Raw genomic sequence first — 139706 nt, forward strand, 5'->3', positions numbered from 1 at the left:
TTTAAAATATATTTTTTTAATTAGACCAATTTGACCAAACAACCCAACATGAACCAAGTTGGGCCAAAAAATTGCAATAAAAAAAATATAGGTCAAATTAACTTAACCTAAAATAACATATGATCCATGTAAATCAAGTTAGGTCATGCCAATCCAACTTATTTGATACCTCTACTAATGATTAATTTCTCTCATTTATTATTCTAGCATTTTATATTAAAATTCTAGCACCATGCTTATTGAACACAACTATCAATCAACTGTATTAGATTTCATTGGCATTTCTCGTTCATTTAAGATATGTATTAGATCTATCTGTCAATAGACCAATAGAGTAATTTATCTTTTTAGCTTTTTTACTTGGGTTTCCTTTTAAACGTATCTCTGCTCACTTTAATCAATTTTCGAATTTCACCACTTTAGTAGAGGTAAAAATTAAAATAACTGTATAGCCCTTTTTCATAATCCGTCGTTAAAGTCGGTATTACTATTCTAAACGTGTACATCACAAGAAAGACACCCGAGAATCATGCTTGTGGTTGTAGACAAATACAAAATCTTAAACATTTAAAAGGTGAGCAACCACACAGTGAATAAACCTGTACCAAGAATTCCCTTCGGAGACATCTGATAAACCAGTGCCACAGCAAAATCAATCTTGTCTCTAGTATAGAATCTCAGTACATACATTTAATTTTTCCGATAAGGGGACACATCTTAGAAAAATATTATTTGGGGTAAATACAAAGCTCGCCAAAACACTTCAATTGGTATAATACAAAGCCAGATATGGCTGTGGAAGAACACGGTGAAAACACATGACCCGAAAACGCAAACGAGTTAGGCCAAGCAGACGCACGAACCATGGAGACTTCAGCTGCTTCAACTATGCAACTAAATATTACAGGATTACTAATCCTAAAAGATGAGGATGTTTCCTCTTATTCTAACGGAGAAAATAAATCAGTTTGATCAATGAAATTGGTGATGGATTTCATTTTTGGTTTTGTTCCACCTTTGCTCGAATCTTCTGCTCCAAAACAGATATTTCAGTCTCAAGGTTGAACATCCTATTCAAAGCATGCATATTCTCCAGGGTCTCACTAAGAGTCCGGCTGTCATTCCCGTCACACCTTAAATGTTGCATTGGACCATGGAGCAACTTATTCACTATACCCCGACTAAGATCATCCACTGCTCTCCGTGTTTTCTTTGGCAGATCATCACCCATCTTACCTAAGCATTTCTCAAGCTCAGCAAGCCTGATTCTTTCGGCATAAGCCCTCAATTTCTTAATAGTCGGGACAGTTTCCAGTGAGTCCCTCCAAGCTTCAAATTGCTTAGATTCTTCAGCTATTATTGCCTGCGCTTCCATTGCTTTTCTTAGGCGATCCTCTTTATTGGCAGCCACAACCTCCTTAAGATCATCAACATTGTAAACTCGCACAGACTCCAGGTCTGAGACACATGAACCCACATTGCGGGGAACAGAGATATCAATGAAAAAGCGACGGCCTCCAACATCTTGACTTGCAGGAGAAAGGTCCTTGACATGATCTTTCAAGAATAATGGGTTTTCCGATGCAGTACTGGTGAAAACTACATCTGCTTCACTGGCACAGGTTAGCATTTCTGAAAGGGGTTTGTAGATGATCTCAACATCTTTCAGTTCTTCACGTATTGCAGCCACTCTCTCCTCAGTTCTATTGACAACAACCATCTTTTTGCAACCTTTTGCCACCAAATGTTTGATCACAAGCTTTCCCATCTTGCCAGCACCAATAACCAACATCCTCGCATTATCATGTGAGGCTTCAGGTAGCTTCATATAGGCTAATTCAACAGCAGCTGAGCTCACAGAAACTGCCCCAGAAGCAATATTAGTTTCAGTTCTAACCCTTTTCCCAACAGTAATCGCATGCTTGAATAGCCCACTGATATTTCTCCCAAAGCCATTAACTCCTTGTCCAACTTTGACAACTTGCTTAACCTGAGCAAGGATTTGACCTTCCCCCAAAACAAGAGAATCAAGACCTGCTGATACTTCAAAAAGATGCTGTGTGACATCATTGTTGTAAAGTACAAACTGGTGCTGGCAAAGCTCAGAAATAGGGACGGAACTTGTCTGAAAAAAATAACAAGGATGTTAAATATTTAGTATTCACTAAAAAAACCATTTGTATAGTAAACTTGACACTTACTTTTGACATCCATTCCATGACTTCTTTGACACCACGATGTTGGGAAAGAGCAAGAACATATATCTCCATTCGGTTGCAGGTGCTCAGAACAGCTGCTTCTTCAATATGATTAAGACTACAGAGCTCTGCAATAGCTCTAGGCCATTCTGCCTCTGGAATGGCAAGCTTTTCACGCATTTCCACAGGTGCAGTGTGCACACTAAGCCCAATGACAACAATGCTGCTCCTTTCCTTTGTATACCCTGTCAAAGTTAATTGCACGAATTATTTAGAAGTTGCAACTAGCAAGTTTCAGACAATTAACCGGTGCAATTACAAATCAACCAAGGAAAGCCACGTAATCCCGCCTTCTATTATATAGTTTAGATGTACAATTCCAGTCAAGGAGCACAAAAGCTCAATCACTTGGAATCGGAACATTCCAACTGCCTTAATTTTTATTTATTTTTTATCAACACAAACAGAAAGGATAAGTAAATGACAACACTGCAAAACAAATTTGAAACAGACAAGAGAAACATAACGAACAGAAATATATCTCCTTGAGCGAAGCAAACAACTTCAAAATCACCCGTGACAAAAAAAATAAGAATAAAAAGGGGAAATTTACTGCGCAAAAGACGTTCTCGAATACCAATCAAACAGTGATGATACAATTCAAGGTAAAGCAGCGAATACTATTCTGCATTTAGATGAAAGAGTAATGAAATGAAAATAAGAAAATTGGGCGCAATTACGGAGAGAAAATAGGCATTGAAGAGGACTTACTATCAGCTGCAGAAGTCTTAAGCTGCTGGAGAGCGGAGAGGGTGGAAGCATTATTGGGAGCATAAGAGGGCTGAGCGTCGCAGCGAATAAGCCCTCTCTGAAAGAGGGTTTTTGTTCTTGTATTTTGGGCGATAGAAACGGTGTGTAAGAATGGGGTTGAAGAGGAAGAGCAATTGAGCAATAGAGAGTCCAATTTGGCAGCGGAGAAGGAGGTGGAAAGGGCCATTGCGGTGTGAGAACCCTAACCCTAGAATAGAGAGGGAAAGGGAAATGAGAATTGAATTGAATTGAAGAGAGAGAGGAAAGGGAAAATAGAGGAATTGTTGACCCTCCTCTTCTGCCTCTTCTCACTACAAAAATGGTATGTATCAGTTTATGAGTCTCTCTGCCTCCTCATTGGCCACGCTTTATCCACACTCCTCACTTCCATTCTTTTTTCTTTTTTCTTTTTTTCTCGACTTCAACTATCTTTTTATAACAAAAAACAAAAATGCAACTGTTAGTTACATAATTTACATTCACCATCCATACATTGTGTGTGTGTTTTTTTTTTTTTTTTTTTTTTAAAAAAACCTCGCAAGTAGTTCGATAAAAATAAGTTTGTTTAGTATAGAGATTTTTAAATTTTTTCCATAGGTGAATTTTATTAATTTACTCTATAAAGTTAAAGTTCGTGTACACAGAATTAGAAAATTAACCAATATTCTACTGTTCAACTTCATTTTATTGTATGATGTATTATTATTATTTAATATATAACCAGGTTAAAGTTAAGTTTTTCTCCTTACACACAAGGTAGTATTTGTTTTGTTCTTCGTAAGTTTTTTTTTAATTATTTTATTTTAATCTCTAATGATATTGTCGCTATATGTATTGATATTTTTTAAATAAGTTTTTCTTTTATCGAATCATTTTGATTTTATTTTTTATTATTTAAGAAATTTTCGGTCTTATTTTCTAATACTTGTTAATCACATCATTATTTTACAGTGATGTAGAACGTATTTGACCAATTATGTGAAAAACTTAAAAATTTAGTTGCTCAACTTATAAGTTAATTTAATCAAAATAAATTTATTTAGTATAAAAACTTATTATAAGAGTTTATAAGATATTTATATAAGTTAATTGAAACAATTTATAATTTATAAGTTCTTAATTTCTTTTTTTTATCTTTATTTTTTATTTTCATTAATTTACTTGAAATATTGTTTTACTCTTTTAATTTAAAAACTATTTTCTAATATTATTCTCTTACTTTCGTTATTAGATAAATAAACATATCATTTTATATTAACTAATTAGTTTATTTTACCAAACACTTTAATATAATCAATTAATTTATAAATTTTCAATTTTTCAACTCCTAACCTGTAACTTATTAATAAGACTAAAAAGAGAGAACAAAATAAGAAAAAATATTTAAGATGACTAAAACAAAAATAAATTTATATATATTAAAACTAATATATATATATATATATATATATATATATATATATGAGAAATGCTAATATACTCTCACCTATATTTTAGTGGGAGTATGTTAGCAACCTACACCAAAATTTTAGGACAAAAAAATCATTCATTTCTTTTGATTTGGTTAATTTGTATAAAGGATATTATAGTAATTTAATTTAATTTTAAAAGAAAATTAAATATTTTCTTTCTCTTATTAATTTATTTCACCAATTCATTTATTTTTTCTATTAAATTCCTTCTCCAACCTATTTATCTTTTCTATTAAATTATTTTTCTAATTTATTTATCTCTCTCCTATTAAATTCCTTTTTTAACTCTCACCAATTTATTTATTTTTTCTATTAATTAATTTTTATTTGTTCAGAGAGAGGGGGGAGGCATCATGAGAGATGAGAGAGAAATGAGTTAAAAAAGGAATTTAATAGGAGAGAGATAAATAAATTAGAAAAATAATTTAATAAGAAAGAGAAATAGGTTGGAGAAGGAATTTAATAGGAGAGAGAAATGACTTGGTGAAAGAAATTAATAAGAGAAATAAAAATATTTAATTTTCATTTAAAATTAAATTAAATTACTATAATATATTTTATATAAATTAACCAAATCAAAATAAATGAGTGATTTTTTTTATCCTAAAATTTTGGTGTAGATTACTAACATACTCTCACTAAAAAATAGGTGGGAGTATATTAACATTCCCATGTATATATATATTATAAATAGCTACTAATAAATATTATATATCTATATTTTGTGGGAATTTTTATGTATATGAGCATCATAATAATATCATGTGGACCAACAATTAGATTCATAAAATTGAATTTTAATAAATAAAAATTGAAAAATTATTTTACTAACTTTGGCTTCAGGTGTCATTTGATTTTGTCGTAAATATATACACAGGCACCACCTTTAATTTTGATTTTAAGCCACCTAAAACGTTTGGTAAGAAATAATTAACAATATATTGCTTGGAGTGATTATCTTCAATTGTCAAGACCAAGAATAAATTTTCCTATTTTAGGAAAAAGAAGATACAATAAAGTTAAAAAGAATGAGAAAATGGGCAACCATGAGTTTCATAAGGCAAGTTGATTCAGAAATATAGTCCAAGTTGTGGCATATATATGCTATGAAAGCCCAACATCTGTAAATAGAACCGACAGTCTTGCCTTGGTATGAGTCCAACGTTTGCTATAGTCTATCAAACCCTAACATCTGTATATAGTACCATCACTCTTTTCTTCTTCAGCCTTATGACTTAAGCATTTATGTCTGCTTTACAAAAGCCAATGAGACATGCCTGAACAAATGTCTTTCTCAGGACCTTTCTAATAGACATGTTTTTGTTTCAAATTATGATTATGATTTTTGTTGGGAAGTCTTTTGCTTGAAATTACCTTCTTTCCATTTATGTATGTGCCATTGGGTGCATCCCAAGATTCAGCCTACTTCTTGGCCTATCATTGTTCTTCTCCATTTGTTTACTCATGCTATCTAAAAGAATTGTTCATCTTGGCGTATGCACTATCTAGCCAGCTACTTCAACTATGCACAACCTGTAATTTGGTATAAGAATTCGTAATTTGAAATATCATAAAATCAAAAAGAATAAACCATTAATTTAGTCACTCAAATATCCTTCTCAAACAGTTTCATCAATTTATTCTTTTAAGTTGTACCATTTAGAATAAACGATTCATTTGGTCATTCAAGTGTTACTTTTTCTCACATAAGTAGTCCTTAAAATAAAAGTATATTTGATAAAACATTTACATTATAAATTAGTTTAATCTAAATAAAATTAATTCGTATGAAATTTTTTTATAAACTTATAACTTATTTTTATAAGCTAATTAAAGTAGTTTATAGTTGGTTTTTTATCCTAATTAACTTATTTAAAATATATTTATATAAATTTTAATTTATAAAAAAATTATCTTGTCATTCTCTCACTTTTATTATTAAAAAATCATTTCATATCATTTTATATTTAATAACTAGCTAATTTTATTAAACATTTTCTGTTCAGTTAATTATGTGATAAGTTTTCAACTTTTCAGCTTAATTAACTTATAAGTTAATTTTATTAAAATCATTCCATTGGAACGAGCTAAATCTAAAATTTGGTTTAGTTTTAGTTACAGAATCAGGTTTTTCTTTTTTTCCCTTTTCTGTTCAAAGATAACCGACTCTGATTGGGCCGACAATAACCCATGTCCGAAAAATAAAAGGGTTAATTGGTGAGGATACATTTTATGCGAAATAGAGAAAAACTATAGCCATTCAATCGAACAAAGATTTGGGGTTGAACAGGCCTCTTTTGTCTTTAAGGGATAAAGTTTTAACTTTATGTGTGTTTATTAGGCATAAATTTTCTTATGCTATGATCTAAGTCAAAACAACCGAAAGTTTACTTTGTAAGAAAAAGATAAGAGTTTTAACACTGGACAAACCTGTTTTTAAAACTTATTTTTAGAATTGTCGAAATGGGATAAAACATTTGAATTAATTTGATTTATCACAGGTTTATGTAGGGTTAAATCAGAAAAATTTGACCCATTTTAATTATAACAAAAATTTAATCTAATTCATTTATAATTCGACTTCAAAAATCAACTTATAATGATTTGAGTTTACCTATTTGATATACTTTTTTTTTTTTTTTTTAGATTTTAAAATATTAATTTGTGATTATATATTTATAATATTGATTAAATTTACTACATACTAATTATGAATTATGATAATTAATGTCAATTTGATATTATTTGTTAATATTTTATGCAACAACTTGACATCATGTCATATTATAAATTGATTAAGTTGATTATGGTTGATATCTATTTTTACTTTTTTTTTACATATTTTTGTCCTACTATCAATATAGTTGTAATTTTAAAATATAAAATTATAATTATATTTTTTATAGTTCAATAATATTCTTTTTTAATTTAATTTAGTTAATTTGTGGCTAGTCAAGTCGGATTAATTTTTTTAAATTTATCAAAAGGCAAATTGGATTGATTTAATCTACTTATTGTCTAATTCATAGTGAACTTGATTGGATTAGAAGAGGTTACTCACAAAGACAATACTAGTTTAAAGTTGACTCTCAATTTAAAAAAAATAATTTTATTTGTGTATAAACATATTTAGAAAAATAATCATTTTTAATATACATACTGGAGAAATAAATATAGGTGATACAATTAAATATAGATAGTATATAAATTAAATATTTAATGTCACATGAGTTAGAAATTATTAGGTGGTATATTAATTATTTCTTATACATTAAAAAAATTAAATATATATTATATGGAGATTAACCAGGATCATAACCATAACTACTTGGTAGTTTGAAATATCAAATAAATTTTCCATGAGTATTGGAAAAAAAAAAAAAAAGTCATCTAACTTTTCTGAAAAAATCACGTAACTTCTGCATTTTCTTAAAGTCTCTCCTATCTTGACTTTTCGCTCTAGCAATGAAGTATATTTAAAACTTTGACACTCAAGTGAGAAGTTATGTTAATCATGAATTAGGTTTGGAAATTATGCATCTACCCCTTATATTTTGTAAACAATTGTTTTAATTATTTAACAGATAAAATGACATGAATCAAAATATAATATCAGTTGCTCGTGTAATTGCAAAAACAGATAAAGTCATTGTGACCAAAGTATCATGAAATTAAAGTGATGCAAATTATATTCTTTATCCCCGTATCTCCTAGATCACACTTAGCCATCGTAGCAAGGCAATTACTTGTGCATGGGCGAGTTGATAGTAGTCAGTCTAAATACGATAATTAACCTCTAAAGTTGATTAAGACTTATAATTAGTATGAAGATTTATTTCTTGAACTAAATTGATTTGCATTTTATAAAATCAGTAAAAGATAACGATGTAATTTTATTTTATTTTCGTAAGAAGATGAAGTTTATATGTATTTTTTTTTCAAACAAAAGTAAAATATACAGATCAAATAAAAAATTATATTATATGGTGATCTATTTAAATAATTTTTTTTACTATGTTAGTACATATATATAAACTATTTATTCATAATATAATAATAATAATAATTAAATGTTTTTAAACATTAAAATATCATTCGTCTTATTTACAATTTTTTATAAACATGTATTTTTTATTATTAAGTATTCATTAATTTCACAGATAATTAGTTTTTGTTGAAAAAAATAGTTTGTTACTATTAGTAGGATTTCTCTTATCAACCATGTTTCTTCTAATTCCATCCACTTTTAATAAAGCAACTAAGTCACAACTTGTTAGTAATTCTCATTTATAAGATTTTTTTATCCATAGACATATGATTCATACAATGTTTCAAAGCTGACAACTAATGATTAATTTGTTCTTGTAGGACATGATTATTGATGATCAGATATTATTTTAACATTGACAAAAATCTAACATGAGAACACCAAGTAAATTTCATTATTTATAAGGTTTAATTTCCCTTTTGGTTACTGTACTTACACGAACTAGGTCGTCTTCCTAACTCGGATAAGTCATCTCTTCTGCTAGGCTTGGTTGAGAGCGTACGAGGTTGATTGACAAGATGGGATTCCTTCTCTTCGGTCTCTCTGTTTGAGCGTCTCGGATGTACCTGCAAAAAGGACTCCGACGATCAAGTTAGCCTGAGTTCTCCAGTTTTGCATATCATTATATTATTACCTGTGGGGAGTTGTCCGAATAACTGTGCAACTACCATATGGTTATCTTCTAAGGGTGGTTACTTGTCCTCGTTTTCATTAACTTACCGAGGTATCTTAATGATGCCTTCTATGATATGTCAGCATTCTCTGACATCATCTTGGCTTGCTTAAGAGGTCACCTCGGGGTGGATTAATTTGTGGGTATAGCCGAGGTTGGCTCTAGTTAGGTTGGTACAATGAACTCGACTCAGGTCGGCTCGAGTCAGGTTGGTACATAAGCCCCCCAAGCTCTGAGTGATGAAAGAGTGAAAGAGCTGAACACTATTAATTCCTGGGGGAATTTAATGCTAGGTGGCGTCGAAAGGTTATGTCTTTTCAGGACACGTGTAGTAAAAATGGTGGGTGGCATTAAATGGGTGTGACACACGAAACGACAGGCACGCGGGGAGGCGCGAAGTTTGGGGGAGACGCTTGGGTTTTGGAGGGGTGTAAGGATCTCAATAAAGAGTTGCATAGACAAAGGCACATACATTTGTATGCTTCCAGAGAAGTGCTAGGACGCAAAACGTGAAAGCATCATCGTCGTGTGTAAAGCCTTTTGCATTTCAGGTACTTCCTTAGCCCTACTGCGTTGCGTTTAAGTTTTGGATACAGTCTATACACATTCCCGAGGTTCAAGTTTTGTAGTGAGATTGAGATGAAAGGTAGCAAAGGCAAAGGTAAAATGGTTGAAGTGGAGGAGGAGAAAGGTCGAAAGAGAGGAGGGAACAATCGGAAGGACTCTCATCCCATAATAGAGGCATCTGGGTATGAATGGGTGAGAGGTGATGTGGGTCAGTATAGCAGTAGGTTTGGGGATTTAATGGGTGTGAGTGTTTTGCAGCACCACTTAAAATTTTGCGTGCCCCCTGTGTTGGAGAAAATTGTGATAGAACCTTGTGCGGCGGAGGAGCGTGTGTATTTTGAAGGGTAGAGTGCATCTCCTAGTGTGTACATGTATAAGTGTGTGTTTAAGGATTTGGGCGTGTTGATGCCGTTTACGCCATTTGAGTGTGAGTTTCTGGAAAAGGTGAATATAGCACCGAGTCAGTTACACCCAAATAGATGGGGTTTCTTACGTGCGTTTCAAATATTATGTTCAGTATTAGGGATTGAAGTAAGTTTGCCAAGATTCATGCACTTTTATCAAATAAAATTAGGGGAGCGACCCTATGGTTGGGTTTCACTGAGTGCAAGTTCAAAGGGGGGAGGATTGTTCCGGATATTCACGTAATCATACAAAAATTTCAAAAAAGAATTTTTCAAAATTCGGTTTGTATGTGATGATCCAAGTTTAGATTGTTTGTTTTTCGTGGATGGGAAACCGAGATTCCCGTTTTACTGGCAGTCTCAGCCTATTAAATTCGTTGGTACGGAAGGTTTGGAATTAACCTCGGCCGAAGTTGAAGATATAGAAAATTTGCAAAAGCTACCTCGACCTTTAGAAAGCAAGTTAATTATAATGCTTGCTGGATCAGAGAATCCTCAAGAGGGTTTAGAAAGTAAGTTATAATTATAATGTCGGTAACGTTTACAAATATCTTGGATTGACCCTGATGCAATGTTATGCTGGCTGATGCAGGTATCATGGGGAGAAGTAAGTGGCGTGAATTGAAGGGAAAATTCAACATAGAAGAGATTCCAGATGTCGCTTCTTCTAAGCCCAAAGTGAAAAAACAGAGGGTAGGAAGTGAAGAGCCAAAAACTAAGGAGCGTGGAATCGTTGATGATGTGGTTGGTGAGAAACACGAGGTTATTGTTCACAATTCAAGCTCGAGTTCTCCCAAAAAGGATGTTGAGAAAAATGTGACTACTCCTGTTATTGATTTAGAAAAAGAAAAGGTATGTTTCCCAGTGTTGTCACCTGTTATGTGAAAGGGGGAATATGATTTATTCTTGTTATTTTAATTTCGAGTTGATTTTTGCAGCCTTCCAATATGCAAGTCTCTGGATCATCAGAGCAATTGGTGTCTAATTTGGAGGCCTCACTCGCTCAACTCGGCGTAGGCTCGCCAACCACACCTGGGGGGTCGACCAAGAATCGACCAAGATCGATACATCAGAGGTACGATACCGAGCACCCGTTGGCGAGGTTAGATCATGTGAGTCTGTCACCCGACGTGAAGTCCTTTTGGAGTGCTGAGTTGACTGCGGAGTCATTTTATAAGGAAGATCCAGCTTTTATTGCTGATAAGGCTTTAATTGAAAAGGTTGGCCCTGTCCAAGGCTTAGATTCCGTGCAGGTGTTTTTGCAGAGATCTATCGTTGTGGTGGATCATTGGAAGAAGAAATGGGATAAAAATGCTATTCTGATCATTGAAGACTGAGGTTGGTAATTTAAAAAGAAAATTGGAGGAAAACTCGAAAGCTTTTGAGATATCTGTGAGGTCAAATAAGACCTATGCGGCTAAGGTGGAGGACCTTTTAAAGAAGGTGAATTTATTAGAAAAAGAAAAAGAGGTTCAAGCAAAAATTGTGAAGGTATTAGAGGCAAAAGCAAAGGATCATGAGGGGAGTATGCAAAACTTGAAGGACGAGATGGTGGAACTGTACAAGAAAAACAAAGCTTGCCAAGAAGTGATTGCTGCTAATGTACAAAAGATCGCAGGAATAGAGAACGAGAATAAAAAATTGAAGAAGGATATGGAGGCGACTGAGTACGAAGTTGTTGTAGAACATAAGAAGGGGTTTGCTAAATGTTTGCGGCAAGTGAAATGCATTGCTCCAGATGTTGATCTGACAGAAATTCACATCACCAAAGATGTGTTTAAGGGGAAACTGGTTAATGAAGACGACATCTCGGATGATATGAGCGGCGAGGAGAATAATGAATGATAGTATTTGTTTTCAGTGCCATAGTACAATTTGCGATAAGGTTGATATTTGTGGTTGCCTGTGTAGGCCAAACTCTTTGTGATATTTTTGATGTTTTATAGTGTTATGCTGAAAATTAATACATGTGTATTTTGAACTTTAACTGAAAAAGTATGTGCATGCAATTGGTACGTGAATCAATCAAACTTGTTTGTATCGTTGTTTAAAATTGGTGAGTGAATCTTATTTTTCGAACTTGACCAATGGATTTCATTGCTCGAACTCGGCTAATGAAATGCTCAAACTTTGTTTGATCAATTTTATTGCTCGAACTCGGCTAATGAAATGCTCAGACTTGGCCAATGGATTTCATTGCTCGAACTCGGCTAATGAAATGCTCAAATTTGGTTTGATCAATTTTATTGCTCGAACTCAGCTAATGAAATGCTCAAACTTGGCTTAATCAATTTTATTGCTCGAACTCGGCTAATGGAATGCTCAAACTTGGCTTAATCAATTTGATTGCTCGAACTCGGCTAATGAAATGCGCAAACTTGGCTTAATCAATTTTATTGCTCGAACTCGGCTAAGTTAGATATTAAATTGAATAAGTATGATTGTATATAATACTCAAGTTTTCCGACGTCTCGGTCCAGAATAAACATCGGCTTCAAATGTGGTTGGACGATATTATAAGCATTAGCTCATACTTGGGTAAGGAATTAAATCAATATTCAGGAGAGAAAAAATGAAATTGCAAAGAAGAAAGAACTAGAGAGAACTTGTAACATTGAATATAGAGTGAAATGTGGGTTACATCTCTCTTGCTGACCTCAGGTATGCCTCGTTAAAACCTCTTCAGCCAAAACCCTTCTTTTTTAATGGGAAAAAAGACTGAAGTAGGAAAAAGAGTACAGTACATGGGTTTACATGCGTATTTAACTGAAGTAAAATTTTAAATGAGTGGCGTTCCAAGTTCTAGGCAGAACTTTGCCACTGAGCTCGGCTAGTCTATACGCTCCATTTTGTAGGCACTCTAAGATACGAAATGGTCCTTCCCAATTGGCTGCAAACTTTCCTGCTGAGATGTCTTTCCTGGCGTCGCCTGTGGCCCTCAAGACGAGGTCGCCTTCATGAAAGGATCTCGGTTTAAGCTTCGAGTTGTATCTTCGTGTTGCTCGAAGTTTGCATGCTTCTTCTTGAATTCGGGCACATTCCCTTGTCTCATCAAGAAAATCTCTGTCCAAGCTTAATTGTTCCCCATTTTGGGATTCGCTGAACATTATCCTTCTGTGGCTTGGCTCGCCAACTTCAACGGGTATCATCGCATCAGAACCATAGGTCAACCTATAAGGAGTTTCTTGAGTAGTAGTTTGCGGCATGCAATGATACGCCCACAAGACACTCGGTAACTCTTCAGCCCACTCTCCTTTAGTGGATCCAAATCTCTTTTTGAGTTCACGGAGAATTATTTTGTTCGCTGCTTCAGCCTGACCATTTATTTGTGGATGTTCCACTAAGGTGACCTTATGCTTGATTCCGAGTTGCTTCAAGAATTGCTCAAGATTCTTATCTACAAATTGCTTGCCATTGTCCGTAGTGATTGCTTGAGGTAGGCCATACCTGCAAATAATTTTCTTCCACGTGAAACGTTGGACATTGGTTGCAGTGATGCGTGCTAGTGGTTCTGCCTCGATCCACTTTGTAAAGTAATCAATCCCTACAATTAAAAATTTCAATTGGCCTTTAGCAATCGGGAAGGGACCGAGTATGTCCATACCCCACCATGCAAAGGGCCATGCTGATTGCATTGAATGTAGTGCCGTTGCAGGTAACTGATGTAGGTTGCTAAATTTCTGACAGGCTTGACATTTTTGTACATATGCTTTACAATCCGATCTTATGGTTGGCCAGTAATAGCCAGCTCAGATCACTCTTGCAGCCATGGACCGAGATCCGGAGTGTAGGCCGCAAATACCCCTATGGATCTCGTCCATTACGTATCTAGCTTGATCCGAGTTAAGGCATTTTAAAAGGGGTACTGAGAATCCTCTTTTGAACAATTCACCGGCCTCGAGTGTGAAATGGAAAGCTTTGATTTTGATTTTTGAAGCTTCAACTTTGTCGCTTGGTAAAGTGCCATCAGTGAGATATTGCCAGATGCTTGACATCCAGCTGGATTGACCCGGATCATTAGACAACACTGCCACAGAGTCATAGCTTGGTGCACTGATTGTTTCTTGAATGATTGTTTTGTGTTGTCCTGGGCGCTTGGTGCTGGCTAACTTGGATAATAAGTCGGCTCTGGCATTGTGCGCCCTTGGAACATCTTCAATCTGAAAATGGTCAAAAGAAGAGGTCAGATGAGATACCATAAGGTTGTACCTTTGCAGCTGAGGTTCTTTCGTTTGGTAGGCTCCTCCGACTTGCTCGGTAATTAACTTAGAATCGCTGCAACATTTGAGTTTCTTAACACCCATGTCTTTTGCAAGTCGCAAACCTGCAAGTAGAGCTTCGTACTCTGCTTGGTTGTTAGTAGCTCGAAAATCGAATTTAATTGCAAGTTCAAGCATCATACCATCAGGACCTTCAAGGATAATCCCTGCACCACTACCTTTTGTATTAGACGAGCCATCGACATGCAAGATCCAACATGGATTTTCCAATTGAATGCTAGGTGTGAGTTCGGCTATGAAATCAGCAAGGCATTGTGCTTTCAACGCTCCTCGGCTTTCATACCTTATACCATATTCAGATAACTCGATTGACCAAGCTGTCATCTGACCTGCAAGATCGGGCTTTCTAAGTATCTGTTTAATGGGGTAGTCAGTCTTGACCACAATTTGATGACTCTGAAAATATGGGCGAAGTCGACGAGACGAGGTCACCAAGGCTAAGATCAACTTCTCAATGGTTTGATATCGCTGCTCGGTTTCCTGCAAAACACGACTGATAAAATAAATGGGAATTTGCCTCGTACCGTCAGCTTGCATGAGTGTTGCACTAATTGCATTGTCGGCAACAACGAGGTATAACCAGAGATCAACTCGGTCCTGAGGTTTGGAAAGTATGGGAGGTGAACTCAAAAAACTTTTGAAGTTGGAAAAAGCTTCCTCACATTGGGCATCCCAGCAAAAGTTCTTAGGCTTCTTGAGCAAGTTAAAAATTGGTTTGGCTTTTTCTGCCATCTTGGGGATGAACCGAGATAGGCTGGCTAACCTGCCTGCCAACCTTTGTACTTCTTTGTGATTCTGGGGGCTTCTCATGTTGATCAGCGCCTGACACTTGTCTGGATTTGCTTCGATTCCTCGGCAGGTTATCATAAATCCGAGGAATTTCCCACCTTGAACTCCAAAAACACACTTTTTAGGATTTAGTCTCATATTATGCCTTCTGACTTGTTGAAGAATTTCTTCGAGATCTTGGGCGTGATCTGCAGCTGACTTCGTTTTTATGACCATGTCGTCAACATAAACTTCAAGATTACGGCCGATCTGGTTAATGAAGACCTTGTCCATGAGTCTTTGGTATGTTGCTCCGACATTTTTGAGTCCAAATGGCATGACATGATAACAGTAATTTGCTTGTTCTGTGATAAAGGCGGTGTATTCTTCATCTGGGGGATACATGAGGATTTGGTTATAACCTGAATAGGCGTCTAAAAAACTCAGCATGGCATAACCTGAAGCTCCATCCACCAATCTATCGATGCTGGGCAGGGGGTATGCATCTTTTGGACACGCTTTATTAAGATCTGTATAATCAACACACATACGCCACTTGCCATTAGATTTTTTGACCATCACAACATTGGCTAGCCAAGTGGTGTAAGTAATCTCTCTGATGAACCCCGCATTCAGCAATTTTTGAGTTTCTGTTTTTACAGCTTCTCTTCTTTCACCACCGATCTTTCTTTGCTTCTGGGATATTGGCTTTGCTTCTTTGTAAATAGCTAATTTGTGGCAAATAAAACTGGGGTCTATCCCTGGCATGTCTGCACTGCTCCAAGCAAAAAGATCAGCATTTTTAATTAAAATTGCCATGATTTTACCTCGGAGCTCGGGTTCTGTGTGCTTCCCGAGTTTGGTACATTGTCCCGGCTTCTTGCCAATTTGGAATTCGATCAAATCGTCAATAGGACTAGGTCGGTGATCGTACATGTCAACTCGGGGATCTAACTCAGTGAATTCGCTTTTTCTGACGTGGGCCACGACTGTAGAACTCGGCGTTTCAAATTGAGGCTTTGGGGGAGTAATCTTCAAACTCTCAGCGTAACACTTCCTTGCCAGTTGTTGATTGGCTTTGATAGTGATAACATGTCCATCCATCCCCGAGAATTTCATTGTTAAATGGGGTGTAGAGACTACAGCTCTCAATTGGTTCAGAGTTTGTCTTCCGATGAGAATATTGTAAGAAGTGATAGCATCGACCAAAAGATATTTTACCAAAACTCTCCTGGAATTTGCAGCTGTACCAAAAGAGGTTAGTAATTCAATAAAACCACGGGTATGGACGCGTTCACCTGCAAAACCTACGAGAGGTTCAGAATGTGGTTGGATCATGTTGTGAGGGATGTCAAGTTTCAGAAAAGTTGGCCAGTACAACACATCGGCAGAGCTGCCTTGATCGATTAGTGTTTTTTGAACTTCCCAGTTGGTGACTTCAACCGAGATGACCATGGGGTCATCTTGGTTTAGGTTGATGCCTTCGTAATCGTCATCAGTGAAGACGATATGAGGAGAGGGCGCGTCTGATTTGAATTCCGAACTGGAAAAGTTTTTAACATTACAGACACTGCGGAGATGTCGTTTCCGAGCCGAATTAGAGGATCCCCCTCCGGCGAAGCCGCCAGCAATAGTATTGATGACACCACGTATGTTGTTTCCTTCAGAGGGTTTATTTGTAGGTGGTGGATCAGTGCTGTTCGTACTCGGCTTGCTTTCTTCGTGAGCATTGGTTTGCTGTTGAGTATGTTGTTCAGATCGGCCCTAGTAGTTTGAATAACGTCCCTGATATCTGCCTGCGTGTCGGCCACGTCCTCTACCACGTCCTTGGAAACCTCCACGAGAATTCTGTCCTCGTTGAATATACTGTCCGAGTTGACCAGCCTGGATAAGTTCTTCAATGCGGTCTTTGAGACTCCAACATTCCTCCGTTGCATGTCTATAGTTTCGGTGGTAACGGCAGTGTTTGCTTTTGTCGGCGGTGGCCGAGTTGTGCGCGGGTGGAGGTAGTGAAATTAAATCTGCATGATTAGCTTCTTCCAAAATATTGACTCGTGGAGCATTAAGAGGTGTATAAAATTCATACCTGGGACCCCGTGATTGGCGGGGTCGTTTGAATTTCTGATCAAAAAGAGTTTTGGATTTTTCCCTGGAACTTGATTCTCCCTTAGCAGTAAAACTGTCGCGAACAGAATTTCAGAACTCGGCGTGTTCCTCCATTTGAATGTATCCTGCTGCGCGGGCTCGAAGTTCATCCATACTGGTTGGTTGATGTCGACACAGACTATCAACAAAAGGTCCAGGTTTCAATGCCATAAGCATAGAATGGAGAGCGACCACAGGATTGAGATTGCGGATTTTGATAGAAACATTAGCAAAACGCTCCATAAAATGACGTAGAGACTCGTCATCCTGTTGTCGGAGATTTGAAAGTGCGGTCGATGTGATGTGAGGAGGTCTACTAGTGGCATACTGGGCAGAGAAAAGACGCACCAGAGTATTGAAATTATCTACCGATCTGGGTGGTAGTTGGGTATACCAACTAAGGGCGGCACCCTTAAGGGAGGTAGGGAAAACACGGCACATGATGGCATCTTCGTTTGTGTAAAGGTTGATTTGAGTGATATATGCATCAATGTGCTCATCCGGGTCTGAGGTGTCGTCGTATCGCTCGATGTTCAGTGGTTTCCAGGCAGGCGGGAGAGGAACTTCCATGATTCCGTCGACAAAAGGATGTCGGCGGACGGAGTGACGATCACCAATTGGATGACTAATATGAGTTCGCTCAGAATGATGAGATTGAGTTGGATAGGTAGGATCTGGAGAGGAGTGATGTTCCTTGGCGGCGGGAGAGACATGACTGGTGTGTGGTGGTTGATGATTTTGCCATTGATTTCGAAAAGCAGTATGCTCGGCACGCATTTGTTGGAGGTCGGCCTCATGTTGCTTACGAAGATTTTCCATTGCTTCTGCATGTTGCTGTCGCATTAACTCGACTTGTTCGAGTAACCGTCGCAAAGTCGGGTTATCTTCCATGTTTGATGTGCTAGAACGTAATGGACTCGTCGCTCTGTTGGTCTGACTTCGGGTTGACACCATAAGGGAGGAGGAGGAGAAGTTTTACCAGGCCCTCCTTCTAGCGCCAAATGTACTTACACGAACTAGGTCGTCTTCCTAACTCGGATAAGTCATCTCTTCTGCTCGGCTTGGTTGAGAGCGTACGAGGTTGATTGACAAGATGGGATTCCTTCTCTTCGGTCTCTCTGTTTGAGCGTCTCGGATGTACCTGCAAAAAGGACTCCGACGATCAAGTTAGCCTGAGTTCTCCAGTTTTGCATATCATTATATTATTACCTGTGGGGAGTTGTCCGAATAACTGTGCAACTGCCATATGGTTATCTTCTGAGGGTGGTTACTTGTCCTCGTTTTCGTTAACTTACGGAGGTATCTTAATGATGCCTTCTATGATATGTCAGCATTCTCTGACGTCATCTTGGCTTGCTTAAGAGGTCACCTCGGGGTAGATTAATTTGTGAGTATAGCCGAGGTTGACTCTAGTTAGGTTGGTACAATGAACTCGGCTCAGGTCGGCTCGAGTCAGGTTGGTACAGTTACCAAAATTTTATTAATTTTACCTTTTAATCTTTATAATTAAAATTATCTTTTTTTGGTCATATACATGTTAATTTTGTTTTCTTTTAATTCCTATAATTTTATAAACTTAATTTTTTAATTTTTATAACAATTGTAGATCAAGATAAAAAGGAAATAAAAATAAATATATAAAGACCTCTACTAGTCAGTTCATGTAGATCGAGCTGACCTTGTCAAATCCTCATCATAAAGCAAAATCATAGATGATTTATCTATGGACAATTACAAGAACACCCCCGTACCATATACTTTTTTAGAATCGTAGAGTCACATAATCAAACACAATATATATCTACCTAACTATCATGATATATCTTTGAAAATCATGCTAAGGTTTGTATTGGTGGCTCAAAGATACGATCAAACACTGAGGTACCAAAACTCATTTTAATGTTAATTCTACTCTTTACTTAAACTTCTCTCTAACCTAAATGTTGAAGTGTTTTTGAAAGTGTCCTGTGATGAATAATTAGAGTGTGAAGAATAACATCTACTTGAATGAAGATAACAAGAAGACCTAAATAAATATTTTTAACTATAAAGATTAAAATATTTCATAATTAAAAAGGTAATCAAACATATTTATAACTTAATATTATTTATTAATTATAATAATTAAAGCATAATACAACCATGAGAGGTGAGAGGTGGTAAGGAAAAGGGTACATGTAAGGCAGGCAGGAGACGAAGATGAATTGCAATTGCATCACTCATTCAGAAGTAGAACTCCACTGTCCCATTTGATTTGAAATGGAGACAATTGAGACTGGAACAAATTTGATTAAGAAATACCTTTAATAAGAAGAATTAAAAAAAAAAAAAACCAACAACAACAACAACGAAAATAGGTAGCGAAACAGTTTTGTCGACTTTTATAATATTGATGGTAGTCATGGGATCATGATGATGCACGGTGCCCATAGGCCATAACTCCATGACTTAATATTTTCCACTAAGTAGACTTTCCCGAACAACATGTGAATGAGTAATAAGTTTATCTAGAGATGAGAGGGAAGCCACAAAATCTATCTATTTATCTATGTCCATCTGTGCATGTGCCTTCGACTGACCTGTCTTTGCGTATAGTTCCCCCATAGGCAACAGTTTCAACCACACATCAGGCGCCAATTCTTAGTTTGCCATTATTTATATCTTCCATAGATACTTCATTTTCTTTAATATTAAAATTGTGTTATGGTTTCAATACTAACATGTTTATAAGTTTATTAACTGTTGAATAAAATGTATAAAAATAACATGTTACCTAAATAAATTTCAGGTCATCCGAGTCGATAAAAAGAGAAAAAGGCAAAAAACATATTGAATGGAAGCTGCTTTGATTTACATACAATTCAGCAGAATTAACATAATCACCAAATTGTCTTATTCTTACGAAGTTATGTAACTAGCGTATCCTAGTTTAGTTTCCAATGACATCAAGATGCGATGGTTCCTTAATCCTAAATTGATTAAAAGAAAAAGAAAACGATAAGTGTCACTTAGAAGAATGTTACTTAAAAAATATAAAATCAACAAGAAGCTGTCAATTTGCCCATTGAGATTCATTCAAAGATATATGCACTACAATTTCATGAGACGAAATATATTTGGTTAGCTAAATTTTACTTTGTCAACTCACGTTAGAAATAATAAAACTAAGGTCGCTTGAGGAATAAGGAGTTGAAAATCAGAATACTCATGTATAATGTCTCATTCCCATTATGCTTGAGTTGCCGTGTTGTTTCCACGAGGAAACTCGGGTCACAAATCTGAACGGGATTTAATTCTCTATTGCAAAACTTCATTCTTGATTGATTCACAACTATTCTTCAAAAATTACCATTTTCAAGATGCTATTAATATTTAATGAATCATCGAATGCGCTTACCTAGTCAATTTTTGAATGATTGACACAACTAATGACTGTATTCTGACATTGTAATTGATCTGAGTTCAGGTTTTGTGAATGATCAATTCCTGAATTGGGACCCAGAACACAGAATCAAAGTCCGAATAGTATCCGCAAGAGCTTATTATTCCCTATTTATGCACAGCATGTGAGTAATGAGGCGAATTACCTCTCTTCTACACCCATAGAATTCTATGAGCATTACAAGATAATTCTTTACCCTCTTTATAACAAAGTTTAATGGACACGGAAAATGTTATAAGAGTGAGATACTCAAGTGTGAATAATATAAAGAAAATTTTGACAAGTGCATCCAACCCAGTCCTTTAGAGCTAGAGAAATTTGGAACTCCAAACTTCACTATGTACAATGCAGGACAGTTCCTTTGTAACCATTACACACATTACATGACTTCATCAACAAGCATAGACATCATCCTTGCAAGGAAAAAAATGGTCATCCTTGGCACACAATATACTGGGGAAATCAAGAAAGGTCTCAATGTAGCACAATATTCTCTCCCTACATTCTGGCTGCAATGTGGGCAAAGATGGCGATGTTGCACTCATTTTTGGATTATCAGGTGCACATGAATGAATACCCTTTAATAGTGGAGCATTACTTGAATACCCCTGATGTTGAGTTTTCGTTAATACCTTTAATGTTGTTATCCTCATAGGTCCTGGAAAGACAACTCTTTCTACCGATCATAACCGGTATTTGATTGGAGATGATGAGCATTGCTGGAGTGAAAATGGGGTGTCAAATATTGAAGGAGGTTGTTATGCAAAGTTTGTTGACCTTTCAAAGGATAAAGAACCAAACATCTGGAATGGCATCAAATTTGGGACAGGTAAAGGTTTCATATTTCAACAAAAGAGTTACCTTCATTACGTATAGACTCTATGGTGTCACACCCAACCTAATAGACAATTATTTTACCTGCCTCTTCTGCAGTACTCGAAAGTATTGTTTTTGATGAGCATACCCGGGAGGTAGATTTCTCAGACAAATTTGTGATCGGTAGGTATAAAAAAATCAATATGATCAAGTAGGGGATATTAAAGGATGTCAAGAAAGCAAACTGAATCCTATGGGAAGTGAGATTATAGATGGACTCTTGTACTAATGCTTTATAAACCACACGTGTATTAACCAATAATGAAATCGAGTTGTTAGTGTGAATCATATCTTGAGTCTGTTGTTGTTGGCATAAAACTCTGCATTAAAATAGTGCAAAATATCAATTAACAATGATAGGATTATTACAACAAAGGAAGTCTTTGGTTATATATCTCAATATATAACTTCAATATCTGGGATTCATGCTGAATAATAATTTGGAACTTTTGATTTTGCAGAGAACACTCGTGCAACATATTCTATTGAGTACATACCCAATGCTAGGATACCGTGTGTTGCTCCCCATGCAAAGAATGTCATCCTTCTTTACTGTGATGCATTTGGGGTGCTTACCCCAGTAAGCATGTTGAGCTTGGCCCAAACAATGTACCATTTCATCAGTGGCTACACAACCCTGGTACTTGTGATACCTTTCATTCTCTAGTTATTTAGATGCTATCTTGCAGGTACAAATTGTCATAGTTAATAATGTATGAAACAGGTTGGTGGGATAGAGGATGATATAAAAGAACCACAGTCCACACTCTCTACTTGTTTTGGAGCAACATTTATAATGATGCACCCTACCAAATATGAAACAATGCTAGCTGAAAAGATGCAGAAGCATGGGGCTACGAGATGGCTTGTCAATACTGGCTGGTCATAAGGAAGGTGTGGACTTTTAAAACAAAGAATCTGCATGGCAGTTTTCACCTTGCTAAACTAATTTTTCTTCCCAATAAATTTACAATTATGGATATAAGGCAATCGGATCAAGTTAACATATACTAGGAAAACCATCGATGCTATTCACTTCGGAATCCTTTTGAATGCAAAGTACACTAAGACTGAAGTGTTTGGGCTTGAGATCCCAACAACACTAGAGGGAGTCTCTTTTGAAATCTTGGACCCCATTAATACTATAAATTGATATTCAATACATTTTTCTCATATGAAGTGTCAAATTTGAGTATGACTGCACTCTTGTTAACGTTGACTTAAATTGCAGTGGTTTGACTAGAAGGCCTACCATGATACACTCTTGAAACTAGCAACTCTATGTCTCTATTCAAGAATTTTGATGGATTCATGAACTATGAGATAGGGTGGATCAAAAGTTGACTGAAGAGATCGTCTCTGCTGCATTTCTAATTTAGCAAACGAATGGAAACAAATATCAGAAACTCGAATGCATGATATAATGAGATAAGCTTTTAGGAACAAAAAAGAAGTTCAAAGGAAATTGGTTGATCATTTCTATTGTTAAAGTTTTCACTGCGTGTACATTGTTTGATTATAAGAAGATCGCTTTATTATTGACACCTCCATCCAACAATTTGTAAATCTGTTACTTTGTGAGCGTTTAATTAATGATTGAGAATTTTTGCCTTGCCAGCATACAACCCTTCTTGTTTTCCTTGAAACATTTGTCCCCCCTTTGATTCGAGAGCGATACTTGCCAGTTTCCAATTTCACTAACTCTGACTAAGATGAAATCGCTTTCGTTTAAGAATCGCTATGCTATTCAAGGCAAACTTAAAATGACCTATGATAAAGCAAAAGCAAGAGAACACAAATCTATGAAAACACAGCACCATCCTAAAAGTCAATCGACAAAAAGAAAAGACAGACAAAAGACAGACTTAACTGAAAGAGAGGAAATTTACTTTCTAGTTCACTAGACGAGTCAAGAACTATCAGCTTCTTTTTTAGGGTACGAAATTATGGGCCATATATGAATTATGGACCGTAGGGAAGAGAGTGATTTGCGATAATTAGGCCGGGTGGGAAAATTTTGTGATTTAATAATTTTTTATGGAGCAAAATTGAAAGATGGATTAAAAAATATAGAGGAAATTAAGAAATTATGATCATGAAAATTAATTATTGTATAAATATAATTAATATCTATATTTAAGTATAAAAATATGTTTCTATAATAGGTAGTATTTTTTGTATTAATTAAAATTTTCCTTTTAATTATTATTAACTTTCAATAAATTTACGTATCACATATTAATTTCTAAGATGCACTCTTCAATTAATACTAATAGTAAGTTTTCCGATTAAAAAAAAAACCTATTATTGTATAATTGTTCCAATAACATAAAAAGTCTATTACCAAAAAAGTTAAGTATTTCATTCTCTCATGTTTGTATATATAAAAAGGAGGGAAACCTATATATTATTGTCGTCATTCTCCTTCTTATTATGGTTCCTTATCTTGATAATTCAGTCTATTCTCATCGGAATTCGCGGAAGCTTCGATGGAGGGTTAATCTTCTGTACTAGCGGTTGACAGTGGGAAGGGACACTTGTAAAGACATTCCAACACTTAAGTTAGAGGAGAATTTAGGTGAAAAGCAAAGATTAAGGTTAGAATGATATTTGATATTCCATATATAAGTGATTGATCTTATAAATTAGCTTAGAGATAATATTACATGATTTTAGGAGATATTTTTCAAGATAAGCAGAGATATTATTGATAACGTGATCCTGAATTTCGGGAGATGTGATGCAAAGATAATCTTATAGCTTTTAGGGATAAACAACTTAGGGTTTTGCTTTATGACATTGATGGATTGGGAGGCCTAGTATATGTGATCTTGTGTCCAACTTGGCTCATCAAAGTTGGACATGAGGTCAACTCGACTTGACCAAGTTAGAGGTACATAAGCCCTCCAAACTCCAACCTTTTTAGAGTAAAAGAGTTATGATTGGAGTCTCCCTTCTACATTGGAGATGTTGAGTTTTGTTGGCAAGGGTGATGTGCAGAGATTAGATCATGTTTCGACTGAGTTTGAGGTGAATTCGTTGTGGAAGGTTAATTCTGTTGCATTTGAAGTGCTCAAAGAATTGATTAGCTCATAATCGTTTAAGATCTTGAAAGCTTGTAATTGTTAAAATGTGGGAGCTCAGAAATGCTAATAAATGTTTATTTTACTTATAAATTTCTTACACTTATCTAACTAGATTTTAAAGAAATGTATTTTAACCTCTAAAATATTATAAAAATCAAAATGATGTTTAAATAAGTTAGCTTATAAAGAGTTGATAGATTTTTAACTTATGAACTTATTTCTTCTTGCGATTTTAATGAAGTTCCAAGACCTAAAAAATTCCTCAAATTTGCTCAATCAATTTGTAAGGTCTCGACGAATCAGGGGTAGAGAGCAAGATTGGTTGTAGAGCCAAAGCCTCTCAGACATTTGGAAAGGGAAAAGTGGATTTGGTTTACAGAGGGTGAAAATTTGGATCCTCAAGGATTATGCAGATTGGATTTGGCTCAGCTGATGAAATTTTCTTCACCTTGAAGAATTCAAAAGTTCGCTCAAACTTTTCCAAATAGTTAAGCAGATTGATCTCTTTCATGTTTAGTCTTTTTGATTTCCTAGACATATTTAAGGGAGTGGGAGATAGAAACTTACCATCAGACAGAAGAGAACAAAGCGAGAAACAAAGTTGAAGAGAATGAAATTAAACTTGAAAAGTCATCTAGGGATAAGGATTCTAGGTTCACCGTTTTCTTCTTTTATGTTTTCTTTGTATATGGAGATTTCTCTCATTACCATGAGTAGTTAATCCTCTCTTTTTATTGGGATTGTGTGTAATCCCTCAAATTCTTATGTAACCCTCTCTTTTATCAGGATTGCATGTATGTACGTACGTATAAGATACTCTATTATTCAGTGTTGATGATTTGATTTTATTCTTAATACTTAATCATATTTTGATCTTTGATTTAGATTTTAGTTGAAAAACATTTTCAAAATCCACTTTGAATCAATTCACTTATTGATTCTAAAGACTATGAATAAATTTAAAATTGTTAGTTAAACAAATTATCGTACTTAATGTAAGAACTCTAATTTAGTAAACTAAGGAATCGTTTATTAAATTAGAATTCTTAGAATTTATAGAAACAAGGAATTGATTTAGAATGATCTTAGGGAATTCAATAACATTAAGTGATAGAAATCATATATAAATAATCTTAGGAGAGCAAATGAGTTAGATGGGTAAAATTCAATCGCAATAATTTCTCTTACTAGTATCTTTCAATTTTACACTTGCTCTCTATTATTAGTTTACTTATTAATTCAATATTAAAATGCAAAACAATATTTTTATATTTAACTATAAATCTTTCTTTAACAAGTTTTAAATCGGATATTACAAATTACAACATATCTTCCAAGTCCTTTAGGAATTGACAATCTGTACTCCAAAAACATACTACAGTAGACTCAGTGCGCTTGTCATAAAAACTCAACCATTACGCAAGAGTTTGGAAGGTCATAATTGTTAAGACGTGGGAGATCAGAAGCTTAGAATCGCACAAGAGCTTGAAAGCTTGCAATTGATAAGACACGAGAGCTTGGAAGCTTAGAACTATACAAGAGCTTAGAAACTCATAATCATCAAATTGCAAGAGCTCAAAATCTCGCAAGAGCTTAGAAACTTGTAATCTTCAAGACAGGAGAGCTCAAAAGCTCAAGATTATGCAAGAGCTCAAAAGCTTGTAATCTTTAAGATGTGAGAGCTTGGAAGCTCGTCATCATTGATACGCAAGAGCTCGAAAGTTCAAAATTGCTTAAGAGTTCGAGAGTTCAAAATCACGTAAGAGTTCACAAGCTCATAGACTTCAAGGCGCGAAAACTTAGAAGTTTAGAACCACTTAAGAGCTCAAAAGCTCATAATATTTGAGACACGAGAGCTTTAAACTTAGAGTTGCGCGAAAACTTAAAAACTCATCATCTTCAAGACATGAAAGCTTGGAAGCTCATTGGAGAAGGGTCCTACCTTTAGTTTGTTTATCATGGCATTGTGGGCGACCTGGGGATAAAGTTCCTTTATCTTATTGGTTATGGCTAAGAGTCTCTCCATGGAGGCTCGAAGTGGCTCGTTGTCATATTGTTTAAGGTTAAGTAGGGTCAAAGTTGATGTTTCGTGAGGTCGACTAGTGGTGAAGTGCTCCTTGAATTGTTGCCTCAAAGTGACAAATTTTGGTATACTCATTGGGTGCAAGCATGTGTACTATAACAAGGCAGGACCTTAAGCGTTATTGGGAAGACCTTACACAAGATGACCTCATCATGTGTGTATAGGTGCATCCTAATCATGTAAGTAGTGAGGTGCCCGTCTGGGCATGTCAATCGTCATAGGTCTTCATGGCGATGTGTTTCCATCCTTAAGGAGCGACACTTTGATCACATCATTGATGAAGGGGTGACCATAACCTTCTTCGACATATTTCACTAGCTTGATCTGAGGGTCAACCAAGTTGGAAGCCTTGCGTGGTATGAATGTCTCTTGTGGATTGGGAGGTTATGTATTTGATGGAAGTACTTGGAGAGGATTGATATTCTTCCAAGCTTTCCATGAAAGGACCGAAATGCTCCATGAGGTTGAACTCCTTGAAGGTGGCGGAATCACCTTGGAGGATTCTCCAATGGTGGAGAAGCACCTAAGAGAGGTTCGGTTACCTCTTGAAGAAGTGAAGAAGCTTGAGAAACCAAGCTTCTAGGAGAAGGAACCTTGAGAGAGAACCTAGGAGGAGGTTTCTCACGAAATTGACTCTTGAAAATGAGAGAGAAATCTGATTTCTAATTCTCATAAATGTCCAAAAGTGAGTACAAGTGTAGAGAAAACAAATATATAGGGAGAGGTAGCTTCTAGGAGAAGCTAACCTTAACCATGGTTCACTAGGAACCATGTTAAGGTGAAGCTAACCATCCATGGTTTCTAAAACTTGTAGGAGAAGCTAACCTTGACCATGGTTCACTTAAGAACCATGGTAAGGTCAACCTAACCTACCAAGGTTTAGAAACTTGGAGGAGAAGCTTCAAAACTAGAAGGAAGACTAAGTGAATTTCGGCCATGAACAAGGAAGAAAGGCTAGGCGGCCTTGGCTCAAAATTGCTCCATGAATTAATTCAAAAATATTTGATTTGGTTTAGTTAGGTTCATCATATGATGATGAAACCTAGCTAAATCAAATCTATGAAAAATTAGGAGCAAAACGAGTCCAATATGCAAAATTTTGCCTAGGCCCAGTTCTGGCCCAATTACTAGTCACACTCTCTAGCTTTGCTAATTGTCACCCCCTTTTCTCTACTAAAAAAATACAAAATGAATGTATCAACTAGGGAGGTTAAATGGAGTTAAACTCTCCAAGTAACCCACCCTAAAATCAATATACAATCACTAGTTAAAAGCAAGTAAAGTGCCTCACAAATACAAAGGCAAAAATAAGCCTATACAAAGAGACTACTATATGTACAAACATATGAAAGGTCTTTAATATCATCCCATTCCTCTTGGTTCTTTTAAGATATCACCTCTTGGATTCCTTGGCCTTGGCCATAGTCTATCAGTATTTCTTCATTGCAAAAACGCTTGCTCTTGTGCAAGTGTTACTATTCTTCTAGCCCAAGGCTCAAAGCTCCTGCTCTTATCATGCACAATTGGCCTTGTGTTGTTGGTAGATAGCTTCCAAGGCTTCCTTATTGACCTTATGCATGGCCTCCACGTATCGTAGAGGTTTAACGGCAAATGGCACGATAAACAACATCGTGGGTGTGGCATACAGTGTCGTGATCGCATTAAACATTGTTGTGGGCACAATGAATAGTGTTGCAAACAACAATATTGGGAGATCCACTTTCATTCACCTAGGGGCCTTTCCAACCAGCCTCTCAATGACCCCAACATCCTTAGAGGCCATGAACATATCTTCCCATGTGTTAGATGAATAATCTATATCATCCTCATCAAGGAGGTCAACTTCATTCATTATCTTCTCATCATCAAAACTGACTTTCAACTTGTTATAAGGGAAACCCATAGCAAAAAAGGCTACTTAATGAATAGCTGTCTAGAAACCACGTGTATGTTCGTATAACATGGCCTTATCCAAGGTCACTAAGCTAGCCTCATACTCCCTCCTGTATGCCAAAAGCAAAACACGCTAAAAGGACAAATTACCCATCTCGCTAGCGAACTTATCACACTTGCATAACATTGCATCCTTCTTGGTGGTAAGTTTTGCCACTTGGGAAGCAGAGCATCTACCTTCCTTCTCAGAGATTGTCTCTCGCTAATCAACCTCTCTCTTTAACCATCAAGACGCACGCACATAATGGCCAATGCAGCCTCTCCGATCAGCTAGTATCTAACTTGAAACCAAGTATCCTAATTTCTACTGTCAACACATCTTTATCCCCTTGAGCAAAACTATCATCTCTCAACCCACACTCAACATGGTCAAACTTAACTCTAGAACCCACCTACTTTGACATAATATCTGGATACCTTAAACAAAAAACCACATCACAAGAATCCAAAGGCGCAAATACCTGACCTCGCATAAACACTTACACTATAGTTGAAAAAGTTTCTGACGTCACCCCTAACAAAGGCATTTTGCTTATACAGAGCCATAAAATGACGAAAGAGAAGCTACCTCACTTTATTCCTGACAAATGTGGCAAAGAAGAAGAAAAATACCTTATATATTCCAAGTCTTAAAGATAGCAATGCAAGAAGAAGTTCACTACCAAAGAAACAACAAAAAAATAACACAAAAATAACATACATCAAGACATGTCCTACATTAATAACACACAGATAACCATCACTTCCTCATTATAAATCAATGACCAACATCCCAAATAATTACTAGTCAACAACCCAAATTTCCTGGCATAACAAAGCATTTATTGTCCATTAAAGCGCATAGAATATTGTTAACAGAAAGGCATTAATTGCACATGTGTCACTAATATAGTCAACAGAAAACACAAAACACCCAACCCAATTCTAGCTAACCTCACAAGCGCACCAGCTTAATACAACCCCACTCATAACTGACAACTCCTTCACCCTAAAGAGCTCAGAACTCGTGGGGCTTATGTACTACTTAGCTTGAACAAATTAAGATGACCCTGTACCTAACTTGGAATACTGGCTAGCTTAGCATGACCTCACACATAACTTCCTCGCTCTAACGAGTTTGGAGCTTGGGGGACTTATGTATCATCCAGTTTGACTAAGCTAGGCTAACCACATGCCTAAATGAGCCGAGTAGGGTACAAGTCCACTTATAACACGACAAAGAAAAACTCATTCCCAACAACTATGGGAGTATCTCTACTTATCATGTATAATATTTCTACACAATCATTGAAATATATCCCCCAAAATATCATGCAACATTATCTCTGTGTATCATATCTTCCAGAATCAGGAATTACAATATCAAGAACAATATCTATGCTTATAGACAATAGTACCTCCTAAAATCATGTAACATTATTTCTAAACTTAGAGATAAGATCAATCACCTATATATGAAACATTAAGTATCACTTTAATCTTAATCTTACTCTTAACCTAGATTCCCTTTAACTTAAACATCAAAGTATTTTTGCAAGTGTCTCTATACCATTGTTGACATTTGAGCAACAAGGGCATCACCTTGGTTGCCAACGTACTTACAAAACTTGGTAAGAACATACCACATTAAGAGAAGGGGAGAAGGAATAATTTTTACCCATAAATTGCAATACTTGGTCTATTTCCATTTAAATAAATGAACATTTCTTATTTTGGTCAAATTAATCATTCATTTTGAAATTTGTTCCATCAAATACTATTATTTTATTTATTTTCATAAATTAATTGAAATAACTTGTAAACTTAAAAAATATTTATTAATTTACTTGAAACTAGTATTCACCCGTTTTAACTTTGAAACTTTTTTACATATTCTATTTCTTTCATTATCATTATCAAATAAATAAATATATTATTTTATATTTATCAATTAACTTATTAACTAATCTTACTTAAATACTTTTAATTCAATTATTCAATCGATTACTTATAAGAATACGATTTTTTATCTCTTAATTTATATCTTATGAAAAGACTTCGCCTAGCATGTAAATTAATTTTATCAGACAAGCCTAACCCGACACTAGAGATACTAGTGGTTGAGCAAATTTGCTTTAAAGCCTAGTGTATAATATTATTGAATTCTTTTAAATTTGTCCTTTACATTTATCACTATAGCCTAGTGTTGATTTATGAACTTCAAAGTCTTCAATACATGGTATATAAGACATGAGTTAATCACTTATCAATGTAAAAAAAAATTTATACTAACAATTAATTAGATCTTTTAATTATATTATTTTATTATAAATATATTTAATTTTAACAGTAACATGATATAATTAAAAAATTTAATTGATTGTTAATATAAAAAAATTTTAAACTAGAAGTGTATAAATGATTAACTCATAAGACATGAATTCCAAAACTCAGACAAATATTACAGTACATGATTAAAATAGTTTCTTTAAATATACAATTAACAATTATAATTGTAGCTGTGAAGGAAAAAAGAAAACTATTAAAGTAGTTATATAATTTCCTTTAAATTATAGGACGTGGCAACATCAGATATTTTAAATTTATAAATTTGAACAGTAAAATCATTTGATGTATGTTTATAAAGAGAAAAGAAATAGGTAAAAAAAATAGAATCAAGATAAATAAATAATAAATAATAAATATACACATATAAAAATAAAAATAAATAAAAGAGTGAAACGTATCCATTTTAATATGTCATCCTTGTATTTTATTTTTATGTATTTTTCCACGTTCCACCTTATTGCTTACATTTCCCCTTAATCAAATAATGCATTGAAGTTGTTAATAACAACAACGCCCACGTTTGGAAGCTATAAAAGCCAGAGACGCGCCTTTCCAGCCTGGCTTCCTACCATGTTGTTCTATATGGGGCCCACAACCCAACCATACAACCGGGAAATTTCGAAAATACCCCCACCCCTTCACAAAAATACTCGTCATCATTCTTCTTGGTCTGGTTTCGACTATTCCCCTTCACCATGCCACCGACACTCACTCACACACTCCCACACTTGCTGTTCTTCGTCTTTTTCTTAGCCGTCCAGGCGCATATTCCGCCCACCGGACTCTCCGCCGAGCTTCCAGCGTTCCGCGAAGCGCCGGCATTCCGCAACGGAAGAGAATGCCGCAACCGACCTCACACGGATTCCCTCATCCACATCGCCATGACTCTCGACGCCACGTACCTTCGCGGCTCCGTCGCCGGCGTCTTCTCCGTGCTCCAGCACGCGTCGTGTCCGGAGAACGTCGTGTTCCACTTCATCGCCACCACGCGCCGCCGCCCGGAGCTCCGCCGCATCATCACTACCACGTTCCCGTACCTCACCTTCCACCTCTACTACTTCGATGCGAACCTCGTGCGCGGCAAGATCTCGTACTCGATCCGCCGCGCGCTCGATCAGCCGCTAAACTACGCGCGGATGTACCTCGCCGACCTGCTTCCGGCGACCGTCCGGCGAATCATTTACTTCGACTCCGACCTGATCGTCGTCGATGACGTGGCGAAGCTGTGGAGCATCGACCTCCACGCGCGCGTGCTCGGAGCGCCGGAGTACTGTCACGCCAACTTCACGAACTACTTCACGCACCGCTTCTGGTCGAACCCTGCCTACGCGGCGTCGTTTAAGGGACGCGCCGCCTGCTACTTCAACACCGGCGTGATGGTGATCGATCTGTGGAAGTGGCGCGAGGGACGCTACACGGAGAAGCTCGAGACGTGGATGCGGATCCAGAAGCGGAACAGGATCTACGAGCTCGGATCGTTGCCGCCGTTCCTCCTCGTCTTCGCCGGCGACGTAGAGCGCGTGGCGCACCGGTGGAACCAGCACGGCCTCGGCGGCGACAATCTCGAAGGGCTTTGCCGCGACCTGCATCCCGGTCCGGTGAGTCTCCTCCACTGGAGCGGCAAGGGGAAGCCGTGGCTCCGAATCGATTCCAAGAAGCCTTGTCCGTTGGATAGCCTTTGGGCGCCCTACGATCTGTTTCGCCAGTCTCCGTCGATTTTCTCCGATTCGTAGTTAGGGTTTTTGGTTTTTCGCCGCGAGGGTGCATGGTTTTACCGTGGGGAGTGCGTCACCCGATTGCTGCTCGCCCAGCTGGAAGGATGTGTCATGTGTGTGATAGGAAATGAGACGAGTGCGACGAAAATGTGTATACGTGGATTGTGGGTGACGTGGTTATGTCTTTCAGTGATGTGATACGGTGACGTAGACATAGAGACCGTGTTTGGATGAAGATGAGGATGATGATTAGCTTTATGCATATCCAAAATAAGGGAAGAGAAATAGGAAAAAGGCTTGCTTATATTGGATTAGATTTCAATTTTTTAAATTAATTATAAAATCACGTTGAAGGTTAAAATTACAAATAATTACTTCAATTTTGTTAACTATTCACCGTGATTTTGGTAAGAAGCAACACAACACTCATATTAACGGCCAATGGATGTTCTCATTGCACGCAATTCATCACAACAATATGGGGCTTACTGGTAGGCTGTGTGACATTGTTTTCTGGCCACTGGTGTTAAAATTTGGTATGATTGCACTCTTATTAACTTTTACTTAAATTAAATTGCATTGCGGTGGTCTGCCGAGATACACTCTTGAAACTTGAAACTAGCAAGTCTATTCAAGAAGAAATTTGAAGAATTCATGACCTACGAGATAGAGGGGGATCAAAAATGAACTGTAGATTGTCTCTGCAAGTTGTTTATTCTAATGAGAGCATTTCCAGTGTAGCAAAAGATTGGAAATAAATATCAGAAACTCAAATTGCATGATATGATGAGATAAGCTTTCAGGTACAAAAAAGAAGTTCAAAAGCACTTGGTTGATCATTTCCTCTTTAAATAAATTTCACTGTGTTTAACAGGCATGACTATAGGATGATCCCTTAATATTTTGACTCCATCCAACAATTTGTAAATTTGTTGCTTGCTAGTTCCCAATTATCACAAACTTTGACCAAGAAGAAATTGTTTTCATTTAAGAATGGTTATCCCTCGGAAGGGCACCTACCTGATATGAATTAATATGCAATTCAAGGCAAACTTAGAAATAAAGATAAAGATTGACTTAGCTAAATGAGAGGAAATTAATTTTCTCCTTCACAAGACCAATCAAGAGCTTACAATAATGCAGCTGAGAACAAAAAGTGCTATAAAAATATGGCACCATCCTAAAAGTCAATTGAGAAAAATAAAAAAATAAAGACAAAGATTGACTTAGTTGAAAGAAACAGGAAATTAACTTTCTTTTTCACTAGACCAATCAAGAGTTTATCAACTTTTTTTGGGTACAAAGCCACAAGTATTCTCCATGACAACTCTAATCTATTAAAATTGCATCTTTTTAAGGGTTGAACTAATTAAATTGCTACCTGTCCATAGCAAAGGAAACAATAACTAGTTTGTTTTACAAAAGACTCGAAGAAAGGGAAAAAATCATTTCTATTTAACATGTCTGAGTTTTATGCCAAAAATAACTTCAGCTTTTTATTCCACATCAGATTGTATGTCACAATGATTAAAATGTCTAATAAGTATATCTAAAAACAAAATTATGACTACTAAACCAACCACAACCAAGAAGTAGCTACTACTAGTTCCTTATAAAACCCAATGATAGATTTGGTGAGTGTAAAGGCAACAATGGGTTTATGCATCTCCAAAATAATTTACCAAGGGGGGAGGAGAAAAACAAAAAAGGGGTTTGTTTATATATTACCAGCCAATGGATGTTCACGATGCACACAATTCATCGGAACAACCACCAATATATTAAACTCTACCGTTTAATAGTTTAAAATTGTCTACTTGTTTACTTGGAATCCATTGTTGCAGCTGCAATATATTTAATGTAATATGTGTATTTTACGCAGGAAGGTTTCAAGTGTATTTCTTAAGATTGTAGTCTATCTTTTGCATTATGATTTCAGTTTACATTATTACATGATACTCTCTTACCTTAATCATTGTCATGCCATTTAATGTCTTAAATCAATGAAAGGCTTTAAAAAAAAAATAGCATATGACTGCATTTTCCCCTGGTTTTACTATGTTCCAGATGGTGGAGTGATCACTGAAGCAGGGACTCGTAGATCGAACAAGTTCAACTGCTTGTTTTTTGGTAACCTTGCAGCATGCCGATCGGTTCTTTATGGGGAGTTAATAGCCTTGGATACTACTGCATTGGTGGTTCATATATTTGAAATTATAAGACTGTAAGATGGTTCATTATTTATATCATGGAGTGCCAGATAGCCGGGTGGTAGAAATCGAAAGTCATCCATTAAATTGGTCATCTCGTGAACCGAGGAAACATGGTTGTCAAGTGATGTAGTTTATTATCATAAACTGTTATGAGACCATTTACTTTTTAAAATTTATACTGTAAGCGAATACACAGTTAATGTATTTATTATTTTATAACAGCTAATGCACAGTTAGTGCCTCAATAATTCAATTTATATATTGGTGTTCTTGTGTTATGTATTCGTTTTGACTCATTTTTATGGATTTTTTATTCCAATTTTTTTGCATATTAATAATGCTAGAACCATTACATAGTCAACCCATGAAACTTCTGTTCTGCGGATCCTTTGATTGTTCTGCAACCAACTTCTAAATTGCAAATGTTTTATTTATCCCTTTTCATTTGTGCAGCTGGTTTGCAGCTTAAACCTGCCTTTTGAAATTAATTTCATGACATTCAATTTAGAGTTTCTTCCGAGCTGTTTAACAATTCTTCTCCCCTTCAAAATTATCAGCTAGCAAGGAATACGATGAATGGTGGAATGAATATCAATTATTTGTCAAGGTTTCATAATAAAAAATCCCACTACTTTAAAACATTGTTGTTTTTAAAATTTAGATTCTTAAGAAGCTCTGCAATAAGATTTAAAGAATAGAACTTTTCTCACCTATCTCTGACCAGTTTATTAGTTGGGAGAGGGGATTCGTTTTTCCATATCCTACCCTCTGTATGACAATACATAGTGTTTGTAAGTATCATAGATAAAAATCAAAGGATGATTTATCTTTGTTCTGTAGCTGCATGCATATTTTTATTTAAAAACTGCTTGACAACGTAAGGAAAATCTGTTGTGAATCATAAGACTTTACTTCTGAAGTTTAAAAACATCTTTTTAACATTTCTACAAGAGACGGTCAAGGTTATTTGATATTGTCTAGAAGCTGGTTTTTTGAGATTCTACTGGTAGCTGAGTTTGTATGTGCTGTTCACGCCCTAGGGATTGATTTCATCATTGTAATTATTTTACCATTTTTCACTTATCCTGAAACTATGGATGATTTTTAATGGAAATCTGGACTCGTTATGCCGGATGTTGATCTGGTTGCCTGAGATGTGACTGTTAGCCTGTTATGTGTGAAAATAATAAAGATCTTGCAGAAGCATAAATAATTGAAATCTAGATATGTTTAAATTAGTTATAGAAAGTTGATTTCCGTATCCAGCTTATTTATCTACTAAACTATTTACAATATCACTCACTTTTTCCCCCTTTCTTCTTGTTATTTGTTTCGGGTTCTTGAGATCTTTTTGTTCTGTCTTTTGAAACCTTGGTAATGTGTTTAGTGTTCCATAACCAATGCCCTTAGGACATTGGTTGGTAAGACCCTTTATTAAACTCAATGATAGATTTCAGAATATAGAGAATCTGTGAGAAAATGAGAGAAAGTGATAAAAATTAAGGGAGGGAGATTTGATCTGAAAACAGAAGCTAGAACTATTGTTGAATTGAATGACTGATCAGAGATCAGAAACAGCGTATATAGTAAGAGCCATCTTTCTATCGGTAAAGAATCTATCAACACAATAGCCAACTGAAACTGATAGCTAGCCTGAGTCAGTTGAAACAAAATCCAAACAGATAACTGGACTCAGTTGCATGGTGCATAATGGAAAGATACTAACTACTCTAAAATTTTATTGTTTGTTAACCAATTTTTTTCCATCGCCTTGAAAAATAGTATAAAAAATTATCTGGTACATATATGGTCTGTTTAAAAACTGGGTCTGTTTAGATGTGTGTATTCTGGAGCTTGGATATTCACAATGCTCACAATTCATCAGAACAATATGGGGTTTACTGTTAAGTTGTGTGACCGAATGGGACCATCAGCATTATAGATATAATTATAAACAAGGGAGAACTTCAAACCATCAGCATTACAGGAACAAGAATGAAGTCAAACACAGTAGGTCTATACATTAATCAGATAAACAAGGCCAATCTCATACGGTGTTGAACTTTTGGCCTGCAAATCATAACAAGAAGAAACCTCACTATAATTTAATTGCAAAAATTATAGAAAAAGGCTTATGCAAGAAGATAAAACCAGGTGAATGAAATTTAGGAAGAATAATATTAGTCATAAAAGTGGTAAGCGCAACACTTGGACCAAGTTGATCCAAACTTCATTTTCATTGGAATTGCATTCATGTCTAGAGTCTAAGCCAATATTTTCCTTTCAGGCAAGTTTCAAACCATCATTAGCCTATAAATTCATCAGCAATACAGAAGAGGAACCCTTTTAACCGATAATTTGATTGGGAAGCAAGTTAAGATAAAAAAAGATATTCATAGCCATGCTGCATGTGCAATATATTAATTTGCCAGGATATGTCAATATCTGCAGATACATAAGGAAGATCCTGTAAATTTATGGTCATACGGCTCATCATTTTATTTCTTATGACCAATTAGGCAACAAAAAAACCTGAGTTCTACTTTTACAGTTTCACTGAGACATAGGATAACTAAGATTCAGTTGATGTGGTTGCGGTGTCATCTTTGTGCTTGATCATACCAGAATCCACAAGAATGGGAACCTCGGCTGCAAGCCACGGTGCAAGGCCTAAGCAAAGTGCGTGTGCAATACCAAATCTGGGACTGTAAAAGAAAGCCAAGTATAGAAACATATCGATATTAAAATTCAGTAAAACCTTATGAGGATGCTCAATAAAATCTTCTATCACAAAATTAATGACATTTAACCCCTAAAAGTATGTCCCAGATTGCAGTATGAAATCATTGTCAAGAGGATGCTCCATAAAAGATTCCGAAGTTTGAAATCATTGTTAGGTTGCAGTCAAAACGAAAGAGATTGTGGAGGTAAATGCAACAGTCTCAAATCACCACTGGAACACCACTCATGAAATTGAAATAGTACGCTCCACTTCAATATTCTGGTATAGTAAATTAACTGAGGTATTATTAAGCTACCTAAATGTGCCCTTGCAACAAGTACTCAAAATGTTCAGGCTAGTGATGCACAACGGATACCTCTTAGATAGTTAGATGCACTATAAATATTCTCTGGTTTAGATATTGATTGATGAAGAAAATCACTTACCAGAGGATCCTAATTGATTATTGTTGGAATCATAATAACCCTAATTAATGTGTTAGTGGTGCTATTCTCTAATCAAAATTGAAATTTCACATGGGTAATATTTGTAATAAAGAATTCTGTTAAATGTCTACGCGTATTACTTAAGTAAATATCTAATTCTGATTGAAAAGCAGTACTAACAATGCATAGAGTACCGCATCTAAGTTTTGTCCTTATTGAAATCCCATTAGTTCTCAGTTCTTGTTGGTCCATTCCACACCAATTTTATCTTCAGAGCCAGGTACTAATTTCACATAGTCAAAACCTAACAAGCCCTAATAATCTAAATTATGACATAACGATGCTTCTAGTTTAGTGTAAAAGCCATTCTTCAATTTTCATAGGCAAAACTAAATATGATAGAAGAAAAAGCGCACCAATTTTTGGCCCAGAGAGGCTTGAAGTGCACGGTCAAGCAGATCTTTCCACCCCTATACATCTGTAAGAGAAGAGAAGAGAGTAATTAAAAAAAGAAAAAAGGTTTTGGAAGGGAAAAAGGGGGATTAAAAAAAAGAGAGGGAAAAAGAGAACCTTTTGGGTCTTTCCATCCAATTGAGGGAGTTCGAGTTCGGGAGCGGTGGAAGGGTAAGTGACGGGGATATCGAATTGAAGGTCGAATTCGTACTTGAGGAGGTTGTAGACGTACCAGCATTTACCGGTCCAACGAGTGCCTTGGGGGTTGGCGGCGGAGATGCGGAACCAATCGTTGTCGTTGGATTTGTTCATCTGTGTGTAGGCAATGAGAGACTTGTACTCCTCCTTCAGCCTCTGCGTCCATGCCGCGCCGTCACGTGGACCCGCCTTCCTCGTCAGCAATGGGATCTGTGTCAAAGTCGACTTCGTGTTCGGGTCCCAACCTTCCATCTCTCACTCTGCTTTCACCCCACGCTGTTATCTTATTACCATGCTGCTTCCCTCTTTTATACCGAAAATGTAGGGTATATTTACTCATTATTCTATAAATAATATCTATCTATACATATAATTCAGATATATTTTCATAATTTTTTTTTTATTTTTTTTATAATAAATTATTATATTTTTTATTAAAAAATATATTATATCATTTTTAAATAATTATCTGTAATTTTTAATATTTATTTATATAATTATTAGAAATACAAAGTGTTTCAGTGTATATAATAATGTTTTTAAATATTATGTGATAATATCTTAATTATCTTTTTAAATTATAAACTATAATAATATAATTAACTTTTATAACTTTAATAATTATATATTATTATATTATTAGTATAAAAATCAAATTATGAGCCTACATGCATCTAAATGTCATTTAATAAGCATTTAAGATGAATTTAGGTGTGACCCAAATTTAACTCAAATGACTTTTAAATGAAACTTATATTTAGCCACACTTGCCTACTTTAGTATTCCTTCTAATTTCCTACTCTAAGGGCCTAAATACAGTGGCCAATCAAATACAAACAATAGAAAATATAAAGAAACGTAATGAGCCCAATATTAGGTACCAAAATACCTAAGGCCTATAAAACCCAAAAACAGACCCACTAAGCCTATGGCCTAAAATCCTAATCTAAATGGTCAAAAAATACAAGACCAAACACATGTAACTCCTACACTACAACAAGAGATACATTAAATGTGGTTCACTGTACTATGTGAAGAGTGCCATGGGTCCACTAAGCCCATTGGACCCACCAAACTCTGAAGCAGTAAAGTCTTCTTATAATCTCTTGGCCACAACTCTAGTGGTTGGACCTTTGGTCCATGCTCGTCCATCATTATATATGCACAAAAAATTGGATCAAAAGAAAATGAATATTATACAAGGTTGAATGAAGGAGTTGATATTGCTTAATAATTTGTAACAAGAAGTAGGTAAATATGAGACTTATCACTAGTTCAACCCATCATTTAACTTGTTGGGTTAGTGAGTTAGAGGTTGAAAAGTGAAATAAAATCCAACTCATTTAGGTGAATTTTGATCAATTCATTGGGTTAAATCTATTTTGACATTCCTTTGTTTAGTTATCGCAAATCATCGTTAGATATGACAAAAAATCCTATGATAATCTATATTTAAAAAAAAATAAAATATTAATTCATGTAAAAAAAAAATTAGATATTTTTAGATAAACTATAGATTACATATTCAATTATGTATATATCATTATAAATTATAAATTATTACAGATTCCCCGTCTTTATATCAAAATAATCACAAATTTTTCGATATGATCGATTAAATTATGCAATTTAATCAATTAACTAGGTCCTAAATATTATTATTTTATCCACATTATACTTTAAAATATTAATTTTAAAATTATAACAATATATTCGGTCAAGATGTTTAAAATTTAAAAACAAAATTTTCATAAAATACACCTTTCTAAGAAAATAATTCTTTAAGGAGATGTAAGTTATGTTTTCTAAAATCTACTACCTTCGATCCTAATTATAAGTAATATAGAATAAATTATTAAGATTAATAAAAATAGTTAATATTTTATTTTATTATAAACTCAAATTTTTTTTCAAATACACCCTCAACTTTAAGTGATTGTTGTATACAATGTTAGTTATAAGTGAATATATAGGACATAAAATTAATAATAAATAAATTGTATAAAAAATTAATTTCGAATAACTTCAAAAATCAATAATTATTACTTATAAGAATAATTTTTTTTTATTGGAAAGAAAAATTTAATTCACTACTTAAAATTAAGATCAAAAGTAATAATTTTTATAACAGTCTAGAAAAAATTAATTCAGACAAATATATAAGTAAAAAGTAAAAAAAAAAAATCTGCTTATTTTATTAAAAGGTGTTTTTATTTTATTTAAACAAAGGGCACATTCTGTTTTTAGACAACAACTAAACTAAAAAAATAATATTAATTTTAATTTGCACCCACATACTCCATTTTTAAACATTAACTAAACTTAACAGTTAAAACAATCTCATATATTATATTTTTAGACATCAAATTATACTTAAAACAATATGGATGTTAACATTGTACCCACATATTCTTTCTTTAGACACCAACTAAACTCAACATAATGTTGATTTCAACATTTAACCCACATTATATTTTTAGACATTATATTTTTAGACAATAAATTATAGATATGATAGAAATTATAGTTTTTATTATTATTTTATATAGTTAATGATAAAATTATATATTTGATGAGTATTGAAATTTAGAACACCAAATAAAATATTTATCAATTACCATAAATCACTTATTTATTGTATAAAATTTTTATAGTTAATTTATTATAATAATTTTAGTCACGTACTTAGTTGTATATACCAAGAACAATTCTTTTACTATACCTCCTTTTATGTCACCATTGCTTATTAGACGAAATAAATAGGAAATTCACAAAACTTATAAAAGTCTAGTGAAATCCCATACCTTCACTTTTTTAAACCCTAACTAACATTCATTTATTACAAATATTAAATCAATTAATTAAACGGTATCTAAACCTAACTTAAATAGCTTCTTTTAGTATTGGTTAGCAAACTTTAAAAAATAAAAGTTGAGCTATATTTTTGTCTTTCTATTTATTTTTAAGATTTAATTTAATTTTTTTTATTTTTTTTAAATATTTAATGTTATTATTTTATTCAAATTGACAATAACAATGTTAATGAAATTCAATGAAAGAATGATATTGAATATTATTTTGAAAATTAAATGACAAAATTAAATTATTTAAAATATTCTATTTGATCTTACTATTTTTAAAATATTGAATTTGGTCTTTTTATTTTAAAAAAAATTCAATCTTACTCAATATAATTAGTGTCAACTTAGACGAAAAATAACATTAAATATATTTTTTAAATTAAAAAACTAAATTAAATATTTAAAACAATTAAATTAAATTAAATCTTAAAAATATACAAGATTAAAAATATAATTTTTTTTTGGTACATGAACGGGGTTATAAACCCAAACTAAAAACCTCTAAAAAATGCAACAGCCGACAAATCAGCAAGCAAAGCAAAATGGATCCAAGAAGGAGGATCGGAGAATATAACAATTCTATTCTGCAAACTACGTCCATGTTTGGCTAAGAGATCCGCAACTTGATTTGCTTCTCGAAATATATGGGAACAAGACACCTCGTGGTCATCACCCACAATGTGGACTATTTTGTTTACCAAAGAGTAACTATCGTGAGTACGAATACATCCTTCCTTTAGCAACTTTACTGCCACGGCAGAATCGGTCTCAACGCAGATGGCTCCACTCCAACTTCTTTCTCGCAGCAGTTTGATCCCATAAAAGATAGCCCAAAGTTCTGCTTGAACCACCGAACAGTTCCCCAATTTGCATGAAAAAGCCATGATAAAGTTTCCATTGTGATCCCTTGCAACTCCACCACATGAAGCAATACCGTAGCTAACAGCTCCATCACAGTTGAGTTTGCACGAATCCCTTGGTGGAGGGTACCACCGAATTGTACGTTGCTGAATTGCAGCGTGAGATATTCCACGTGGCCTTCCACCAAAACCTACACGTATAATCTCATTGGTTCTTCCCTTGATCTGAAAGACTAGCTGGGATATATCTCCCTCTATTTCGCCAAACACGACCTTATTTCTCCAATACCAAAACGCATCAACAGCTACAGCAAATAATATCCCCCAGTTTGGTTCCGAATGGCATCCATATGATAAGTTTGCTAATATCCAATCACACGCTGAAGCATACCGAAAGAACTCAGGGATCAAGTGGCCTTGTAGAAGCACATTCCATACTCTAGTAACCAAGTGGCAGTCACGAAGAATATGCATGGCAGTTTCCAGACCTGCATGACAAAGTGGACATATCGCACACTCTGTTAGCCCTCTATATAGTCTAAACGAGTTTGTAACTAGACTATCTTGTGCAACACGCCATAGGAACATGCGTAATCTCTCTGGAGCCTGCCAGCGAGCTATGTCACGATAAACCTGGTGCGTATGATTGTCTCCATTGCCTCGAAGCATGCTGTAAGCACTTCTCATATTAAATTCTCCTGTTGGAGAGTCAATCCAAGCAATTGCATCATCATCCTCTCCTATAGATGGCGGCACTAAGCCTTCAATAATAGCACAAACCTCCATTGGAAGAAAATGATTAATATCATGCATCCTCCAATCACCCTGGTCAGTAATATAGTCAGCTACAACCTTATACTTCTCTACTAGAGGAATAGGTTGTGTTGCACGGTCAGCTAGACATGGTATATTAGGTACCCAGTGATCCAGCCAAAACCTCACATGGTTGCCATCTCCAATTCGCCATATTATGTTTTGACTCACCATGGACCAAACCGAGCACATTCCTCTCCACACATTGGACGCACTCTTCTTGGCTGTCACCCTTGGAATCCTCGCAGTTCCACACTTGTATTTTGCATTCAAAACTTTGACCCAGAGCTTATCTGGCTGAGTGATAAACTCCCAACAATTCTTCATCATAAACAGTGAATTCATATGCCGTGTACTCCTTATATTCAGACCTCCTTCTAGTCTAGGTTTGCTAATAACTTCCCAAGATACTGCATGCAAGCGATGCTTATTTTCTTTATCATCCCAGAGGAACCGTCTGTAGTGCTTATCCAACTCATCACACACTTGTCGAGGTAAATAAACAGATTGCATGAGGTACGAGGGAAGGGCTGACAGTACTGACTGAGTTAAGGTGACTCTTCCTGCGAAAGATAAGGTTTTAGCTTTCCAGCTACTGAGCCTTTGATTAACCTTTTCCACAACACCCTTAAACAAGACCCTGTTAACTCTTCTATGATGGATTGGCACGCCTAAGTATTTTCCCAAGTTATCGGTTCTAAGAAACCCAAACTTATTGCTGATTTCTTCTCGAACTCGCCATGAAACATTTTTTGAGAAGTGAATTCGAGTTTTGTCTTGGCTAACCTTTTGACCAGAACTAGAGCAGAATAGGTCCAGGCACGTTTGGATAATCTCCACTTGATCCACAGAGGCTTCAGCAAACAATAACAAATCATCAGCAAAGGCCAAGTGAGCAATCTTAGGTCCTCCCCTAGAGATACGAATAGGCTTCCAAAGTTGATGATTCACTGCTATCTCAATCAAATGGAATAGTCTTTCCATGCAAAGAACAAATATATAAGGTGAAATTGGATCGCCTTGTCTCACTCCTCTGGATGGCAAAAACTCCTCCAATGCTTCCCCATTCCATAACACACGCATCTTGGAGGACGAAATGCATGACCAGATAAGAGATATGAAGTTTTCTGGAAACCCAATGTCCAGAAGAGTATCCTTGACAAAGTTCCAATTTAACCGGTCATAGGCCTTCTCAAGATCAATCTTGATGATCATCCATCCTTTACTCCCAGATTTCTTCCGCATAGAGTGAATCACCTCTTGGAGCACAATAATATTATCCTTACTCTGTCTATTAGGAACAAAGCTACATTGATTAGGGCCAACCAGCTTTCCCATTACATTACGCAATCTTGTTGCCAAAATCTTAGAAAGAATCTTATATGAAACATTACACAAGCTTATGGGCCGCATGTGCTTTAGCATTTCAACATTTTCCACTTTGGGGATCAAAGTGATAAGAGTATCATTCACGCAAGAAATAGTGGTTGGATTTGATTCAAACCCATGGATTAGGCTGCAGATCGACGCTCCCACAACATCCCATTGTGTCTGATAAAATATAGCCTGCAACCCATCGCTCCCTGGTGCTTTATAGCCATCCATTCTACGCACAGCCCGTAGAATTTCACCGTCGTCAATTGGATCACCCAGACTTTGACAAGATTGCTCATCCACCAGGGGGAAGTTACCAGATAAGCTAAAGGGAGCACACTCGCAAGATTCAGTGAAAAGCTCTTTATAATACCTTGTAACCATGTGTTCCAACTCACCTTTGTCAGTCACCCAAACTCCATCCTCATTTTGAAGCATAGTCACATGGTTCCTCCTGCGTCGAGCGATAGTCGTTCCATGAAATAATTTAGTGTTCTTATCACCATATTTAATCCACTTACACCGTGATTTCTGAAACCAAAGCAATTCTTCACGTGTCAAGATGGTCTCATAATCCTTCCATAACCTGCATTGAAGATCTTCCAGAAATGGATTCACTTCATGTGTTAACTTACGAGCAATACCATTCAATCTTCTTAACAGTCTCCTCTTTTCATAGAAAATATTGCCAAACACATTGCGATTCCAATCCTGGAGGGACTGCGTAAGGTGAGCAATCCTAGAGTTCCAATCCATACCTTGCGCCCATTGAGCCCGTACCACATCCTTAAGTCCCGCATGTGTAAGCCACGCTGCTTGAAACCGAAAAGGGCGTCTATCCCTCCTAACATGTCTACGGCAGTCAAATTCTAAAAGAATTGGACAGTGATCTGACTTGAGAGGACTAAGATGAATGAGATTCGTTTCGGGGAAAGCCAGTCGCCAATCGTAGGAAGCCAAACATCTGTCCAACCTTTCACACACCGCACCTCGCTTCCAGGTGAAAGGAGTTCCTTGAAACCCAATATCAAGCAATCTACACTCGGAGAAACATTCACGAAATGCATTGTCACCACGCCTATTTGTCGAAGTTGAGCCTCCCTGTCTTTCATGATCACGCAAAGTGGCATTGAAATCACCCATCAGGGCCCAAGGTCCATCCACTGTTGCTTCAAGTCGAGAGATATCACGCCAGAGCCCAACACGAAATTGAGAGTGAGGGCTGGCATATACGAAGGTAAGAAACCAATGTTGATTATTATTTTTAACTACCACGTGAACAAATTATCATGTATATATTTAAAAATAACGGATTGAAATAATTATATATCATAATTTAAGTTTATTTTTACTAACAAAATTATTAGTAGATAAATTTTATATAATAATATATGATAGATTTTTTATTAAATTTTGAGTATAAAAATTAAAATATTTTTTTTAAAATTAAAAAATTAATTTTAAAATTGAGAGATTAAAAATAAATTTATCTAAAAATTTGAAAAAAATAAAAATAAATTTAAAAATAAAAAATATATTTAATTTTATTTAGAATTTATATTTATATTCATAAATAAAAGAAAGAAAAAAAGGACGCGCAGACAAAAATCAGTTGATAAAGTAATAATATGTGTTGAAGGTAATGGGTGGATAAATTTGTTACTGGCAAACACAATGCAGAATTTCACATCGTCTCAATCCGGGAGTGACTGTGATTAAGATTCAGCCCGCCGAGTTGTTTGCTTCAATTCCAATTCGTGTTCCAACCCTTCTTCTTCTTCGTTGCTCCCAACATTATATAAACCTTCATCCATTCCTCTCGCTCTTTCAAAACCCTAACACACACACACACATACATCCATGGCCGCTGCTACCAGGGACCAAGCCCTCTCTCTCCTCGCCGCCGCGAATAACCACGGCGACCTCGCCATTAAAACCTCGTCCTTGAAACAAGCCAAAGACCTTCTTCTTTCCATCGACCCCTCTCTCGCCGCCGACCTCTTCCCTTACTTGCTTGAGCTTCAGTCTTCTCCCGAAAGCCTCGTTCGCAAATTGCTCATTCAGTTAGTTCCTTACTCTCTTTACTGGTTTTCAATCTTTGTTTCCTTCTTGGATCTTTTTAGTTGCGTCTTTTTAGTTCGTTATGCTTTTTCTTGTATTGACAATTTGTTCTTTCGTGTTTTCTTCATGAATTTGGCGGTTTAGGGCAATGCTGTAGGGCTACATTTCTTCTTGTTTTTTTTTTCTTCTCTTTTTTCAATTTGCATTTTGTTACTTTTTAGTTGTCTCTTGAAGCCGTAGCCTCTTTCTTGAATTATGCTGCAAAAGTTGTCTCCATCCGTAACTTGTGCTACCTTTGTGTCCCATTCAACACATGTTTGCAGCTTCTGGTGTGTTTGTGTAAGTCATAAATATGTATTTGTTTTTGTTAATTTGATTCTTTCATTGTCTTTCAGGATAATTGAAGAAATTGGTTTTAAAGCTGTTGAGCACTCTCCTACGCTCATATCTGTAATATTAACATTTTTACAAGACAGTGATGTAATCGTAGTAAAGCAGTCTATTGTTAGTGGCACTAATATCTTCTGTAGTGTTTTTGAGGAGTTGATTGTGAAGGTACTTTATTTATCTTACCCTTTGCCTTCCTTTATAATTGCATGCAGATAGGCAAAAATACATGAAATTTTCTTTAAATGTTCTATGTAGGTTAAATTATTTTTAACAATACATCTTGCTGATTATCTGATTGCTCTGTGTACATATTCTCGGTCATAGTGGTTCTCTCCCTTCTCAACCTTTAACTTTCATTGGGATTGTGTGGAACTAGCATGATCTATGCATATTGATTATGGAAATGATATTAGGTTATTGATTTCCATGGTTTGTGGTCTTATTATTATAATTTTAGAGCATATTTATGCTGTGTTGGTATAGTTATCATTCCTACTTCATCTAATCATTGGTCATTGATTAATGAATTCTTATTGTTTGATGGATTTTTGATCTCCTTTAATGTCCTCTGTCTATTAGTTTTTTAAAGAAAGAAGGAATACATTATACTCGTATCTCAATTCATGATTATGGTAAATTTTATGTATTATGAATTTACGTTAGTGACAGTAATCTGGAAAACCATACAGTTTCATTAAGATGAAGAATCCAGTTGTTTTTAAAGGAAAGAAATTCATTAGTATGAAAAGCCCCACATTTGACTCCCCTTATTTTACCTACTTTGGTACTATTTATGATACTGAACAAGTGATAGTAATTTGGAAAACCTAACAGTTTCAACAGTATGGTAAAGTTGAGAGGTGGCTGGAAGATATTTGGATGTGGATGCTCAAGTTCAAGGATGCAGTTTTTGGGATTGCTCTGGAGGTAATTGGCTTTTTTATTTTAATCTATTGTTGTTGCACATGAATGGCATGTATGTTTTACCCCATCTTCTGAAATTGTTACCTTCTGGATGGTGGTTTATTGCTGTGGAGTATACTAATCAACCGTGTTCAACTTATTGAACTATGTAATTATATATTATTAAAAATTTAATTAAAGCTTAGTCAAAGAAATTATTTTAAAACTTTATCAAACTTTTGTCTACAATCATAGGCAACCATTGAGACATCACTATTCTTGAGTTTTCTATCATTTAGTGCAAGTTTGTCAGGTCTGTATGGTTAATGATTTTGAATATTTACTTCTGTGGTGCTTTTCCTTATGGTTTCTTGCAATTTTGGCTAAGCAAAGGGAATTTGAGCAATAATGCATGCTAAGTGATAGTTGGAATTTTCATGTTTTTGTTGACTGTCATTGTCACTTGCTACTTTTTTTTTTGTCTGGAATATATGTAATCCAGTTTACTAGCTTTTAAACTTAAAATGTGTTTATATGTTTCTGAAAGTCATCTGATGATATTTTTGGTTGCATACTACTGATAATGTGTATAACTAATTATGTTTCAAGTTTCTAATTCTATCAATCCATTGTACATCTTCATTTTTATCCTTGTATGGAATCTTAATGTAATTTTTTTTTAACTTGAGTTTGTGGTAGAGGCAGCAATGGACTTTATTTTATTTCTGATTAGAGAATTAATTTGCTTGGTATTGTAGCCTGGTTCTGTTGGAATAAAGTTGCTGGCACTGAAATTCTTGGAAACATTTGTACTACTCTTTACATCTGACATCAGTGATACTGAGAAATTATCCTCAAAAGGTACTGCTCTTCACTTCGACGAGTTTAATGACATAGATTACATTGCTTTCTTACAACAGATTTTTTTACTTAATGTTCCATTTTAGGATAGGAAGTTGATTTGTTTGGTTAATAATCATTATAATGTTTAACGCTATCTAAATACAGGAGTTAGGAAAGCTGTTAATGTCTCATGGTTGGTTGGTGGTCACCCTCACCCTGTTCTTGATCCAGTGGTGCTCATGTCAGATGCAAATAGGACTATTGGCATTCTATTAAATTTATTGCAGGCTGTTGGCAGTCTTCCTGGTTGCTTGACTATTACTGTTGTAAATTGGTGAGTTTTAATGTGGTAGCAGTCAATGACCTGTGTTTGCATATTGTTAACATTTTGTGTGTTTTCGTTTTATGATAATTGATCCTGTAGAAATTGTCTGGTAGGCCACTCCCTTGAATATATGTGGTTGCAGTTGCATATATAGACTTGTTTTTCCTTTATTGCCTGATGATTACTGTTGGAATATAAGTAGGCGGAGCAACATTTTTTATTTATTTATTGCACTTGTTTTTTTACCTCTTTAAATATTTTATTTTCTTTGTACTGAGATTGTTCTTCTCCTAGGCATACTCTTTTAATGAAGGTAACATGGATGCAAGTAGCATTTAACATTCACTTTTTTAATTAACTAGAAGCATTTAATAGGGTGTATTTAGTGTTCCATAACCAATGCCCTTAGAACATTGGTTGGTAAGACCCTTTATTAAATTCATTGATAGATTTCGGAATATAGAGAATCTGTGAGAAAATGAGAGAGAGTGAGATAAAAATTAAGGGAGAGATTTGATCTGAAAACAGAAGCTAAAACTAGTGTTGAATTGAATGAATGATCAGAGATCAGAAACACTGTATATAGTAAGAGTCATCTTTCTATTGGTATAGAATCTATCAACACAATAGCCAGCTGAAACTGATAGCTAGCCTGTGTCAGGTGAAACAAAACCCAACAGATAACTGGACTCAGTTGCATGGTGCAGAATGGAAAGATACTAAATACTATAAAATTTGTTTGTTTGTTGACCAATTTTTTCCATCACCTTGGAAAATAGTATAAATAATTATCTGGTGCATAACTGGTCTGTTTTTAAAATAGTACATATGCTGATTTGATATTTGATCTGCTGTTTACCTTTTCAACTTCATTATGTCGTTGAAGTTCCATGGCTCATGACGAACTTCCATTTTCCTTCTTGTACTGCTTCATATATATAAAATAATTGTTACACAAGCCATTAAGTATGTCTATATGAAATTATATTTCTAAGGATAATTGATTTTAAAGAAGGCATCACTAGGTGGTATCATAGTATGTACAGGAACTTTATAATTTTTGTGATGACTTTGCATTTATTCTGTTTTCTGGTAAATTCTTTTAGCAAATTATCTATTGTTTTTGGTAGGGTTTATTTTTGGAAAATTTCCTCTTCAAACAACGGATTGATTTGTGTGCATCTTGAAGTCTACCATCTGCTGTGGGATAAATTAAAATTTTAATCTGTTCTGTATGTGTTTTTTGGCCTTATTATGCTCAACAAAAATCACCTGCAACTCTCAATGTTGTTGCAGCCTTTTAAAACTCCTAATTTTCTGTGTGTAGAGTCCTTCTGATTGTGTTTGTTTCTTGAAACATACAAAAAATAGCTCTAGGTATTGATTCTTCTATGAAATAAAGTTTACTTCTTTTCCCTTGCTTTTATATCCATGTCGGGGAGGGAGGAGTAGCTTTTCAATTTCTATTATGATATCATGGTATGAGTTTGTTATGTGGTCCTGAAACTGAGAAGCTATTGAACATACAAGTGTGAACAACTGTTTCTTTGCGCCACATGATGATTAAAAATATTTGCAGTTTGGCACAAAAAAGTTGAATGAGGGTGGTTGCTGGTGTTGTAAAATTTATCTACAGAGGGTGAGATTGATTATAAGTGAGTTTTCAAGTGTAACAATAAAAATGAAGCTAAAGTCGAGGGGGAATTGTGATTGGTGAAATTTATCTACAGAAGGTGAGAAAAGGGGTAGTGAAAGTAATACAAATTGTGGACTCTAAGTGGGTTCCCAAGCATAACAATAAAAATGAAACTAAAATCAGAAGGGGTTGTTGGTTGTACATTTCTTTCCATGAATAAGAGAATAATTCATTAAGACAAGTAAATAGGGTATGAAACAAGATGGCTACAAAGATACTACACAGGTGTTAGGAGAAGAAAATATGCCAGGTCAAATCCAATTGCTACAAATGAATTCACTGCTTATTAGCAGCTTGTCAAATTATAAATATAGATGCCTTGTTTACAAGGCCATGCATCTACAGTTTAATAGTTTAAAATTGTTTAATTGGAATTCTTTGTTGCAGCTACAATATATTTGATGTAATATGTGTATTTTATGAATTTGAAATATTGTAAAGTGTCTCTGTTCTGCCTTACTCAAATCTACGCAGGAAGGTTGCAAGCTATCTTTTGCATTATGATTTCAGTTTACATTATTACATGATACTCTCATGCCTTAATCATTACTGATGCCATGCCATTTAATGTCTTAAATCAATGAAAGGCTTTAAAAAATGAGCATATGACTGCATTTTCCCCTGGTTTTATTATGTTCCAAATGGTGGAGTGATCACTGAAGCAGGGACTCGTGGATCGAACAAGTTCAACTGCTTGTTTTTTAGTAACATTGCAGCATGCCGATCAGTTCTTTATGGGAAGTTAATGGCCTTGGATACTTCTGCATCGGTGGTTCTTATATTGGAAGTTATAAGACTGTAAGATGGTTCATTATTTATACCATGGAGTGCCAGTTGGCCGGGTGGTAGAAATCGAAAGTGATGCATTAAATTGGTCATCTCATGAACCGAGGAAACATGGTTGTCAAGTGATGCAGTTTATTATTGTAAACTGTTATGAGACCATTTACTATTTAAAAGTTATACTGTAAGCGAATACACAGTTAAATGTATTTATTATTTTATAACAGCTGATGCACAGTTAGTGCCTCAATAATTCAATTTATATATTGGTGTTCTTGTGTTATGTATTTGTTTTGACTCATTTTTATGGGTTTTTTATTCCAATTTTTTGCATATTAATAATGCTAGAACCATTACATAGTCAACCCATGAAACTTCTGTTCTGCTGATCCTTTGATTGTTCTGCAACCAGCTTCTAAATTGCAAATGTTTTATTTATCCCTTTTCATTTGTGCAGCTGGTTTGCAGCTTAAACCTGCCTTTTGAAATTAATTTCATGACATTCAATTTAGAGTTTCTTCCAAGCTGTTTAACAATTCTTCTCCCCTACAAAATTATCAGCAAATAAGGATTATGATAAATGGTGGAATGAATATCAATTATTTGTCAAGGTTTCATAATAAAAATCCCACTACTTTAAAGCATTGTTGTTTTTAAAAATTAGATTACTAAGAAGCTCTACAATAAGTTTTAAAGAATAGAATTTTTCTCATCGAGCTCTAACCAGTTTATAAAGTGGGAGAGGGGATTCATTTTTCCATATGCTACCCTCTATGACAATGCATAGTGTTTGTAAGTATCATGGATAAAAATCAAAAGGAGAATGAAGATCTATAAAAATGATTTATCTTTGTTCTGTAGCTGCATGCATATTTTTATTTAATATCTGTTTGACAACATAAGGAAAATCTGTTGTGAATCATAAGACTTTTCTTCAGAAGTTTAAAATCATGTTTTTAACATTTCTACAAGAGATGGTCAAGGTTATTTGATATTGTCTAGAAGCTGGGGGTTTACTGGTAGCAGCAATTTTGCTGAGTTTGTATGTGCTGTTCACACCCAAGGGATTGATTTCATAATTGTAAGCTATTGAGGCTTTCCTCATTATTTTACCATTTTTCACTTATCCTGAAACTATGGGTGATTTTTAATGAAAATCTGGACTCATGTTGTGCTGGATGTTGATCTGTTTGCCTGAGATGTGATGTGACTGTTAGCCTGTAATGTTTGAAAATAATAAAGATCTTGCTGAATCCTAAATTATTGTAATCTAGATATGTTTAAATTATATGCATTATTTGATTCTTTTAACTATTAGTTATAGAAAGTTGATTTCTTTATCCAGCTTATTTATCTACTAAACTATTTACAATACCACTCACTTTGAGATCTTTTTTTTTTTTTTGTCTTTTGAAACCTTGGTGACCGATATTTATATGAAAAATTGCAATTCATTGTCTTTAAGAAAAGTACCACTCTCTGTTTGAAACACTTCCTATTTTACATGTTTTTTTTTTCGTCTCAATGAAATGTTCAACTGAAACTGCTCTAACTAATTTTTACCTTTTCCATTCTGTGCTTACCCTTTTTCTTTTTTCTCTGCCTAATGGCACATCTCTGTTTCTCAACATGGAATGATTTTGTAAATGATAATGTGTAATTTACTTATTAGTGTATCTCATAAGAAGTTGTTCATACTGGATTATTCTTCATTGCTGCTTTGCCTTTGGTAGTGTATCTCTGTTTCTCTGTTTTGTAGTGTATATTGCTTTGCCTTTGGTAATTTACTTATTAGTGTATATTGTTTTGCCTTTGGCACAGGTTATTTAGTTTGGATATTTTCTTTTTTGTTTTTAAGGTTTTGGCATGCAATCTTTTTTTAAAGGTTCTGTGAATTTGAATAACTATAGTGTTATTTTAAATTACTTTATTCAGATAAACAAATAAGACGGCCAGAAATGCCTAAAATACTTAATGTTGCTCCCAGTTTGTGGTCCTATGATGTATTTGGCTGGAAAAAAATTCTATAATTTCATGGGAGCAGTCTTCTTTTGAGCTCATTTGGAATTTTGTAGTTTTTCTAGTTTCTTTGCCAATGGTCTTTTTAGGGGATTGTGTTTGATAGGACTTCTGAGTGATTGGCATGCTCTGTTGCATGGTTCATGATCTTTTTTATCCCTTTTTTTTGTGTGTCCTGTTTCTCTTGGGGACATTTAATCCTCCACATTTGTATCTCTCTTTTACTTGTTAACAAATTCTGTTCATATAAAAAACCTCTCAGGTTTGGTAAAAGTTACAAATGGAAGATATGGATCAGGAGAAAGTCCAACACTGTTACTGTTTTTTTTTTTTTTTTTTTTTTTTTTTTTTTTTTTTTTCTTTTCTTTTCTTCCTTTAGACAACGTTGGTCTGAAAGTGGTCTGGAAATAAACTGGAAGAAAATAATATCTGCACATCACCTATTGCTCGAGTCAGATTCCCATTGCTTCTGCACTTTTTGTGCATTCCAGCAAGTATTGATTAAATACCTAAATTCCTTGATAACCTCAAGATTGATATCCAAATTTTATTTAAACAAGATTGATTCACCTAAATATTTGTTAAATACCTAAGATTGATTGACCTAAGTATTGGTTAAATACCTAATCCTTGATAAGCTCAAGATTGATACCCTAAGTATTGGTTAAATGCCTAAACTGGATGAATTCTTAATTTATTTAAACAAAATTGATAACCAAAATTTTAAGTACAGCTTTTGAACATCTGGCATGTGATTCAGTCAGGTTGTTTTTGACATTCTTTATAAGCTGTTTTCCACCACTTAAGCATGCAAATATCCACTAGGTTGTTAAATATGATTTTGAAAGAAAATGTTAGTTAGGACTTAGGATCACTTCAATGACAATTTTGCAGAGTGATTTTTATTGACACTCAAACAAATATCGCTGTTAATGGTTTTTAGTTAGATTGTTGTAGCTAGAATTACTTATATGCTCTTTCCTCAATCCTTGGATTTAAATTTTGGTGTTTGCTTCAACTTTTATGTTGCTCCATAGTGTTACTAGTACTTACTGTGGTTTAGATACAGTTTCTCTTCTCCTGGTTCCAGTCATTGTCATGTCAAATCTAACCCATTGAAGTGTTTGTTTTGACAGTTTAGCAGCCATTGCAAGGAAAAGGCCACAACACTATGATACTATTCTTTCAGCATTGCTTGATTTTAGTCCAAATTTTCAAACAACGAAAGGATGTCATGCTGCTAGTATTCAGTACTCCTTAAGAACAGCTTTTTTGGGATTTCTTAGGTGCACTTATTCACCAATACTTGAGGTAAATGTGCTTTTATTTTATATGTGGGCCTCTAACTTCAACTGTCTGACATATTTCTCACCTAAATGCCTGGTAAGCAATATTGGGCCTTAGAGTTTTTCTTTGTATCTGTGAAAAGTTGGCCAAATGGAATGACAGTGATATATTGTAAATTTGTATTATGAAAAAATTCCAGGTTTTTCATATATCATAAAACCTAGATTACCTATTAATATTAATCATTGGGTTTTTTGTCCTAATTTTGGAATATTTTTCTCAAACTTGAGCTCATTCTACTTTTAGAGAAACCATGCCTTGTTGATAGTGCTTCAATTTCATGTTTGCTTGCAGATGGAATCCTAGAATGTGTCACGTAGTAATTGACTACAAATTTTCCTGTACTCAGTTACTGTTTTCCCTCCTTTCAAGAAGTGTGGCATTTTCTTTTCAAGTTTAGTGAACAATTAAGCATTTTATAATGATTAACATACTGCAGATTAGCAAGCATGAGTAGGAAAAATAATACTGTGAAGATAATATTCTTATTAGGTCCTTTGCTATAGGTTTAAAGGATATGGACAGGTGTTATGTGTCTAACCATGATTAGACTTGTAATCTCAAACAAATATTTTATTGATAATTTGCAGTCAAGAGAAAGACTAATGAGGAGCCTGCGAGCTATAAATGCAGGGGATGCTGCTGATCAGGTCATTCGTCAAGTGGACAAAATGATTAAAAATGGTGACCGTTCTACCCGTGATGCACGAGTTAGCAGGGTATGTAGTGACTTGCTATGTTTTGCTGCAAAGTAAGCTGCAGAGTGCAGACATTGAGCCAAAGTTATGATTTATACCCTTTACTGATATAACATTCAATTTGATTTTAACTTCCAGGATGATCAACCATCAACTCAGTCACCTGTTTCAGAGGAATTATCTAGAAAAAGACCAGTTCCTCTAGATAATGAACTGCTGGCCAATGGTCATGAAACCATTTCTAAGCGGATCCGTTCTGGTCCTGACTTTCACCCTACTGTAGCAGCTCAAATAAATGATTCTGGGCAGGATCTTAACTCTGTAAATGGAGTATCACCTAATGTTCCTGTGCTGGATAGTGAACTAACTGCGGTGGAGCAAATGATTGCTGTGATTGGTGCTTTACTTGCTGAAGGAGAGAGAGGTGCTGAATCTCTTGAGATCCTCATTTCAAAGATTCATCCTGATCTGTTGGCTGATATTGTCATAACTAATATGAAGCACTTGCCAAAGGCTCCCCCATCACTAGTGAGGGTGGGGAATTTACCAGTATCACGACAATTAAGCACCCAAGTCAGTCAACCACAGGTTATGGCAACTTCTGTTCCAATAAATTCCGTCCAATCCTTGTCTGGTACTGCCCAAACATCATTCCCTTCAACTACGGCCACTGTCACAGCTACTGCTATGGCCACTACTTCATTGCCATCTGACACCTCTAACATCAGTAACCAGCCTGCTGATTCTAAACGTGATCCACGACGGGTAAATCTTGGTTTTCTTTGTAAAATTTAGCATTTGCTAGTCAATATTTCCATATAGATAATATTAAAATACAACCTGTGTTACTTTGAACCATTTGGCTCAATTTTCAGGATCCTCGGCGCCTGGATCCACGGCGTGTAGTGGTAACTCCTGGAGGAGCAACGGTACCAATTGTGGATGATACTGGGGCAACAAAATTAGATTTTGATGAACCTTTGTCTTCCATTAAGCCTATTTCACATCCTGCCGTGACTGCTGACGACAATACTCCATCAGATCTAACAGTCAAAATAAAAAGTGATGATATCTCTGAAGCTTCCCCAGTTTTAGAACCTGATCGGATAAATCCGAAAACTGAAGTTCTGGAAAGGCCCGGAGATATTCATTGTATTACAGAAGCAGATGCTTCCGTGGATCCCTCACCGTCTTCTACTGATTTAAGAGATGAAGATCCGAGTACAGTGAAGCTTTCAGATGATACTGAAACAATTGGGATAGATTCATCATCTAATGAGTTTGATCAGTTTTCTATTGATGTTCAAGTTGAATCTACCTTGGAAGATACCTGTCTGGAGTTACCACAGCTTCCACCTTATGTTGAACTATCCAAAGAACAGGAAAGTAAGGTGAAAAACATGGCTGTTAGGCATATAATTGATTCATACAAAAATTTGCATGGGACAGATTGTCAGCAGTTTTGCATGCCACTTCTTGCTCGACTAGTAGCTCAGGTAGAAAATTGTTTCTTTTGTTTTTTTAGTGTTCAGAGATTTTATTTCTATCAAAGATACGACCTTACTGTTTCTTGTTTTCTTATATCTTTCACTTGTCTAAGATCAGTGTTCAAATGATTCTGTTTCTTAATATTTAGTTATTAAGCATTTATATAATTATATGCTTCTATTTATATTAAATAATGTGTTTGTTTATCTCTTAACTAGTTTTTTTTGCGTAAGTTTTCAAAAGAAATGCACACCCAGTTTCTTTTTTTTTCTTGGCTACTTTAATGATGAAAATGGGAGGAATAATATTTACTTACACAAATCAGTAAACCACAAAAATTCATTCAATGTAAAAGAATTGGCTGTAATATGAGCTCTCTATGAACAAATTGTGTACGACATAGGAACTTTGGAGCATGTATCCACTTTAATTATTTCTGTCTTTGTGAATTCTGTGTAGCGTTATCAAATACTGTATTGGCCCTCCCTTGCAGATTGATGATGACGACGAGTTTATTAAGTTGCTGCAAAAACACATCCTGGAAGACCACTGGCGAAAGGTGCCCTGTCTGATTTTTAAATCTGTTCTAATTTATATATATATATATATATATATATATATATATATATATATATATATATATATATATATATATATAACTTGTCATGGATTAACAAAAATTTGCTGGATATTTCTTGTTGAAAAGCTGCCTTAATTGTAGCCTCAAGGGTGGTGATTTAGTTTCATATCAACTAGAGATATGACTTAAATAGAGCTTATAAAGCTTGGATAGTTTTCTCGTTATAAGTCGATTTTGTGGGGTTAAGTTAGACTGTAAGACTAAATGCTAAGATTTTTTCAGTTGCAGTTGATGCCATCATTTGTCTGATATGTTATACAATTTAGTGTCTTGAAAATTGCTGCTTTGCTATTGCATGCAATGCATCATCATTCTTGCATCAAAGTCAGCATTTCACATTATCATTACGTAATGAAATGGACAGGACTTAGCAACTTTCATTGAAGGAGGCATAAAATGCATATGATGGTATTTTATGGTTCTGTTATTCATTTGCTATATGATGATTATAAGTGATAATAAAATGAAACTATATTGAAGTTATATAGTAAAAAATCAGTGGTACTGGAAAATTTCCACTTTGTGAAGCAGATCTTGTCAAGTGTAATTTCAGTGAATCTTTATATTTGCAGGTAGATCATCCATTAAAAACGGATAACCTTACAACTCCTAGTCACAAAACAACAAACTTACAATTGTGCTAAGGCTCTCCCGCATAACACATATTAACTATAAAAAAATTGTTAATGTGCCATTGTTAGTTTATACTGCAAGCTAAAACACACAATATTGTAGTTTTTGAAGCTTATATATTGGTTTTTACTTAGTGTAGAAGGAGCCATAAAGTATGTTTTGGAACATGATAAACTAATATAGAACACTCTGGATGATTAAGGGTGTGATCTAATAACGTTAGCCAGAAAGATTGAACTTATCTTTGTCAATTCTTCAAATCTGCATACAACATCATAGCTATTGTTTCAAATAATGAAGAATTTCAAAAGGGTGACCGGTTAGTAAAGAAGAATTCTGTTTTATCACCTTTAATTTTTAAGAAGTATTGCTTAGACATAAAACTTTTTTCTGGATTCTAGAGTCAACTTTTAATTGTTATTTTGCAGATTATGATTCTATTTATAAAAGTAGCTAAAAATTTGTTTCTGTTCATTAATGTTTTTCGAATAATTCTAACTTATTACTAATGGATTTTCAGGGGCATGAACTTGTACTGCATGTTTTGTACCATCTGCATTCCCTCACGATATTGGATTCAGCTGGAAATACTTCATCTTCTGCTATTTTATATGAAAAATTTCTCTTGGGAGTGGTATGCTCATAATTAATTGTTTGGTCTTATTTAAGAACATTTTTGTATCTTTTTCTTAAAAAAGTCGGATACACTCCTTCCTTGTAGGCCAAAACTTTGTTGGATTCTTTTCCTGCTTCAGACAAGTCTTTTAGTAGACTTCTTGGTGAAGTACCACTTTTGCCAGAATCGTCCTTGAAGATTTTGAATGATCTCTGCTATTCCGATGTTATTGGTCATGATGGAAAAATTATCCGTGACATTGAACGTGTGACTCAAGGCCTTGGTGCTATTTGGAGTTTAATTTTGGGGCGTCCACAAAATCGCCAAGCCTGCTTAGGAATAGCATTGAAGGTAAGCCGTCATTCACGAGACTCTAGCAGTAGAATGCGTCATTTGGGTAGTGTATGCTACCTTGTTGCCTATTTATTTATACTCTTACATCTCTGGTATATTGGAGGCTGGCACTTTGACGCATGGATTTAATAGTAATAATTGGACATGAAAACTCCTAAAGTCTAAATAATTTAGGATGAAAACCATCCACTACCTATGTGCCTTAAACAGGTTTCAAATAGAGTTATGATTGTACTTTTAGCATTAAAAGAATTTAAAGTTATGTTTGTATTGACTGGACTGTTTCCATGCAACCATTTGAGACAACATTTCAGGTAGCTTCATCAGTTTGGCTGTACCATATGTACACTGTATATATCAAGCTTAAAAATGAATTGAGATATATATTGTAAAACCAGTAGTGTACCAAATCTCTACAACAGTGAAGATTTGGGTGTTAGTAATAATTCCTCGTACTCTGTTTTTTCCATGGATATGCCAATAGTTTACACTGTCAGTCAAATCACTAATCTTCATTTTTTCTGTCTAGAAACCTGGTTGCAAAACTTGTTGCTGAGTGCATTCATAGATAACTAGGTTAATTGTATGGGATATTCTTGGAATGTTCTTCGGTAGTGGATTACTTATTAGGCTCTTTCTTTTTGTATGTGAAATCTTGGCATCACTAATCCAATTATGTGACAGTTTCTGAACCACCAGATCAAATTTAATTTTGGCCCAAGAAACAACAGCAATAAAAGCCTTATCTCATTAGGTGAGATCAGCTGCACGAGTCACATGATGCCATTCGGCTTGGTTAAACACCAAATCTTTATATATATTATTCACAATGGCATTGCTCTTAACAACTTCCTCAATTGTCTTTCTTCATCTCCCCCTCTGCTTTTTCATATGTCCAAAATCCATGCAATCTACTCTCCTCATAGGTCTTCCAGTGGCCTTATGTGTCCAAACCATAACCAATTTTGTATAATTATTTCCTCAACGATACCACACTAATATGTACTCAATTTTGACCCAAACACATGCAAATAAATAAATCTGCCAAACTCATTGTAGCCTCTTGAAGATAATCTAGTGAAACTTGAGGCTTCTAGTTGCTTGTTAGCTTGTGTGTTGAATCTTCTCTCTGGATGATTGTATTGGTCATATTAATGATTAATTTTTTGGCTACAAATATCATTTTTTTTGTGTGTTTTATAAGCTATGTTTTTCCATTTCCCATTATTATTCCCAATAAAAAGGGTGATTAGTGCATGAGACTCCCACCAAGTGGGGTATGGGGAGAGTAGACATATGCAGCCTTACTCTTGCAAGCAGAGGCTGTTTCTAGGATGTTTTCTGGTCAAAATGATGCAACATCATTGTTGTGAGAAAGCTTGCTCACCATTATTTTTTTTTCCAAGTCCACCAAATAATAGTTTGCTTTCTATGTATTTGAGTACCAAGTCCACCAATGTTTATTATAATCGTGTATATTCAAACTATTATTTGGTGGTTACCTATTTTCTTAACCTTGGCTTTATTGTGACAACTTTCGAATATCTAATTGATTGGTTTACAATGGCAGTGTGCTATCCACCCACAGGATGAGATTCGAGCAAAAGCTATTCGGCTGGTATAAACTGTAAAATGTTTTTGGTTTTATGGAATCTGACAGACTATTAATTAATAATGCAACTGAATGCTCTTGCTTGTGTTGGATAGGTGACAAACAAGCTCTTTCAGCTTAGTTACGTATCTGGAGATGTTGAAAAATTTGCCACAGAAATGCTGCTTTCTGCTGTACACCATGAAGTTTCAGATACAGGTCTTTTGCAATCTGCACCAACTGAACAAAGAGCCGAGGCAGAGGTGTTGTATTATTCTTCTGATGTCATTTTTCTAATTAACATTCCTTGTGATGATTGATGTGGAGAATTCTATAATATTTCTGATTGAATTATTTGATTCAGATCTGGTTGCTACTAGCCTTGTCCCAAAACAATTGTGCTTCTTATAAATTCTATCTCACTTTTGTCAGATCATTATATACATTATACATCTGGAAATTAATTTGTTACTTTTTCTGTGTATCCTTTTGTTTATGGCTTTTAGGTTTCATTTATATATGGCTTGAAAATTAGGCTTGAATCTCTTTTGCCATTTATTTATATTTCGTGTTTTTTTCCATGCTTAAACAGCTTCCCCACTTAATTGGATGAGGCTTGGTCATTGTTGTGCTCAATAAATTGATTATCGGTAGTTCATACTTTCTTTTACAGGTTGAAAGTCATGAAACAAGTTGTACTTCACAGGTTTCAGAGTCCACAATTTCTGAAAATGACTCTGCTAGAGTTGCTAAACCATTGAATCAAAGTGGTCCATCTATGTCATTTTCTGAAGCTCAACGCCTCATTTCTTTGTTTTTTGCTTTATGTACAAAGGTTAGTTTTATGTATACTTAATGCAAAGCTTAGTTTATTTTTTTTGCAATGACTACAATGATGATTTTCATCTGTTTTGATAATGCTGACATAGTTTTCAATCCTTGCAGAAACCCAGTCTTCTTCAGATTGTATTTAATGTGTATGGGCAAGCCCCAAAAATTGTAAAACAGGTATCATTTTGTTGATCATGTTAGTTTTCTCTTGCAGGATACAGTGAATTAGGTTAACCTAGATGTTTATTTGGTCTACATGCATGTAACGCTACACACAGTAGGATCTAAGAGTCGTTTTGAACATTATGCACATGGCTGTTAAGAGTTTGCCCTGGTCTTTGTAGCATAGTATGCTTTAACCAAAAACTGTGGTATGAGAGTATGTGCCTGAATTACAATCTCTGATTCAATTGTGCTTCACAATGAAAATATGAAATTTTCACCTAAGGTTATGACTATGAATCATGGTCTTGTGCTGCTAAGGAGTCCACCTTTTGCATTGTGATTTTTCTTTTCAGCTATTTTTGGCTGTAGTATTTCTTTGTTTAATGCTCCTGACTTTTTGTGCTCATGCTTTTTTGCAGGCTTTTCACCGCCACATTCCTATTGTTGTGAGGGCGTTAGGGCATTCTTATACTGAATTGCTCCGTATCATATCTGATCCACCACAAGGAAGTGAAAATCTTCTAACCCTGGTAGCTTCCTGTTCTCATTGCTGACTTTAGCTTATTTTGTTCAATAATTGAAGGTTCATTACTAGAATATGAAAAGAGGACCTTAATGTTGACATTGTTTTCTTGAAGGTACTGCAAATATTGACACAAGACACAACGCCATCTTCTGATTTGATATCTACAATTAAACGTTTATATGAAACTAAATTTAGAGTATGTATAGCAGCCAGTTTTGCATTGTAAACTTTTCCACCAATGGTTATATCTTTCATTTCTTTTCTAATTTATTCTGGTTCTTCATTGCAGGATGTTACAATTCTTGTTCCATTATTGTCTTCGCTTTCAAAACAGGAGGTTATATTGATAGTTTTCTTCTTTTACTTTTCTATTTATATTCTCGCAAAATTTTCCTTTATTAAAATTGTGTTACTGCATGTGGCCTTTTGTTCTGGCATCTAAAATATTTGAGGAGTTTTCATACTAAATTCTAAAGGCATTGTATGAGTACAAGGAGCTCGCACTCCATTCTATATGAATGATTAGAGTGTTTCTTTTCCCTTATTTTTATAGTTATTTGTTCTCAGTATAGACAATCTTCCGCTTTATTCTTACTTTCTTAGATCTGAGATAGTCGGACCAGTAGACTCTCTTAAGAATGTTGGCAATCACCATCATAAGAGGATGGGTTGCTAGAAAAAAATTAAGAATAAGGTATCATGATTCTGGATCCTATCCGGAACATTTATAACTTATTACGTATCAGATGAAATGTATTTGGTAACCTTATCCACAACACTTGTCAGATGATAAGATTCTCATTAATAAGCTTCCTTTCACTTGTGTAATTTATTTAAAGTATCTTGCCAAAGTCAAATTTAGATGCATGGTAAACTTAATTTTAGAATTTATATTGCATCATTCTTGGTTTGCAAACCAACTTCTTTATAACCGGAAATTATGTAAATGTCAGCTTGTTTGAAGATGTCAATTTTCATTTGTTTCAGCATTGTCTCCTTAAATAGTATCAGTAATTTTGAGCACTTGATGCAATGTTAATATTGATATTGGTTCTCATGCTTATGCTATGAGTGGTAGATATTTTTTTAATTGGCTTGAATTTCAATTTTTGATGGTATCAGGTTTTACCAATATTCCCTAGGCTTGTTGATCTTCCATTGGAAAAGTTTCAAAGGGCACTTGCTCACATACTACAGGTACATGGGAATTCTCAGGCTGATTTTCTTATTTTATGTGTATTATGTTTATTGTTTCTATGCATTTGGGGCATTGACTACACTCTCATCTACACTCCATGCTTCCATTCCATATACCTGTTCCTTTTGGGTTCGTGGGAACTTAAGTTTTAGTTGGCCTCGATAAAATGTAAAATTTTAACAAAATTTTTCCAACTTTTCATTATATATATATATATATATTTTCCATTTCTAGATAGGCTAAGTATTCAATGCTTTTCATGGCAGGGTTCAGCTCATACAGGTCCAGCTTTAACTCCTGTAGAAGTTTTGGTTGCAATCCATGGAATTGTTCCAGAGAAAGATGGCCTTGCACTTAAGAAGGCATGTCTTCTATCATCTACACTTATGCTTTGAGTGTACTTTTCCTTCTCTGCATCTGGGGGAAAATGTAAATACTATCTATGTCCTTGTATATAAGACCCATTCAACTGATTTGAACCTTCAAAGAAAGTTGGTCAATTTAATTAGTAGTATTAAATTTGTCATTAATTTGAACTGTTTTTGTAAAACTACCTCAACATTTTTCGAATTAATCTCTTTCCACTTAATTACTTCTCACCTAATTAATTAATATTTGGAAAGAGAATATTAATCATCTGAAGACTGTTTCTAGTCATCTCCAATCCTAATAGGAGAGAGAAAGAGTTTATTATTAATTTTCAGTGTTTATTATTTGTTGCCTAAAATTATTGTTAATTAAGGGCATTTTAGGAAAATAATTAATACAAGAGACAATTAAAGGTCTTGTAAAAAAGGACAAGCAATAAAGGGTCTTGTAAAATAGTTTTCTATTTTTATACAAGTGTTTTGTCTTTATGGCAGACTATTGATGTTCTATGAAAAATGTGGTGTATTAATGCTTTTGGAGGATATCCTTGTGAGTTTTGTTATAAGTGCAAATAAAAACATGTTAGTTGCATCATAATCAGGATGTGAACAGGATCCTTTTAATTGGAAGAATTAAACTCATTGTTGCTTTACCTGGTTAATGGTTTTAGTGGAATTAGATCTTGTAGGTTGTATTTGAGTTGATGTACAACTCTGTATTGTTATACTTCTAGTCATTATATTTCTAAATGTTTTAGATCAAATTGTCAAATGTTTTGCAATATAGTCTTTTTGGCTTATTTAGGGTCATTTTTAATTGTGATGTACTTCTCAGTTCTCACTTTCCTGGTTTCATCATGTTTCATTTTTGGGGAAGGGGGATATTTTGAGTACATATCAAAACCTAATAAGCACAAATGTTGTGTCGTAATGCAGTTAACTATTCATTGTTTTTCTTGACATCCCCCCTGCAAAAAAAATAAATAAATAAAGAAGTAAATTAACTGGTTCATTTTTTCCTATCCATACACCCAATAAGCACTTGTGTTGTGTCTTTTGCAGTTAACTGTTCATTGTTTTTTCCGATCTTAAACTAGTTCAATTTTGCAATTTGAAGACAAGCATTATTGCCCTCTGAAATTTAAAATACCTTTTGCTTTAGCTGCCTTCATCTTGTCATGGTAGCATTGTTTAGAAAGAATGCAATCGTTATTTGTCTGATGTGTGAAAAGCTCTAGCATTGTTTGGACAAAATGCAGTTGCAAATCACGATTATTGTTTTGTGTGTTAAAAGTTCAAGCTTGCCTGATTGTTTGTTTGTACCGATGTCTTCTTTCTAGAATGCAACAATGATTTAGTTATTCTTAGGATTTAAATTTTGCACAAACTACAATCCAAAATTTTCATCATAAGGCTAGTGCCATTTACCAAACCCAAGTCTGATTAGCTGTATGATCTTATTCATGAATGTTAGTTGCACAAGTCATATTTGTATCAACTATTGAACAACCTTAAAAACATAAATGGTGAATTCTGAATTGTTTTTGCACCATCAGATAACAGATGCTTGCTCGGCTTGCTTTGAGCAACGTACAGTGTTCACGCAACAGGTTCTGGCAAAGGCATTGAACCAGATGGTAAGGAGATTCAGTGTATTGGCCAATAATACTGGATTTACTTCAAATATTCATGGACCTATTGTTTAAATTTTCAGGTTGATCAAACTCCACTGCCTCTACTTTTCATGAGAACAGTTATTCAGGCAATTGATGCTTTTCCAGCACTGGTAAATTTGTTTTTCAAGTTTTGGTGTTAATGCATTTCTTGATTCTTAAGATATTATGTTCACGTTGGATTCTTTAGATGATATGTGATATACTGGTATTATAAGGAATGGATTATGAATACACTACTTTATGAGATTTTGCTGATTGAGCTAAATTTTCAATTTCTGCTTTTTATTATTAAGAAATTGGTTTAACCAAGGTGTCATTTGCTAATACTTTATTTTCAAGTAGAAAAGAATCCAAAGTAGATAATAGATCAGTAATAACAAAGGTATAAGTGGTTGCTTTTAGTGATGTCATAAGTGATTCTTCTCAATTTCTGTCCTTATTTTGTTTTAAAAAGTCTTCCTTTCAAGGCAGGTCTGTATTAATCTACCTTTCTCCTTCCATCTATGATAGCACTTTCATTTGCATTGCACCTTTCTGAATCCTGAAACTCCAGATTGATACTTCTGAAGCCTTTCTTCTGATATCAATTGACATAAATGTTGGTCATTAGACTTTGCTGGTTGGCAAAGAACATATTAGAAATTTGCATAAAGTTTGAGCAAATACTTTTTAACGCATAACATTAATATGTTCAGCACTCTCCTGAGGGTGACAAAAATGAGAGGGGAAGCAAAATTCTAAGTTTTTTTTTTAGCTCCTATAATGGCTCTGTACCAAAATATTGACTAAGTACCGTTTTGACCAAGGAGTTGCTTGTATCTTTAATTGTTTATCCGTGTATTCAGAAGCTAGAAATGGGATTTTCTTGATCAACCCTGTCCCATCCCAAATCATCTGCACATTTCTTTGAAAAAGTCGGCGTTTCACATATGAGAATAAGAAGCTAAGGGTTGAGGGCTTGTTCTGTGAGATAAGAGTTTTAAATAGTTTCAACTGTTATCTGTGTGCCTATTTATTTAATCATTTTATGTTTTTAGATATATATTGTTGCTTATTTTAGAGAGCATCTTGACGGGGACTATAGATGTCAATCGCTTTTAAAGAAGTGGTTTCTATTTTAGAGACACTAAATAAACCATAAAGCTCTGAGCTTCTGGCTTTTATTTACCATTGACCCTTGAAATCCATTAATCATTACAGTTTCTTTAACATGGTTTTTACTTTTTGGTATTTGAAAGCCTTTTATCATATCAGGGATGACATGGAGAAAACATCAACTTTTCTAATGTCAATGTTATGCTTTTAGGTTGATTTTGTCATGGAGATACTCTCAAAACTTGTGACTAAACAGGTATGCTTATCTGGGATTCAGCTTACTCTGATATATGGACTTTGGAGTTTAGACTGCTGATGTTATATTTTATACTGAATGCAGGTGTGGCGAATGCCAAAACTTTGGGTTGGTTTCTTAAAATGTGTATATCAGACACAGCCACGTTCTTTTCATGTATTATTGCAGGTACTGCATTCTCAACTTGCATACCATGTTGTTATATTATCACCTTGAATCATAACTATTAAGGGAAAAGAAAACAAGAGACATGATGAAATCTGTGTGTCTAAAATACAAAGGAAAGCTGAATTGCAGACAAAAATAATAATAAAATCACAAATCACATTTATCCTATTTACTGTAATTACGGTTTTATTAGCGTATACAATGTATTTTGACACTTTACATAGTTTCTAATACACTCTCAAACTGGAGTACATAAGTCATGCACCAAGCTTGTTATGTATCTCTAACTTATCTGAGGACCTCTTAAAGACTTGGTGGAAATAAATACCCACTTTCTGTTCTTTTGAATTAGTGAGTGGTGATATCTCCAAATAAGATCTCTTCTCTATTGAAATTACAGTCTATCTCATTGTGTTTAATATCATCTTTTTTACAAACCAGCTCTTAATAGTTGCAGTGTAGAGCTAGCTAAAATAAATTGCAATAAAATCCATTCGCTATTAATTAAAAAAATGGGCCAATAAAAATCATAGGAAACATGAAAAACAAGATTCACAACATAGCTTGGCATCAAATGCGACATTAGATTTAAAAAAAAAAAAAATTAATGCACCACTTTAAAAATGTGATAACAAGATTGTAAAAGTGCCTAAGAATGAGGAAGAAAGCAATGTTACAAGATTGCAAGATGATGCAAAATAAAAATAAAAGATGGTCATATTTATAGAGCTTTGGACAGATAACAAGAAACTATATTTGTCCCTTAATGGATGTTGCCCAAATTCTAACGATTTGTTTAAGAGAAGCAATTTTAAAACCCTAGATTCCTTCTTTAGATGTAATTGTCTACTAAAAGAAACTCAATCCCATCTCCCAAATATATGAAAATAATAACGGTAGAAACTAGAGAGTAAAAACAAAATTGAAGATAACAAAATAAGTGAATGAAACCTTACCTTGGTGAGAAAGGGAATGCACATGTTGAGTTTCTAAGTGGGGACCTATGCAATTGGGGAGGAATGGCATTAGGAAGAAAGTTTGTTCATACTTGGTTACCAAGAAAAAAATATAAAAAGAGAAGTAATAGGTATTGCTTTTCATGGAAGAAAACAACTTTCTTCAAACTAGAAAAATTGATATTTTTATTGAAGGTTGGGCTATTTTAACATTAGTCCTATATTATTGGAGTGCAAGTGTGAACAAGAAGTCCTATATTGGATAGATATGGACATGTTGAATAATATACTAAATATAGAAGAGGCAAAGACTTGTATACCCCTAATGCTTCAAGGTTTTGGATTGGATGTAGTGTCAAACTTACTTGTTTGGTTTGCTCATGGCTTATTAATAAAAAATTTCTTGATGTTTTACCCCTCTTGTATTCCCTAACAAGTGGGATCCATTATGTCAAATGTCTTTCTAACAATGTAGAAGTTAGGCAACATGTCTCGTTGATGTAAGTTAATGATGGTGCATGTAGAGTGAGTTGGCAGTGGCTAGTGAAGGTGGACAGAATTGGCAAAGCTTCAGGAAGGATGTCACTGCAGTTGAGGGCCGAAATCAAATTGAGAGACAACTTACAAAAAAAAAAAATATATATATATATATATATATATATATTAACCAATGAATGATGCTTTCACTGAATATGCATAGGGCGGGTTGCCTCTCATTAGGGTTTAAATCGCATGTCAAGGGAAAAGAAAGCGAGACTTGTGATGTTCATGTGTCTAAACTAGATAAGAGTGATAAACTATAGAACAAAAGTAATAAATACACCGATTAAATGTCCTAATTACTGGAATTACATGATGATATTGTTAGCTTATACATTTTATCTAGATGCCATTAATAGTTTCCAAGAATAATCTGTTTTGCGTTCTCCTCACAGTTGCCACCTCAACAACTGGAAAGTGCACTCAACAGGCACGCTAATCTCAGAGGTCCCCTTGCTTCTTATGCCAGCCAGCCAACTGTAAAATCATCACTTAGTAGGTAAGCTTTTCTCGATATGATTACTTGAATTTTTTTATTCCTGTCATGACAGCTGTGTGATTTTGGTCCCTGAATACTTTTTTGCATCTCTAATCAAGTCTCCCTAACTTTTCTAATTAATTAAATTCAGTCCTTCCATCAGTTTGCAATCCAATTACTAAGGAAATAAATGACATTAATAGCCTAATCACGCAACACATCATTTAATCATTAAGCTGTCATTGTCTAATAATTAATCTGTAACGCCTCCCTGCTTTTTATGCCAGTCAAATAGATACAAAATTTTTCGTTCCTTGGTAAAAATTCCTATAGAAGCTAGGTCTAAATTTCTTTGTAATCAACTAAAATTACGCATATACCTATGTACAGATCAACTTTAGCAGTACTTGGTCTTGCAAATGAAACTCATGTGCAGCAACATTTGTCAACTTCGTTACACCCTTCTGACACAAGTTCTTCAGTTCACGGAGCAACTCTGACGTGATAGTAAAGTGACTTACAGGAATTCAGTTAACTGGACCAATTGAAAATTATTGTCAAGTAGATTGGTCGACTTTCCGTGTTTCGTGGGATCCTAAGAGCGGATACACTCAGTTTATATGGTGTGATTTTGAACCCGAATGCAGCATTTTCAGAGTTTCTGACCTGCCGACGTTGGGGCATGCATCCAGTTGTATCTTCAGTTTTCAGGAAACCATTGCTCCAGGAAAAACCACCCACCCAGCCTCTAGAATGTATCATAGTTTTTTTTTTTTTTCTCGCTTTTCTGTGGTTATTTTTTTATTTTTTTTTCACTGTAATATTATTCATTCAATTTTGATGCTTTATTCCTGCCTTTTCTGGGGTAGGAACTGTGGACTATCCTCGTGTATGTGGTGGTTGCATAGTTCTCCTTACCCAGACGATATGATAATGCTAAAATGAAATCAAGTCTATGGTCTCATCTCTGATTTTCACGTCTTTAAATATGGAAAATGACTGGTAAATTAAAAATTAAAATCAATAAATATATAATAATTGAAAATATGAATATAGAAATGAAAATGAAAATTTTAATTCTTATTTAACTTTTTATAAGTTTATTTTAAAATAATTATTTATCACTACAAAAATTAAAATACATCAACTTTGTAATTTTAACTTCATTTTTTTGTATATTTTTATTATGTACAGTATGAGCAATGACAGATTGTATAACTAATCCAGTTGCTTTAAATATATTTTTTATATTTTTTTTAATAAAATAACAGTGGCTAAAGCTACGAAGCACATATAATATTCTACAGACCGATATAAACGTGATATACTTGCTTTTTTCTAACAGTTTTTTAAAAAATTATTTATCAAAATAATAGTTTACAATTGTAAGATAAGATGATTTAATTGCGTAAGATCTTAAGAACACAGATGATAGTGAAGGTTATTTTAATAAGACCTTGTTTTAAATCATAGTTAAAGACTGTAAAATAAGATCAAACAATATTTGAAACATTTCAAAAGATAGAGGGTAGCGCAAAATCGCAAATGGTCAAAATTCTATTCTCATCTTACCTATGGGATAGGTTCAAATTACTCTACAGCAATCCAAAGTCAACACTAACCGAGTAGTTACGACCAATAAACACTAAGCTTTAAGTTTGCAATAAGAATCCTGCGACAAAATTCTGCCACTTTCGTCAATGTGTCGTTGCCCAATAAGATTGGTGGGAGGTGTCATTGCAATCCTGACACGTTTGTCGCATTTGATATAAGTAGTTTGTGAGTTAGCAGTAACACAATACGTGTACCCGCCGGGAAGCAATAGGTGATGGAATAAAAACCCACTTGGCAGAGCATTTCAAATAGCGTCCAAGGGCACGTCCAGTGGAGGTGCTCATAGTGCAGCTTAAAAATAAGAACCGTACTAACAAGAAACTCCCAATAGTGTGATCCAAATTTTTTACTAGTTACTTGAAGAAGTTGCTTAACACTATGAGATGTTTGGTTCTTCCGGAAACAACAGATTCAGGAAAAAAAAAAAACACCTCCAAGGTTGAGACCGCGTCGAACCCCAAGTACGCGAAGAAGAGAACCGCCGAGGCCTTGATGACGCCGCGCGCCGTAGGGGGCCGAAGGGGGTCAGGTTCTGGGGGTGGGCTTTGATGAAGCCGGCGATGACGATGAAGACCAGGATGAGGGAGTGGATGATGGTGGCCACGTTGTTGAAGACGGAGGAGGTTTTCGTGGTGGACATTGCCAGCATGGCTATGGCTATGAGAACCACCACGGCTATGGGGTCCAGATGGCTGTAGTCATGTTGGGGATTATTATGCGAAAGTCATCTGGCTGTTTGTTGCATAAGGTCGCAAAGCATGACCATCATATGGGGACGTCCGGGGTCGTGAGGGTGAGAGAGAGGGGAAGAGAAAGCGAGACATTTTTTTGTGAGAGGAGAGAAAGTGAGACGTGAGAAGAGAGAATGAATAAAAACAAATTTCCAGAAAACAAAAAAAGAGACGTTGAAAAGTGGCGGTTGAGAGACACGTTGGAAAAAATTTGAACCGTTGGTGATACGTTTATAAATTGATATTCACTATCCTTCATTCACTCTTTATCATTCACTCTTTATAATTCACTGTTCACTGTTCACGATTCCTGTTCAATGGACAGCTCTTCTAAAACATCAAAGATTTCTAAATCTGGTCAATACTCAATGTCTTTTAACACATATGTATCTAATGATTGTGAAGAATATGATCCAACAACATCAATGTCTCCTCCAATAAGTCAAAAAGCAGCGAAGAAAAAAGCAAAAAAAAGGTTGGTGAAACATCTTCTAACAAAGAGGAGTTGGATAATATGACAAAAGCAATGTTAGAAAGAAGTGCTGCACTAAAAAAATTGGCTGAAGCGAAAGAAGTAGCTAACTTTAGTGCAATGTATGAAATTCTCATGAAGGACACATCTAGAATGACTGAGAAACAACTCAAAGATCATGAATTAGCTTGTAATTTTATTAAGCGCAAATTACGAGAATAAATATTATTGTAATTTTAATTTATACAAATTAGACTAGTTTTATTGTAATTGAATATAATTTGTTGTAACTTTATTTTCACTTATACTTATGATAATAAAAATAACAAAAATTGTAATTGAACAACTCGACTTGATAGAACATATTTGAGAATGTTTTGAACATCATAATAACGAAAATTAGTGCGTATTTAATTTTTATATTTAATTTTGTTGTAATTTTTGGTATTTTTTTATTACATAATTCTTTTTATTATTGTAATTTTTTTATTATATAATTTCTTTTGTTAGTTATTTATATTTATATATTATCCATAATAATTAATTTTATAAAAATTTATTATAAAATGTAGTATAAGGTGTCAAAAAAATATAATATGAATTGTAAAAAAATAAGAGTGCTTATAAACAATTTTTATAAGAACAAAAATTGTAAAAATTAATATAAGTTACTTATGAGTGACGTGACTCAATATAACCTATTTAAAGTAGTTAAAAATTACTTATAAATAACTCCCATTATAGATGCTCTAATGTAACGATTTGGTCATATCGACTTAAAATTTCCTTTATTTTCTGTTCTTTTAAAAAATAAAATATATTATTGTCTAAGCATTGACTCCAGCACCCTCCAGCCTCTCATCCCTTTCTACGTTTTCTTTATATCTGTTTCTGCGTTTATTTTGTGTGCTGGAGAGGCAGAAGCAAGGGAAGATCTAACATGTCCAAATACGGGTGCTTGCTTTCCAACTGCTTCGCATATATTATTGTACACGGCAATTTATAAAAAAGTTCATCAACATTAAGCAAGAACCGGGAAGAATACCATCAATTGAAAGAATAAAAAGGAATATTAAGAGTGCAGTACATTTGAGAAATTACCCTCTACAGATTTTGATGTATGGCCTAAATCAGAAATAGTATTGGTCGACAGAAATTAGCAACCAGATGAAACATCCACCGATACATAGCTAGCTGGGTATAATGTTGAAAATCAAACAAGTCGATTAAACAGTTTTTGTTCTTCTCGGAGGATCTATTTCTCTCAAAGAAATATGGCAGAATACTTTACAACAGCAAAAATTTTCCCTTGCAAATATTTGTGCAATACTTTGGGAAACAAAATCAGTAACCTGTTCCTGTCTTGCCCCGCGACAAAATGCATTAGTGCCAATGGTGGCTAACTGATGCATCCATCTATTCAGTGATGAACCAATACCAAATATGGGCCAACTGTCATAAACAAAATCTGTGTTAATTTTGTCTCCTATGACGTTAGACTCAGACCTATTAAACATTAAGTATTTCTCAAACTACATGAATTTCATGTTGGATGGCCCTAGAGGCGCAAACTTTCTCATGTTAACAACATTCTATTTTCTATAGTATCACTTAAAAACCTGTATTTAGAAATGAACGGTATTCTGCACTTGCTTAAGAATTACAGCTAAGATTCTATAGGTCACGATACAAATCAAATCATACCTATCACACACAATAGAATTGGTGGGGGATTACTTGACAGGTATGACAGCATCTAGATTTTTCTGAAGCACCCAGCCTTTTGGGTAAGCTATATTATGAGCATTCAAATGGAGATGCCAGTTCAATATTTTTGAACACCCAGCAGGTGAACCTTCCATTTGACTTTCATCTTCCACCAATTGTTCTATAAAGGTGGTCTCCTGCAAAAAACCAAAGCCATATCAGTTCACTGATTATACATGGCAAAAAAAAAATGAAATAGTACGGAAAGCTGAACATATTAAGCCATGTTTGGAAATCTGTTCCAGCCCCCCTAAAGTATGCTCATTGGAAAAGTAACAATGGAGTTACTTCTTCTCTACTAGAGACTCAAACATGCGCTTAATAGGTTGGGACAGATTAAAGAGTAACAATAGGAGACATACTTGAAAACCCTCCTTTACTGTGTCTAACTGTCGTATGGGATTTGAAGAAGGTCGCCGCCATCGTTTTGGATCCCACAAGATTGTGCTGTTGAATGCAAATCCAGACATATCAACATGAAATCTACGAAGTCTTCTACTTTTTTCATTAGTGTGCCATCCAATCACTTGGCTTGCATTGCATACGGGCCCCTCCAAAATGGCCTTGTTCTTGCTCGGTGCAAGCATGGCAACAGGCCAAGTGCCAAATCGGCTATAAAACAATTTCAACATTAGAACATGTGAATATATATGTACAAGAGGGAGGACACAATTCTTAAAGGAAGAATGGTAAAAGTTCAATGTGCAGAATGGCTGACAAAACAGTGTGGATGACATGAAAACACTATTGTTATATACAGCACATATAGCAAACCAATAGATACAAGTATATGACTCAAAGAAAGCTTATCATTACCAATCCCAATACTTTCATTCATTTAGGTAAGAAAATTTTGATTCTATTTCTTCAACAACATGGAAATGCAGTCAAGACATAACAATCAGAGGGATAACGTCACTGCCAATGACAGTTGGCTCAAAAAGTAAAGGCAAAAAAGTTACTTTTAATCCCTAAAGATGATCCTTCATTGGTAGGTCATTTATTAGTACCACTGAACCCTCATAGAGGCTTGTGACATGCTCTGAACTTGGAATGGAATCTCCTTTCCCCCTAAACTAACAAAAAAAGAGGGAAAATGCAAAAGGTGCATTTAGTTAGATTTTGGTTTTCATTCAGCTGACATGTTTTCTCTAATAATTATGTAATCATGAGTCATGACCTTACTTTGTATCTTGTTTTCAAAAATTGACAAAGGAAATGGAAAAAACAATATTTTTGTTGTTTTCATCCTTTCCTTTATAAATTCTTGAAATAGGGAACAAAGTAAAGGCCGGACAGCATTAAAAAAAAAAAAAAAAAAAAAAAAAAAAAAAAAAAAAAACTCCCCAACTCTTCAAAGGATGCACAAAAAAAAGAAAAATCCTCTCAAGTCTTAAAAAAAATAGAAGACAACACTTGAACACATGCTTCAAAATGCTAGTTAAAATTACCAAATATATAGCTCATGCCTTCACAAAACCACAAACCAAAAAAGTTTTTCACTATTGATTTCTGCTCTACTGAAAAACTGGGACATAGAAGACTTTAGAGCAAGAATATAATCAAACCAACTCGAGTATATTTTGTTAAGTATATAAAAGGACAAAAGTACAATTAAATATGACCATTATGGCTTAGCTTGAATACACTTATCATTTATAGAAGAACATAAAGAGGAAAAAAAATTAAACTTCTATCATAAGTTAAAATCAACTTATGCACGTTAGCTATTTTAAACTCTCATCCAATTTCTCCAATGTTTGATTAATTTCACCTTCCTAGTCTTTTCCTATAAATGTTTTTTTGCAAAGTTTATCTATATTGGGCCTATATATTTTTAAAGGTAAAAGAAAATATGAATTAACACCCTAAAAAAGGACAGTTGTCTACTTTATTACCAAGAGAAGCCAAATACCCCAAGACAAATTATACAAATTTAGTCATGTAATTATTAAAATAAAGCTAAACAAAATAGGAGTAAACCCCCAAATTTGTTCCTCAAAACACATTAGTCCCTAAAGAATGGAGCCTCCCTGCTCCTCCCCTTGGCTAATAACCACCTACGTCAATAATATCTCAATTATCTAATTAGCTGTATCCAAGAAGCGAACACTAAAAAGGCAAATGCCACCAAAAAGCAAGCGTGCCAACCGCTTTGAGCCGTGTAAGTAACTTGAGGCAACAAACAAACAAACAAGAGGCAAAATTCCAAAAACATGCGTGATAACACGAATCAGATGCACAATAACTCAAATTCCAAACATGAAGGAAAAACACGAAACGAACAAACAACACTCCAATCAAGCAGGAGAAAGCAAGTAAGTAGTAAGTACCTGATGTCTCTCAAGGCATCGAATAACTCGAGAGAATACACATTATCATCGTCCGCAAAGTAAACAATCCCATCAAGCCTATGGCGCTCAATGTGCTCCAACGCCGTGTTCCTCTGATGAACCCCTCTGTCCTTCACATCCGTCGAATTCTTCTTGCACACCAAATGCCTATACATCACGCCCGTCTTCCGCAGCACCTCCGCCGTCTCCATCGACGCCGCGTTCATCTCCACCACCACCCACACCACCGGCGGCGGCACCAGCCGCAGAACCTGCGCCAGCCTGTTCAGGAAATACGCCTGAAAAGCCCGTCCGTACGTCGGCGTCACCACAATCAACGGCTTCCTCGGCGCGAAATCGAACCTCTCGCTCTGCCTCTCCCTCTCCGCGCTCAAACTCACCGGATCGATCACCAAACCCTCCTCCACGCCGCGATTCCGCAGAACGCGACCCTCCCGGAGCCGCTGCGCCTCCGCGTGCGGCGGCGACTTCATCTCGAACGAGATTTCGTGCGAGCGAACGTCCTCCGCCACGTGGCCGAACGGAAACATTCCTAACAAAAACCCTACGAAGAAGCACAGCACGCACCTGAACGCCGCGCGCCTCCACTGCCCCTTCCGACCGTGCCTTCCGCCGGCCAGCCGCCGCAGCGCCGCCACCAGCGCCGGCAGCGGCGACGAGTACTTGGCGTTCGCGTTGGCGAGCTTGTGCGCCGGAGAGGAAACGGAAAACGCGCCGTTTAGGTACTGGCGATCGTGATACGCCGGCGACAGAGTCCGTCGAAACGACGCCATTAATTTAAGCTCGATTCAAAAAAAAAAAAAAGAAGGAGAAATGAAAATTATGGCGGTAACTGAAAAGAGAAGTACATGAGGAAGGAATAGAGGTTGAAATGAATGAGAGAAAGATCGAAAACCCTAATCCAGTAGATACTGTGTGAAGCGAGAATTTAGAGAAATGAGAGATCTATTGCTAAATCTTCAATTTATCACTTTCTTCCTATTTTCTTCACTCTCACTCTCAGATCAAGACATGAGGAGAGAAATAAAAGTCTGCACAATCTGGATTCGGGTCGGGTTAAGGATCCGGTGCCTCAAATCAAAGAAACTCGTGTACCCGGCAAAAAAACAAAATATAATAAATAGTGAACGTTATTATTCATTTCAAAACCTCTCTTTATCAATGCCATACGCCATAGTTTAATTAGTTGGCCTCTTTTTTTTAATTCTTCTATTTATTGAACATGACGTAATAATCTTCTATTCAAATTATTGGGATATTTTCATCACCAACTCATCGTATTATTTGACCAGTAAAAATCATATTATGAGAATATGTGAATTCATTTTTTATCGTTAATTTTCAGATATTATATAAACGATATCTGTAAACCAAAAAATAAATCTCAAATGGGTCTTATTGATAAAAATTAGTTAAATTAACTACAAAACACATAAAAAGTACGTGTAAAAATAATGCGTTTTCTTTGTTTTATTTATAGAAATTATAATAACTATAGCATGCTTTTAATTATATATTTTTTGAAAAGTGTTTTTAGAATAAATTTGAAGATATTATAAAATTTAATGATTCAGAAAATGAAAAGCTAATAAAAGAAATAAATATTCAACGTCAAATCTTTAAGAATGTTGGTAATCTTAAAATAAAGATCTCGTGCACTTCATGCCTAAATATATAATAAAAATCACGTGTTAAATTAGACAAAAGATAGGTTTTCTTTGACTTAATATTTCAGTATATTTTTTAAAAAATATATGTATGCTAAAATAATCTCTCTCTATATATAAGATAAGTTACATATAAATTTTAATGAAAAAATTAAATACGTGTTATTTAGTAAAGGTAAAACCAACATACCATTTATCTATTAATAAATAATGCGTCAAAGATGTTGTATTATCTATATTGAGAGAGGATATGTGTTAATATATTACTAATACTTCTCTTATAAAATACTCGATATCATATAATTTTGAGGTTAGTAACCATAAGGAAAAAATATATAAATAAATAAATAAATAAATATATATATATATATATATATATATATTGCGTACCCTTAATATATACTGAAAATTTTACAATGTACTGAAAAAAAATACAAATGCATTATAAAATACATTTGAAAGTAAAAAATGAAATATAATAATATAATGCTAATAAATATATAAAAACGTATAAAAAAATTGTGTTAGTTGTTATATTTAATAATTTTTATAGATATTATAATTAATAAATATAGTATTTTATGTTTTTTGATATTTAATTATAATATATTAATTATGCTTTTTTTACTGCATTAATTATAATATATTATTATGCCTTTTTTTACTGCATTAATTGTGATATTTATTACTGTAATATATTTATGATAAAATAATGTGTCAGTACAGTACATTTTTTTATATATATATTTTCATTTAATCACACTTATATATGATAATATTGTTGATATTTTTAATCATTACTTTTATGAAAAATATCTCTGATTGATTATTAGTATAATTTCTTTTTTACTGATAGTATATGACTATTACTTTAAAATAAAAAATGGAAATATACGTTATTGTAATATATAAATATATAATTATCTTTTTCTTAATTTGTATCCTTTTATAAACATATTATATTTAGTTGATGTAATGTTTGGCCATTTTGTTAAATTTGATTGTATAGTATATATTTAACAAATATAGTGTTTGAAAAAATTAATAAATGTCTAAATTAATTCATTTTAAATTAATTCATTTTAAAATGCATACTTTGTAAAAAAGTTTATGAAATATTTTATAGTTATTAAATACAACATTTAAATATTTGATAATCTTATTTAATTTGACTCTCCACTATGAATTTAATAAATGGAACATTGAATACTGTAAAAAAAGTCAACAAAAATTATAATATATTAATCATTTTTTTTTATAAAGATATAAAAAATTATAAAAATGGTCACAATGAAGATTGAACCTAGGTGTTCATGCTTCTAACTATCCCAATTCCCCCACATAGTGATTTAATTATGTCATTTATTAAATGCAATCTACAATTACCTTAAATACTATTATTAAATTTTACATATTAAATATAATAAATGTAATAAAAGTTTGTTAAACATATGAATTTTCATGAAATCTATGTATGGTTAAAATCTATAAGAAAAAAGTAAATATTACTATAAATTAAGACCTATATAGATAATAATTATATATTCAACTTTTATTAGTTTTGTTATTTTTTAAAAAGTAGTTTATATGGTGTCAACAAAAATACTAGTTTATAAAACATTTTGAAATAGATAATTCAAATATATTAATATAATGTTAGTAAATTGTTAAATATAATACTATATGGTGTCAATTTTTTTTAACGAATACACCTAAAAATTCACATAGTGAATCGCGCTTTATTTATTTTCAAACAAAAATATATATTTTTTAATGTAATTACTCTATTCTATAACTATCGATAAATAATAAATTTTATTATTAATTTTTTTAAAAATTTATAAACTAGTGTATAATATTTTTTAAAATAAAAAAAATTATTTATTATTAGATTGTCCAAGTAATTAATTTATTTGTTACTACCACTAACACCACTTAATTATATGGATACTTTTTTGAATAATTTTTTAAATTATGACATTATATATTAAGACTGACTAATCTAATTATTTTTAATGATCTTGATGAATTAAATATATATATTTTTTAATATATAAGAAAAAAAATAGTATATACTATAAATTATTGAGGATAATAAATTTAGCTATTAGAGTAACTTTATCTATGCCCTTCTTTTCGAATGAAAATACTTTAAAATGAAATGATAAAAATAATCCTTCATTTGATTAAAAAAAAAAGGGAATTGTAAAATAAAAGCAGCAACCATTTATATAAACCTAAAATTAGGTTGTTGCATGTGAGGAGAAATACACTTGAAGCCCAAAACGTGGGACATTCGGAGTTTGACTATTTTTGTGGACAACACGTTTGACCTTTTATTAGATATATAATTATGGGAAACCCCATGTTGTTCAGCGGTAGGGGTTGATCCACGCTTAAGTAAGGTCAGAGGTTCGAATCCTGCCTTGTGTATGCAGCCGCGTTAAATCTTGGGGCCAGGTCAGAGGTTCGAATCCTGCCTTGTGTATGCAGCCGCGTTAAATCTTGGGGCCAGCTATCCCACCCTTTGAGGTGCCTCCAACATAGCGACTGCTGTCGGGAGTGGATACTCCAAGACGAAAAAAAAAATATATATAATTATGAGCATTTTTTGTCTGAATATTGTGACAGTAAGAAACACTAAAATAAAAGGAAATAGTGTATTAAAATAACATTGCAAAGTGTCGGTACATCCTCTTCCGACAAAAATGAATAGAAATCGAATATAAAGGATGCAGTTGCTTTTATTATAAATTATAAAGATGGAGGAGTAAGCTCTTAAATATCAAACTGCGAAAAATCTATTCTCCAATAGGACTTCGTCACATTGGGATTGCTATTTACTGCTCTGCATTTCTTTTGTATAAATAACTCTACATATTATTTCCAATCATAAAAAGTTTAAACTATTTCCTCTATTTTTTATATATATTAACGCGTTTGATAAACATAAAAAAGTTTTTTAGAAATATGAAATTAAAAATACTATTTTTTTTTCATCTTTACTATGTTATTTAAAAAAAAAACACATTTTCATAAAATATTACTGTTTCTTATAAATGCTATTGACCTATAATTTTCACATAACGTTATAGAAGAAGTCAGAATTTAGAATTTTCAAGTTAGAAAGAAAAAATCAATGATGTAGAGACTAAAGAGACCACGATACTCTTGTTAGTTTACGTAATATAATGATGAAAAGTTTTGAGAGAATTTTTCATTAGATGTAATAAATGAGTAAATTCAAGACTAAAATATTATTATTAGTATTTGTTGATGTCTAAAATGGTAGATAATGAGGGATACCCTGTAATTATCAAATATACAATCAATAACAAGTTAAAAACATTATTGTTTATTTAGTAGTTAATTAAAACTTTGAAATATTTAATTTAATCATTAGATTTTATTTGTTAAGTTGAAGACAAACAAAAGTTTACTTAAAAAATTTCACCTCTAATATTAAGATATCGCTTTGAGTATGTATACGTTACAATATATTACTTATTATAATTTATTTATACTTTTAAAAATAAAAGTTGTTTCTAAAATATCTCATTTTATTTTTTAATATATTAAATATTATACTTTTTGTATTATTCATATCGCAATACCGAGCTCTAGCTCGGTATTACAGTGCTAGTTAATCTCGGACACGTGCTAGGCGACGTCAGTCAAGACAAGGGCCGACATCCAAATAGGTCATAAACTGATCTCAGGCCTATGGCCCAACGAAATCCTAATTCATACAAAGGTACGTGCATTACTTATACGAGACTCATACACCTACAAACACTAACTTTAGCATCGGAGTCCCTTTTGCAGGTACCACCCCCATCTTGGAGCAACAAGCATACTCAATAAAGGAGGTTCACCAATCTTGCCTAGCAGATCGTCCCTACGACCGATCTCTTGTAAGAACACTTTTAAAATATTTTAATTTTACAAAAGTCATCAAGGCATTAATTAGCAACTCGTTTAATAATATTGGCTTAAATGTGTTTTTAGTCTCTCAAATTTAAAGTAAATTTATTTTTGGTCTCTCAAATTTAAAATTGTTGTTTTTAGTCCATATAATTTAAAAAAAAATAGTTCTTATATTCAAATTTTGTTAAAAAAATTTATCAAATATTATTGCATAAATCTACCTATTGGTTTTCCCATTAGTGGAAACATCGCATTAAATCCGATTGATATTGCATAACCGTTTTAATTAGTCACTTTCAAATATGTTATTAGTGATCTGTGGGACTAAAACAAAATTTTTAAAAATTACAAAGACTAAAACACAACAATTTTAAATAAAAAACTAAAAATAAATTTATATTAAATTTAAAGGACTAAAAACATATTTAAACTAATAATATTATTGTCAACAATATTTACCATGAAAATATTTGTAACCATTCTCAAGTAAGTTTATGACTAATTAAATAAATTCCAGTCAATTTTAGAAATTGTGAATTTTCAAGATTCATGATTTTGGCTGTGAAAAAGAAATTCGAACACCTAGCTAGTATTTTCTCTCAAATTCCAAATAATCAATCAGAATTTAAACTTTATTTTGTCATAGGTGTAAATATAATTGAATATTTTTTTTCGAAGGCTAAATTAGTGTCTTTATACAAGACACTATTTTTTTAAAAGAAAAAAAAAACAGAAGAGGAATGATTTCAAGACATTATTTAAAGAAAAAAAATTACAAATTAATTCAGTGGAATAAAATAGGAATCGTATTTCTCTCCAGAAAACTTAAAAAAAACATGTACGCGTCATTATAACAATATTTACTATAAAATATCAACCCTTTAAACTTTGTTTGAGAGAGGGGAAGAAATAAATAAAAGAGAATACATGACAATTGATTTGATTGAAAATAAAGTAAAATAAAGTGAAATTTATAGTTGTTTGATAGAGTGAAATTAAGTAAAAAATAAAGTGAAGTATTTTAAAATTATGTTTTACATAATTGAATTTTTATATAAAATAAATAATATTCATAGTTACTATTTTCTTCTTCTTTTTACAATATATTTTAAATATTATTTTATTATTATTAACACACACATATATATATATATATGTATATATATATATATATATATATATATATATATTATAAATAATTTTATTCAAAAGGAATAAATGTAAATTATTTTTGTTATTATTATATTTATTTATTACTATTATTGGGGTTTATCTTTTATAAATAATTTTATCTAAAAATAAAAAATAAAAAATATCATTATTATTATATTTGTTTATAAATATTAATAGTTTAATTATTTATAAATTTATTTAAAATATATAATTATTTTCATTATATATATATATATATATATATATATATATATATTTACACACACAAAACACCTCCACTTTCTTATTTTTATAAAGAGTAAATTTCCCCATAAATCCCCTCATTTTAGAGGGAAATTTTTTTTTTACCCCTTCTCATTTTCTTCACAATTTATCTTTACTAAACAACATCAATTTTTTAATTTTTTTATAGTTACCTTTTCTTCCATCCTCTTCTTTTCCGTTTACCCTTTACCAAACATGGACTTAGTTTAACCTATCCAACTCTTAGATTTTATCATTGTTTTAAATTTGTGAAACGGTTAAAATTTTGTTGTTTTTACTTCATGTGATGACTAAAGTAACAAATGAAGTTATATATAAGAAGTAAAGTTATTTGATTACGTTAATAAATATTATATTACTATAGTATAGATTGGAAAATATTATTTTTAGTTAAGGGACAGAGGCCAATTAACGATAAATTATTCATAACATATTTTAGAACATGTAATTTTGGATATGTTTACTGACCGGTTATTTTTTTTAAATTTCTCAAACAAGATTTCTCCCACATATTTGAATTTCTAACTAAAAAAAGAAAATCAATGCATGAAAATATTTATGGGCCACTTAGCCCAACCTCTATCTCAATGGAACGGCATGTCTCAGTCTAAATAAATCAGACAATGGGGCTGGGCCGCAAACCTTTTTAACCAGATTTTACGTACAAAAGTGAAAGCCTTAAACGAACGTTTCTACTTCTACATCTTAATAATTTGTAAAATACAAAATTAATCAATCTAACCCTTTAAATTATTTCATATTATTTTTATGATCATATATATATATATATATATATAATTTCATATAATTCGGATATTTTTTGACATGTTATCTGTAAATAGACATTTACCTATACTTTAAGAATTGAAAATTAGAATGCATTGTCAACATATGTATGATAACTACTTTAAATGTTGTATCTGGAATGATTTTTGATTGAGCGTAAAAATTAACAATAGTGCATGGAAATTAACTCCCTCTAAGACAAAAAATCTTTTACAACAAATAAATGTTATCAAGTGTCACATTTTCATATTTATTTTCGTTACCAGGTCAAACTGATATAAAGAATTAGCATAGAAAGAAGTGGTAAGGTATCTTAAAAAATTGAAGTTAATTTGTTTATCCCCTTTTGATTCTTGTGAGAAGGTTGAGAGTAGTCTCATATATTTGACAAAAACATGGACAATGTCCATATCTTGCAACAGTATTCTGGCCCAACCAATCAAGTCCACGAACCTAGATGGCTGGCCTAAGAAGAAAAACATTGATAGAAAACAGTGCATTGAATTGAAGCACAAGATGTGTCAGCAACCCAACATTACAGAAAGTATAAAACCAAAAGAAAGCCAAACCATTTTTGGATAGAGTCCTTAACCAGAATTTAAAACAACAAATTGTACAAATTGTTCCCACCCTACATGATAAGTGATATAAAATTTAACATCTATGATCTCTTCAAATGAGCATCTTGTATGGAAGAAGTAGGACACCATCATATAACTATTCATGTGATCCATTTCTCAAAAACACAAAGTAGCTCTAACATGTAATAGAATACCCGACTCCAACACAATTTAATTATTCGGATTTTTTTTATAAAAAGTTATCTATTTTAGAAATTTAGATTATTTTTTTTCCCTGATAGGTAAAAAAACCACCTTTTGTAAAACAGAGAAATTATTGAGCTTCATAAAAATAGATTTAACTCGGTAGTTTTACACTGTTAAATACAGTTATAGAGGCTGTTCCTGTTAATCCAATATGAATAATCTAACTTGTGCAATGTATTTTATTTTGCTTTTAATCGACGGTTGGTTCTTGCCTTACTCTTGAATATTGTCTTAGCTTCTAAGATACAAGTTTGACAAGTTGATACGCACGAGTAAGTGATTCGAGTGTTAATGACCATATGAGTGTATGCTTCCGTATTACACAATGCGTTACGCTTAAATCGCTCCACTTGGTCCAAATTCAAGTCAAAAACGCTTTACTTGAAAGACAAAAACTTGGATCTTTTACTTTTTCCCCTTTCTTCCAGAATTATCCTATTCAGTCATTTTGTTCCTATTGGACCCTCAATCGGATAACTTCTATACTCTGGCTTTTACAATTCGAAATTGAATTTTGGTTTCGTTGCGATCACAATGGTGGCATGGCAATGATATAGTGAACTTCCGTATCCCACATTTCTAGATGTGCAGAAGAAGAGTGATCTTCTTTTCTAGGGCAATTCAATTGCACTCCTTTCAATCTCAATAATGTCACTTTTCTCGTTAGCGTTTAAAAATCTTGTAAGCATTGCGTTTGACTATATCAATATCCCACCCCATCATCATTAATTAATTCAAATCTACTAATTATATATATCATTAGTCTCATCATGATGATGGTCTTCGCCCTTTGCAAACCACATTCACAAATTTAAATCAAATTAACAAGACGGAAAAAAAAAAAAAGAAGAAAGAGCTATGCCAATTGTTTTGGTATTCGTCTGTTCACTTTCCATCTCTTTTTGTTTGTGCTTTTTGTTGAATGAATTAGTTTTAGTATCTATGCATATTTGTGCATAACATTGATTGGTGTTTATAGCTTCCTGGATTTCCTTTTCTTTGCTTTTCATTCTCGCGCACTGATTCAATATGAATTCGAGGAATTAATTATGCTCATGATTGAATAGTAGGTCAAATGGAAATTGGTCAAATGCTACAAAAGAACTGAGAAAATCTCAAACAACCACAACTACTATTGGAAAGGCGGTGGCAATTAATTGGCAATTTGACGTATTCTCTTTGCTTTACTTCCACTTCAACTAAACCTAAATTATATTGCCAAAGCAATCATGCACGTTTTAGAAGTTAGTAAAAAAATTTAGATATAATATCATAGATGCTAGCTGATGTGTCATTCACAACCAAAACTTTATTTAAAATTATGATGCATGAAATTTATTTAAAATTTTGCAAAACATTTGATAAAAGAAAAATGTTAATAACATTTTCTCTAACAATCCATTTTTAACATTTTTTTTATTATTAATTGAAAATAATTAGAAATCATAAATTTTGTAGGTTTTACATATTATTTAATAAATATTATTTCTTATTTAATGATAGAACCTACTAAATTTTATGATTTTTAACCAATAATTTAAAAAATAATAATAATAAAATATTAAAAAAGGTATCACTAGCCTTTTTCTTGATAAAATTACCTATAATATTTACATGTCACCATTTGAATAAAAATTTTGTACACCTAATTTTTTTTTTTATATATAACAAATTTGGCGATAAAAGTATAAAGAACTTAATTTAAGTATAAAAGTTTTCTCAATTTCTCAATATACTTTTACACGTTTTTTTAACGGAGTATCTCATTAATTTCTAAGTTAAACACATTGAAGGGACACATCCCTTTCATTAAACATTTAAGCCAACATCCTTAATTAATTTTACTGTACTATGTTATATGTATCCACGTCTTTTAAAGTCTGCGTCTTCAATCTTCATTCTTATCCTAATTAATAAGCTAACATTGTACTTAGACAAACACTTATTCTCCCTAATTTCGCATTTGTTATAGATTTACTTGTACCATTCAAAAACGAGTTATATACTTGATCTATTCAAAACTTGATCCGAGCCAAACATAACTTTTTTCCCCTTTAAGTAAGCTAGATTTCAAGATCAAATTTTATGAATGAAAAAAGTATAATTAAGAGAAAGTCATTATTAAAACGGGCTAACTAGATTTTGTGTCAAAAATTACCCGTTCTTGTTGGAAGACAAAATAGTTTGTATCATCTTGTTCTCAAAATGAAGAGATGGCCAGTTCTGATTTGCCAGGCATGAAAAATTAATTTGTGCTTATGCATTCTTCCTCACTCAAATTAAGTTACATTCTCTTATCCTATACGAGTTCGTTTAATGGATGTGGCAAAAGGCATCAAAATGAAAATGGTCCTACTGTACTACACCCATGCATGTAAAGTAGAAGGGACCCGTTTTGGAAACAAAGCCATCGCCAAATTAAGTCAAGCAATTTATTCTATACCTTTTTTAGGCTTAATATCTTGATTTTTCCCTTAAAATAAAACTTATTCATTATGTTATATACTATTTTTATATCTATCATATATAGAGTAACAATTAACAAGTTAAATAAATACTCTCTAGAATTAAGTTTGTATATTTTAATTAAAATATTATATATTAAATAATTTATATAATATCTGAAAGGTTTTATTCTTAAAGTCTCTTATATAATAGAATTATTTTTTGGTTGATATTGGTTGGGATAAAATATTGGTAAATTTATAAAGATAATTTTGAAAATATATCTAGAAACAATATTTGAGTTGTGGGCCAAGTGAGGCAACGTGTAACTAATAAAATCAGAGTATAGATGCTCCCAATGGAAAATATAGTGGGCCCCCAATGGGCCAGCTTGAGTGAACACATGGATCTATTGATCTATGCTATATAGCGGTGAATAGCAAACGATTAGCATGTTTTGAATTTGAACCCTATTCTATAATCTATATTTCTATTGCCATGGCAGCGTCCTTTCTTTCTTCGTCCTTTACTGGTCAACACGGCGTGCCGTACCATAGGCCTTAGCCTCCTCATGTTCATATTCATTTTCCACAATTCAGATATATAATCTCATTAATTTTATACTTTCACCTGAATTTTCAACTCTACATTCAACTATATATAGAATTTTTGTTGTACCACTATGAACACATGATGTAAAACAACATTCAATGCATTAATATAGTGTGTTACTCAGTATGGTTCCTGAAACAAGTGATTATGGATTTAATTCTCCCATCTATGTGTATGAAATAATATCTTCGGTCGTTTGATAATAAGTGTTTCTTAAGTCGTTTTATATAAAACAATAAAGACTGAAAAATAACGAAAAGAAAATTTATAATTAATCTTTTTATTATTATTATTATGCAATACAATAATTACTTTCTAAAAACTTATTGTGAGATTTATTTTTTCTTCAAAGCCAATACTTTATGGGATTAACATTTATTAAAAAATATGTTTTAAATGAGTATTTGTAACTCAAAATATTAGGTTGTCACTCTAGACTAAAGATATTTTGAGCACAAGAAAATAACATTTTTTTTTTCAATTAGAACGTATAATTCCTTCCTTACAAGTGTCGAACCACTTTGGTAAAAAAAAAATATTTAAAATAAAAGTATTATTAAATGACTTTTATATTTTTATAAAATTATATTTTAATTTTAAATAAATATTTATTTTAGTTTCTGAAAAAAGGCGGTGGCACGTTTATCATTGAAACCGAGAAAATATCATAAACATAAGCTGCTTATATTTTTATATTTATTTAATTAAATAAACTTTTATATCATAAATATAAATGTTACAATTTTTCTTGAAATTTTAACTTTAATTATTTTCAAATTTTTATTTATCTCAAAATCTCAACTATTTATGCACTCAAAAAAATTATTTTCACGTGCCAAAATTTTATTTTTTCAGATTTTATTAAAGCTCATTTTTTTTAAATCTAAACTATTTATATTTTTTTTCCACTTTTTTTAAAAATTAATTGCACATATTTCCCATAAAAGTTTAAATATACTTTTTTTTTTATGTACATTTAAAGCTTTTGATGAAATAACTCGATATCCATTCTTATGTAATATAAAAAGTGTTCTTATGAATTATGATATGACTTAGATAATAATTATTAGAGTAGTTTTTTAATTGATAGTTTTAAAGTTTATTGATAATAAATAATAAGTTAACACATATATCATAAGATAAATATTAATAAATATTTTTTATCAGCTTCTTAAATTTTCACCTTAATTTAATGTATCTTGGTTTGGAGGTGCAAATATTAGTACTATAATACTCAACTTCTCTCTCTCATATACATATTTGATGTCATCACGACTGTATCTTTGTCACCATTACCATTACATTAAAAATGGTGATAATGATAATAGTAACAATAATGATCGTTGATAATTATGATAACTTTTATTTGATTAGTTATACTTTATACTATTTTTAAAATCAAACAAAAAATTATATTTATTCTATCCAAAATCACAATTTATCCTAGAGGCGATTTAGTAGTGAATTGAGAGGTGATGAGAGATTAATCTGAATTAAAAAAAAAAACATACGTACTTGCAAAAGGGAATTTGCTAAAAATTAAGATAAATTGGGTGTGAGTTCCATGAACTAAATGTGTACCCTTTAACAACGAGGGTTCACAAGAAAATGACATACTTGAATATTGAATAATCAAAATAACTATACTTTTTTTTTTCCTTTCCAAATCCTTATATGACAAAGCGACTTTGTTACATTCCATCTCTAAACACATAATTAACTATGCTAAATCAAAATCCATTATGATGACATGTTATATGTTGTTTATATACAAGAGGTCACCATAATCAATTATAATAGATCTTAATCCATTATGTTACATATTATTTATGTTCAAAGAATTTATCTTAACCAACTATAATTGGTGGATAATCAATTATACAATTAATATAAAAGAACTAATAAAACATATCATAATCGTTTACTAAATTATATTAAAAAAATAAAACCCAAATACTATACATCAACTAAGAAAAAAAGTAAAATGATAATTATTTATTTTTATATAAAATTCTAACAATATAAAATACAATTTAAAGATATTAATTTTACTTTATTAAATAACTATAAAATTTACTAATTTTTAATGTATTTATAATCAAATTATATTTCACTTATTTCCTTTGTTTCCCTTCTAGTCCCTCCCCCTTCCACCAAACAAAAAGGCCCTCTCAATGCTGCGATCATTGGTGCCCTCCCCGTTGATGTTCTTCTAGATAGACAAGACACATATGACAGCTAGCAATTAGCAAATGAAATACTACCTATTATTATGACTATGGGAGGCAATAAGGGTGGGTGCATGAATCTATATCACAAAATCTTGCCAAGTGCCATCTCTATAAGAGTAAGAGCTCCCTCTAAAATCATTGGCCGTAAACGAAGACTTTGGGTTGGGAGCTTTGCTGCACATGTAGGACTACCTTTAGGGAGGGCTATGTCTGACATTGTTATTCACACCCCCATCGCCAACGGAAGGATATCGACTAATAATTCAACACCTTATTATTCAACTTACAATTAAAAAGAAAAAGAAATCACAGAACTAAAAAAAATGGTATGAAGGAAGAAATTTAGAAAATACTCGGTTGGAATCGGAAGAACAAAGAGTAAGTGAACCTGAAGTTGGAAAAATGAAAAAGTTAGGTTATAATTAAAGTCACGAATTTTATTGGAAGCATAAATGTGTATTTGTAGTTTAAAATAGATATTAACCCTCAAATTAGTATTCTTGTGGTGAAACAATACTAATTTCTAAATGGCTTTGGCTTTGACTAAACTAATATTGATAATCTTTACCATTCTTGTAATTTAGAATGGCTTTGGCTTCTTTTATTATGAATTTCTTCAAATTGCTCTTGGTGTGTTTTTCTTGATGTATTAATACGTCTTGCTCCAATTGCATGATTTATAGTCTCAAGAAGAATTTTAATTCTAGAAAGTGTTCCTTCTAAACCTTTTTGAACAATGTGGTATATATAATTCCTCTTATCAATCCATTATTTAGAAGAAAATTGCTTAGCAAGGCCTTGGATTAGACAACACTTCTTGGACTTTGGGAGAAAAGTGGCTTCTGGTGTAGGTTTAGGTGGTGGCGACTTGGGTGTAGGGTGAGAGAGACGAAGAGAAAATAGTTTATCATTTGAGTCAGATGAAAACTCATGGACATGGATGCAAAGAAGTTTGGATACATAAGTTTTTGTTTTTATTTTTGGTGGTGGAGGAGAGGCTTGTGTTTGAGTTTGAGGGGGGTTTGGTGGTTGGGCAAGTGTTTTTGGTTAAGGGTGGCTTCTAGTGGTGCGATGATTGGTTGTAGGCTCCTTCAATGGAGGCTCTTCTAAAGGCTCTGTCTTCACTTCCACAATGTTTCCTTTGACTTGAGAAAATAAATGGACAATCTCCATTCGCTTCAAAGTGGTTGTGGTGATTTCATTGCCTTCATTCCTTTTCTCTAAGCTACTGGTGTCTACTTAGCTCTCTGAATAAGCATAGTGAAAAACATCCTATAGGGAATGAGTGATATCTTGTTGCCTTCCTAGTCTTATTGTTTAAGATAGGACTTTACTGGTTATAAACCAGACTAGACAAATTGATCTTCACGCCTAAGCACTAATGGTAGAAACTAAATTTGTTCACATCAAAGACATTATCCTTGGAACCAATATGAGGAATGAATGTGTTGAAGAACAGGTTATGGAAAGGTTTGTACAAGGGCTTCAGGTTGCCCACTTAGAGGTACTTCTTCAACTTCGTCTTCTTAGCAGGACAAGAGTATAGTACAATATCACATCGACAATTCCATACGTGATGGTCATCTCCCAATCATCGGAGTAGGAGACTCCTTCCTCCGTACAACTTGAAGCAATTGTGATGATGAGAGAGTTGATCTTTACAATGGTTTGATCCACCTCTCCCACCAAGGCATGTGTCTCTAGTCTTGTTGATTCCTAGAAGTAGGGATAAGCAACATGGAACTAATTGCATTGCAGCTTTGCGAACTTGGTCCATCTGGCCCTATCCAAATACTCATGATAGCCTTCATCTAAATAGTAGGGCAATCAACTATAGAATGTCCTTATATTCCACAAAGCTCACATGATAGAATTAAAGATCTTACTGAATTTACTTTAGTTTTTTCCATCTTGTCGATCTTCTGGCTTAATGCATCAAATTTTTCCAATAATAGATCTACATTATTTACTTCATATCTGTCAAGAATGATTTTTTTAGATGATCATTCTCTTTCATTGTTCCATTGGCTATAATTTGAAGCTACATTTTCCATTAGCTAAGCAATCATTGATTGGTTTTCCCATGAATGATCCATCAACAACAGAATCAAGAATCATGGCACTTGAATGATCTAGTCCTTCGAATAAGAATCGAACAGTGAGCCATCGATTGAAATCATGTTGTGAGCATGCTTCAAGATATCCTTTGTAACATTCCCAAACTCCATTAATAGTTTCACCACTTCCTTGTTGGAAGTTGGTGATCTTTTTCCTTAACTTTTAGTTTTGGAAGGAGGAAATAATTCATGCAAGAAAACTTTTTCACACAACTCCCATCGAAAACCTTTTTTTTGAAATTCTGGGTCTCACAAATTTCTAAAAACCTTTCAAGATGATCATTGGGGTCTTTCGATGGTAGTCTACTATAAGTGTTTTGCTTCAGCATACTCACTAAAGTTGTTGGAACAATTGCTCTAGTAGTTATTGTTCCTTTAGGAAGCCTGTGAGCTACTAGTGCAGAATAGTCTCTCAAAGGCCTATTCTTCTAGTTCGTGGCCATAACTTCAATTTTCTCGGGTGTTTTAAATAGTAACTTTCTTCTCCTATGAAAAGTTCTCTCAATCTTAGGATCACTTTAAAGAGGTTCCCTCAGGTGGAGAGATCTTTGCATAAACTAAGTAGGTTTTTTGTAAACAAAGATCACCTCATGAAAATTGAACTGGGGAATTAAAGTAAAAATAATAACAAATAAACAAATAAAAATATTAAATAAAATTAAAGAAATTGTAAAAATTTAATCACAAGTCAAAAGATGGAGTCCTTGACAATGGTGTTAAAAACTTGATGTGAGAAAAATCACAAGTATACGATTGTCGTCAAGTAATAAATTATTAAATTTGTAGGGGCTACGTGTTTGAACTGTAATTATTAATGTTTACTTAAATTTGAAAAAACAAAAATAAAAAGAACAATTAAAGAATAAGTTAGAGAGTAATTTTAAGATTGATTGTAAATAAAACTTAAAAGTCAAAAACCATGATTTCAGTTATAAGAGAAATTTTTACGAATAAAGGTTCACTCAATGAGTTTGTACATGTTCAAATGTTTTTATTCAAATATTTAATTATCTAAATGCAAAGACATGTTTAATTGAATTAATTTTTATTCTCATATAATAACTATTTTCAATTAAACCCATTATGATCTGTGTTAATTTAGTTAATTCTTGAAGGATTAAACCTACTCTTATGATTTAAAGTCTAAATTTATTTCTTTAGATTTCAATATTTAGGTTCACTTCTCAATATCTTTCTAAATATCTAAAATTATGAAAAATGATGATTAATCGTTTAACATATATAATTTGTAAAGTAATAAGGTCAAGAAGAGAACAAGAATTAAATAATTGAATAATTCATAATAGCATAAAGGTTCTTAAGGATTAAGTCCTGATCTTAGTAAAAGAGAGACTATTCACATATGTTTATAATAGTTCTCCCAAAAGAAAAGAAAGATAACATAAAAAGAATAAAACCTAAAAATCAAATAAACACCAACATAAATTTCTCTTCTTTAATCGCTCTATCAAAGAGTAAAATCAAAAGTATCTTCCTAATTCCAATAGTCCAATATATAACCTAGAAAAGGCCTAAAAGATAAGTCTAACAAAGTCCTAATGATAAGATAAAATAAGATATTCCTAAAGATAATGTGTAACAACTAGATTGAGTCACGACTGTGACTGGTGAGTCACATTTGAGACACGTTCGATTACTGATGTTTTTCTTTGTGTTGTTGAGTTGGTTATGGGCAAGATTGGTGGATCACGGTCGTGACCTTTTCTATCTTCCTTCTTCTATTAGCATTTGAGGTAATCATGAACATGATCTATAAGTTATGGCCGCGATCCTTTCTGACTTATCTTTTTATTCTATTTTCTTATCTTTCTTTGTTAGTTTTCTATGAGCAATGATATCTTTACTTAATATATGCAAATAATAAAGTAAAACATCAATGTAACAAATTTATATAAAAAAAGACTGAATTTAAAATAATTTTTATGATAAATTATCTTATATAATACATGAAAATATAAAACATTTAAAACAAAAATATGATAAAAATGTAAAACATCATTAAGAGAGGTTGACCCTTCTTATGGTAAAATGCTTGAAGCATTACATAGAAAGTGGCCAAAATAAATGGCCATTGACTATTGACCACAACCTCCTCCATTCGCTCTCAAAAGGGCTTAGGCCACTCATTCATTGTTCACTCAAAAGAAATGGGCTGGTGTATGATAAGACATTTGAGGAAAGGTGAATATATACTTATTGGCAGATTAAGGTAATTCTTTGAATGAATCTTAGGTAATGCATTGGAAAATCCTCATAGAACACATTCTGAGATTTTTTAATCATTGTTTATACTCGAGCTACTTTTTGGTATCTTTTATAGTTGAATTCTTCTTGTTTCTTCAACATCACGCGTTATAGTATATATAGGGCGGCCTCGTTATGCCTATTTTTAATGTGATAAGTGGTGATACAATTTTTTTTATAAAAATTATAATATTGATACAAATATTTACTGTAAAAAATAGTGTCAAAAATAATTATTAATTCTTATTGAGAATCGTAAACATATACAAAATAGATAATTTATTTCATACTCTATTTTAAAATTCAAATTCTGAAAATTTTAATAAAAACATAAATTACTACACTTATGTAAATTAATATCGATGAAAAAGTGACGCAATACAAGTATACAATTTGTGGACTATTCTCATTGAAAGGTAACCGTATAGCATCCAAGACGTGTCATCGTCTCCAAAGTTTGTTATTGAATAAGTTAAATTTATCATTTACCGATTATTTATTTTATCGATTTGTTTTGTAAAATAACACACAAAAGAAAAATACAATTACTACTTTTGCTTATAATTTGTTTTTACAATAAATGCTCAGGAGCATGTCACACGTATTCAAAAGGAAAACTGGTAATTTGTTGTATATATTGTATTTTGCCTTAATTTTGTTTTGCTATTACATAAATATAAAAGAAAGAAACATTTGGTTCCCTTTTGACTCCCATTGATAATGTATTATATATACAAAACTTACACATGAACACCTTAATCATACTTGGCAGTTGGCACTTTAAATTAATTAAATAGAATGCTACTGTACAATTAGCCATCATTCTATAAGATAAATATTAATAAATAAAGTTTTCGATTAATTTTTTATTTTTATTTTTTACTTTTACTTTCTAAGTATGAGACAGTATATATAAATTTTAGAAAATGTCATTATAATTTTGATAGATAAAAAAAAATTATCTATCAATCTATTTTCTATTTTTAAAGATTTGTATAAAAAATGATATTACATTTTTTTGTTTTTTTTAATCTCATATATATAGTCTTAAAAAATAAAAAAGGAATGAAAATAGAAATAAATGCTCTTAAGTTTTTAATGGGAACATGAAAATAAATCAAGAGCAACTTGTTAATTTCTCTTCTTGAAGATATGTAATATTTATGTAGAAGTGGTGATGAGGCAATGGTGATGGTAGTGATAGTATGTGTGACAATAATGGTGTGTCATGATGGTTATAATAATAATAAGAATGACAATTACGATAAAAATAACTATGATGGAAAGGATATGGTAATTTTATTAATAGCCTCTTAATCTATTTATTATAAGAGATATTTGTAATAAATAAGGATGAGTATATCATTAGTCGATGTGAGACTTTTAATACACACCTACCTCACATTGAAGACTAGACAAGTTTGCATGACAAATATTCTTCTTGGATATTGTTCTAACCTGGAAAGGTTTGAGGTCGATCTTCCTTGATGAGATTGTCAGATCTCTTCTGCTTTGTAGATTGGTTGCTCCAATGATGAGTACCTATAAAAGACACTTCGATGCTAAAGTTAGTTTTCGAATAATGTGAATATCTCATATATAATGCACGTAGCTGAATGATTTTTAGGATTATCTTCGCTACGGATTTCATGATTGTTATGATGCGATATCATAAACTTATCTTCTTTTTTTTTTTCATATTGACCAAGAGCTAACCTGACATTCGAAGATCGATGTGACCTTGTTGATATACCATAACGTCGATCAAGTTGGGCATCCACTAAGGTCGGGACACCAAATCTATTTGTGCAGCTGAGGTTACCAACTTAATTATATTAGTATAAATATCATCTTAAAAAGTAAATTAAAACCTAATTTATATTAAAAAAGTTGAAAATAAATCTAATTCAATCCAAAAAAAAATTTAATTTATGAAGTAAAAATTATTCTCTATTTTATATTCTCTGACTTCATCTTAAATCGACGTAAAATATCTATATCTATATGTATATATAAATGTTGGTTGTCTTGGTTTTATCCCTTACAAATTTCTACGATATATTTTTTGTTAGGCTAAAAATCTATTTTGGTCCCTTATAATTTTTTTTTGTTTCAATTTAGTCCCTCATTAATTTTTTGTCTTAATTTGGTCTCAAACTAATTAATTGGTTTCAATTTAGTCCCAAATTAATTAATTGGTTTCAATGTGGGACTTTCCGTCCAAATTGCTTTAACGGTGTTAACTTTTGGCCACGTGGACGTCACGTAGATGCATACGTGGATGCCACGTGGATGAGATTTTTTTTGAAAACACTTGGACCCAGAACGGCCCGTTCTGAAACCGGAACGCGCCGTTCTGGGTGCACTTTTGGTGTGTTAATTTTGCATCCGGAACGGCCCGTTCCAGGTGCAAAATTAACACACCGAAAATGAAACCAGAACGGCCCGTTCCGGTTTCAGAACGGGCCGTTCCAGTTTTATTTTATTTTATTTTATATATAAAATATTAATAATTTTATAAAATATATATTATTAATTATATTTTAACTATGTTATTATATCTAATAAAATAAATATATTAATATTTTTTATATTTTATTTTATTATGTTTATCTTATTAATTTTTATCATTTTATTCTTTTAATCTTAAATAAGTTGCAAAAAATTATAAAGTGATATTTAAATATTTTTTTAAACAGAAAGAGAAAAAGAAAAAATTATTACTCTATTTATAGGACAATTATGTTTTATAAAAATAAGTAATTTTAAAATTTTTACCATAAAAAAATATTTTTCAAAATTATTATTATTTTAATAAAATTAATCAAGAATATTGGTTTAATTGCATTTGTCCTTTAATTTTTAATTGAACAATTTTATTCCCTCGAATATCATAATAGTATGATTTTTGTTTCTCCCATTAAAAATTAATAATTTTAATATATATATATATATATATAATGTTTTAAAATTAAATAATTATTTATTTATTCAAATTAACGTATATTATAATTTTCGATATTATATCAATAATATTATTAATATATTTATAGATAAACTAATAATTTGATAAATATAATTTGTTATATATTAATATAATTTTACAAAAATATAAGTATATTAATTAGAAATATATATCTGATCTTATATATTTATATTTTTGTAAAAGTATATTAATATATATTAAGTTATATTTATCAAACTATTAGTTTATTTATAAATATAGTAAAAATATTATTGATATTAATTTATCAGTAATATTAAAATACTAATAATATATAAATTTTATTTATTTAGTAATAATAAATATATATCATTTGATACATTAAAAAAAAAATATACGTTAATTTAAATAAACAAACAATTATATAGTTTTAAAACATTATATATATATATATATTAAAATTTTAAAATTATTAAATTTTTAATGAGAAAGACTAAAATTGCACAATTATGATATTTGAGAGATTAAAATTGTTCAATTAAAAATTATGAGACTAAAATTACACAACTATAATCTTTTAAGGACTGAAATTACTCAATTAAAACCTTAGAGATCAAAATTGCATAATTATAATATCAAAAACACAATTAAGTAAAGAATATTTTATTCACAGTTTTGGAACGGACCGTTCTGATTCACTATAGTGGTGTTTTAATTTTGCAACCAGAACGGCTCGTTCCGATTTCAGAACGGGCCGTTCCGGATCCAGCTGTTTTCAAAAAAATTCTGTGGATGCCACGTATGCATCTACGTGGCATCCACGTGGCCAAAAGTTAATTCCGTTTAAATAATTTGGACGGAAGTCCCACATTAAAACTAATTAATTAATTTGGGACTAAATTGAAACTAATTAATTAGTTTGGGACCAAATTGAGACAAAAAATTAATAAGAGACTAAATTGAAACAAAAAAGATTATAAGGATCAAAATAGGTTTTTACCCTTTTTGTTATGTCAGAATGTGGCAACCCCACCATAGCAGTAGAAAGATTACCTTAGAGTTAGAATGTGGCAACCCACCATAGGAGTAGAAAGATTACCTAATGTACAGCTCAATGAACTTATAGTAATAGTACAAAGATTAAATTTAGGAGGAGGGTGGGTTAATCTCCTTCTCTGGCACATGAAGGGCACCTTCATTTATGCCTGGCTGATATGTACATTAGTACCAACGTCCACCTATACTGACCAACACCATTTCTAACGTTGGAAATTATCTAGTCTCATTTATATTATTTTTCACATGCAATTGTCCTAAGAATATCATCTCATATATTACAACCCATACATGAATAAAGATTAAAATGTGGTTTCATAACCATTTAAAAAAGTCATCCACATTTTATTTTAATACTGAACATTCAAGTATTATATAAATAATAGCTTACCATATATTAATAAGTAATTAAAATATTGTTTACATGTTTATTTATTATTTATGAAATTATTAATCATATTAATGTATTTGTCAATTTTATTATTAGAATACAATCAAAATCTCATATCAATACAATAAAAAAAGAAATATGAGTTTAAAAAACATAATTTTGTTTGATAAAAAATCTTTCGGATGATAACTAAAAACAAACTTATAAAAATTTATATTTAAAATGAATAATATCATATTAATGTAAAAAATAAAAATATATAACTATGAGGTAATTCATTTTATAACTTGATAAAATGTCTATATACTTTTTTTTTCTTTTTTTCTCAAAGGTCTATCTACAACTAGTGAGTTAGAAAAGTATCTCCCCATATTAATATTAGTTCCTCTTTTTATAAAAAAATATTCCAAGTGCATAATGCACAAATTCATATATAAATTATGTTATGCTTCTCTTCATTGAGGCATTGACACCTCTCTTTCAAGATTTGATGGTCTACTATATATATATATATAGAGAGAGCATATCAAGTGAGAGAAAATTCATTATGAGAGATGCGATGGTTAAAATATAACTTTTAAGGAGCATATCAAGTGAGAGAAAATTTATTATGAGAGATGAGAGGGTTAAAATATCTCTTAGATTAATTTTCTCTCACTTGATACGCTGAAATTTGAGAATTCTTAAAATTAATCTAAAAGTTATATTTTAACCCTCTCATCTCTCATAATAAATTTCTTCTCACCTGATACGCTCCTTATATATGTATATATACCATTCGAGCATGCATACATGACATATGTTATACATCTAACTAAGCTATGCGCGAAGGTAAAAAAAGTAGCTATACGGAAGAAAAAGGTGGGCATAAAAACAACTTTCACTTAGACATAAAAAAGTAGCTCTGTCGAATACTGCACTGTATCGAGGACATAGCATGACTTCCCTATCAGTATCCTTTTTCTTAGACAGGAACTCGACCAAACTATCTCCCTCCTTTGGATAAATAGGTTCCTCCTCTTTGGCAAAGTCATCCAACAGTTCCTCGAGTTTTTCATCAAAGATAGGTTCAACATTCTCGTCCTCCTCGAGGCTTACTTCGACCATGTTAATCCCCATCGAGACTAGTTCTACATAGCCAGTGTGAGCTGCAAATGGATCAGTATCCACTTTCATGTCTTTTTCCTCGAAAGCTAAACAACCCTCAGTGATCGCCTTCTCGATCATATCCCTGAAATGCACACAATTATTAGTCCAATGAGCATACATATTATGATACTTACAAAATTTCTTCCCTTTTCTTTGTTCGAATGGAGGAATTTTATGGTTTTCTGGGAGTGCAATTTGTTTATCTTTTAATAAAATATCAAATATTTTATCATCCTTAGTCACATCGAAACTATATCGCCTAGTTGTACTCACTTCCATATTATCTCCTGGTTTCAACATTTGGCATTGATAGGTAGAGCCAGGACGTAATTCGGCTATATTAACCTCAAAATCCTCACCCGAACCCTCACAATTAACATCATCACCTATCTCTGCGTTTTCTAAATAAGCCACCTTTTCTTTTCGAACAAATCTATCGAACTTCTTTAATCTTTCCTTTTTTAACTTAATTTGCTCGATCCTTCTTACTTTCTCTGCTAAGTAGGCCATATCTCTTAGTTGTTCATTTACTAATTTTTTACATATTGAGAAATCTAACCCTGTTGGAGCAATCTTGACTAATTTGTGTTCAGGTATGTTAGTGTAACATCGAGATTTTAACTGCCTGAACCTATTCACTCATCTAGGGTTTCATGATTTTGTCTCTTAACATTCATTAAATCGACTAAACTCACTTTAGTTTCTCCTCGAAAAAAATGTTCATGAAAGTTTCCTTCTAATTGAGCCCAGGTGTTTATTGAATTAGGAGGCAACGTTGTAAACCATGTAAAAGCAAGTTTAGTCAGCGAACTCGGAAAATACTTCATTTTTAAATATTCATTATTCCCTAGATCTTCACATTCGACTAAATACCTTGCTATATGTTCGACAGTATACTCATTCAATTCTCCCGCAAATTTCGGGACTTTTTCCCCCTAGGCAATTCTACCTGAGTTACATATTCTGGAAAAGCAGACACAAAATAGGGACGCTCATTTCGACTTACCTCGAAACCATTCCTGTTTAGTACCCATTCTACAATTTGATCTAGATTTTCATCAAGGTTCCTATGAGGTCTTCCTAAATTTTGGGGAAAAACTACATTCCCACCTTGATTTTCCATATCATTCAAGTTCGCACTCATGGCTCTCGAGGGTGGATTTTCTCTCATTTTATCTCCTATTTTATTTATTAACTCATATAGAGGGGTTAGTATATTATGCATCTGAGTCGACAATAAATTAACCATGTCATGATTACTATGGTCCATCTGTTGTCGAAGTGCCAATTGTGGGGACATAACTACTTTGTCGAACCAAAGATCCCTCATGACTGGTCCCCACATGTTGATAAGGTTCTTGCATGATAAACCCCATGCCATTCGGCCCAGGATTATATCCTTGTGGGGATATATGCATTTGCGGATTCGGGCCTAAATAAGGAACTGGCCTTTTGACATGTACGGGTTAAGTAGTCCACCAGTTTGGTGGCATACCCCATGGATACTCTCGAGTGGTATTAAAAATTTCTTGAGACACACTTATTTGCCTCACCACATTCTCAGGTACCATATTGGGTGGCGTTGCCCCCCTTGTCAAGACCGTTACATTTTCCCCATTGATGTTTATATTTTTCGCTTGGGTGTTTGGGTTTCTATTTTCTGTATCTCTTGGAACGTCATCCTGTACCTCCCTAGACGTAGACATTGTTCTTCCACTCCTAAGTCTCATAAAACATACCTAAAACTAGTTCAATTATGTTCTTAATTAAACGTGTCCCACCGGGCGTGCCAATTTGTTTGTGGTGGAATTCATTTATGAGTCCTTTTTATTCGAACTAGCACTAGTTTGTTTCAATTTAGGTATTTTACGTTTTGAACTTTTAGGAATAAGAAAAAATGGAGTAGAAAGATTAATAATTACTTGTTTCTAGATTTTCATTAATGATTATCAAGCAATAATGTTCATGCATATAGATGCTCAAATGAATGGAATGAACAATAAGTATATTAATAATACAAATCATAGTCCACTTCGCATAATGATCAAGATACAATTACAATATTGAAGTTAAACAAACTATAACTACGTGATAAAAAGAAGAAAACTACACTAATCATAGAAAAAGAAAAGAAATGTGGTCAAGAATTTGCCATACCCAGCAATTCTATGCACGGAAGCCATATGCGCAGGCGGTGAGTGCTTGTAGAGTGCGAGTATGAATTTTCTGACCTTTGTGAAGGAGTTTGTCTCTTGTATTTATAGAATTATTCGAGAGCGGTTAACTTAGTGCACGTACATCGTGGGTGCGCAATCGTTGTCCACTATGTCAACGACGTTTAATCTCTCAACCATTCACCCCACGTTTTTTCAATTTTTCGACCAAATAACTACCACTCAACTGCTCAAAACCTTCAATAACTCCTCCTTTGTATTTTTTGATTTTTCGATTGATCATCGAATAAGCATGCTTTATGACCTCATTATTTTTTGGTAGATACTTCGTCCAATCTCCTCTTTTTCGAGTAATTTCGCATATTTTCCGAGTGACCCTAACACCCTTAGATTAATTCTCTCACTTGATACGCTGAAATTTGAGAATTCGTAAAATTAATCTAAGGATTATATTTTAACCCTCTCATCTCTCATAATAAATTTCCTCTCACTTGATACGCTCCTTATATATATATATATGTATATATGTATATATACCATTCGAGCATGCATACATGACATATGTTATACATCTAACTAAGCTATGCGCGAAGGGAAAAAAAAGTAGCTATACGGAAGAAAAAGGTGGCATAAAAACAGCTTTCACTTATGTAAATATATGATGACAATACCAACTTGCACAATTCCTCGTAAGTGGAAATTTTTTATGCAAGTTTCGTTAATTTAACCCTTATAAGTTATGGAATGCCAATGCACTTTATTCTAAAGTCCGTTACAGTACTCTAGAAAGTAGGAAATAATACATGTTTTTAAGTATGAAAATCAACAGCCTATTAAAATTTTTAATAGTAGCATTGCAATAGTCAAAATCTGGTGAATTGATTACCAAGTGTGGCTACATTGTTTTTCAAAAAGCTCTACCATATATTTGTATGTCTTTCCGAGGAATATGTATAATATGAATAAGGAATAGGAACAAAACTTTATCTCAGAGATATGACTAAATAAATAAATAAATAATAGAAAAATGCAGGGGGTGTGATAAGCCCCTTTGGAGTGGATGCATATATCCACACAATCTGTGTTGGAAACTAAAAATGTTGGATACCCATTATGAAATCTAGGAAATGTTGATGCTGTACCACTCATTATAAAGACAATTCTTTGCCACAAGTGCATAAGTATGAAGTAATACTAGGATAGATAGATAGATACAGATGAAGATATTATTTATACACAAGTTGAAAATTAGAAGATAAGGTGAGATATATGAGAGAAGCACTAGGTGGTCGGGAAGAAAAAAAGGAGACCACGACAAACATGGCCTTCCACTCTAAACTGCAGAATATGATATGGGCCCTGTACCATATCTTCTCATACTCAGTGTTGTAAATAAAATCAACAAAATAACAAATAACATGGACCAGTACGAAATTATTTTTATCTTAATCAGTTTCGAAATTAAATTTTAATATATGTGTGTGTGTTAGATATTAAAAAGAATTATTATTCATAATGTACTCTTTTTCGACTTAACTATGATTATTTTTTATAAAACACGTGCTATATATACAAAAGAAAATGTAGAAAATAAATAAGAAAAGGGGTTATATATTTAAAAAAAATGTGGGTTGAATTCATATTTCATATTAGTGGTGTTGGAGAAAAACAAATGAGGTGGTGGGGAAGTGGTAATGCATTGCAGAGGCACTGTTCCAATTTTTTTGTCATCTGAGAAGTAGACAGAGGCAATAATAGCTGGATTTTGTTTCTGCAGTTCCAAACAGGGCCCCTCCAATACCCTTCTTCAGTAGATACTTCTCTCCTACCAATTATTGTTATCATTCTTTACTGCTCTCTCTGATCAGATACCCCTCTCCATTTGCGTGTGCCTTTGTCTCTGTCTCCTTGTCTTCAAGCTCGTTCTTGCTTTTCTTTTCGTACACCAGAGACCATTAACCATGTCAAATAAAATCAAAATACACACACGCACACTCCACACTCCACACTCCACACTATTACCTAACATAACATCACCTATCTTTCTACCCCTTTTCATTATAACTCCCTCCACCACCACTCACTTTTCCCTTTTGCACTTTTGCTTAATGCCACTAAACCCCAGGTTATCCATGTCACCGTGATTATCTTAAGTATGGATTTATCAAATCACCATGTCCAGTTTTTATTTATTTAATTTAATTTTGTGTCTTTTCGCGTCATTGTCCGTGTCTATTTGTTTCCTTGCTCATCCTATCTTTATTTGTCGTACAGACACTATGGAAAAGAGCATTAAGTAAGAAGGTAGCATATCTTTCTACGCATTTTTGATTGCCACTGTCACAACTCGTCCACCACTAATCATTCTGCCATTTGTGCATCGTGCATTGAAAAACATATCATTTCGTAAGTGTAATGTTTCTCGCATACAGACATGTGTCATTCAATCATATACAGTGGTCCTGATGAAAGTCATCGAGGGAGGAGAAGAAATTGTTCATGAAACAGAGAACACGGAGGTGTGAGAAGTGTAAAGTTAAATAATACACACACGTTCATGGGGCCAATTTTCATCGCACATTACGGAATTGTACGACAACCGTTTACGATAAGGTATGTACAATTAGAGCTAAGCTACATCCCTCCAATTTTAGGTTTATAATCAACTCAACACCATGTATAACTATTATTATCATTCTATGATTGGGAAGGTTTTTTTTTTTCTTCTTCTTCTTATCCTACCATTTCATTCCTATGCATGTTTTACATAAATTATTTTTTTAGATAGAAGAAAAGTGAGTTTAAATAGATGGGTTAGGCTTAGAGGGTTTCCTTTTCCATTTATAGACAGTCAAGAATTTTGCCCTTTGTGGAAGGGAACAACTCGAACGTTAGGCAGAAGCCCCTTTTGTTTTCCTTCAATAAAAACCGACAATGCTTCCCTCTTTCTCTGAATGGTCCTGAGGAAAAGTAATCAAAGACCATGGTTCTTTATATATATATATTTTCTCACCTAAGTAGCTAGCTATTATTAACATTTATAATTTAAAAACCCTCAATCCATTAAAATATAAATATGGATATCCTATTAACGCTTTACATAAACCTTAGTTCAAAGGAGCTTTTATTACTAACGCGACTACCTAGAAAAAGAGAAGAAGGAGAAGAAGATGATAACCGATGTGGGACAAGCAAGGGGAAAAGAAAATGTAATTCTTCTTTGCACACTCGAGAGTACATCTAAAGTCACATTTCGACTCTCCCCAAGGAATGAAAGCGGGTTAATCAACTAATTAATTGCTTAAATGATTAATTTAGAGTGTGTGTGATGAGAGGGTCTGTTTCAAGAGGTGTCTTGGTGGTAATGGTAGCCTCATCATCCGCGACAACAATCTCCGGAAGACAAACATTAATGTTAATGTTATTGTTAGAGTCCGTGGTAGGCAACAATTTCCCAGTCTTGGTCAGCTCATTGGCCCTTCGCACTTGCGCCTTCCAGTCGGTGCTGCAGAGAACGAATAGCATGAGACCCGCGCAGGAGCCTTGGGCCGCAAGCAACCCAAGCCACAGCCCAGGAAAGCCCATTTTCGCCACGAACCCAAGAAGAACCGCCACAGGCATGCCGACGAGGTAAAACGAGCCCAAGTTAATGTTGGCGCCAACAGTGGGCCTGGCGCTGCCACGTAGCACGCCGCAGCCCGTGGTCTGCGGGCAGTTCCCGAGCTCGCACAGGCCCACAATGGGCAAAGCGACGGCTGTGAGGGCGAGAATCTCCTCGTCGGAGGTGAAGAATCTCCCCCAGCGGTGTCTCATCAAGGTGGTGAATATCATGGCGGAGACACCCAGGGCGAGGGCGCAGGCGAGCGAGACTATCATGGAAATGCGAGCCTTGGCGGGGCGGTTAGCGCCGAGCTCGTTACCGACTCTGGTGGAGACAGCGAGGCTGAGGGAAGAAGGAAAAACATAAACCAAGGAAGTGGTTTGAATGAGTATTCCCATGGAAGCAATGGTGGCCTTGGGGTTGAGGAGAAGTCCACAGAGGAGAATCATGAGTTCGTACCACCACCATTCTAAACAAACGGAGACGCAGGTGGGGATGGCGAGTGCAAGGAGAGAACCCCAGCCTTTGACGCAGTCGGTGCTAGGTGGGACCCAGGAGTCTTTGTAGACTCCGGAGAAGTAAACGAAGGAGGAGAGGAAGAGGAAGAGGTTGAGGTTGGTCCAGACCATGGCTATGGCGACTCCGGAGACTCCCATTTTGAAGTGAACGACGAGGAGGAAGTTGAGAGGCAGGTGGAGGAGGAGGGAGAGGGCGGAGCAGTAGGTTAAGGGCAATGTGATGGTTTGTGTTCTGAGGTAGATGCGGAGAGGGTGGAGGAGCGAGAGGAGGAAGAGGTCGGGGATGGAGAAGAGTATAAAGGTTTGTGCGGTGGAGGAGATTCGCTGGTCCTGCCCGCACCATAAGAGGATGCTCTTCATGTTCAGCCACGTGAGGGAGATGGGGAGGGAGGTTGAGAGCAGCAGGAGGACCGTTCTCTGCAGGGTTAGGCCCAGAGTTTTTAATTGTTTCGCGCCGTAGGCCTGCCCGCAGATGGGCTCCATTCCCATGGCCAGGCCCGATATCACCGAGTACCCCGTGATGTTCGCGAACCCTATCGAGAGGGACCCTCCCGCCAGCTCCATCTCCCCGAGGTACCCCAGGAACAGCATCGAGATCATGGCCCGGGAGTATAGGAGCAACCCCGTCACCGCTGTTGGCCCTGATATCTTCCCTAAGGCCTTCATTTCTTCTATCACCTGAACCAAAGGAAACTCGCATTATTTCTTTTTCATCATGCATCATGCATCACTCACCACTTGCCACTTCATTTTATTTACTTAGTTACATACATCAACTTGTTGCCTAGCTTCTTTTTTTCTTTTATTAATACCTCATTGGGAGTTGGCCATCTCTCAAGTTCGTCTTCAGCTTGATCGTCGTGGGGAGGGACGTCATTTATCTCTTTGGGCTCCGGAGTTATGATGTGGTTTTTTGTGGGACACAGAAATGTTGATGATGAGGGTGCTTTTGGATTACACATGACTCCCTTTTACTTCCACGATGGATATATAGACACACACACAGAAAGAGACGGAGAGGTGTATATAAACAAAGGCTTGAATGTGCACTGCTACCGTTGATATTGCTTCTTGGCTTCGGCTGACTGATCGTGCACTGCGTTTCGGAGGAAGAGAACGTTTTGTAGGTGTATGAGAGGGAGAGACGAAGGTCAGTGTTTATTTATGCATGAAAAGCCTGGGCCCTACATACCTTACACTTCCTGGTTCAGAAGAAAAATATTCATGAGAAATAAGGAGGAGAGAAATAAAATTTTATAGAAATAGATAAAAAAAAATAAAATAAAAATTTAATTATTTAATTGAAGCGAAATAAATAAAAAATGTGTGAAAAATAAAATTCATATAAGAGAGAAGATAAAGAAATAAATAAATAAATAAGTGAAATTTACTATGCTTTAATTTTTCTCGTCTTTATTTCTCTTCGATCAAACAATTTCTCTTAATTTTACCTCTTTTATCTTCACTCTCTCTATTCTATTTTTTACTTATTTCTTGTCTATGAGTGTTTGTTATATTGTATACAGATATCAATTACAGATTACAGGGCAATTTTTTTTATAAAAAACAAGGGTGAAAGGGAAAGAGTAAGCTTGAACGGAAGAAATGCTTGGTAGAGATATTGGGAGGCAACCGACCTTCTATCTTTGTCTTAAATTGAAGAATATGTCATTATAATAATTGTTATTTATTAAAAAGGTGAAAACACAATTTAGGTGTGGCATGTGAAGAACAACAGCACATACAACTCTGGAAAAGGGATGGATGGATTTATTCTTTAATGGTTGTTTTAGCCGCCAAATCAATGACAGACTTCGGTTTGATAATGATTGCGATAATAGTGGTTTAAACTCGCCTAGTTATTAATGGAGTGGATTGTATGTGGATAATCCTTTAAAACACCACATTTGGCTTTGGATTTCCCTGTGAATGGAACACAAAGAATTTTTATCCTCAAACTGGGAATACCAAGTGGAAGTGATGGATGGAGAAAGCTAATTCACCCAAAATAAATTCCCCAACTTGTCAAACGAATACTTTATCATAAATATTAGTATATTACCATTATTATAAGTATTCCTATTTCATTTTCCCTTTTTGTTTTGTGATGGTGTGGCATGGGGAACTTTTGAAATGACATATCATACATACTATGAGTTGAAAAAATTGTTAGTATCAATGTTTTCTTATAATTAATTTACTGTTAAAAGAAAGATAGATAGAGAAGACAAAAAAAAAAAAAAGAGTATAAAATAAAACAAGTAATCTATCGAGAAAAAAAATACTAGTTATTAAAAATATAATAAGAACAGAGTATTTGTTTGTACAAAACTTTACTGCAACATATTTTGTTTGGTTTTGGACAGTGGCTGCTAGTTGTTAATTTGTAGTGCTGGCATAATGTTTGGCAATACATGTTCTTAAAGGAAGCCAAGCCATGCATGTCTCATTCTTTCCCAGCCCTTATCATAAATTCCATTCCCAACACCAACACAACCATTGTCTATATATAGACCATCTGAAGCAACCGAAGGCCGAAACATTCTTTTGACTACTTTGTCTACCAGATAAAGCAGGTTTTTCTTGCGCCCAATTTAGGTCCCACACGGTTGATGTACTACTATTATTATCACTTGTTGAATGTTTTATCCCTAGCAAGCAGATAGATTTAAATATAGTGGACGAATGTCCACTTGACCACGTTATCAAGTTATATACAGATTGCAATTTGGAAAATGATTTCTTGACATCAAGCAATTTAGGAGAAATGAAAACTTAGTAAGAATTCTAAGGGAGACAGGATTGCAAATCAAAGTTACGAGTCCCGTGATCCAGTCAATCATAGGTTGGTTTCCTTATTTGTAGTTTTGTTTCAAACAAAGCTGTGAGATTTAGCATGGCATTTTAAAAAAGTAGTTGTATTAATTCCTTCCTGGGGATTTATTTTGAGCAATAAAAAGGTTAAATCCAGTGTATATTATATTGCACTTTTTTCCCACTTTAACATTTTGTAAAGGTTATCTTCATGGATTTATGTATCATATCTATCTATTTACAAATGCAAAATATATGTATGGATGATGGAGGTAGGTGTTGGTGTCATGGAGGGACCACCAGTGGTGTTAATGGAGAATGATGGTAGCTGGCCGTATGGAGAAGAGACAGATGGGGAGATGGGAAACACCGGAAAGAGAATTACGTGCTCCAATTATAACCATTTAATCTGTGAGCATGGCGTTATATTATGAGGAAACAGGAGCAAATATGCTATACCATCACACACGTGACACGGCAGATAAACTCTCTTTTCCCTTTCGGTCTGAGCCATCAGTTTTTTCATTATATTAAAAACCCCGTGTAACGCAATGCCGTCCCATATCAGATTCCATGTGTTTCTAGCTCACCCAGTTGATGTGAATGAAAGATATGTATCATGCAAGGGAACCAATGCTTTCGAATTAATTAATAAAGCAACAGTAAGTTCTGACAATGGAGAATCTGAAAGAACCAGTCTCATCCAAAAAATGAATATGAATTGGAAGAAACCCGTCTCGAATTTGGCACCCTAATGCATTGCCAAAGTGCAGCTGAGTAAGCTCTAGAGATCCCTCCAATCCAAGGGATTGAAGCAGACACCAGTTCAGGATCACGTTATCAATCAATGGCGCATAAATTTGCTGTTATCAATCAAAAAGATATATTAAAACAAGTTGACATAGTGGGGATCAATCAGCCAGAACTTTTTGCGACGTAACAAACTACTAAAATGCAAGTTTGGGGAAAAGAATGATGAGACTAGTCTTAACTTTGACATTAACAACGATTATACTCCTCTAGAACTTCGAACAGATTCGTTAATTCTATTCCTCTAACCTTTCCCACGATCGAGTAGAGAGGTGAGATGCTCGTGTAGGAACTCGTTACTGGGACAAACTATTTTACCGAACCCTCATTCTCCTTTTTGCTGTGTTTTGGTTTAATTAAGAGATTGAGAAACATATAACTTTATTGATTTCCATCGATAGGCTACATAAATTGTCATTTATGGAGACATACACTAACATGCTTATGGACGAAATCCAGAAAGCATTCCTTACCTGTTAGAGTTCTGCTGAACATTAGAATACGCATGGATGACATCAGATACAATCTAATATTGAAAGGCGTGCCCGATAATTACCAGTCTTTTAACAAACGAAAAGAAATTAACAATCAGGATTGTTTTAAAATAAAATCAACATAATATCTAACAATTCATTCATCTAATCTTCTCAGCAACAGTATACACTAATTACCCGCAAATTATAAATAACATGCAAAATCTATATCCAACCTTTACAGACGGATAAATTTCAGCTGCGCAGCTGGCACGTGGTTCGAACATCAGATCACCAATAGTTAGGACAAATGATATAAAGGTTGATATTTTTAAATGCTCTTTGAGTCTTAGTAAAAGCCATTGTACAAAGAATTGAAAGCAAATCAGACTTTCATGAATTGTGAAGTGTATTAAAAACGAGAATTTATTCCATGTTCAAAAGAAGCAAGATAAATTAAATGTACACATTAAATGACCATTATAAATCAAACCCGTCGTTCAAGATTTATTTTAAAAGAAATATACTGTGTCAGAAAAAAAAAATGGGGCATTAAAACCGTGTCCCAATCAAGGTTTCCATCAGCACAATTAACATATTCACTGTTGGCCACTAAGCACATTCATCTAACTAATACAAACAAATCGCACAAATTTTAAGATTCCAATACATCATGCCTGAAGAAGCATCGACGCACAATCAGCATTGCTTCAAAACAAAGAATTTTTCATGTGGAATAATTCCCAAACAGCAGCAACTCATCTTGGTCGGAAAGAGGATGTTGCCCATGAGTAATTTTGGAACCTAGAGAAGATGCCCCCAACTACTTTCCCACTGCATTAGCCTTTGAAAGCAACATCTTACGCAGATCGTACTGATTTACAATGAAGAAATTCTCCACTGATTGCAGATAATCTTCCAATCAGTATTTTGGTGACAGCTTTTATGATTATATTTGAGTTGCCAGGATGTTGGAAAAGTAGTGCTATATGAATTGCTTCTTTTACATTGTTCCTTATACATCAAAAAATACATCCTTTCTTACAGCCAGTAGAGGGTCCCTCATGGTTAACAAAGCAGAACATTCTCACTGTTTTAAACAGACCACTCACTCATCAGGGTGACAAAGGAGAGAGTCTAAAGCTTCCAAAATTCCCAGAAAATTTAATAGCACTAAAAAGTTAGCTCATCGGCTATAAATAATGACCAATAAGATGAAAACATATCCATGTAATAAATTATTCATATTAGACAAAGATTGGGCCGGGGAGGGGGGGTATCTTGTTTAATGGAAGGCTCAATAAAAAAGACTACAATCACTCAGAAGTAAAACATAACTATTTACAAATTATTGCTACCTGTTCATTTTCATCACCCCTCTTTTAAAAGAAATGCTTGTCAAATGCAGAAAGAACATGGTACCTCATACTTGGCTTCTAGGCTTTTGACCACCAGATTGGGGAATAGCCAAGACAGCTATGAATCCACTGACAAGGGCTGCAACAGCTGCCACACCAAAGGCTGGAGTATTTCCTCCACCAAATAGCTGATCCCATGGTCCACTTCCCAAGGACACCACCATCTATTTCAAACATTGATAAGCATAAACTCAGCAGCTCAAAATATATGAAAATCCTATGCACAAACAAGACCCTTTCACAGTTTTCGTTGATAGAAGATATAGATCACCATTAGCTAGAACTATAAAATAATTCATAAACTTCATTATTTGAAAATAAGAGAAATGTTAGCAACATATTATTTCTAACACAATTTTTACTATCGGTTGAAATCTGTTGGAAATCAAAAAATTGTGTGGATCCCACTCATTATTTAATCAACTCCATTCATGATTTCATAGCCTTCAATAATTGTCAAGTGTCAACTAATAAGACTGTGTCAGAAAGAATGTATTAATGTGTTACTAACATTCCTTAAAAACAATTCTATAGTTTAGGTATACTGGATTGATTGGAATCTGTCAATCAGTTACTTAAAATGTGGCATTTGGAAGAAACCAAAAGTACAAATCAAAATTTCATTAAACTATATGACGGTACAAAATAGCCAGGCTACTCTGCCTAAATCTTATTGCCCTACTTTGTCTCGAACAATATCTAATTTCCGACTTTGATGGATCAAGAAAAGTGAATTCATTGAGATCGTTATTTTATGTACTTTCTTCAGCAGCGTGAATTGGTTTTCCATAGTGGTATTAATTGGGGCTCATAATGAATGAGCAAAGTCAAAGCAGAGCCTGAACCAATGAACATAGACCATTATGCAAGTCCCAGTATAGTGCATTTAATTGACATACATATATAGTTTCTCCAGAGGTCACATCCTGTATAGTAGGCAATGTGAAGTTCTCAACGAATTGTGTATCCTTCAATCTAAATTTCTTTCAACTAATTTTAAAGGCTTTAGCAGTTGTCCTAACTTTTTTGTTTTCGGGCTCAGGCTCATACTCTTGAGGATTCTTTCTTAATAATCTTTCATGAGATATAAAATCTTAGGTCACGATATCTATGATAAAATCTTCTCGAGATATATGCAAAGGGATTATTGGAGATAAAAAATAATTAGGTAGGTCGGTTGTTTTTGTGCCTATTTGAAATAGATTCTTGTTGTACTCTTGTAATAATGGACAGCTTTTAATTGTCTTCCACTGTACAGATGAAAAGTGGGAATAAGTTGACCAAAATAAAAGTAAAAAACATAAGCATGGACACCTTTAAAAAGGATTCCTGTATTAGAAATATCTTGACACTTTTTTTTTGCTGCATAAAGCATGACACGACTCTCTAAATTTTTGTCACAGTTCCCATGCCAATTTTTTTGTTTCCAAGTCAAAAGACATCTCCGTTGATGGCAATTTGAACCCTGAATGAAAATTACTGCGCTCAGTTTTACTCAGCAAAATACCTTGGGAGAGAACTATAAATCACGTTTCATGTTTAGGTTAAGGGAAATTCACAGTACAAGATCAGAGCCAATAATTGTACTGCATTTTGCCATTAATGGTGTCCCAAGACACGGATCAACATCAATGAATTGATTATTCTTTTTATATATTTCATTTTTATAAAGTGATATGAAATTGTGATTGTACTCCTCAAGAGTCAAGACTATTTTGACATTTAACTAAATAAATTTTTAGAGTTCATTAGATGTTGTAGATGTCTAACTATGATATTTTGACAATCCTACAATTTACATAATTATAGTAATCAGACAATTATTTTTACTGTAACTATTACTAGTGTCATATAAAATAATAAACATTCTTGTGTACATTCACACATGGATTCAGTTGCCACTTATTTTCTCTTCTTCTCAACATGGTATCTAGAGCCTCATAAGAAGAAATGACCCTATTTTGTGCCTTCCCAATCACTGTCCATCAATGTTTAATGGTATCAAAGCCTATCCTAAACCCTCACTTCGTGAGCTAACTTTTAAGGTCGTGTTAGACTAAAACCTAAATTCTAAATAGTATTAAGGCCTATTCTAAATCCATTATTGAACAGCTGATCATTTTATTTATGCATCAAGTTGAATAATACCAAGTGAGAGGGTGTATTGAAAAAATTTCAAGTTTCATATTGACTAGAGATAGTTGTTAATAAAAGCTTATAAAGCTTAGGCACCTCTCACCAATCACCTTACAAACTGGTTTTGTGGGGATAAGTTAGACCCAAAATCTAAGATATGAAATTCTTGATGTCTAGTTGTGTAGTGTTCACCATTCAACCCTCTTAGCAGGAGATATTTCATGCTCACGAGAACTTTTCATAAGTTTGGGAATGGGCAAAGGTTCTTTACATCAAGGATACTCATCGCCTTTATGGGGTTTTTCATAAGTTGTTGTGTGCGTTGACATGCAAATTTAATAATGTCTTTTGTTTTCTCTTCTCAACAGAGTTGAAGTTGAAAACGTTCGCATTAACATTTACTTGGAATGTCAAACAATATCATAGAACATTGTTTGGATCTCAACACCGCCCCCACCCCCAACTAAAGAAACACAAATAAATAAGGATAATTTAAAAAGGAATGCAGAGCAATACCTGTGGGATCACTATTGCAAGATTTAGGACTCCCATTGACAATCCTGAAAATACCAACACTTAATATAAATAGTCCTAAAATCACATATCTAAGAAAGAATAAGGCTTCAATCTTGCCCACCTTGACCAAGCCCCAATGACTGAATATGAGTGGAAATCAAGGCATATGGAACGCTGTAAGTGATCTGAAATAATTGATATAAGAAGTCAAATTAAATTACATAGAACTCTCAAATAATATAAACACAAACTTGGGTAAAATTAATGGGACCGTTTCCAAATTTTCATTTGTGACACATCATGATTCTTAAAACGAATAGAAAATATGCCAGATTGAGATAAGCAGACTGCTGCCAAGATAGAGTCACAACACTTTGAGCCACCGAGATTTTTTAAAAGAAAAATCGAAGAACATAATACTACTGTTTCTTTTATGAAACATAGGAGAACGAAAGTCAGTTTGAGCTAAAAAGATCATGCAGCCAAAATCAAGTCAATTAAGATACTTCATATGTACGACCCACTGAAAACATGCAAAAAGTCAGAATTTGAGTCTTGTTTCAAGGAAAATAGGAGACAGAAAGGGTGCCTTCAATATTGACAAAAAAAAAAAAGAACAAACAAAATGGTTTTAGTAGGAAATAGATCAACTCACTGCAAGTGGAAACCCAAGAATGGTAAAGATTATCAATGCAGCTATCACAATGCCAGTTGGTGGTAGATCTTTGCCTACATAGCCAATGTAATTTGCCACATAGGTTACAACAAGCATTGCAACAAAGCAGACAGCCATTAGGATATTTGAGATTCCCCACACAAACCCAGGCCCCCGCTTTCTGCAAAGCCTCTCCATGAGTACTGATGTTACTCCAAGAACAACTGAATTAAGCAATAAGCCAACCGCCCCCATTCTAACTCCAGCATCATAATTAGGGCCTTCATTTGGCTCACCACCATAAATTTCTCGGCCCATCCAATCAGTATCAAATAGGAGAAATGGAAACCAACCAATCCATGTTAGAGCAGTAACAGATAGTATTGTCCATACAGGGGTTGAAAAATATCTGAAAGTCCCAAATAGCTCCCACAGGAAAGCTTCTCCTGCAGCACCTGATTCCCCTGTTGCTTCTTCAACTTGTTGTGCCCCACTTGAACTTAAGGGCACTTCATGAGCTGACACAATGCTGATATAGGTGGTGACAACAATGAAAACAACGTCGAGATAGAAAGCAGACTTGAGATTTGCACAACTAATATTGCATGCCGGGGTAAGTGCAAAAGTAAAGACCCTGTACCAGCCACTATATGAGCCAGTAGCGTATCCAAGAATATTACCAATAGCCATAAACAAGGAGAAATAAGAATTTGCAACACGTGTCCTTCGATGATCCTTGCCTAACATTTTGAAGATAGATAAACAAAACATGAAGTGTGTCAATGTATTGTCTGCTTTTCATTGCTGATATATTTTTTTTTTTCATAAAAATTACAATTGACAAAAAATATTCTAATTGTATCTTTCCCTCTTTTTTTTGGGTGTGGGGGGAGTTTTATTCAGACATTGAACATTTGTAGAAGAATTCAGGAGCAAGATGTGATAAAACAAAAAGATAATTAACTGAGAACTGCATTCAGAAGTACATATCAAGCATACAAACATCTGGTAGAAAGAAATGCAGGTAATAATTGATGCAGAACTTACCCACGTTTATTGGGATCATTTTATTCATTTTTGGTTATCCTTTCCTACCGTTGACAAACATAGGATTGAAGAAAATATATTTCCTGCCAAGAATCTGGTACAGTATTTGTGTTTTCATACGTTCACCAATGTTTGATGCTGAATTTTCTATTTCAAATTTTATGAGACAGTTTTCTTCAGCTGGAAAACTTTAGAATAAAGACAAACAAAAGGAATAGAACCATCCCGGAAGAAAATATATTTCCTACCTACATGATACATTATCTAGCTTTAAAAATATGGAACCAAATACATGGGAACTAGGTAAGATAATGCAGCTTATGGGGCATGAGAAGTCATGTATGCATCATATCTTTATCTTTTCGTAAGAGATTCTTCTTTCTCTTAAAATTTAGCAAATCTAGATCTCAGATGGGATGCAGGGCCCACCCCAGCCAAGGACAGACCAGTACAATCCCATATAAATTTTTGTTTGCATGAATATAATAAAATATTTATCTATGTTAAGATGTCCCAAATTGGTTAGAAATATGACCAAAATACTCCTTATAAGACATGGGAAATTCTCTCCCCTTGAACTAGCTTTTGGTGCTGAGTTAGGTTCATCCATTAACAATATAGTATTGAAGTAGTAGCATCCACTGTGACTATCGCGTCAAACTTCTGCTCCACTGTTTTGATTTCAGTAGCTTTATTCTTTATTTTTCCCTTCTTTTCCACTGGCCTTTTCCTCTGCCATCAAGCCATCCAAGCAACATTGTCCAGTGACCGCAACTGCTGGTGACACTCCAACAAATTGCTATTTAGAGTGTTCAGTGTAAATAACAATGCTTAATGTACTTAAGAAACAGTAGGGTTGTGTATTTGAGGAGTTGCAAATTCATGTATCTAGGAAGTTGTACCCATTTACTTTTAGCCAAGGAAAAAGTTCCCCTTAGTCTATTAAGAGTCTACATGTATTGATGTTCAACATAGCATTCAAGTTCAACTAAATATAACAAAGCCTTTTCATTCAGTTCTTGTCTCTAAAATATTCTCTTTTTCCATTTAGTAACTCCATCTTAAATCTTCCCCTCTAAAATTAACATGGTAACAACACCTATTCAATCTCAATGTTAGATCACCAACAGATGTATAGTCTTGCAAACTTCACGTTCTAAAAGTCCAACCCTAGGCATGAAAGGATGTGTTAAGATGTACCACATTAGTTACGAAGATGGTCAAAATACTCTTTACAAGACAATGACAATGCTAACCCCTCGAGATAGTACATGGCCACTTCCTAAAGCAACCTCCCTTATCCCCCAAAACTTGAAGAAAAAAAAAATCCGCTCCTTGGCTTCTAAAAGTCTCTTGAATAGTCCAGAGTAGACTTAGACACTAAGTACTATGAGGACTCTGGATGGCTCCTAAATTGAAGAGATTGCAAAAAGATCTCTACATTTGTACCAAAGATTTTCCTTGAAGTGATAACATGCACCAAATATCATAGATAGGCTTATATAGTCATGTTCATGCCGCTTAGTAAGTTCAGGAATAGAAACCTCCCTATCAGCATCCTGAAGTCTCTTGCCAACCATAGATACTAGATAACAGCATCTATGACACACTAACATAACAGTGTGCCCTCCTTACACGTGTCAAAACCTCTGAATTTTAACAGAAAATATTTCATGATGTAGCCTGTTTTAAAGTATGAGTTCTGAAACATGGCAGAGTCCATATTATCATAGTAGTTTAGAATGGAAGAATGATGCAAAATAGAAAGCAAGAAAGATCCTCCACATAAAGATCCATTCAAAATCTAATGTCAGAAAGATAATTTACCTTCAGATACATTAGGTGTCCAATTCTCCAAAAGAGAAATCTAACAAAGAAATGAACTTCATTAACCTAAGAAATGATTTTGGACATAAAATTACTCTTCATAACCTAGACAAGAGGAACACAATTACAATTCATTAACCTAAGAAATGATTTTAGACATAAAATTACTAAGATGATAAGACCCAAACCCCATCTTCTGTAGGCCTATAGCAAATGTCACTAATAACTAAATTATCAATATTTTGATTTAAAATCTTACTTTAACTTATGCATAAGCTAGTTTCAACTTACGGAGAAGTTTATTTTATTTTTCTTCATATATATATATATATATATATATATTTTTTTTTTTTTTTTTTTGTGGAAAGTTTATCTAACAGACCCCAAATTTTCATCTACAACTGTGTCACAGAATTTAATACGCTGAAAATTGGGAGACCTAGTGCCCAATTTAATGTAATAAGTAGCCATTATAGTTAGCTCATGGATTTAGTAGATTTAAAGTGTTTCCTTGACAAGTTACTTTAATAATAATAATCACTCTAAATAACAACCATGTTGGTGCCAAACTGAATATGAAAGCCTACTTATACTCAGAGAATTATAATGGGAGGAAAAAAACAAACATGCAATTAATATTTAAGGATGAAAGGTTAACTAGAAAGGGAAATTGACAGGGAGGAGAAACTTACAAGTGAGATCACCAAGCAAAGCTCTACAAGGGCCCTGAGTGACGTTGTTAGCGACGTCCAAAATCCAAAAGCCGAAAATAAAAACGCCCACAGCCCAGGGGCGATGTTTGGTGGTGTCGCCGAACCACCACCCAATGTCGGCGGAGTGACCGATGATTAGAACAGAGACGATGATCGCCAATGCTCCGCCCAAAATAAAGGGCCTCCGGCGGCCGAAGCGGCTGGTGCAGCGGTCGCTCAAGTGGCCCACAAGGGGCTGGACGAGGAGCCCAGAGAGAGGCCCACAGAGCCATATGATGCTGGCCCACACGTGCGGGATCCCGAGCTGCTGCACGTAGGGCGTGAGAAGAGAGAGCTGCAGGGCCCAGCCAAACTGAATGCCACCGGCAACCGACGCCACCCGCAGCAGCAGCTTCAGCGGAACCCTATCCTTTCCCGCCGGCGGCCGGGGTTTGGAGCGGCGGTTTCGGCGTGTGCGGTGACGTTGGGTTTCGGGATTCGCCATTGTGTCTCAACACTGTTCCAACTTCCCAGCCCCTTTCTGTTTCCCTCTCTAGCTTGTTCGCAATCTCGCGTGTGAGCGTTTCCATAGGGCATCGCGCAAGACCCGGAGAGAGAGAGAGAGAGAGTGAGACTGTGTCAATGGGAAGGAATTTACGGATCCCTCTTCTTTCCTTTCGACACCAACCGTTTCTTTAACTGCTTTCCCTCGTTTTCCTTCTCCCAATCCACCGTTACTTTTAGTTAGGATTGTCCAATGACAACCTTACCCTTCTATAGAACACATGTCAAGTTAAACTGGATGTGTTTACGGACACGTAAAGTAAATATAATGAAAATACGGATTTTGATACCTCAAATTGTGAATAAATAAATTTAAAAATATTAAATTAAAATAAAAATAAAAATAAATAATTACAATAAAAAATAATATTAGACGTACTCCATAATTTTCCTTTCAAAAATCATACAATGAATTATGAATGATTTTAAGAAGGGCATAGAGGTAGAAATTTTTTTCTTGCGATGCCAGTGTGGATCAGATAAAACAACTGACATATGCAACTAGTGGTAGTGCCAGATATATATAGATAATAAATACATGCAATGTAAAAGATAGAATCATTGGATTCAGGACCATTGCAGCGCGTTCATTTGTGTGTCAAAATCCTGAGGGATACGAGCTGGAGTAGATTAACACCTAACACTGAATTTGATCCAATATGACATATGACAACTTGCCAAATTAGTGGGCTCTAAAATGAAGTAAGAATAGGGGCATGACAGCCCAATCTTGTCTGGCCACAAAAACATTAACTTCAAGCTTGAGAAAAATAATTGCTAGAACACTCTTCTAAGTTCGAATTTTCCTCCGTAACCAGAAAGTTTGCGCTAGAGCAACTCTAACGGAAATTGTTTGAATTATTGCTTGTCGTAGTTTACTAGAAGTCTCGTTGAAGTTGAGTGATGTAGTATCAAAGTTAAAAAGAATAATTTCTCCCGATGCTTGATGAAGTAACGATTCTTATTTTGTGAAATTATTTCGTGAAAACAGCCTATATTATTATGGAAATTCCCATTGAAACAAAAAGCATAGTATAAGTAAAAAAAAAAGTATAGTATAAACAATTTTTATTAGAATAAAAATTAGAAAAATATAATATAAATTATTTATAAGTAATGGATGAAGAAGGATATCAACTCCTCTTAATCAAACGAGCCACCGCCTCAACGTAGCGAAAAAGCTGATAAACAATTCAGGCCTCATTCACGCATGAACTCTCTTGTAACTGCTACACGTACAACCACTCGTTCAAAACTTCAGAACTTTAAAACAAAGGCATCCATTGGGGTCACTGGAGGGCCAAAAGTTCTTTTCCTCTTTAGGCCCGTTTGGGTCAGATTTTCAACCCTTCTAATTAATTTTTTTTTAATTTGATTAAATAAATAAATGACATAACACTACTAAAAAAATATGATTAATTATTAATATATAAAAAATTTATACTATGTGGTTAATTCTAAAAAAAATACTATTATAAATTATCTTAAATGTACATTTTTATAATAATAACTGGTATAAAATTTAACACGCATTAAAAAAGTATAAAAGTTATATTAACAACCTTGCAAAATAACACATAATCGGTGCATACATCATTAGAAACATCATCCTTCATAAATTATATATTTTTTTCATAACTTTGTTTATAAAATGTGCAAAATAACACATATTCGTCTCCTCCCTCACACCGAGGTAAGGGAAGCTAGTTTTCACTTGGATTGGTTGGAAATGAGTTTAGAAACTCATGAGATGTTTGATGTTGGCTGATTCATGGGCTGTCTTGAAGGAAAATGTGTTTTCGGGGTTGGATAAAATTTGGGGATTTTCTGGTTGTGTTGGTTGCATGTTGGTAAAGTTGGGGTTTTTGGTTTATTGATGGAAGGTTGGACATTGATGATTTTTCTTCTTGAGTTTTGGATGCATGCATGTTGTGATTCTTGCGGTTTTTGGGTTGCATGTGGTTGGTAGTATTGCATTTAAGTTGTAGCATGGTTTGGGTCTCCTTGGATTGCAAGTTCATGGAGGTTTTGAGTGAAAGCGAAGGTGAAATCCATGGAGATTTTTGGAAGTTCAGAAACCCACAGTTATAGCCGTGGAATCACAGCTATAGCCGTGGAAGAAAAATGTACTTGCAGGAACCCACAGCTATAGCCGTGGATTCGCAGTCATAGCCGTGGGAAGGAAAAACGTGATGGCAGAGACTTGCAGCCATGGCTGTGGTTTTGCAGCCATAGCTGTGGAGAAAAATTGAAGTGGCAGAAACTTGCAGCTATGGCCGTGGATCTGCAGCCATGGCTGTGGAAGGCAAACTGAACTGGTAGAGAGTTGCAGCTAAAGCGCTGGATTGGGCGCTGCAGCGGTGGGTCTTGATGACCGAATTTGGTCTTAAAGTCTTCATCAAAGTTGTAGCCTTGGATCTTAGCTTTCCAATGGCGTTGGAATCACCCAAAAAGGAGTTATAGAACTCCAGATATGGCTGTTATAGTGAAGAGGGGTCAAGCTGCCAGCATTGCTTATAGCTGTTGCGATTTTTAGAATTTTTAACAAGGTAGATGAAGGAATTTGGACTTGGTGTCTTCTTGAGAGTTGTATTAAATCTTCTTATCTTTCATATGAGATAAGGATGAGCATGGTAGGAGTATCATAGCTCCTGATACGCTATTTTAGGTGAAGGTTGTCATTTCACAGTTAGTGATTTGGTTGAGTTGGAACTTATTTTAGGTGTTTAGGTTGATTGGTGTTGTCTGGGTGGTAATTTGACAAGATAAATGAGTTGTAAACAAGATGGATGAGCCGTATTATGTGTTGAATATGATGTATGTTGTATATTGTAAAGTTGTAGATCATGCTGTTGATAATGTTGTTTATGCTGATTAATGTTGTTAATGTCGTATGATGAAAAGCTGAACTGTGTTGAATGTTGTTGAGCTGAGTGATGATTTTGATAGATGCTGTTTTAGGCTGTGTTAAGCTGAAATTGATGAATATGATGTGCTGACTAGATGATAATGCTGAAATTGCTGATAAATGTTGTTTTATGCTGAGTTGAGCTATAATTGATGAATATGTTGTGCTGACTAGATGATAATGCTGAAATACGATGTTAAGCTGTAATAGATGTATATTGATGTGTTGTAAGTTGTTTAGCTGAGCTGTAAGCCGCTATTGCTGTATGCTGATATTACTGTGCTGTAAGTTGTTTAGCTGAGTTGTAAGCCGCTATTGCTGTATGTTGATATTGCTGTGCTGTGATGTGAGCTGTGTTAGCTGGGCTGTGAGTTGTTTGGCTGTGCTGTATAATGATGAGTTGTGTGCTGTTATTAGCCACTATTGTGGTGCTGTTATAGCCGCTAAGTCGGTGCTGTTATTGCCGCTATGCAGTGCTATTATAGCCACTTGAGTGTTGTGTTATTGCTGCTATGTAGTGCTGTGCTCCGTGCTGATAGGAGCTGTTGTAGGAGATCTCTGAGCTGATATGCGTGACGATGCATTATATGTTTTATTGCTGTTTATGCTGTTATAGCCGCTATGTCGGTGCTGTTATTGCTGAATGTTGTGGTATTTTAAGTCATTTTTGTTAAGCTGATTGATGTGTTGATTGATGTGCTGATAGGTGTAGCTGTTTACTATTCACATATTATATATATATATATATATATATATATATATGTTGTTTCTGTTCACTAGCTTACCCTTTGTTGTTTCCATGTGGTTTGGACTGCGATGATCATACTATGTATGGGAGCAGAGCATGGATAGGTGGGTGACTAGTGGTGAGTCTTCAGCGGACCGGCGGAGCTGATCTCTTTTGTGATTGTTTTGTGGTTGAGCTACTTGGGGTAGTAGCACTTGATTGTATTTTTGTACACTTTAACTCTGTTCATATTGGAGCATGTATATGTATATATTCTAGACCCTATATGTATACACTTGTTCTTTTCTGTGCGGTGTTTCTAGTGTGCTGTGCCGCGTGTAGTGACCAGCCGGGTCGTTACACTAGATAAAGAAAATATTCAATATTATTTATGTTTTCAAAATATTAGTATTTATTTGGTTTAAAGTTTGATAAAAATCCTTTGAAATTTTAAATATTATTTTTATGTGCGTTCAGAGTACAACCTAATGGTAATTTTCTTCTTGTTACAGTTCATATTTCCTCTTCCAAGAAATTGGAAAACCATAGTTAGGCCCATTTTACCTGGGCTCCAATTTGATGGATACTGTTTAGCCCATCATTAACAATGGCTCTAATTTGAGTATTTGACGGATACTCTTTCTTTTTCATCTGCTTTTATTTGCTTCAAAACAATTTTTCATTTGTATTTATTTGTAGAGTTTATAAGCACGCATTATTAATGTAATTTTTTATATTATTAATTAATTAAAAATATTTTTTATTTTACATGTTTTTTAAAGTAGTTATTATTAAAATCAATTAATTTATCAATTATAATTTGTAGAAATCACTTTATACTATTGCTGTATATTTTATTTTCTTTTATTTATATCAATTGGCCTAACTTAAAAATAATATATTTAAACCAAAAAGTTGTAAAAATGATCTAAAAGAAAAACATTTATCACTAAATTTTCCGATATGAATGTGGAATCTTACATCCACTCAATAAACATTTATCACTAATTTTATTGTATAAATTTTATTACGTGTGTTCAACTTTTTATTCAGCTTATCTTTTCATAGGATTATGGTTTTTTAGTGGAAAAGGGATACCTCGTAATTTATGTTGTCTTTATATTTTAAAACTAATTATTATAATTAGTATAAAAAAGTACTTTGTACATCCGTTTTTTATTTATTAAAACATAAATAAAATATGAGTGAACGATTAATAATTAGACGACACTTTTTAGATAATTGTAGTTTTGAGAATTGTTTTTAAAAAATAATAGAGAGAAAAAATAATTTAAAATATTATATATACGGAAAAAAATTGTTCAAACAAATGTGTATTTAAATAAATAATCTTAAAAAATTGTTCAAACAAATGTGTATTAAATAAATAATTCTTTTATTAATAGTATAAATTACGAGAATTCAGTTATAATCTGGTCAAATAGGATCTTCAGATTTAAGTATTCTTTTTTTTTTATTATTATTATAATTATTGAAAATGTAATAGTATCACGATTAAGTACCCAGAATTTTTTTGTTTTGGCATTAAAATAAAAAGATAAGATAATATTATTATATCATGAGACGTAACAAACGACAAATTATAGGATATAATAATTATTCTATTCTATATTATGATCAATAAACGAGTCCTAAATAGATCTACGTTGCTCAACATATATCAGTTAAGAAGTAATGTGATTTCGAGATATAAGTATTATTATTATTATTATTATTATTATTAAATGCAATCAGTGATTTTCTTTATATAGTGTTATTATTAAAACACGTGTTGTATAATTAATTTTTATATTATTTTTTTTAAAGATAGAAAATATTACAAAGGTGATCGTAACGAGGATTGAACCTAGGTCCTCATACTTTTAACTATTCCAATCTTTCCCCACTCAACTACTAAACTAACCCTAGTAGTTATTAATTCTTATATTATGAATTTGAGTTCTTATTTTATTTTATTTATTATAATTATGATGATAAAACTAGAATTTTAACTTAAAATTATATACATTTGACTTTAACTTCCTTATCACTAAACTAATCTAAATAGTTGTCAAGTTTTTTTTTTTTTAATGTGTGGGAATACTTTAATATTTTTCTTTCGTAACATGATATATACATATTCATTATTGTTTAATAATTTTTAAAAATATATCACATAAATAATTAAAAAATTATAAAAATAATTTAAAAAAAATTAATTTTTATAATGTTTGTAAAATTTTTAGTTTGAACTTTAATTACATTTAATAATTTTTCTTATGAAATAAATTTTGAATTTTGAATCACTTAAAAAGAATTAAAAGGATTGAATTAACCTAAATTTAAAAAAAAAATGATCAAAATAAATAATTTAAAAATTAAAAAGTAAAATAAAAAAAACTAAAATGTAATTTATTCCATGATATCAAAGTCGGTCTCATTAACTATATTAATAGGATTTTATTTAATCGCTAGATAATATGAATAAGGTATAGTTATCATGAATTTGGAATTTGTCTATTCTAACAAGTTTATCATCACCTCTTATAGGCTGGTCAATGCTGGATTGTCACCATCGAAAGGACCATTATTGACTATTGACCGACAATTTTATTTGGCTCCTTTGTGAAAGTGAAAAGCATGTCTTCTCTCATATTATTCGCACCATCTAATTGTGCCATCGTGATGCACCTAGATTCTAATCTAATGGGACAATAACTTCATGGTACTGTACAATTGGGAAAGACATAAAAAAGATACGCTAAAAGAGGGAAGACAACAAAGGGATGAAAAAAAAAGTTATATCAATGTTTTTTTTTTATTTGGTGACTATAATGAGATAAAGAATAATTTTAAATTCTTTTTATCAATTTCATTATTTATTTGGTATGATGAGTATCGTATATTTTATGTTTTTAAGATATATATTTGTTTGTAATTTTATTTATAAACAATATTAAAAAAATTTATAGGAGAACATAATATTAATATCGCTCTAAGATAAATATTAATAATAACATAACAACACATGATGTGAGTGAAAAAATATACGAGGTCAGATTAGGATAAACTTTATCGTACATATTTTGTATTTGTTATATTATACCTATAATGTAATAGGTAATAATATAATTTTATATTAATGATAAAATGACCATCCCAAAAAATTTAATAATGATAGAGATGAAAATTAAAAATAATAATAATAATAATAACATAATTATAATGTAGTAATGATATAATGATAATAATGATAATAATAATAATAATAATAATAAAAATGATTATAATTATGATAATAATAACATTAATGTGATGACAATTAGTATAAATAACAATAATGATGGTGTAACTTTGTAATTAATTATGGTAGTAATGATAATGATAGTAATCATAGTGTGTGTAACTCGTGATAGTAACATTAACAATGATAGAAATAATAATTAAAAATAATAATAATAATAATAATAGTAATTGTGGTGATGGTGAAAGAGTGTTGACAATAGGAAAAATTAAAATAATATTAGTGTCTAGTAGTATGAAATAATAAGAAAATAAGATTGAAAGGAAGACATTTCTCTATTATATTTTATTTATTTATAACCTAACACCTTGACACCATTTGAATTAATGGATATGAAAACTAGTAAATGAAATAAACTTATTAATTTTATTTCATAATCTCACCTAAGAATAAATTAAATTGTGTGCCATATTAGTTTAAAAGCAAGAATAAAATATTCTAATTAGGTATAAGCTAGCAAACTATTGTTTCAATTATTTATTGATTTAATTAATACAAAAGTCTATAGGATAAGAGGGAATCATGTTAAAAATTTTAGAAATTATCTTTAGAGAATCCAAAATTTTAATACACTCAAACACAAGTATATAACATTTTCTTAATGTTATATAAGAGGAAGTAAACTACTTTCTTGAATGTTCTAAATCTAAACTTTGGATAGATTTCTTTAGATTGAGGAGTTTTTCTATAAATAAAATAAAATAAAACACAACTATTTGTTTTATTATATATTTTATATTTTTATTTTTTACCATGATCACGACCTAAATCCTTATTTTCATTAAGCAAAATGCATTTGGTTAGCCCCATTTGCAAAAGAAAAGTTAACTAACTAAAATTGCAAATGTGAATAGAAGTACATGCACTTTTTTTATGCAAATTTTCTTAAGCAATGTTATGTTTGAGTTTATGTATGAAAGAAAATATGGTTGAAATATGAGATCTCACTAAAAATGGTCAGTTAAATTCTTTGACTAAGATTAGTCACCGTACCAATATAACATGGTTAGTAAAAAAATGACAATGAATTATGTGTAACATTATTTATTTTCATATATAGTTGCATTTAAAACTCCCATTTAAGTGTTTTTATAATCTCTCATTCATTAGATTAATCTTTCAAACTTCTCTTACTCACTCTCCCATTTTCGTCGCCATCACTTTTGTACATGATAACTTTATTTATAATCTTTTAATTTAAGTCGATTATTTTAATTTAAGAGTTGAAATTGAACATAAAATTGACATTTTCATTATATACACTCCCTATATAAAAATCTCCATGTAACACTAATAGTTGTAGAGTGTTATAATAATTTTAAGTCGTTTCGTATTGTTAAGTTGAGTTGTTATTTAGTGTTGAGAGACTTTGGGGTTTAAAAATTCATAAGAAATTTTAGTAGTAATAGAGGTTTCTTTCGATAAAGATCTAGTGTGACCCTAAAATGAAGAATATAAAAGATTATTATTTAGAATAAAGTCTCATAACTTTAAGTCTTCAAAAACTTAGAGAGAAGATTCTAGAGATAAGGACTATGATCTGTAGATTCTTTCTCCCCTAAATCTTCTATTCTAATGAGATTCTTATTCTTTTTAGTTGATCTCAAATTGTTTTGTTGTAATTCAGGTAGTGGAAGCCTTGAATCTAATTGTTGATCTAGTGTAGGGTTATGTTTCTCTTCTTTTACCTTGGTTTTGTGCTATCCCGAGGTAAGAGAAGATAGATTCTTGCTTCTTAATGGAGTTGCTAAGTTGTTGCTCAATGTATGAGTTGTATGTTGCATGAATATTTCTAAAGTTCGAGGCTATGTGGATAAAATTGGAGTATATTGTGGTGAGAGTTGGGGTTTTAGGTTCATGATGAAGAATGTGAGGATTTGCTATGAAATTCTATTGCATGTTGCTTTTAAGCTAGATTTTAGTTGCTTGTGTTGAGTAGAATCATTATTTTGTGTTGCATGTATAGTTGTGGCTGAGTTTCGGGTACATTTAACAAAAATCATGATATGCATAAGTGCAAACTTCTAGTCCGTCAGGTGTGCCTTTGTAGCGCTAGACATTGCTCCAACATATAAGACTCTCTATCTCGATCATGCTAGGTACAAGATCAATGGCATCAAACGTTAGAGAGATACTCATCTCAGATTGAAATTACACAGGATGTAATTCGAATGACGTCGGGTGTGAGAACATTGAAAAATCTTTGACTTGGTGCCACCCAACATGATCAAACTAAAGCTCTTTATCTTGACAACGTTGAACACTAGTATGGGTGACGTCGAGGAGAGTCAGGCAGAGATTCTCTACCTAAAATAAGCTTAGGCGTGGTACCTTGTCACACTAGGCACAAGGTCTTAAGGGCCTTTACCTTATCCACACCAAGCGCGAGTTACACAGGTGTGAGGGAGACAGAGAGTTCTTTGCTTAGATGGCATTAGGCACTAGGTGTGTGGCGTCGGGTGCTGATTTGCTGAAAGAAAACATGTTGTTTAATTTGACGAATTGTTGAATACTTATTGATTGAGTTGTTTGATGATTAAATGATGCTGAATAAGTTGTAGGGTTAATGTTGTATGTGATGATTGTGTTGTGAGTTGTTAGTTGAAAGCTGAGATAAGTTGTAGATTGTGTGATTGTATATCCATATGTAGAAATTGCTATATGCATAACATTGTCGTGTTCTTGAGATGATGAATACTGGTAATGTTTTAGACATTTAAGCATGATGTTGTGATAACCAATCTAGGACTAGATGAGATATTTTTAAAGTTGCATATCCCATTGAGTGAATATTGTGTTGTGGTGCTCTAAGAGCCCAATTTTTTTTGAAAATCATTCTTAAAAAGTTGACCCTTAAAGTGAATAGTTATATTAAATCCCCTCTAGGACTTAGTTGGTACCATGTGCAGGCAAGTTAAAGGTACGTTTATATAAAGCAACTGCAATATAGGGATTAGATCAAGTTATACTGATTATAAGTGACCAATTGAGTAAAGTATGAAGTCAAGAACCTAGTTTTTAACTGAGTATCATAAGGGCATATTATTTTGAGGATAGTTGGTGGGCTAATCACATAGGAGACTTAATTAAGCTAGCTAATGTCGTGGTGAGTCAATACCCAATTGTTCTACCCTAACAGTAGTATTAAACTTCCTTATTTTAAGTGACGACATCTAAAAAACTAAATTGTTATGTTGTGGATTGATATCCAAATTGTTGTTGATCTAGCAAGCTAAAAAGATCACCCTATGTTGTTGGTTCGATAAAGTTAAGCTTTTTAAACTACTTACCTTATGTTGTAGAAGATCTCTTAATTAAAATACATGGCAACACATATAATTATTATATTGTGTATATGATGTGTTGATTTAATTGTGTTGTTCATATATGTAGTGTTGATATGTGATAAAGTATGTTGATGTGTTAAAAATTGAGTTGTTAATGTTGTGTTGTTTAAGTTAACCTAGTGTTGTAGTAGATGTAGTTGTAAAATTGATAGAGTTGAATATGTTGATGCAGAAAATTTTGAGTTGTGTCATAAAATCTTGTTGTATATGTTGATGTTTTTAAACTTTAGCTTACCCTTGAATGTTTTTATGTGGTTTAAACTACGATAATCATACTTAATATGAAAATAGACTAAGGATAGGCTGAAGTGTTGTGCAATGGAGACCATCTAACAGATGGTGGAGTGAAGTCTTTTTGGTGCTATTGTTATGTAGTACTATGTATAAGAGTTGTTTAATACCGACAACTTACATTATACAGTTTATTCTTACTGGAATATTATATTTATATTATGTATATTTTGTATAGTTGTTTTATCATTATATGCAAGATATATAATACATATTTTCATATCTATAGATATATAACTTTAAGATAGTAATTGTTCCACCGCTAGTAGATATATTGTCTAGTGTAGAAAACATGATGATCCTTACACTCTGTCATGTATTTAATTTTCTGCAAATAATTTTTATAACCAATTAATAAGGATCTAGTTTGCACCCGTAAGCGAATTTAGTTATGTTTATCTACAATAATCTTTATCGTGGTTTAGTCTAACCTCGTGTCGTGGACTCGTTTTCCACACGCAGAGAAAAGGGTGCTAGTCTTTTATGAAACGGAGTGGCTTAGTAAAAAGTGTGTGAAAGAAATAACCAATTATTGGCGGAGTGATGATCTCTGACGCAACATGCACCATACGTGTTTCAAACTTTTTTCTTGTGCCTTTGAGAGAGAGTGGGTCCAAACTCCAAACTAAGCCAACTTCATTCACGTGTTGCTTTTAGGAAGCGAGGGACTTGTCGACTAATAACAAAATTGGAGTAGTAGTAGGCGCTGAATCACTTACCAGTGCCCATGTTCCTCTTTCAAATGACAAAGATATAAGTTTCATTTGGAGGGCCAGACTGGTCTATCATCCTTGCATTTAATAATTACTTAATATATCAGACTTTAGTTGCACTTCCACCAGATCACCCTCTGAATATTCTATTCTATAATCCACACATCCAAATATTAGCATATTCTGTACATGTTTTCTTATAGCTTATTATAAATTTCTAGACAGAATGTTATTCCTAGACCTTCACATTTCCTTGCTAGAGAACAATTTATATTTTCTACTGTATCTCCTTAATTCCCATGAGCTAGCACACAAGAAAGTTCCTCAAATTCTCTGCCATATATACCAGTAAACTGAATCATGTGTGCTGATCACCAAATAATCATACTAGAATCCGACATACTTTGTGACGAAAGCTCTTGTTTTATTTGAAAAATGGAATTTGATTAAATATTCTTAATTGAAATTATTTTAATCATAAACTTGGGTTAGCACATGGTTTGGGGCCCAACCCAAGGGACGATGAATCTTATATTATTGTCATTTCTTAACAAGCTTGAGCAGATGATAGGAGTGCTTGGCTAAATAGTTGCATTGCAATCAAATCATTATTCTTTTCGAATATTTGACTGTACCGGCACCGGAAGAACGTCTAGAAGATCTTGAAAAGCATGCCTCAATTATGTGAAAAGAATAAAATAATTGAGGGCAAACGAATGAGGATTAACGTCATGGTCACCCACTATTCCTGACAGAGGCATGGCTTGCATTCAAATTTAATTTTAAAATGTTGTTAGTGAGTTATAGTTAAGTCTCAATATTCAATTTTATTCGGAGTTTTTCATGACCCAATAACCCTAATTTGGAATATAACTATCGTATATATTGAATTTTATATTATCCACACAAAAAAATAGTATAATAATCGAGGAAGAAAATGACGCATTGATTTAATTTAAATTTTAGGCGTTCTAGCTAGCTTGGACAAGGATTGTCGTTAGGTGCAATTAACGTTTGATTTTATTTTCTTTGGTTTCTCTCTCTCTCTCTCTTAATTGATTCATCTCTTTCAAGTAAATTATCATGTCTTTGGAGAAGGAAAATTATTTCCTTTCCCTTTCTATGTTGATACCCTGCGTCATTACAATTACAAGTCATTTTCATGTATGCTTGTATGTGCAATATAAATATAATTCAAATTATCATTATTCATGGTAAAAATGTGCTTCTTGTAGAAATATCATCTTCGTACCGACACATGCATCTTCTTTAAAACCGCAATTTCATTAAATATTTTCCTTTAAATTTTATTTTATTTTACAAATAATTTTGTAAATTTTAATATACATTGCTGCAAAAAAATAGAGATTTAGAAGTAATAATAAATACATGTTTACTAATTTTTTCATGCACTGAATAGAAGCAAACAAGGTCCAATAATCATTTGTTTATTGTTAAAAGAATACAATAAGAGAACGAGACCGGGTGAAAAAAATGAAAAATGAAAAATAATATTGTTTAAGATTATTTATATTTTGTCCTTCTACTATTTTAATTCCACGAGTATGTGGTCCTCCTTAATTTTTTTAATTTCATTTCCACGTAATTTTAATTTAGAAATTTGGTCAACTTGATATTCAATAATATTTAATAAAATTGTTGATGTAGTAATTAAATTAGTAAGAGTGTTGAGTCCCGACATTGATGTGTTAACGTGAGGATGGAATGCTAACGAAGATATTGATGCAGGTTCCAATTTTTACTTACTCGGTTTTTGCTTAATTTTTCCTATATATTAAAATATATAAAGCTGATTAATAAAGTTCCACACAATATTAATAAATAACTAAAATTTTTAAGTATACGGTCAAATTTCTATAGTTGTGCATATAAATAAAGTTTTGTCGAAAGAAAAAAAATATAAGAAATTGATTTTTGATTGTGGATCGAGAAATATCGTAATTTGAACCAAAATTAATTGACCTGTATTTGAGTCTTAAAATAATATCTTCATGATAATTTTTTTATTTTTGAGTAAATTTGGGAGGTATAAATATTATATTACTTTTATTTTTTATATTAAAAATTACGGTCTCTTGCCTCAATATATTTCTATAAATGACACTTTACTTATTTCTAAAAGAAATTTATTAAAATTTCATTAAATTTTGTTATAAAAAATTTATTACCAAAATAATTTTTACGCTAATATTCCCTTAAGGATGTAAATATTACACCACCTTTCTTTAAAAAAATTCAAATATATTACACTTTAACGATTGATCTCCAGCTTTACATGCATATTTAATTATTATTATTATAAAAATTATTATAATTTTTATAAAATTAAATATATATGTTAAACAAGTATTTTTCATTATTTATCTTTAAAAAATATTTTTAAAGTTATATATCAAAATAAATATATTTTAATAAGTAAAATAAAATAAAATACAAGTTTTAAGCTATTATTAAATCCATGTAATTAATGTAATATTTTTATAAACATTTAAATAAAATGGTATTTTTATTATATAATATTAATTACATATATTCAATGTAATATATAAGTATTAAGTTATTATTTAATTTATGTTAGTTATACAATATTTTAATAATATCTAGATAAATTAGTGTTTTATGATAAAATATTACTTATTATATTTAATTAATGTAATGTTAAAATATGTATATTAAATATATAATTTTAAATAAATATATTTATATTAAAAATATATTATTAAATAAAAGATAACTATTACAAAATTTAATACTTATATATATAAGATAATTTATATGATATATATTGACATGTATATAAAAATATACATATATACTTTTTTATGGTTTCTATTTTATTTAATATTTTAATAATTAAGTTAAATTTAATTAAAAATATTCTATAATTTTTTAATCAAGTCATGATTGAATGAAAATAAACTAAAAATATTTTAAAATATATTTTAATTAAAAGTATATTTTCTGATGAATAATTAAATTAAAATTATATTTGAAAAACTTAGAGTGATTATAATTTATCAATGTTAAGTTAATATAATAAGAGAATAATAATATAATACTTATATCTATAAGAGATAAAAGTGTAATTTATTTGATATTTCAATATTTGAAAAATAGATAGTGTAATATTTATATCTATTAAGAGAAAGGATTGTAACTTACATTAACGATGTTAAATTAAATAGATTAAGTTTTACAGCTTAACATAAAAGGGAGATACGATGTAATACTCTTATCTACTAGGGGAGAGTAACATAATTTAGTTCTTTATTTTTTTTTCATATTTATATTTTTAATATATACATATATAAAATATTTCTTATGCATATTTTGCAAAAATGTTAATAACACCTTTTAATATTTTTTAATATTCTCTTTATTATTGATATATGAAAACTTATTAGAAATTGTAAATTTTAGTAAGTCTTACTTATTATTTAATGAGTTACTCTTATTAATTTACAAATGAAACTCATTAAAACTTATAATTTTCAATAACTTTGGAACCAATAATAAAATAACTTTAAAACCAGTAATAAAGAGAAGTAAAAAAAAAGAAAAAGAAGAATTAGAACCAAAAAAATAGAGAATTAAAGAAAGTGTTAGGAGCACTTCTCATTTCGTTATAGGTAAACCGGTTAAGTAGCCTAATGACGGTCATATTTGTGAAATCACTGTTATTAATGAATAGATGAAAGTTCAACAATTTGAGAGGACTAAATTCGCAAATTAGTTATATTGGGAGACAAAAAGATGCAATTAAATCTATAATTTATTGAATGTTACTGCCCTGCTTGATTGAGGTTTTTTCTAATCGCTGACTCGTCCATAACAACACAATTTTTGTCATTTTCCTCCTCAATCATACACCCTTTCTTTTTGCCTTTTGCTCCTTTTCCCTTTAGAATATATTTTAAGTCTTGTTCAATCGCACTTCACTCTAAAATTCAATGCTTTTTTCCCCAGCGTCCCTACCATTATACATAAATCAATTTTGTTGTTAATCAGTTTTTTGGCTAAAATTTGTATTGACACTGTAGTATGGCTGTCACGATGGCCGGTGATAATGCAGCTAATATACAATACTATAAATGTCATTGTTTCTGGCTGGAAGATATGGTTTTATGACGTTTGTCTCTTTAATTTTTCCCCTATCATATAATTTTGTTTAGTCTGCTTCAGAATACCTACGTTGATTTGTCAAATTAAGGCATCCTAACCTTAATTAAGTGTTCCTAGAAAATGATCCCTCACGGGTTAATAACACAAAAATGCACTAGATTGCTTGGTTAATTATATAACCTTAACTTTATTCGTTTTTACATCCGTACAGAATCTGATTCAATCATACATGTAGAATTTGTGGAATGATTTTTCATCGTTTTCCTTGCAAGTACTGATGAGTATATATTGATTCTCTTTTTGATCCAGAAGGTCATGACAGCTTTTAAATCCTTTGACAATAAAAAATATTATCAATAATAAAAAAGAGGGATATGATATACAATAATACCGACTACCATAAAGAGAGATATCATCTTACTATGGAGATACGAATTGAATACGAATATCCATTCTAATTTGTTGCATCTAAAGACAAAAGGTCTTTCAGTGACACAGCGCAATATCTTTCCATGTGATCTAGCTATGTTTTAATTGAAGCATTAAGCTTTAATAATTGAGTAGTAAAAGATTCAGTTGCCTCTTTAGCATCTAAATTTAATCATAGATTTGTTGTTTCTGTTCTTCTTTTTCTGATTATTATTTCCAACTTAACTCAATATGCTTAAACATTGGACAAAAACATGTGCATGTTAGTGGATTAGCACTTGGATAAAGGAATAAGATACTAAAATTTTCTTATTAAGGAGCCAACTGAAAGAAGATGAAATAATTTAAATTTAAAACAATTAGATGAACAGTAGATATAGGTTGAAATAGTTTTGATCGAATACATTTATTAGGTCATAGTTTATGAGTGAATCTCGTAGTGAATAATATTTATGATATATAAGAACTCACATTATGTGCCTAAGAATGATGTTGACAACTTGACATTGTTTCTTTAATGCCATAATTAAACCCAGCATGGCTCTCTCTATCCGAAAAGAAACCCGATAGAAACCCATTATATGGCTCTTAATATAGTCTATCTACGAATTGCGTACTATATATGAATTTTAAGGTCGATCTGTTTTAATTTGTCAGAGTAGTTAGACTGTTATACGAGTTTAGGAAGCACAATCTCTACATATAGCAAGTATATAGGACAATTAAGTAGATTTATTATATATGCATATCGTGTTTTGTTTTGCTGATTTTGTTTTAATTACCAATTATATTCTGACTCCATCAAATTTGGATTGTCATTTTCTCAATAAAATTTAAATTATAGTTCTATAATCTTGAAGTATTATGAAAAATTGCTAATAAAATAGACAAATATAATGTAATTTTAGTTGCAATACGGCATAGAAAACTTTCAATAAAAACTTTGATGTTGCAGGTGCCATTTTTATTTCGAACCTTAATTTTGAACTTGGCTTTTATATTATTGTGTGTGGTACTATTGTGTAACAGACTAACTGAACACTGAAATCCCGCTTCAGAATTCGTCATTAGTGACGATTGACGATCTCATCCATTGTCCTTAAATTTGAGTCCTATTGTCAAAATGGAACTTGTTCATATTCAATTCACAGATATTCAATGCAGCGATAATTGTAAGTGCTGAGGTCTGAAGATGATCATTGTTATTAAAAATCCTTAAAGAATGAAGATCGGGACGTAGCTTGAGTGTGGCATACATGGAGCTTCTAGAAGAGATTGGAAACCATGAAGAAATCAAGTTCTTGTATGGCCATTGTTTAGTCATTGATCATTATTCAAATTTCGATACTTCACACGAGATTCTCATAATTCCCATTGTGCTTACCCAAATAGCTTTGGTAAACATGTTGATCAAATAAGTTGAATTCATTATAATATAGTTCGATGATAGTTAGAGTTGATATATTAGTTATATAGTCCTATAGATAGTGGAGTTAGCTATCATTAATCAAAAAGAATCTAGATTACTAAGTCAAAGTCAATATTATAAAAAAGAATGCAAATTGATGTCTTTAATTGAGTTATTGATTTAGAAAATAAAAATAAAAAGTACAAGGAAATAAAAACTAAATTTTCATTAAATTAAAATATTTAATATTTAATAATTTCAAGTGATTAAAATTATAAAATATATTAAATTATCATAATTTATTATCCTTAAAATATACTCATTAGTGTATTCAAATTAGATTCTTACTCAGAATTTATTTAAAAAATTAAAAAAAATTAAACGTTAATAATATAATCATTTATGTTATCATCTATTTTATCTATAACTATAATAAAAGAGATTGAATATTTTCATATTTACAATTTTTATACAATTTTACTTTGTAACTATTTTTTTATAAATCATTTTTTTATTCTTTTATATAGATTTTGCTCCATAGTTGTTTGTTATCCATTTTTAGATAATTTACATTTCATTCCATAATAGTAGGTCTATATTTTAATTTTTTAAAAATTATAAAAATACAGAATGTCTTCTTTTTTTTTTTTACGCTAGTATCATATGATAAAAATAATTAATTTCTATAATAAAAATTACTTTAATTAATAGTTGTTCTTATCGGAGATCGGTCGTAGAGACGATCTGTTAGGCAAGATCGGTGAGCCTCCTTCGTTGGGTACGGTTGCTGTTTCAAGTGGGGTGATACCTGCAAAAGAGACCCCGATACTAAAGTTAGTATTTGTGGATGTATGAGTCTCGTATAAGTAATACACGTACCTTAGTGTGAATTAGGATTTTTCTGGGTCTCGGGCTGAGATCGATTATAACCTGTTTAGATAGTGGGTCTTGTCTTGGGCGATGTCACGCAGTACATGTCAGATGTCATGCAGTACATGTCCGATGTCAATATATGTTGTGTTGCCGAGCTTGAGCTCGGCTTAGTTATCCGAATAGTACAATAACTATTCTTAAAATGATATTAAATGAATTAATAATATAAAATGATATTAAATGAATTAATAATATAGAGAATTGAATTATACCGGATATGTCAAAAACAATCTTAAAAACCAATTATTTATTTCGCACATTTTGATTAACTAAATTTTATGATTGTTTCCAATTGCAGTTTGTGTTGCCAAATGGGTAAATTCTCATTTTAGTAAATACTTTCACAATCACATCCATTACTTTCATAAATGAAGCTTAATTAAACCGCAATTAATCCTCTCTCTTTTTCCCTGAGCTGAGTAAGTGAATCTCCATTGAAACAGCGACATTTGCACTCTTTGTGCTTTCTAGAAACACAAGAGAGTTGTCAGTTGGTATTTATCTTCTCCTCTCTCAATCACTATTTTGTCTCTTCGAATATTTATTTTCAACGTGGCCCCTCCTTGTTTATAGTATGGAGTCAGTTTCGGCGGCTAGACTTTTCCGTGCGTCGTTTGCTCTCTCTCTCTCTGCTCATCATTTTTTGAATTGAATCAAAAATCCCCAGCCATCAGTAGCTAATATTAATTTTATTTTAAAAATACCTATATTATCAATATGAATTTTCGCTGTCAATTGTAATCCAAAGAAGAATCCTCTATGAAGGACAAAATAATTAAAGATGTAATAGCAGTATAAGTACATGCAATGATATATTTCTGTAATTGAGTTATTTGTGAAAGTTGTGAAACGTACCATCATCTTAATATTTTTTCTTTCTTTCTTCTTTTGTTTAAATATGCGGTACATATTCTCGAACAAGAATCGACAAGTAAGGGTTAAAAATGACGTAAATGATTGCATCGACATCCCCTAAAAATCCTAAAATTGATCAATTGATCAATTGATCAAGAAGGAATCATGCCCAGTGACGCCTTAATGATAGCATGGTGCGAAAATTACCATTAGAACAGACCGAGTTTGGTAAGTTTGTTAGCAGTTCTAATTTTCACTCACATTTTCTTCTGCGGTAGTAAAGAAAATTTTGACAAAGAATATATATATATATAGACACACTCGTGTATCATTTCAATGGCTGAGTCAAAGACACTGGAATACACTAATCGTGGGGTCCCATTTACTCATATTCTACGTTTGCGTATTTAACTACTCCAAAGGTGAATCAACTGGTGCATATATATTGCATCTGATGATGTTATTTCTGAAATTAATAGAATATCCGGTGCATTTTTTTTCATTAGATTTGCAATCTTATACTTTCTTCCCATAAATTATTTATACAGTATGTATTATTGGCTTATAATATTTTAGGTATTAATAAATCCAATATTTGAACTGAGATACTTAAACAACCAACAAATGAACAAACTTCCGTGATCATTAGTGAAACCCCAATATCCAGGCTCTAAATTTAATTCGAAATATCCTATTTTTACAAAATGTCTATATTTCCCTGCAGTATCATCATCGATATCTAATCCCGACCACATATATAAAACGTTGGAAAGGTAACCATCATATAAAATATATCTATTATATGTAATTCATTTAGTTAAGGAAGACAGGTGAATGGTGGTAGTTAAATTCCTTAATGAATATTTATTATATTACTTAAATCAATAAATGAAATACATGTCATTTTTCTAACAACACGGTTGTCAATACATAATTCTGGATTGTATCGGTCAGTTTTTCTTTCCTTTCCTTATAGCATTTCCTGTGAAGGTTGCTTATAAGTAACACATATGTCACATTGACTCTTTTCTACTTTATGAGTTACTTAAGTTTTAGTACTAGAATTTCTACAAGCAACTTTGCTAAAATTTAAATAACCTATAAAGTAAAAAAGAGCTGATATAGTACGATATGATACATGAATTACTTATAAACAACCCACTGATGCTCATGATATTG

At 33.1% G+C, this 139706-nt stretch overlaps 7 protein-coding genes, 1 long non-coding RNA gene, 1 other non-coding gene and 1 pseudogene across 15 annotated transcripts; 5 read left to right on the plus strand and 5 right to left on the minus strand.

Moving 5' to 3' along the window:
- Positions 1 to 594: 594 nt before the first annotated feature.
- LOC109808057 (glutamyl-tRNA reductase 1, chloroplastic) lies at positions 595 to 3357 on the minus strand. The gene is made up of 3 exons (XM_020370876.3): positions 2970 to 3357; positions 2202 to 2443; positions 595 to 2125 (listed from the first exon to the last, which is right to left on the minus strand). Exons 1-3 carry the CDS (start codon positions 3193 to 3195, stop codon positions 995 to 997), a joined length of 1599 nt encoding a protein of 532 aa, XP_020226465.1. The 5' UTR covers positions 3196 to 3357; the 3' UTR covers positions 595 to 994.
- A 17647-nt stretch (positions 3358 to 21004) lies between these two features.
- On the plus strand, positions 21005 to 23210 carry LOC109807176 (phosphoenolpyruvate carboxykinase (ATP) 1-like; annotated as a pseudogene).
- Positions 23211 to 31557: 8347 nt separating this feature from the next.
- On the plus strand, positions 31558 to 33242 carry GATL3 (galacturonosyltransferase-like 3). Its single transcript, XM_020371005.3, has one exon. The coding sequence runs from the start codon at positions 31829 to 31831 to the stop codon at positions 32864 to 32866; it is 1038 nt and encodes a 345-aa protein (XP_020226594.2). The 5' UTR covers positions 31558 to 31828; the 3' UTR covers positions 32867 to 33242.
- Positions 33243 to 37435: 4193 nt separating this feature from the next.
- Positions 37436 to 39175, minus strand: LOC109808587 (ubiquitin-fold modifier-conjugating enzyme). Its single transcript, XM_020371639.3, has 3 exons — positions 38800 to 39175; positions 38646 to 38707; positions 37436 to 37766 (listed from the first exon to the last, which is right to left on the minus strand). Exons 1-3 carry the CDS (start codon positions 39130 to 39132, stop codon positions 37634 to 37636), a joined length of 528 nt encoding a protein of 175 aa, XP_020227228.1. The 5' UTR covers positions 39133 to 39175; the 3' UTR covers positions 37436 to 37633.
- Positions 39176 to 46406: 7231 nt separating this feature from the next.
- Positions 46407 to 70396, plus strand: LOC109809450 (symplekin). Of its 4 annotated transcripts, XM_020372771.3 has the most exons (27): positions 46408 to 46851; positions 47245 to 47404; positions 48074 to 48166; positions 48901 to 49003; positions 49151 to 49319; positions 54945 to 55119; positions 55746 to 55874; positions 55992 to 56618; positions 56729 to 57349; positions 57835 to 57900; positions 59135 to 59248; positions 59336 to 59581; positions 61155 to 61202; positions 61292 to 61438; positions 61849 to 62010; positions 62121 to 62183; positions 62591 to 62701; positions 62810 to 62893; positions 62987 to 63034; positions 63820 to 63894; positions 64162 to 64257; positions 65820 to 65900; positions 65978 to 66049; positions 67246 to 67290; positions 67375 to 67458; positions 69350 to 69453; positions 69823 to 70396. In XM_020372771.3, the coding sequence occupies exons 1-27, from the start codon at positions 46649 to 46651 to the stop codon at positions 69935 to 69937; spliced, it is 4041 nt and encodes a 1346-aa protein (XP_020228360.1). In that variant the 5' UTR covers positions 46408 to 46648; the 3' UTR covers positions 69938 to 70396. The 4 variants fall into 4 exon arrangements, with proteins under 4 accessions (XP_029129352.1, XP_020228360.1, XP_020228361.1 ...); XM_029273519.2 differs by lacking the exons at positions 59135 to 59248; positions 59336 to 59581; positions 61155 to 61202; ... (12 more) ...; positions 69350 to 69453; positions 69823 to 70396 and having other exon boundaries at positions 46407 to 46851; positions 57801 to 57900; XM_020372772.3 differs by lacking the exons at positions 54945 to 55119; positions 55746 to 55874; positions 55992 to 56618; ... (17 more) ...; positions 69350 to 69453; positions 69823 to 70396 and adding an exon at positions 51672 to 52072 and having other exon boundaries at positions 46416 to 46851.
- Positions 70397 to 73270: 2874 nt separating this feature from the next.
- Positions 73271 to 77446, minus strand: IRX9-L (Nucleotide-diphospho-sugar transferases superfamily protein). The gene is made up of 4 exons (XM_020373082.3): positions 76350 to 77446; positions 74379 to 74628; positions 73954 to 74153; positions 73271 to 73701 (listed from the first exon to the last, which is right to left on the minus strand). The coding sequence occupies exons 1-3, from the start codon at positions 77141 to 77143 to the stop codon at positions 73983 to 73985; spliced, it is 1215 nt and encodes a 404-aa protein (XP_020228671.1). The 5' UTR covers positions 77144 to 77446; the 3' UTR covers positions 73271 to 73701; positions 73954 to 73982.
- Positions 77447 to 92475: 15029 nt separating this feature from the next.
- On the plus strand, positions 92476 to 92582 carry LOC114915879 (small nucleolar RNA R71). The gene has a single exon (XR_003804068.1). It is a non-coding gene; the product is annotated as a small nucleolar RNA R71 (small nucleolar RNA).
- An 11482-nt stretch (positions 92583 to 104064) lies between these two features.
- Positions 104065 to 108593, plus strand: LOC145959085 (uncharacterized). Of its 2 annotated transcripts, XR_014434711.1 has the most exons (3): positions 104065 to 104551; positions 104673 to 105011; positions 108044 to 108593. It is a non-coding gene; the product is annotated as an uncharacterized LOC145959085 (long non-coding RNA). The 2 variants fall into 2 exon arrangements; XR_014434710.1 differs by having other exon boundaries at positions 104065 to 105011.
- On the minus strand, positions 105582 to 107713 carry LOC109797643 (protein DETOXIFICATION 48). The gene is made up of 2 exons (XM_020357744.3): positions 107330 to 107713; positions 105582 to 107195 (listed from the first exon to the last, which is right to left on the minus strand). Exons 1-2 carry the CDS (start codon positions 107477 to 107479, stop codon positions 105708 to 105710), a joined length of 1638 nt encoding a protein of 545 aa, XP_020213333.1. The 5' UTR covers positions 107480 to 107713; the 3' UTR covers positions 105582 to 105707.
- A 2495-nt stretch (positions 108594 to 111088) lies between the features above and the next one.
- LOC109795905 (sucrose transport protein SUC4) lies at positions 111089 to 120563 on the minus strand. Of its 3 annotated transcripts, XM_029270887.2 has the most exons (6): positions 118906 to 120499; positions 115340 to 116079; positions 114806 to 114869; positions 114685 to 114728; positions 112037 to 112196; positions 111089 to 111704 (listed from the first exon to the last, which is right to left on the minus strand). In XM_029270887.2, the coding sequence occupies exons 1-5, from the start codon at positions 119408 to 119410 to the stop codon at positions 112038 to 112040; spliced, it is 1512 nt and encodes a 503-aa protein (XP_029126720.1). In that variant the 5' UTR covers positions 119411 to 120499; the 3' UTR covers positions 111089 to 111704; position 112037. The 3 variants fall into 3 exon arrangements, with proteins under 3 accessions (XP_029126720.1, XP_082933284.1, XP_082933283.1); XM_083077158.1 differs by having other exon boundaries at positions 111089 to 112196; positions 118906 to 120497; XM_083077157.1 differs by lacking the exons at positions 111089 to 111704; positions 112037 to 112196 and adding an exon at positions 112225 to 113497 and having other exon boundaries at positions 118906 to 120563.
- Positions 120564 to 139706: the final 19143 nt, after the last annotated feature.

This window comes from Cajanus cajan, chromosome 6 (assembly GCF_000230855.2).
Source record: "Cajanus cajan strain Asha chromosome 6, NIPB_CcT2T_4, whole genome shotgun sequence".
Taxonomy (NCBI): Eukaryota; Viridiplantae; Streptophyta; class Magnoliopsida; order Fabales; family Fabaceae; genus Cajanus; species Cajanus cajan.

Excerpts from the sequence above, each read along its gene's own strand:
- LOC109808057 (XM_020370876.3), bottom strand. The coding sequence starts at position 3,195 with ATGGCCCTTTCCACCTCCTTCTCCGCTGCCAAATTGGACTCTCTATTG. Across the intron at positions 2,444-2,969 it reads TAAGACTTCTGCAGCTGATA|GGTATACAAAGGAAAGGAGC; the intron begins GTAAGTCCTCTT and ends TAACTTTGACAG. Across the intron at positions 2,126-2,201 it reads TCATGGAATGGATGTCAAAA|ACAAGTTCCGTCCCTATTTC; the intron begins GTAAGTGTCAAG and ends TATTTTTTTCAG.
- GATL3 (XM_020371005.3), top strand. The coding sequence starts at position 31,829 with ATGCCACCGACACTCACTCACACACTCCCACACTTGCTGTTCTTCGTC.
- LOC109808587 (XM_020371639.3), bottom strand. The coding sequence starts at position 39,132 with ATGGAAGGTTGGGACCCGAACACGAAGTCGACTTTGACACAGATCCCA. Across the intron at positions 38,708-38,799 it reads TGGATGGAAAGACCCAAAAG|ATGTATAGGGGTGGAAAGAT; the intron begins GTTCTCTTTTTC and ends CTTCTCTTACAG. Across the intron at positions 37,767-38,645 it reads CCTCTCTGGGCCAAAAATTG|TCCCAGATTTGGTATTGCAC; the intron begins GTGCGCTTTTTC and ends TTTCTTTTACAG.
- LOC109809450 (XM_020372771.3), top strand. The coding sequence starts at position 46,649 with ATGGCCGCTGCTACCAGGGACCAAGCCCTCTCTCTCCTCGCCGCCGCG. Across the intron at positions 47,405-48,073 it reads TTGAGGAGTTGATTGTGAAG|TTTCAACAGTATGGTAAAGT; the intron begins GTACTTTATTTA and ends AAAACCTAACAG. Across the intron at positions 64,258-65,819 it reads ATGGCCTTGCACTTAAGAAG|ATAACAGATGCTTGCTCGGC; the intron begins GCATGTCTTCTA and ends TTGCACCATCAG.
- IRX9-L (XM_020373082.3), bottom strand. The coding sequence starts at position 77,143 with ATGGCGTCGTTTCGACGGACTCTGTCGCCGGCGTATCACGATCGCCAG. Across the intron at positions 74,629-76,349 it reads GATGCCTTGAGAGACATCAG|CCGATTTGGCACTTGGCCTG; the intron begins GTACTTACTACT and ends ATTGTTTTATAG. Across the intron at positions 74,154-74,378 it reads CAGTAAAGGAGGGTTTTCAA|GAGACCACCTTTATAGAACA; the intron begins GTATGTCTCCTA and ends GGTTTTTTGCAG.
- LOC109797643 (XM_020357744.3), bottom strand. The coding sequence starts at position 107,479 with ATGTGTAATCCAAAAGCACCCTCATCATCAACATTTCTGTGTCCCACA. Across the intron at positions 107,196-107,329 it reads GATGGCCAACTCCCAATGAG|GTGATAGAAGAAATGAAGGC; the intron begins GTATTAATAAAA and ends CCTTTGGTTCAG.
- LOC109795905 (XM_083077157.1), bottom strand. The coding sequence starts at position 119,410 with ATGGCGAATCCCGAAACCCAACGTCACCGCACACGCCGAAACCGCCGC. Across the intron at positions 114,870-115,339 it reads TTCTTGGGTTTCCACTTGCA|ATCACTTACAGCGTTCCATA; the intron begins GTGAGTTGATCT and ends CAATTATTTCAG. Across the intron at positions 114,729-114,805 it reads GTCATTGGGGCTTGGTCAAG|GATTGTCAATGGGAGTCCTA; the intron begins GTGGGCAAGATT and ends TGGTATTTTCAG.